This window comes from Melospiza melodia, chromosome 11, assembly GCF_035770615.1.
Source record: "Melospiza melodia melodia isolate bMelMel2 chromosome 11, bMelMel2.pri, whole genome shotgun sequence".
NCBI lineage: Eukaryota > Metazoa > Chordata > Aves > Passeriformes > Passerellidae > Melospiza > Melospiza melodia.
The window spans coordinates 10,171,809-10,278,209 of record NC_086204.1 but is presented as its reverse complement, the minus strand read 5'-3'; the positions used below and the strand labels follow the sequence as shown (position 1 = coordinate 10,278,209).

At 38.3% G+C, this 106,401-nt stretch overlaps 1 long non-coding RNA gene across 4 annotated transcripts; it reads left to right on the top strand.

Moving 5' to 3' along the window:
- The first annotated feature begins 13,841 nt into the window (after positions 1-13,841).
- On the top strand, positions 13,842-75,178 carry LOC134422990 (uncharacterized). Of its 4 annotated transcripts, XR_010028968.1 has the most exons (10): positions 13,844-14,274; positions 43,853-43,965; positions 49,671-49,789; positions 60,220-60,374; positions 61,137-61,257; positions 70,799-71,679; positions 71,768-73,431; positions 74,082-74,155; positions 74,238-74,309; positions 74,394-75,178. It is a non-coding gene; the product is annotated as an uncharacterized LOC134422990 (long non-coding RNA). The 4 variants fall into 4 exon arrangements; XR_010028966.1 differs by having other exon boundaries at positions 70,799-73,431; XR_010028967.1 differs by lacking the exon at positions 70,799-71,679 and having other exon boundaries at positions 13,849-14,274.
- The last annotated feature ends 31,223 nt before the right edge of the window (positions 75,179-106,401 follow it).

Below are 106,401 nucleotides of genomic sequence, written 5' to 3'. Positions count from 1 at the left end.
GACATGAAAAGTGCTTTACCTCCCCTCAGCACTCAGTGTATCCAACATATCTGATCCAGTGCTCAAGGAAAAAGGGGAGCCAGTGGAACCTATGAGTATATTTGTGGCCACCATCTTTATTGTAAGTAATTCTAACTGGTCCTTGCCTCACTGCCCATGGATTTTAGTTATTGCAGCAAACTGCATTTGTGTGTGCTAACAGAAGGGATTGTACACAAACAGTAAGCACTGAAATGCAGGCTTAGTTCCAAGAATGTGGATCTTAAAAATTCATACATCAGTTTAGAGTATTTTTAGAGAGTACTTATGAGTTTTAGTTATTGTCAGCAAATGTCTAGGTTTTGTCATGCTGCTTGTGACCTTTGAAGAGTAAGTCTTGAAAGTATGAGAACTCTGAAGAAATTATTTCATCTAATTTTAAGTGGTAGGAAATCATATTAATAGAATATACCTGGTTATGTTTTTTCCTTCTCTATGCTACTCTAAGGTGAAGTTCATGGTTGATTTACACCACTCTAAAATTATACCAGCAAAAGGAAAGGAAAATTGTCACCTCTCCCATCCGCAGTTACTTATTTCTACTGGAAAGGGCAGTGCTGCCTTTCAGTGAGGCAGGGATTGAATGATTCCAGGTATTTACAGAATCATTGTCTTAGATAAAAAAAGAGGGAATTTTAATGCTGTATAAACCGATACAGATTTTGCTGGAAACAGTTCCAGCTGTTCAGCCTAAAGTCCTAGACAATATAGGTCTGTACTCTTGGCTCCTAAATCTGAGAGTGGAACACCTTTCATGAATAGATATTTGAATTTGCTTGCTTTCCAACTGTATTCAAATAATCAACTCTGCTGGCATGAGCACTTGCAGAAAGCAAATGTCAAAGTTGCTTCTGTGAACTTCTCTGGAAGCACAATTTCAGTCTGGCCCTCCAAGAATCACAGTTGAAACATTTATCTAATTAGAGACATAACTGACAGGCAGTATTTAATGAGAATCCTGAAGTAAGCATAATAAAGAATCAAACACAATCATGCTTTTCATTGAGATATAGGATCCCTTTCTGAATTAACTTCCTACTTACCCGAAATAAGAAGAGTTAAATTAGTGTCAATTTATACATTCATTATCTAGGCTACCAATAGCTTGCATCATATGCAGTTGGATATGATTAGAGACAATTATGCTAATTTCCTCATAAGAAGTTTGGATCTTTTAATTTTATTTTTAACTATTAACATAGAAAGTTTGAAGCTGAATCCGTTTCAAAAATCAGGGAATTAACTGGTCAATATAGTATATTTTGGCAGACCTATGCACTCACAGGAGGCTCCAGTTTATTCACTAGTTGAACAGGTGAGTGACACAACCCAAACATATAAAGAGAACATGTCCTAGTCAGCATCAGAGTATAATCAAGAATGAAAAATCCCCTTGGAGATACAGAATCTACTACAAGTGTTAGGAGATCAAATTCACAATAGAGAGAAGGCCTTTGTGCTTCAATTATGCCTTGTTAAGAAGTGAGTTTAAAAGTTGCAAAGCTTCCTGTTTATGATCGTTCAGAAACTTCCAGGTCCAATTCACTCAATTCTGTCTGAAAGGTGTTTTTCTCAGTTGTCTGCCCTGTGAGACTGACCTTAAGTACAAGTCAAAGCATGGGCTCCTTGTGATGCCTTAAGTTTTAGCTTTTATATTTTTCAAAACAGTACTGCTTTAGGGTATAACTCTAAAACTCCATGGCCTGTCAGCTACTGTTCTTACATTTTGTTCAGAAAACACTTTTTCTCTAGGCCTGAAATTAAAGGACATCTTACTGTCTCAGGCCCCAAAAAATGTGAACTCAAAAAGAAAAAAGTGAATTGGGGGCAGCAAACTGGGGGAATGTGATTGCATTACCTGAAGCTGTAATTGCACAATTAACCTCTGATATGCAAATAGACCAAACTTCTGTCTGAAAAACTTGTGACTGTCATCCATCCTGGGTGTAGTCTCTGTGAGAGTCCTGCACTGCCCAAGGTGCACTCTATGAAGGACTTTCAATAAAAACCTGCCTTTATCCTTTAACACTCCCGCCTCCCTTCTAGGTAGTCTCTCCAAGCATCCTTTGAAATGAGTGCAGCTATGAACACACCACTAAAAATGGCAGGTGGAATCATCATTACTGCTTCTTGTGATACAATTCACTCCATAACCTGTCCATTGTGAAGCCTTAAATATGCCAAATCCATAATGTGGAAAGAACAAAAGGAAAGGGACTTGAATAAGATGAGACTAGATCTGGGTGAAACACAACCAGCAAAAGTTGTCTAACAGGCATTTGTCATCCTCTAAAAGCCAAAACATTCGTTTTGCAAAAAGTTACAAAAGTACTCTCTTTAGGTTATAAAGGAAGAGATACACTTTCACAACAAAACTAATCTGCAGAACTCACTAGCCACAAGTGATTAGATAAACCAAGAGTTTCGTTTGTTTAGTGACCCAGATATTTGTCTGGATATTGAAATTAGAGAGGGTCTTTATGACAAGAGGAAGGCGCTTATCCAGCCCACTGCTTCCTGCTGTAAATGACAAGCTTGCATGGGGGCAGGGCTGTGAATAAATTTCCCCAATGGACAGCTGACTTGCAGAAGTTTCTGAGGCTGGCAATTCTAAGAGGAGTGAGAGCCAAACAATTCTTGGCTAAATTTACAGGGTTTCAGCTTCCTCCCACTCTCCACTTGACTGAGGTGTGCACTTCACTGCTGCACAGGCTGTGGAGCAGAGAACCCAGCAGGGACCCAGCCCTCCCTCTGTGCCCTGCCAGTGACCTGCACACTGGCACAGGGGACGCCCCAACACCCGCACGGCCTCAGGGGCCCCACTCAGAACAGAAGTTAAAAACCTCTTATAGAAGTAAACTACAAAGTACTGGTGCATCTTGAAAGGAAGTCAGTTCTGTTTTGCTGCAGGTGCATTCACAATATTAGCCATATTTTCAGGATTAAGAAGTAACCAACTTTTAGAGAGAAGCTTTCTCTTTTCGAAAAAGTTCTGGCTTTGTTCGCTTGCTCTACAGTACTCATCCTAGGTGTGGCTTTATGTAGACTACTGAATAACCTAATGTCCATAGTAATTTATAATAGGAATTAAACTTTCTAAATCCCTTTTGAAAAATTAATTAAAAAATAAAGTTCCTCTTTGTCTACCTCAACTGGCAATATTTTAAAACATGTCAAGATTTTTCTCTAATAACTCTTGCTTTAAATCTTTAAGGACACAAAATTGAGAAATTAATGCAATAGAAATAAATTTTCTGTATAAAATTTTGTATAAAAATCTGTTTTAAGTCCTCTTCTTCCCAAAATATTTTTTACTTTCTAAGGTGTCAATAATATGTTCAAAATTGCAAATTGGACAGTGTAGCAACCCTTTCAGATTCCACTTTCATAATCCACAGAATTTTTGCATTTAATCTTTTGTTAGAAGGCCCCAAAGTTCTTTGATGCATGCACATTACTTTCTAGTGATTGCCACCACATGAAAAGGGTGTTAATCCTCTGCTAATTAACAACTTGTTGGGGTCAAAGGGGGTCAGTACTTTACATTTTTGGATTTGGTGAATTTTTTGTTCATTGGAACTTCTTGTTCTCATCAGTTCAGGTATTCTGTAATTTTGTTCCATGCCAGTGATAGCATGCTCTGGCCCTCTTAGGCCAATAAAGAACACACTAAAAGGAGGTTTGGCATGAGATTCAGTTTGCATGCATTTTTCTACTCTACAAGGCCTCTTATTACACACACTGTGCTTCATGCAGTTCAGGCCGTTTATCTGGACAGGACATGGGGTTCCACTGCTTTTGATAGTCATACTTCATGTTAATAAACTACAAGATTATAAAAGGTATTAAACTAATCCTTATTGATGGGGAAAACAATCAAGGATGATCTTGCCACTTTTGTTTATTCAGTGTTTATATATATACATATACATACATTTATAGAAGTAGTTCTTCATTCCCTTATTAATTGGAAAAGTAGCTGCATTAACTCCAGAAAATTTTAACTTCCCTCACTGAACTACAACTATGCTGCCTGATCTGTGTATGTTCTTTAAAAGGTTCTGCAATTTGAAGAGCAGCAGTGGCAAGACAGTAGATGTTTTGTTTTGCATTTAGTTCCCACAAACCGGAAAAGGTGCATGAGAAAAGACAGGTGCTTGTAGAAACAGATAAACAAAACTTGATGGGATTGGCAGAGACTATGAAGAAAAAAATGCAAGGGCATCAAACCATTTGATATTCATACAGCAATTAAGACAGGTTTAACCTTAGTAATCCTGACAGTGAGCTCCACAATTGTACGACACATTGTATGAAAAGGCACTTCCTCTCATAACTAATGAATCTGCTCTATCTTTTTCTAATCTCTTCAGATCAAGCTAAATCATCCCCTGTGAGAGGTAAGGAATGCAGACATTCCCAAACTCTCTTCTACAAGCTTCAGTACTTATAATTTCTTTAAAAATCTATCACAATCTCTGCACTTTCCTGCACACAAATAAATGCCCCGCGTTTACTTGACAGTTTTCATCACCATTTGAACAACCAATATTTTTTAAATAGCCTAAAAAGAATGAGTAAATTCTATTTGGTAACACTGTTTCTTAGCCTAGTTTAAAATTAAATGAAACTGCTTTGAAAGAAAAAAGAAAACCAAAACCACAGTGTAATTTTAATTTCATAAAAAATTCTTTTAAAAAGTACAAAACCATCTAAACTGAAGTGCAGATGTAGCTATGCCTGTGCAGACCCTGTCACTTATTCCCCTTTACATAAACAGCATCTCACAGACAGCACTGTGATGAGATGAGAGACCATTAGCACAGTTTACAAAGGGAAGCGAGTGATCTTATCCTTTTGAATCTTGATTAAGGGGAAAAAAATTACTGGATGGCTTGCTTGGTCTAAAATGATTTTGTTATCTGGTGCTCAGCAGAACCTCAGCCCAGCAGAGGTGATTCACAATCCAGGATGGGTCTATTTCTTTTATTTTTTTTTTTGACAAAGGAAGTCCCTGCAGGGTGCTGAGGCTGTGCAGCTCTCCCTGAGCCCTGCGAGGGCTGAGGGTGTCCCTGAGGTGCCCTCACCGAGCGCGTACCTCCAGCTCCTCTTACAACAAGGCACTGCTTATCTCCAGGATCCTTTCTGAATGGTCTTGACTGGTGAAATGAAGCAACTTCTGACACTTCATTTATGCATATATTATGTTAAAGTGAGAATAGCTGAAGCAAGAACACTTGTCCTTCTTTTCATGAGCCTCTTTTCAGAACGTGATTAAAGAATTTTCCCTTTTTATTAAATTATTAAGACCGCTTTATCTTAGTTCTGATATTAATTTGTAGTAATAGATTTCCACCCAGATAAACTAGTAATTCACTTAAAATTCTATTCTTTCCTTAATATATTAACCAAGTAAGGAACATAAGTGTAAATATTGGCATTAAAACAGATCTAGTTTCAGCATTTGAAGCAGTTTCATTACTTGAGGAATTGGAGTATTTAGATGAAGATAAATTAGGCCACAAGAAAATATATTTTTTAAAAAGATGATGACCTAAATGGTGAATTGTGACAGCAGCCAAGTAAATAACTTAACAAGAAAAAGCTTTGCAGAATATTGATTTAATGCATCACTTAAGCAACAGAATATCTCAAACCCGCATTATCCATGCTCTATTTCCCTGTACCTTGGACAGTTTATCTATTCACCTCTCTCAAAGGAACAAGCACATATTTCTACATGGATTGTTTGCCTATGATGTAGAGTTTTTAACACTAAGACAAAATTAATCTTTAGAATAATTCTACTTTTGTGATAGATACTAGTTGGTAGAAATTTTAGAAATTTACTGGAATTAAAGATACAGAAATTTAACCAAGATACATTCATTATCCTCTTTACTCTGGGAAAATTCATCACTGCAAAAAAAAGATTTTCATGGTTTTAAAGGACTACAAACTGCATTTCAGAGTCACTGGAGAGTTTAAGTAAAAGTGCATTAAAAACACAAAAAATCTGATACAAAATTACACTGCTTTTAAATTATGGCTTGAGATGTTACATTTAGGGCAAAGATTATAAAGGTAGCTCTTTCTCTGAGAAGGAGGGAGAAAAGGCAAGCAAAAGTAACGGGGTTTTGGTTTTAGTTTTGTTTTTTTTTCCTGTCCTTTTGAAGAAATGAGTGAAAAAATATTTTCTTTTTTAATAACATTCTATTTTATTACCCGAAGTAAAATCTGGTGTTGCAAAGACTATTTCAGCTAAAATTAGACTTTATCAGTGTTATGCCATTTAATATGCATGAATGACATCTTGATGGATAGAGAGGCATTGGATCTGAATTCTCTGATTTCCTCTCTGAGGCTGCAGAGCTGGAGCTGCTGCCTGACTCCATGTGCCCCAGCTGCCACGGCAGGTTCTGCACGTAGACCGCCCTGTTCCTGCAGCACACGCTCAAACTGTTCTACCAGGGTCCTACAAGAATTATGAATATTATGAATGAGGCCCTTCCCTACATGCCTGTCCTCAGGAAACACTCAAACCACTTTTTCTCCAATACTTTTGATTTTTTCCTCATTAAGAACTCAATTTTATGGGAAACAGGCTGAGTACCTATGCCACTCAGCAGCATAAAAGAAGCCTGAACAAAATTATGATTTTATGGCATTTTTCAAGAATTTTCAAGTCAGAATACCATCCCCAGCATAGGGTTTCAATCACTTTTTATTAATATCTTCAATATTTCTATCACTGCTACTTAGTCTCAGAGACATCTCACCACAGCCCAGCAAAAGATATGGAGGTAAATTCAATACTGGGAAATGAACCAGAGCTAAACCCCTTTTTAGCAACACCTACTTTACCAGACAAAAAGAACTGGTTTTAATTTTCAGGTCTCTTTTCAGTCTTGGAGGGGCTGGCCACAAGCTCTCACTGATTTCCCTGCCTCCCTCCATGCTGTGGAAAAAGGTCCCAAGCTATTTGCAGTCTACACTTTGTAGTATCTGCAAAGCAGATTTAAGGAATTACAGAAGTTACCTCCTGGCCAGTTTTATTTATCTTTTACAGCTAAAGGAGGTTATAAGAGCATTGTTGGAGCTTATTTGACCACCCCCTTTGTAATCTCTCCAGCTGAGCAAGGCAGGGAATAAGACTCATGTGTTCACCTCATGTTGATTTGTCATTTGACATCTGTGTCAGAGCAACACCCTCTAAGAACAGACACTTTGATGCCACTGCAGCTTTATCTCTGTCAGGACTAGAGCTGGGTGCGCTATTTACTGGGAATAATTTATTCAGCAGATTTCACCCTTTCTTCAGTTTAAGAGTTCCCTATACATGTTCCAATTAGAAGAGATAATTGGCTTAATACTCAAGCACTTCATTCTTACTTGTTCCCTTTGTCCAGAGGTGTCCTGAACAAAATCTGAGTGAAATCCTGGTGCCACTTAAGACACTGAAACCCACTCTTCTCCTTGATTTCACTAAGGTCAGGATCTCAGTCAAGGTCCCTCAAGCAAGAAACCTCCAGTTCAGCTGGTGATAATACCATAAATGAGGTCCATAATTAAACAATGGGAAGGAACAAATGATACAGAGCAAGAGACAGAGTAGTAGAATATCTAGATATAATGATGGCTCTATTAAAAAAAAAAAAGGTAAAAAACATAATAGAGATTATTTTAAGTAGGATGACATGCAGGAGGGCTCAGGGTAGGATTTTATTCCCCTACAAGGATCAGACAAATATGCAAACATACTTTTGCAACAGGAAATATTTGAACAAGTGCAGTGTGCGTTGACTCGCTCCCTCTGCCCTGCCACTTTTGTCTCCTCTGTCTACACCTTGTTCATAAGCCAAGATCAAAACCCTCCTGGTAAATGAATTATTTGCTCTGTAGAGTGTAAGAAATTCATTAATCAATACCAAATATAGAATTAAATATAAAATGTCATTCCTGGAGTAGCAGTTCTGTTCAACTATACAATAATCTATTTCTGAAAGCATCTGTACCCTGCATGCACCTAGTAAGGATCAGTGCCTGAAGGCAGTACTGAACTATATTCTCTGAAATGCCTTGTGTTTTGCTAGCAACCTCAAACTCCTCTGTTCTTCAACACTCAGTCACTAAACTATGCTGCTTAAATTATTAAATCCTTTTAATTTAAATTTTCATAAGCTACCAGAGGAAAAATGCACTTCCTTAAAGTAACAGGTCTGGCTTCTTGTAAGGAAAACTATGGTGTCCTTATTGCTTTTATGCAGTATTAACATCCTTTAAACAAACAACAAAATAAATTATTTCATTAAGGAGTAAAATGTGGAAGGCAGATGGTTTAAAGAAACAAATCCTTTTGAAACTGTCCTGGTTTAAGACCACCCAAAACTGGAACAGAAACGGGGAAAATTATCTACTATCTTAATCTGTAGACTGAGATACCAGACAAGAGCTACGAATTAAAAATGGGAAATACCATTACACCAAATTTATTGTCAAAGAAGAAAAATAATCTACAAAATTTATTATATTGGTCCACAAACACTATATTACTTTGAAAAATTTGGAATATATATTTTAGTTTAATATTTTTTTTTTTAAAAAGATGTTGCAACTGCTACAGGCTTGTGTCCTAGTGATGCTTTAATCTCACCTAGAATACTGCAGTACTGTGCAGCCAGTGTTTAGGGGTGGGACAGTGCAAGGAACACATTATTTAATTTAGTGAATTCATATAGTTTGAAATACTTAAACATTCATTTATTTTCTCTGTGAAGAGAAAGGTGATTTATCCCAGGGAATAATAGATTCAATAAAAAATATTCACAATTAGACCATGTAGGATTTTTTCAATGAAAAGACTTCTACATTTGAGACATGAACTGCTAAATACTATTATTCTTCACCAAATACTGGATTGCACATAATTTTGACAAATTCTAGATTTTGAAACCAATCTTACTTTACAAGAAAATTAAAATACAAAGTGCCAGTTGCAGACATGTATAAGGAAATGACAGTTTGATAAATAATTTATAAAATACATATGTAGATATATTACTATGGGTTGATTAGGGATGAAACAATTTGCATCTGAAACCAGAAAAAGCTACATAACCTTGTAAGAGTAGTTTGAGGGAAAAATTCCCATTATGGTCCCCAAGTCTGACTGTCCCTATAAAGCCTTCATTTTTTATGATGAAAATTGAGCCAGTTGAGTATCAGCCAAGTATCTTTTAGGGAAAATAAATTGTTTATTCTGAAAGGACTTAAGAGAACATTTTATTAAAGAAAAGGGAAGAAATGGAGGAATTTTTAAAAATTAAGGAAATTACCCAGGAAAGAAAAAAAGCATTATTCAAGAGAAATGACCAGACTTTCTGGAATACACAGATGTGATACAGAAACTGTTTACCTAACTTGCATTTTAAGATTTATATGATCAAAAGTGTGTTTGGTTCTAGCTTTATTGACCAAGTCTTTCTGGGTAGCTTAATTCTAAGGTGAGCCCATTTAAAAGGTGTAGCCAAGCTTTAAAAGACTCATGTCACTCAATTTGATCTGAGGTATACTGCAGTCACTAACCCACTGTTTAAATAACATTTCGTTTTATCTAGAATTTTACTTTTACAAATACAATTCTAAACACATTATTTCAATTTTCACTTGAATAATTTAGCAAAAAAATTAGGATCAATTAGTTAATTATCCTGTATTTTTTCCTATTGTATTAAGTTCACCTGAATGAGATCTGAATTCCTCACTTACAGTCCTGTAACAAAAATCAGGTTTATAAATACACTACAACTGCAAGCTCAACATATGCATGAATTCCAGTGCATAGATCAATCTATCAAGATCACTTTTTTATAGTGGTTAAATTACAGCTATGTTATCTAAGCTACCCACCAAAAGCTGTCCCTAAGCAGACAGAAGACCTGCAGAGGAAAGAGGAGTAAGTCATTCTGACTTTCACTAGTGGGGGAATACCAACTTCCTCTCTGACTGTTGAAAAATCTTCCCCGAATCTCATGTGGTTTCATTCACTTCTTCAACAGAAACAGAGGAGACCAAGGAATAAGACTCAGTTGGAAAAAAAACAAAAGCAAAACACACACTCCCACCCCCCACTCAAAGCCTCACAAAATCCATTATGATATTAACAGCTAAACTCATTTTTCTTTGTGGCAATGGTAGATATTGCAGCCTGCCCAACTAGGTCAAATACAGCAAAGATTATTTGCTCAGACAACATTTCAGCTGTTTTCACCCCTCCTGGTGCAGGAGATGAGAACAAACCTTTACTCACAACCCTCTTGTACCAGACACATTTGAAAAACTCCTGGTGTTAGCTTTGGGCTGTTCTTAACTAGGGTGCAGAACCATTTCCAGAATATGTGCACACACTGCATGTGCATATTTCTGGGCTCTGGTAGTTTCTCTCCATGAAATGGTTTTTGCTTGTCCTTCATCCACTTGTTCTCTCAAAGATTTTCAATGTCTTTTTCTTCTTCTCTGCCTTTTCCTGGCTTCTCCAATATCTCCTGAGATATTTTTTTTGTCTGATTTCTTCTTTGCTTATGCACTACCAATCTCAAGGGATTTTACTAGCAGTGACTAATATAAGCTTGAAACTTTAGCAAATACCACCTACTGCTGAATTATAAAAAGCAAAGGTGTATAGAACAGCAAAAATTCTCTGGCAAAGTTGTAAGCAAATACACAGTCTATGAAGTTCAATTACTTTCCACTGGAAAAAAAAAACTGGAAAGGCTTAAAAATGCTGGGCAACATGAAATCTGCATAATACACATAATAGGACTGCATTTGATTGTCTAAAGGAACAGTTAAAATACAGATTTTCAGAAATATCCATGCAACACATCAACAGGCAAACTGCATTAGTGTCTTGTCTCTGAAAGAAATTTATCTCAATTTTTGATTTTTGTCTTTCTAAATGTTGTATAACTTACTAAGAAGAAGCCAAGGGGCAAATCTGCTCCTCCTCCCAAGTAGACATTGAGCTTATATTTCCACATGAAAAAAAATCAATAGCTGTTTTTAAAAGTTATTTGTGAATGCACCCTGTACAAGATGTTCAAGGCCATCCTACTTTTCCTCACCCTCACACCAACCATCTGCTCTCTAATGCTTCCAAATATTGAAAATGCTCCTTTGGTAACTATAATTTCTAACTTCAGTCATGTCTTTTCTTTCCTGGTGTTCCTGGCTAGGGAAGTGTAAAAATTCTTAGGAACAGGATGTCTATTAGACAGGAGTTAAGTGTCCCTCAGTCTTTGCTAGACAGGGGGGAAAAGTTGCAAAACCACAAAACCCTAACCCAAACCCAGAAACAGAGACCTGTGGTGTTCAAGGATGGAGTAACAGAGGGTCACAGAGCAGTAGCATCTCCAGACCCTGACAGTCCAGTTCATGCAGCATCTTATCTCATGTGTGAAACTTCATCACAATGACAGAATCAGCAAAGCAACATTGTTTTCCACACAGTGATAATTTAATGATGCTCTTATTCTTTGACTATATCTTTACCAACAATAGTGGCAAAAGAAGCAGTTTGTTATTCAAGGAGAGTGAATATGATGTAGCTCAAATCTTTATTTTGTTTTCTTTTCAATGGACATGACAGTAAGAGCAAAATGTCCATTTAGATGCACAAATACATATAAAGATACACTTCTCTCTCTAGAGGCAACAGTGATGCAAAGTATTATTCTGGTCTCCAAAATACTATGAGTCACAAAAATGTCTGCTTGTACCATCTAGGTCTTTCATTCATGGTTCAAGAAATGCAGGTAAATAATCACTGCTCCAGAGTCCCTAGATTTTCCTGAAATCCACTCTTGAGTTATTTGAGGGAAAAGTTAAACAATAATAAATGAACCCAGATGTTTCTTCCCTCTCTGTAAAGAGCTTTTCAGCATTTTAAAATCAGAAACTGACATTCATGAAAAAGATGTATTTCAGACAAGAACATGCACTGGTCTTAAAACCAAAGAGTTTACTGCTCTCTAGAGTAATTTTTCTTTTATTAGTATTTCTTCCCTCTTTAATTGAATTAAACAACAACAAAAAAAAACCCAACCAAAATTATGAAGACCACCAGCACAGTGAAAAAAAGAAAATGTCTCCCAGGGTTTTCAGTTCTCTTCCCTCAGTGTTCTGGAGTCCAGATGTGGAAAGCCTAGTAGAGCTGAAAACATTTTTGAAGGGTGGAAAGAAAGTTTTGATGCTACTGCTGTAACCTTATTTTATCCAAACCAGACAACTATCTTTCTTCATGAAGATTAAAAAGCCAAACAACAACGCCCACCAAACCACCTTTTATATATTGTTACTAAATGGCATTTATAAGTGAGCCTGCTGAAAAAAAACCCCCTCTGCATCTTCTTAGCACTTGGAAGCAAAGAAGGTCTTCACAAGGCCTTCTTAACCAGAGTAGAATATTTACTGTCTTCATCTTCTTTAAAATCCTGTTTGTCAGGTGTGTCAGCTTATTTTTAAGAGATGCATTTTTCCTGCTCACATATCAGGCAAACACGTATTGATTTGCTGCAGCCATACCAGGTCACAGGACATGGAGGAATGTTCCCATATCTTACACAGCTACACCTGGAATATGGTGTTCAGCTACGTGATGACAAGGGTGGTCAGTGAGGTGGTGATAAAAGTCTATAAATAGCTTAAGAGGGTGAACTCTGAGGAGGGAGAAGCATTGGTTTAAGGTGGACTGAACAAGCCTGACTGGAAGACACAAAAAGATGCCCTGACAGCCAGGGCCGGGCATAGGCTGCTAAATAGGATCTCACACACACTGCAATTGCCAGCAGAGCAGTCTGGGCTTGGCCTTGCGTACACCACAGACATACAATGAATTTACTATTCCAGATTAATTATTCTGGGAAATTTCCAAGCATATTTAAGCACTTCAACTGCTAAATTGGGCCCCAAGTTCAACAGTCCACCAACAGGAGTCACACGCTGGGTGTGTTTAGAACTACACTCGACATAGCACTGGAAACATGAGGGAGGAAATACATCTGCCCAGAGAGGAAGATGGACACAAACCCTGTAAATCTGTCATACCTCTGTTTTCTGTAGTTCTAGGAAAACATGCATATGGGATTTGGGAAAGGTCTTTTTAATAAGGGTTAATTGGAGAACTGTGTCACACATGACTGAGTACCGTTTCAAATTACTGCTCATGCTGGCATAACTAAATTAGACAAATGACAGGATACCAAAATAGGGAATAGTCAATCTTCTTCCCTCCTACTTAATCTTTATATCTTCATCAGTCTCAAATATCAGCAATTAGTTTTTCTGGACTTTGTTGCTTCTTTCAAAATATTACTATTACCATATCACAACATTCCGCAGAGATCCAATAGTTCTGTACAATCTTTCTTCTGTTGTCAAATTATCAGTCTAGGCTTTCAAATTGCTGGATTCATTTATCAGGTTTATGTGATGCAAAAGTTCAGGATAAATAATATTGATATAGCCCTTTCTGAGCTTAAAAAAAAAAAAAATCCGAAAAGGGAAAAATAACCAGTTAGTAAACCAGATTAGTTATTCCCATGAAAATCAGTGTACTGTCTGTAACTCTGTGTTACTCTAAAGCCAGGTCCCTAACCCCGAGCCCAAAAAAGTCACTTCAGTTTCTCTGTGCTGCCCAAGTTAACTGCAAGCATTTCCTGACGCTGAGAATGCAGGCAGAAAAAGGAAAAACGTCGACTTGAGAAAAGCACAGCTTCCAATCCCCACCCACCAGCTTCAGTCAAAGGGATGACTTCAGTCCCTTTCTTAACTAATCCTGTCACTGTAAAATCCTACAGTCATTCTTTCAGCATAAAGGGAAAACGGACTCACTAGGAGGACCTAGACTCTTCCAGCTCGAACTGTTAACCAATGGTGGAAATGCAAGAATGCTGAAGTTGTGCCTTCAGAGCCAATAGAGTGGATTTGTGTGTCCCACATGACTGTGTTTCCCCTGTCTTTCACATGGGCAGTATTTAGTTCAATTCAGAACTGCAGATAGTATAGCGTGCAGAGCAGCAATGGGATGTCTGAGCACAAGTAGCTGACTTCCAGGCGACTTCAGGAAGCTCATTTGTACATTTCTCCTGAATTATCTGGGATTCTGCACCCTTGACATTCTCCAACCCTCCTTGTCGCTGCAGGAGGAGACAGCGACCTGCACAGCACAACAAAACTGTGAGTACAGGCTCTATTTATTTTTATTTTCACCCAGAAAAGCAAATATCTTAAAAATGTAAAAATGCTACGTGCCCTAAATCAGGAATTACTTTTCTTATAAGATGAACAAGTATGTGTAAAGTGTTATTCAAATTCAGAAATATTTCTTGCATGCTTCAATAAAAGAAAGAGGAAAAAAAAAAGGCAAAAGCGAGTTATCCTCCAGGGCAGTGCCTGCATGCACGCTGCATGACACACTGCTTCTTGACATAGCCAGCGTGCTGCTTTGTTCATAAAGAAAAACAAAGACAAAAAGCCCTACACACGTATGTTGTTCACTTTTATTTGTACTCTGTGTCTAATCAGGCCTGATCTGTCCCCAAGGGGAAAACATAAAGGCAAACTTTAACTCTGCCAGCAAGGGCAGCGCAGACTTTGCAGACATCTGACAGTTATTATAATTAGCTATGAAAGACAGCGAAGACACTTTGGGGCAAATAGCTCTTACATTTGGAACAATGAAGTCGAGCAAGGTTCCCATCCCACCCCTTCCACGGGGGGAGGGGGAGAGGCAAGGCAGCGGGGGGAGTGTTAGGAAAGGGTTATGGCTGGACTGAAAACACACAACTAGTGTGCAATATCTGGACTCGCTCAGCGTGAGCAGAGGCTTTTTGATAAGCAACTTTACCTCTAGATTGCAGTTTGCATTCACTCAGATTCCTGATGGGGTGGGAAAGGGTGTGGGTCTCTTTACGGTAGAACGTCAGAAGGTCGGGGTGGAGGGGGAGCGGGGACGAAGGGGGCAGAAAGAAGAGAATATCCATAGCGGGAGACATTGAAATTGTTTCCCAGAGCTTTACTGGCCAGATCTCCTTAAGCCCAAGTTGCTTTCTGGGCAAGATTTATGAGAGTTCTCAAACAGAAGCAGCAGACAAAGCAGCGCTTTTTTTCTCCTTCTTCCTCGGAAAAGAAATTCAGCCCAAATGAATAACCGTGTAATAAACAGCACTGATTTGTATTTGTGCTCTTTTTCTTGCCCCCACATGCTTGTAAGACCTTTAAAAAGGTCTTTCCCCCCTGCCTGCACGATCCTTCCCACCCTCCCTTCCCTACTAAAAGTTCGATTCTGAAAACTACGATCAGAAGGGAAAAAGCAAAGACAATAGAAATCTGACTCGGTCCTGGCTGGGCTGGATCTCTCATAATGCATGAAGTGAAAACAGTTTCTAAGTGAAAGATGAGCAGACTTCTTTTTTTAAAAAAAATAAAAAATTAAGTGCAATAAGGAGAAATTGTTGAAAGACTCCAGACGCTACTAATTATGGCTTAAATAAATCTTCCTGGACAGATGTTTGCTTGCTCCCACTGCAGGGAAAGGAACGTTAAAAGAAGCATTTTTTAAAAAAGGATTTGACGTGAATCTCCCACATATGAATTTTTTTTTTTTTTTTTTTTGGTAAATACACTGTTATATTCTTTGTCTGCCCTCCTGTTATCTCCCCCTCCCCCACCCGCCGCCCACTGTGAGCTGAGACACCTGAAGGCTAGACACAATGATCAACAGAGCACTGCGCTCGCCTGTCTGGATTCCAGCCAGATTTTTTTTTTTTTTCCCTTCCACAATCAAGGAGCCTGCACGCAATGCACGGCAAGCCCCTTGCTCTGCTATGTGCAGATCAGACAGAAGTCTGAACCGTGCTGCAGAAAAGATTAAAGACAAACACAAGCCTTCCCTCCTTATGTCGGCCAGGCTCAGTTTCAACTTTGTCGTGATTTGCAAAAAAATAAAAACCAAAATAAGAAACTTTGTAAACATATATACACATTATTGTACAAAACATATGCACAGGCACACACACTTTCCAACACAGTGTAACTAGGGACATCCAGTGTTTCCCATTTTACTGTGATTTTTCCTCTGGGTTTACAGTCAATGCAGTATTTTATGTTAAGTTCATGCATCACTTACATAATTGCTGTGTAGCTCTCAAATATATGTAATGATTTTGTATGTGCATATGATATATTACATAAAGGCAAGTAGCTACTGTACAGATACCTGCTCCTGAATGCCCATCAAGCAGAAATCTTACAAAATACTTGTGTTTAAAGAGATTAGCAGGAGCTCTGAGACAGTTTTATGATAGTTTTAAATGAGGCAGTAGCAAAATGCTTTGTGAATAGGTTGCCTTCCAAGCGAAGAAGGGGAGCGTGGCAGGGGACTGAGCTGGCCCTGCAAGCCCTGGCCTTGCTGCTGCCACAGCCCAGGGAAATGCCGAGTGGCCCGGTGCCATCGTGCCACAAAGTTGGGCTTGGGAATGCAGCACTCCCCAAAATAGTTACTCTCCATTTGGTGTGGCTATGGGTGGGGTTAGCAGAGACATACAGGGGAAAGGCAGATTCAAAGCCTGTATTCTATTTAATTTTTAAACGTATGCTGTGCAGATCGACCTATTTTCTAAATTCTTTGGAATTTCATTGTCTTGTGATATGAATTATGGTGTGATAAACATGATGAATAATATTTGCTTTTAAACGTGAACTTTGTATGAAAAAGACCTAAAAGAAAGTACATTTTAAAACACACAACCACATGCACACATGTACAGTGTTGTTAATTTACTCCCTGAAAATGCTTAAACTATATTTTAATCACTCTAACAGGTATCTTAACAGAAATATAAGAAATTTTTTAGCTTTTTTTCTCTAATATTGCTTAGAAACACTATGAGAAAAGGAACCCAGCATAAGTATCCCATAAATTTAATCTTAAAAAAACTTCCTTTCCAAATAGCAGCGGAGACATGCAAACAAAAGATTGCATGTAGTGGCAACAATATCCACTGCAAAGTAAAAATTCCTGAATAGAGATGTCAGGAAAATTAAGCTAATTAATCAAGAGCTGTGGTCAAATTTTTATTCCTGCATTTTATTTTTTTGTAAATAAGGGATTAAATGTTTTTCTAAAGGAACAGTTTATACTGCTTATATGAAATATACAAGCTAACTCTACACAATGGTCATACATGAGGAGTATACATTTGTGAATTATATGTAGACATGTTCAGCAATATTAAGGTGATAATTTCCTTTCTACTGTTCCTGGCATGTTATGTTTTAAAACAAAATTTGTCACTTGTTTCAAAAAATGTGTTTTGAAATAATGCCTGCAGCTAAATCATGAAGTGCTCACTTTCATTTTCTTAAGGTTATGACAAGGCAATCATATTTTTATCCTTTCCTAAAGGCTGAAATCCTATGCAAATCAATTTCTCTAAACTTCAGAAGTGATTTACACACTATCTTGTCTTAGAAGGGTGTTTCAACTGGCAATTTATGCAATGTTTGTCAGTGTAGAAGTAATGTCTAATCACATAAGAGATAAGCATTAAGCTGGAGAATATGAATATAGGGTCCTTGCCTCCATGTTTAGTTCAACACTGTCCCCTTCTCCCAGTAAGATCTCTTGGGTTTCGAGAGTGCTGGGTACAAAAGCCCTGCCTAGAGTAGGGAGGAGATACCTGACCAATGTTGCTTTAAAAATGGCATTATCCTCTCCTGCTGTTATCCACATAGCTGCAATTTGGAGCTGTGTGTTTGTTATTCACATACCTGAAATTTGGAGCTGTGCATTTCAGTTTTTTGCAAAAAGAATTTATTTACCTTGTGTGAAAATTGCTGAACTCTGTTTTTTACTGACTTTTTAAAACTTTTTAATAGTTGATGCTGAAATAATGAAATCATGGAAGCCCATGCATATTTATGACTCCATTCCTTAAAAATTTGATATGTATTACAGCTTGTCTATTAGCCTGTGGCCTACATTTGGTTGTGCAAATTCCACGGTGCTACTCACACAAACTTCAAGTTCTTTCCTTTTTTTCAAATTATTTCCTTTTTTAAACTCTCCTCTCCCCTCTTCCCCCCATGCTTCCTGTTGCATTGGCTTGTTTGAGCCTTTCCTAGTTCTAGCAGAGGTGTGACTTTTAGTCCTAGGAATAAAGCACTGAGAATTACATCCAAAACTTTCAAAAGATTGGTGTTTCACTTATACCTCTACAGAGCTGAAGTAACTTGAGAACCTACCAGAAACATAGACAGTTTCAATAAGGTAACAGGGTCAAAGGAGCTCATGCATTACAGATAGGAAGAGAACTGCACATTGCATTTTTGTAGATAAAAAGCACAGACTGTTTTAATGTATACGTATTTCTGTTCGATATTTTAGCAAACTGTTGCGAAGCTCAAACTAGAGCAAAGTCAAAACTACTTTCAGCATGGTACAGTTAGACCAGATGGCCACGTGTTCTTTTCTTATTTAGATGAGACTTTTCCTTTCAATAACATCTTTCTTCCTGACCTGCTTAAAAATTCCAGCGAATGAAATCAGCACAGGATTTTCAATTCTAATTGACCATGTGCAGAGGAAAGGCCAGTAGAGAAATCAGTAGGACCATTGTAAGGCACACTGCATCAATCTCTCCTTTGTCCTGAATCTTTTCTAGTATGAGCTAAAATAATTAAGTATATTTCATTTGTATTATTTGTACAGCAGCAAATCTATTAACATTCAAGCAAAATTCATAGTGTGTTCCTCTTTTAGAAATGCATGTAACAAGGAAGATGTATGTCTGATACCAGACAAGCAAGTACTAGACATCATTTAATGGCCAAATATTAAAACAAAACAAAACCCTATAAAACTGGAAACAGACCTCCCAAAACAAACTCAAGGAAAGAATGACCAAAAAGACTGAAAGGTGTGGGTGAATTAAGCATGAACTGCTTTACCTTTCCTAATGAAGGAAGATTTAAAGGATATGGTACCTTAAGAATTTTTTGAAAAGCACATTTCAGAAGAATCTGAAAAACGTATTTTTCCACTGTCCAAAATATTGACCCTTAAAACATCTGTAATCTTGAAATACTTCAAATTTACCTACATAGACTTTACGCACACACGTCCCACCCACACTGCGTTGGTTGTGATCAGCCTCAGTTGTGTCTGTGTGATCTACATGTGAGGTACAGACTGTAAAAATTGTGTGCATCACACACAAACATTACCTACAGAAATACACACCCAGAGGACATCATTGCCGCCTTACCTACTATTTTATTTGCATTTAGTGAGATGTGTGTGAAGCAATATAACAATATTTGAGATTTAACAAGTAGAGTATGCAAAGGATGCACAAAGTCCTACCTGTGTGTTTACGTGGCCCATGGATAAGGTAAGTGGGTAAAAGGAATCCTTCAGAAGAAAAGGGGGTGGGGAAAAAGACTAATTGAGAGCAATATGAAGCAACTTTGGTTGGTTAAAGTAGCAACAGACTTGTGGCTGTACTATTTTGTACAAATTCACTCTACTCACAGTTTAGTTTAACATTATGCTTGAATGGTTGGTAGTTTCATATTGTCACTATAAGCTTAAATCAATAAACAACACCTGTAGAATATAAGTTCTGAAAAAGAGTTATGAAAATGGCTTCACTGAATGATCTGAAGAAAAGAACAATTTCGTTAAAACCCATATAATTTTTAAACTTAAGGTGAAAAACAATCCAGGAGAAAATTCAGTGGGCAGCACGGCCTTTGCTATTTGTCAAGCATGCAGTCCAAATAACATTTGCATGAAGAAACATGCCTGAGAACATAAAACAAAGCACAGACCTTGGGTCTGGCCAGGCAGACATGGTAAAAGGTCTGATTTCAGCTCTCCAGCAAGATGTTTCATAGCCCTGGGCAAGTCATTTAACTGCCTGGCTTCTCATCTATGTCACATTATCAGAATTTAAGTTTTGAATGTGTGATTATAATTACGAGGTCAGCAATGAGATACCACAGAAAGGGATTCAGGAGAGACCTCAGATGCTTGAAAACAAAAAAAAAAGTACTAGACTGAACAATGCTCTTTTGTTTTTGTAATTAAGTGAGATCGTTTTTGGTGTGGTATTTCTACAACAACAAAGATACAAAAAGACAAGATACAAAGTCTCTTTCTCAAGAGATCAACGTCATTCAGTACATGCTTAATTTCGTAAAAGTTCTTTATGTGCTTGGATTTACATTTCTTATTTTTTAGTAACTTGCAACAAAACATCAGAATATAGGATAAATGGAAGTTACTGCTCCATCTGTAAAGATGCTCCAGATTCAACACTCATGCGAGGCCTACCACTAAAAAGCTCCAGTAATGGCTTATTTAACAGACTGCCCCAAGGTACCCGTGAGACAGAGCAGGTGAAATGCTGCACTGCATGACCAGAGTTCAGTCCTGGGCCCTAGACACGTCCTGCCCCTGGTGTTCTGCATCAAGGAGCTGACCCTGAAATGGCGTCGACCGTTTTCTTACTTACAAAACCTGAAGGCCACCTAGAGAACCGCCTCGAAGCTCAGCATGTGCTCAAAGCATCGTGCTGAATCAGGCCTTAAATTTCTACAGAGCACACTGCCCTGAAAAGCAAACACCTCTGCTGGGTTCTGCCGCTGTTCAACTGTGCTGCCACGTTCACCTTTCTGTTTCTATTGATGGTGCTTTGAGTCCCACCACTGAACAGACCAAGTTAGAAACCCTTCAGCAGCAGCGCTAAAAATCATGCACAGGAACAGGAATCAGGGAGCCTGCACTGGCCAAGAGACTTGACAGGAAACCCTTTGAGGCCACCATTTTGTGACTGAGTAATGACCATGTCACACACATGGAACTACAAACTTTGATTTCTCTCCCTGGGGAAATATGAGGAATCTCTGTGCAAAAGAGAAAAACATGAAACATTTTCTTATTAATGTTGCTACTAATCAATATTCATATACAGTATGAAAGGAACACTCAGACTTTCGGCTATCTTGCATCAGTGCTGCTCACGAGATGCAAAACTTAATGAAAAAGACAATGTGACAGAGCTGCTGAACATCTCAGCAGGTTTACAGAAAGGGTAGGGAAGTGAAAAGAGGGGGAGAGGAAAATATCCTGCATGGAAATACAGCCTCGTGCAGTGCTCAGAACAAGGAGAGGAAGTGAGCAAAACGTGCACGGTTACATGCAACACTGATGGGCTGTATTTCACCAGCCTATTTTACTGTTGAGGCTCCAGACTATATTAGGAGTCTATCCAGCCTGTTAAGCCATGGGATGTGGATAATGGGATCAGATAAAATGAATAAAATCAGTTTGGTCTCATGCTTTCATCTGCTAAGTGTAATAGATGCAAAACTGAAAGACTTAATTGTACAATAAAAGTACAAACACCTCTTTGTTTTACCTCTGCATTTTTCCAGTTTAGAGAAATGGATGAGGTTTTCTCTGTTTGTTTGATTGAAAAAAACAACAATGGCAAACAAGATGATTCTTCTCTTGCAGCATCCCAGCTGAAACTAGTTTCATCTATCCAAACAAATAAGCTCAGAAGTAGTTGCAGAAAAAAAATTTACACCACGTCCCATGAGATATTTTACATAGAGTGTCTGGTTAATAAGCTTCAGAAACAAAGACTGCTTTTAAGGAATTTGCAGAGTTTAATAACTGCCTTTTTTTAGAAGTAAAAATCTGATAATTTCCCAGAATATCTTATCCATACACCGAATTTGTACTACTATTTTCAAGAATTTTTTTTCAGCTTATTTGAAACCATTTTTCTAACAGAAAAATTTGCAAAGAAAAGGATTTAAAAAGATAAGTCTAGCAAATGACAACAGTGAAGAAAAGCAGTTCCCAAGGTTGATTAAAGGACTTGGAAAGGGTTAAAAATTCAGATCTTTATGTAAGAATTATAAATGAAAGGAGAGTTAAAAAGGGGGAGAAGCGGGGGAAGAGCTAAGCTGCTGGTGACTTGAGTGTATTTATGGATTACTATGTCCTGAAAAGAAGAAAACCAGAGTTGTAAGATGACACTGCAGGGGTTGTCTGGACTTTTCACCGAGTGTAAAGTCTGTTTAGTCAGTGTCTTAATGCCTAATGCTGACCTTTGCCCTCTTCACTCCTCCCTGCTCCAGGTGCAACATTTTTGCAAGTGCTTTAACATTATTGGAAGTTTTTGCAGGTTTCACACACTGCAAAGTGCACGGAGCACTTTACACATCCATTATGCCCACCCAATATCAAGAGTTAGTACATTTTTTTATCCTAAGTACACACAATGATTTGTTTTACACATTTCCCCTTATTACTGCATTAAATTAATAAAAACAAAAGCTTCTTTGTAAGGGTATTTTATTTACATAATTCCATACAAAAAGATAAAAAATTAAATATAAACTCATCTCATGCTCACCAGCACTGTGAATTATACCACGAGTGTGCAACATGTGCTGGCAATGCTATTGATCTCTCTTAAATTAATTCTCTTTGCTATGAAAATGAAAGACAAAAACAAAACCCATTGCTTCAAAATAGTCAAGGCAATATAGCTGATTTTCCTCAGGAAAAAAAATTGATTTCTTGTAGAGTTATTAATTAGATTCAGAGTGATATAAATTTTAAAGAAAAACAACAGTTTTAGAAAGTAATGATAAAAAGAGCTAAACTACATAAGGTCTGTACAATTTCAATTTTGATTTAAAAAATAAAGAGTGGTATAAATCTATAAATTCTACAGTTTTCAGTAATGAGGGTAATATAAAAACACACACATAATTATTTCTCTATGCTTTATGTTTAGTAGATAGCTGCTAAGATTTTTGAGGTCTACAATTTAACTTGTCTGAGGAGAAAGTATAATCTGGGTACCATCATCTTCTAGAGATGTTGTGTTGTTTGCCAGGTACTAAATGTGTGACACCAGGTACTAAAATTCACCCTTCTCCAGTGGCATAAAGTTTACTGCAAATCCAAGACTGTCCAGTCATGGTTCCTGCACTTTGTGATCCACACTAGCTAACTGTGCCCCCCAAAATTAAAAGTCAGTTTAGAAATTTAAAACTTTTAAATAGCTGACTGACTTCCACACATTCCTTCCTCATTGAGCCATGCTGACAAATGTTCATTACACTGAGGGAAAAGAAAGGAGGAAAAGGACTGGTTAAAAAGAGGTGAATAGCAGCAGGTAGGCTTTATGGAAAACCCTACTTGTCTAGCCAGAATAACCCAGGATAAGACATCTTCTATGCACAGCATTACTTCAAGGTGAGACTCACCTAAAAAAGAGCTCAGGTAAGGGTTTATATTTAGGGAATTGCTATGACAGAGATGTGTTTGCATCTGGACTAAAACATTTATTTTACTGGATTGCCTTTCAGATCCACTGAGCAGCTGTACTGGTTACAGGACACTGTGCCTCTCTAAAAAAATATTTTGGTGTTTTCCTATGACATCGCTAAATAAAAATTAACTTAGGTCATCTTTATTACCTAGATCATTTTACAGGGTCTGATTTTAGGGGAAATTTTTCTTTAAAACAAAATTTGGATCTTAATAAGTAGTTTATTCCAGGAGTAGGCACAGGTGAAGGGGTCAAAATATTCTGGAAGTGTATCCTGAAACTGTGTTCTTATGTTTTTCAATTTAATTTGTAACACTGCAACTACAAGAGAATAATGGTGGGGAAAAAAAGGTTGTTTATTGAATGACAGACTATTTCTAGAGCTGGGCAGCTTTATCTCAGCACAGAGTGCTCCTGTTCACAGTGCAGCTGCTGACAACTCATCAGCACTCCTTGTTTAAGAGTAGGGTACAATTAGAAGTCAAAACTTTAAAAACCTGAAAAGTTACTGCATCAAGCCATGCAACTGGATTTGATTTCTAGCCAGACTGTATCCCTTTGCTCCCAACACTGTTTACAAGACATATTTAGTGCAGGTGGTACTCTCCTTAATTTCACTGAAGGTCAAGTGTACTTGTCATAATTGTATTTTTTGCACAGCTGAGAATTCAACTACTTCTGCAGACTGAAAACAGACATTGTTTCTGTAAAGAAAACACAGAGCACTGAAGAGTTGGAATTGAAATAAACAGAATGAAGTAAATTCTCACAGTTTTCACCTACTATCTTGTTAAGATCATCACTTTTGAATCTGCTGTGTATCAGTGCAAGCAGCCATTTGGGTCCTTCACTCCCAGAACACCAGGATCTTCTGTCTAGAAAAGTGGTTTCATTTATCTTGCTTTGGGGACTATTTTCAATTTTTTTTTCAGGACTACAACCTATGATGAAGGTTTTGCAATATTTGCAAATAACTGACATTACAATGGTTTACAAGTATAAAAGTGAATAAAACTGAAATTAATCAAGATTCTAATTTAAGTAAATAAAAACTACATTACCAAAAATATACATTCATTTTCTCCTATTTTGGAACATCATAGTCACGGCTTTCAGAAGAGACTCAGTCTTATTGTCTGTAAGTTCTAAACTGATTTGTTACAATTGTCAGATAGAAAACTAAATCTGCTGAAAAAATAGCATGGCAGAAATAGGATACTATTCTTATGCTTCAGTTCATTTGCTCTTATGAATTATCAGTCTCTCCTACATGCAATACATGCACGTAAAACATAAAACATTGTCCACTGAATCTTCTTTTTCCTGTGAATACGGTTCCCTCATTCTCTAACTTACAATCATTCCTAGTGCCTTCACTACACATTCTACCTGAAGAAAGGAAATTAAAGCAAAACATCTCTGAATTGTGCTTCATTATAATTTTTTTCATGTCAGTTGAAAAAAGCCATAACAAAAAACCGTCAAACAGCCAGGTGTCTCCTTCTGTAATTCTTATGTAATAGTTCAGTCTTGCATAATACTTTAAAAATCCTCCCGTTTTCTTCAAGTAACTGATTTTCTAATATATCAGAGACAAGGAAGAGAATCATCCTTCTTTCCAGGTTCTCTTCATGTCAGGACCAGGGTTCAGGTTTGCTTCAAAGCACCAGTTCACAAAATTCTAAAACTAGAGACAGATTCCTCTTGTGAAATCCATTTGCTGATTAGCAGCTTCTTACCCATCTCTTCTACCCCCATCCAATCTGCTTCTCTAAACAACTCTGCCCTGAATTGCTGTACTCCTCTGCAAACAGCAAAATGCAAAGATGTAAAAATTGAAACTAGTTACAGAAATACACAATTTTAAAAATTTTACTTGAAAGCATAGATGCAAGTAAAATAGTGTCTTTTAATGGAGCAGTTTGAAGATGCAGAAATACTTTCATTAAACTGACACAGCAAAGATCAGGATTTCAAATCTAGGTTTTCATTAATGTGGAAACCTCAAAAAACTGGGTTGCAATCTGATTAGTTTTTGTTATTTTCTCAAAACACAAAATAGTACAGTAAAGCAAGCAGCAGAATCTCATGAAATTTTGCTAAATCAACTTATAGGACATTGGTATTTCAATCTGTGGCATTCATCTGACATTTTGTTTGTAAGTCCAAGCTTCCTCTTTCCTCACCTCACTGGCAAACTTATACTTCAGTTGTACTGTAATTATCAAGTTTTACTGCTTTATTTTATAGTCAAATCTACAAAACACATGGATTATTTTAGTTGTTTTTTGGGTTTTTTTCTAAAGAGGAGAAAATATCCCTCTAACCACTATCCCATGCCAGTTTTGTCCTTATATTCCGGGAATAAATTTTACACAACTTCATTTAATGAATTGTTAATCAGGACTATTCTTTCCATATCCATATTCTAGCTGAATTTTTCAGGCTCAGTATTAAATTTGGGGTAACTTAAGGTCTTTTCCATGAAAAAAAAAAATTAAAATCTATCGTCCTGCTAATGTAGGAAGTGAAACCTAAGTTACTTAAAAAGCTGATGAAGTTCCTGTCCTTTCCGAGGAGGAATCAAGATAGTTTTTGCTGAGATACTGGTTTAAATTTATACCACAGGAAAAAATCCTGAACTTTAAGAAATAGTTCGAAGGGAACAGGGACCAGCACTGAACATGTATCAAGTTCATGAATCTACTTTTTAGGTGCACAACTGCATTTTTTCTCTGAGGAGATGGCAACACACTTGTACCTTTGTAGCAGACAGCAGAGGAATCTCCTCTAGCCTCATCCCAGCAGGCTGCAGTGGGGTAGGGCTCCATTGTGTTCCCAACACACTCCTGGGGAAAGCAGATTGATGCCTTGCCTGCTCAGGTTGTGAGAACATCCAGGCCATTGAAAGGACCAGTGGGACTTGGCTGAATTCCCATCTTTTTATTGTATTAAGAAATGGTCTCTCCTCTCTCCTCCTGCAATGCTTCTCTGATGAGTAACTCACCACGTAGTGCCTATATCCTGTCCTTTTCTTTCCTTCTTTGGGATTTACACAGAACAGACAGCAATGATTTCCTGCTGGATGCCCTCAGGATTCACTGTGTGTTTTGGATGTTGCAAAGGAAGAGGAGACAGTCAAGAAAATTTGAGACTTTTATGGGAGAGGGGTTTGTGGCCTTTGGCTACAAGATCTTAATGAGCTTCCTGCTCCTTTTTTTCCTTAGCTCTCTACAACAGGAGGCGGCAAGCATAACGAAGACTAGAATTGTGCACCCCTCCTTGCCAAAGATTTGTCATCCAGTAGCTTTAAATTTAGAAACTTAAATTGGCTGTCATTTCTTTTACTGCACAAATGTAAAATAAGTGATGTTAAGATAGCATTAAAGAGAAACGTGGGGGAGACTGCTTCTCAATTGTTCTGTTTGAAAACTTGTACTTTATTTCATGACAAGCAGCGAGATTCACTGGAAAAGGCATTCTGCACTGAAAGACACTGGGCATGCTTCATTATACGAGAATATTTCCAAATGAAGACCTTCTGTATTGTTTTCCATTTCCTTAAAGAAGGCCTCAGACTGTACCACCTGTCTAAACATATTTACAGTCTCTCCACACACCTGCAAGCTCACTGTAGTGGAATTTTTCTAAGGGTCAAAGGTAGCACAACTGAAGAGGTTTTGTTTTGGTTTGTTTTTTAAGACACAAGGAGATATCCATGAATTTTCTGCAAATCTAGCTGCAGATATAGCTGGCTCATAAATAGAAACATTTGTTAATCTCATCTAGAGACACAAACTGCCTTGAAAGGCTGCTAACCATTTGATGAACTTTTTTAAAATTTAGTACTACATTCTGCAGTTTGCTTTTGACTTAGCAACTTTTTTCTCTGCGGCTCACTTTTTTTTCTAATTTTTTTCTTTGTAAGACGTTAGCTGAGCCACAAAAGCAAACCCTGTATCTCCCAGCTTACTTGGCAAGTTCTTTTACTATTATTTCCTCATTTAAGGGGGAAATCGGGCTAGAGGTGAATAAACATTATGGATCAGGTGATGCATCCTTATCTGGAAACAGAAGCAAAGATGAGAGATCAAACTTGCCTAAGAAAAGATAAGCAATTATTGAATCACAAACATAACATATTTATAACTTGAATAAATTGCTCAAAATTTGACAGTTGCGATCTTTTCTGAAATTTCTATTTGGAGGATCCCTCCCCCATTCTCCTGGAAAGACATCTGGCTACCACTGAATGGAGTTTAATGTTTGAACATCCCATCTGGTTTCATCATGTTAACACATGATTCCAAGTCATTCAAGAAGTATGAACAATGGATATTGTATTCCATATAGTGCCATGTGGATTTAATCTTTAAAAGATGGTGGCACTGTAGAACTCAATCTTTTAGTTAAAAGTCAAAACATTTCATGTATGCAAAAGTCATTTCCCACAGCCTCAGAAGCCTCACATTTTATCCTGCTCAAAGAAAGACAAGGAGACAATGTCTTCCTCATATAGTGTCATTCCTATTGTTACCTACCAGAATACCTAGCTTTTCCTAAACATGACAGTTAAAAGCAGCATTAAAACAGACTTTTCATGAGAATACTCATTATTTTCGTACGCAAATTACTTCCAGATTGATTAAAAACAAAAGCAGAAGTTTGCTGAGGCAAATGGGAGCTGGGCACTTTTGCCTTCCAGAGCTGGTAACTCTACCTTTCACTGACAATAGCAAAATTCAAAAAAGTCTCCAAAACAAAGTGCTTTAAGTGTAAGTGCTTTCCTCAACAGACCAGCACTACTTTATCTCAGTGATGCTGAAAGAACATCTCATTTCTCTATAGACTCTCAAATTAAATCCTATTTTCAGTTAATAATGTTTCTTATTCAAATAGTTCTCTCCCGTTATTTTTTCATAAGGATAATTGACTCAGTGTCCTGTAACGCTGATCTTGAAACATTTTTTGTATTTCTTAAAGGATGCCTAGTAGGAACAAATGTTCAATAAGTGGCCTATTATGAAAACTTAATAAAAACTTATTTCAGACTAAAAGAGAATTATATAAACAAGTGTAAGCAGGTATTTAAATATTTTCTAGCTGTTCTTTAAGCCACTTAATGAAATGATATTGCTTCAATAGAGCACTTGGGAAAGTAACTGGTTTTACCTGCAAAGGTGGGAAGACAAGGAAAATATAGATATTTTGGAGGAAAACATCTTTTTAGTGGAATGAAGAATGGCAGACATGCTTTATATCTCTGGAGCTGGATCATGAAAAGTTTATCCTCAAAACTGTGAGGCCAGAATCAGAGTTGTGTAACAAGTCATTGTAGACATGCTGATTAGGGAAGGCAATTCTGCAAAGATTGATAAAGGCAATTACACCATCCAACTTTTTCCGAACTCTGTTGATATGTATGTATGTCTTGTTTAACATCACCATTTAACTAGCCAGCTCAAAAGTTAGATTAGATGTGTGGATCTAATCTAAAAGTTGAAGTTAGATGTGTGGATCACAAGACATCAGGATTTTCACAGAAACTCCTAAATCAAAAGTACTTAAGAGGGTACTGTTGGTGCTTTAATGATCACTTTGTCTGGAAAATTTCTTTACCTGTTTTACCTGCTGTGTTTCAGCTAACAAAACCTGCCTAGAGGATAGGGGCTACTATATTTAATAAACAGAAAGGGCAAAGAAAGAAAAGATGTGTGCAGATTTATGGAATTGAATGAATTCCTGTGTGACAAACTGGATAAGCTCCCAGCAAAGCTGGGTTAAAGGCTAGCTCCATCAGTTGGAAATTCTTTTAAAATCTGTGAAGATATACAGACTGTTAAGACAGTGGATTATATGCATTGAACAGAGTCACTTCTGGCTGATTACATCAGGGAAGCTACTGAATTCCCTAAATTCAGGATGAGAATATAAAACGCAAGATTGGAATAGAGATGGCAAACTTTGGTGATTTTAACTGTGTTCCACTGTTCTATCACCTTTAATAACTAAATCCTTAATACAGCAGTGACTATGTTCACTGACGACCACCTCAGTTTTACAGAACTAAGAGAATTGTTTGCTTCATTTGGCAGTACTTCTATCAACCCTTTTCAAGTACTTCTGGTTGAGTATTCATTCAGCACAGATTTATGCAAGCTATAGCAGACAGCCTGTGTCAGAAAGTCTTCAGAATGTGTTAGTCTAATTCAAGTACTCAGTCTAGAAAGGCATTGCTTTTGAGTACGCAAAACTTATTCATTTAATTCCTTAGGTTGGCAGGCACAAAACACACAAAACTTTTCAGTTTATAATCCATCTGCAACACCTGAATTACTACAAGCACTTGTCATACACCAAAGAGAAAAACGGATTCTGACAAAAGGAATTTAAGGAAACCGAAGTCCTAAACTGAGTCTTTCTGAAAGCATTTGAAAAATTTATTTTAGTTCTGTGCCCTTAAGCCATGAATGTCTGAAAACATGCAAGATCCATGCTTATAAAGAACTAAAATTCTGTCTTCTAGAATTTAGGAAGTTAGTTAAAACTTGTTGGTTCTATGTAAGTATTTTGTACTAGTGGAAAGTTTGACTTCTCAGACAAGATCCAGAATTACAGTTGGTTCTACTCAAGATCAATTTCACTTAAGATGTAGCAAGAGAAATTTGAAGACATAGCAAGACTTTCCCAGGGAGATAAAATTGATTTTAATGCTTTACTTCAAGATAGACTGTGGTGGCCCAGCTAGACCACATGAAATTGGTGCCAAGTGATCCTCAATTAGATTAGCAGTACATCCATTTAAAAGGGCAGTGATACAATACCTGATAGAGCTCTTGTTGTTACACCAATTCTCTAATTTACAAAAATGTGTGGGACATTAATGCTAATTTTTAGTTCTTATATGGCATAAGGAGCATTTATTTCCTAGATCATTGTATTCCATCATTTTGTCCCTACCTATGATGTTTAACTTCAAAAGTTAAGCAGATGCCTTCACAGTCCCATCCTTCTTTAGGGGAGAACAGTGTCTTAGCAGTTTGACCTAAGTTTCAGTATTAAGAGAAAACTCAAGTGAGTTTATTTAATTTATCCATTCTTTTTGGATATCACTTAGATTCCACATTAAAAGAAAGTAATGGGTGCTCCTAAAGTGAAATCTCACAGTGACAGTCTGAGTTCTATGATCTGGGTTTGAACTCATGTTTAGCCTTACAGCCTAAGTGCACTGTGATTCAAATAACTAAATTCCAATTTAAATCTCCTCTCCTTTCAGTAATCTAACTCAGAAATTTGTGCACTGCAGATATTTGATATCTCACTCTCTCTCCATCTTGCTAACTCAATCTTGTTTTCCACATATAAATGGCAAGCTGCCAATTAGGGAAGTACACATGCTGCAATGCAAAGGAAAATAAGTAGATATGTCTGTATGTATTAACTACAAGTCAGAGTATTGTCTAGTGCAGCTGGAGTGAAAAACACTCCAAAAAAGCTAATTACAACTCCAGTCTTTATTATTATAAGCGAAAGCTTTTGTGAGACAGGGTTACAGTCCTCACTGCAGTTTATTCCTTGTTTTTAAGTCTTTGTTATTCTTTTTCCACTGATTCAAACTCTTGAAAATAAAATTGCCTCAAAGCTATTAAAACAATAACAAAAATCTTAAAACAAGGCAGTTTATAAAACTATGGTGCAAAGAATAAAATTCTCTTCATTCATTTCATCACCTTTATGGTCTTATAGTTGCTGTTATCCACATGTAGAACACAATTCCAACATAAATGCCAGAATGACAGTTAAACAAAACCTATTAATGTAGATTAAAACATTTTTATAAGCTTCCTTAAGGGAAAACCAAGCTACTGGTAAAGCCAGCAGGACAGCAGGTTCATCTGGGCTCCTGTTCCAGATTCAGAATGATGTAATATGAGAAACTCCTCTTTGTTTATTCCCTGATTCCCAAGCTGTGAGAAGCTGTGTTAGGATTATTCCCTTTATTCATTCTACTATAAACCAAAGCAGACCATCTTTTGGACACTGCTATAGAGTAACAGAGAAATCCAGGTAGCTCTGTATGGTATATGATACACAGAGTTATATATCACCCTCAAACAGCAGTAATTTAGATCAGGATACTGAAGTTAGCAAACCTAAAACCCCCCATATTATCTCTTTCCTCTCTGTACTTACTGCACATGTTCTGCAAGTATATTGAACATCTATAAGCCTGCTAAAAAATATAACTAATTATATTTTATTCATTCTCCTCTCTATTTAAGAAAAAGAGACTTAGCATAACTAAATTTTGTGGGCTCTGTAATCTCCACATGACTGTGCTGCATTTTCTCCTCATGAAATGCCTGGCATCTTCTTGTGCCACACTACTCAGCATAAGCTGCTTTTCTGTAATTCATAGGCCACTCCAGTACAGGGCTGTTGCCATTTTTCATTTCCAAAAGCAACTATATGAAGTGATAGAACTCTCAGAAATGGAAAAAACGTGTCCTACTTTTAACTTAACAGAAAATGGCATTTCATCTTATAGCCCTGCCAGTGCACTTGCTCGCAATGTGATGTGTCATGTAGGTTGAAGTGAATTTCTTTGCCTCAAGGATCAAGTGCCACTTCTCACCAAAAACGTAAGAAGATTTCACTTCATGTTTGACTCCTTATTCACAAGTACTGCAGTCTTTGAATATCGGCTTTTCTGTCAAGCAGGAGGATGGTGATTCATAAAGTTAAACTTCATGTGGAGTGGTACCCTTTTAAAAGAAAACTCCTTCAGAAAACATTTCCAGGGATTAGAAGGGAATTTATAGTCAAAAAACAGACACACTGACTCCAAAATACCTGTTTCACATTTAGCAGTAAATTCACTATTTGAGACAGATCTCCTCATTCTTCCTAAATCTCACTGAAATTCAAAGTAGAACAGGACTAGTTTTGAACTCAAAGTTTTGTGGGCTGGAAAAAGTGAGTTTTCTGCTTACCTGTGGTCATGAAATATTTATCATTTTCCCAGTTAAAATAGCAATGAATGGTATACAGTGATTCATTTCTTTATGTGAAGGACTTGGTATAAATTAGCAACCTAGCATTCAGTGGTCACATGTATTCAGCATACTGAGTAATGCTACTTTATCTCACCCTCATACAAGCACAACAACGTGGCCTCCCACTAAGTTACTTAGTGCTTAATGTAGTGGGTCAGAATTACCTCAAAATTGTTTGCCATAATTAACAGCTCAAGATAGAATTAAATACAAAACTTGTGAGGAAATTTGCAAGCAATCTTATGTGCAACAGTACCAACCTAAATAATTTCTAATAAAAAGTTTTTAGTCCATTTTGGACAAGTGTATCTACTTATCCCAACTTTTCCAATTAAATATCGAGTAAAACCATCTAATAAAACATAACAATGCCCTAAGATCAGTCCCCCAGATAAAGTATATTCATCACAATCCCAGATCCAAAGCTACTTTTCAGGTGTTTTAATAGAGAATTGCAATTGCTATGAGTTATGCAAATTTATTCAGGGGAGGGCAAGGACAGCTTTTGGACTTTGATTAGTGCAGTTTGAGGGGGAAGAGGAAAATAAATGAGATTCAGCTCTGTTTTTAAAAATAATTCTGCTGCCAGAAGATTCCACCATCACAAAATAGGTGATACCTGTAACAAGCCAGAGAAGATAAAGACCTTGCCTTTCTTTTATGACCACAGCTAAGCAAATGTGCAGCTGACAAAGGTCTCTGAGACGCTTCTGCTGGGCTTCAAAACCTTCATCATGGTATTGTAGATAAGAATGTTAAAGAGATGCTTCTCTTTCTGAGAAACATCTTCAGCCTTTATCAAAGTTACTGCAGACTTCCATTTTCCAAGCCATACTAGTGTGGTATTTGATACTGATTGCAGAGGACTTCTCATGGAGAAAATTCCATGTTCCACAGGAATTCAGCAGAAGAGCCTTTTAGCACAGCTTTCATCTTCCATTTTAAAGCTATTAAGAGGGCAAGGCATACACATTAAAATAAATTTTAAAAAGGAGGGGGGAATGTTTCAAAGGGTCTTCAAAGATTTGTCTGTTTGAGTTGCAGAATTAATAAAAAATAAAATTCAAAACCTTTAAGTATTTTGAGCTACCATCAAATTTAGGGCAAATCCCTTAAGAGAAATTTCTCATTGTGAATCATGCGCTGGACTTGCTTTTGTTGGTTTCTAACACCAGGAAGTTGCCTCCCAAGTTAAAATACTGCTTTGTTTATTGCAGTATCATAAAAAAATATTATCCAACAAAAGATGTAGTTACTTCTTTACAAAGACACAATACCATTCAATTAGAAAGGTTTATATGATTAAAAGAGAGACACACAAATATTTAACAAATATGTATCTTCCTTTGTCAAGTGGAAGCCAAGTACATGGAGCATGCTTGGGATTAGAAGATGGAGGATAACTAAAATTTCTTCTTTCAATGGAGTCTAATAAGGTTAGAGATCTCCAGATTAAAAACAACAACCCCTACAAAAGCCTCTCCAAAAAACAAAGCCAAACACCACTAAAATCTTAATGCACACTGCTTTATATACGTCAAATCATCTTGGTACTTTAGGCTGTTGATTTTTTCCTTACATGAATTCTTACAAAAGGTTCTCAACACATTTTAAGGCAGAAGGATCCACGTAACACTTCCGTTTTCAAGAAATGAATATGCAAGTCTGCATTTAGTGATTAAAAGGAAAAATTGTTTTAACAGTCAATCAAAAAGAGTAACAAAAGGAACACAAAGGATGTCTCAGTTCACCAAGTGAGCTGCTTGTCTTTGCAGAGAGAAATTTTGTCTAGAAGCATTCAAAATGCAGAGTCAAAGCACTCCTCTGCAATGTCAGAACTCAGCGTCATGAGGCAAAATGTTTTTGCTGGATAGAGAGCAATTTAAAAGTTTTCCCCCGAGTTGAAAAGAATTAACATGTACTGTTGAAACCTCTTCAATGAGCCAACACCACCGGCCAGGCTGTAATGTCCGCACAGCAGCAGCGCTGCCCAGGCCGTGCACTGCTGGGCTGCCTTTGCCAGTGCACCTTGTGGTGGAGGAACAAACAAAAGCCAAATGGTTTCAGCCAGCCAGAACCACCCCCAGAGTGCCCCAGCCACGGCCTCACTGCAGGTGAGAAGCAGATCGAAACTCTGAAAGTGAAACAAGATGGAGAAGAAGCTTTGACAAGTACAACCTGCCCTAACTTGCAGACAAGAAGCATTTCAATGTAAATGTCCATAGATGCTCATTTAATTAGTAAAATGAAGGATTGCATGACGTCCTACTTCAAAAAACCAACTCACTGCATACACCAAAATACTATTTGGCGTATTATATACTTATGAAACAAGTTTGCCATCTCTGTCCCTCTTCCTATAATGACTTCAGGGAGGAGCTACTTTACAGAGCCTGGCAAAAAAAGGGTGAAAGTTGTTTAACAGAGCTCCCTTCCTGTACCATAAATGAAGGCTTCTACTACACCTATGTTAATAATACAGTCTAGTAAAAAATGAGAACTTTAAAAAAGTAAAAGCACTGGATACTTAAGAGAATAGTGCTTGTTCTTTATGAGAATAGAAAATTACCTGCTTTCAGGGGAAAAGCAGTGGAACAGCAAAGTATCACTCTTTTATTCTACATCCTTATATGCTTTACCATAAAAACCCCAAAAATACATTTATTTAACTGGTTACATTATATTTAGGTCACCTGGGAGAAATAATGCTTCTGGAAAGGTGCAGTTCATGGTAGCTAAAAAATCCTTCACAAGAACATTTAGGTAAACAAATAAAAATCCTGTTTCATACTCTCATATTCCTATCTCCTGGTTTTTCAAAAAGATACAGGTAGCTGTGTTTAAAGGAGAGAGAACATGAGGCACATTGATTTAGTGAGTCTGAACTTAAACTAGGGCATCAAGAAATAATAGCTGCAGGTATTCCCTTACTTCTCTGCTGCCAAAAAAAGATGCAATTCTACTATTTCTTCCTCTGATTACAGTGGTGCATTTGAGTTTCTAATGGCTAAAGAGGGCATTACAGGAATTTTTTTTTCAGTTACTGTTCTGTGTTAAGCAAAAGTTTTAACTTCCAGAATGTGCAGGTGAACTATTGAAGAATTTCTCTCCATTTTTGACTCCCAATACTGATGTCACAATAGTGAGAGCACAGTGAAGACTCTCAGGGCATTTCCCCTCCTTCTGAACCCCTTGTAGGATGCATGACAGAAAGACTTGGGAGAGCCAGGAGGCCTCTCAGTATACAGCATCACTGAATTAATGCCGCAGTAGGTGTCTGCCCCTTTCAAAGATGTTTTCTAATGTTAGCAGGTATCTTCTGTTCCCTGTTGTACAAAGAAGAAACTGAAAGTCTAAACTTCTTTTTTAATTGAATCTCTGAAGTGAACCCCTCTGAAAATTGAATGCCTGAACTCACATATCCTGTTGGCTATCCATGGGTTTTATTACCTGATGGCATTCAGAACAGTTTTTCTATTTCACTTCTGTTCTGCTCCCTGACAGCCTGGGGAGCTTTCGCACACAGTAGGCCAAACGTTCCGAGAGGCAGCCAATAGCAGCCATGCTGAAAGGAACTTTGGGGCAAATTCTTTAAGTCTTAATCCATCTGCTCACTTCTACTTTAACACCTTCACAGTAATTTACAGTATTTTTACCCATACAATCTTTATTTAATTTCAGAGGAGGATGAATAGGCATATCCTCTTTAAATTGTATGCCAAAGTAAGTCTATTGCTAAAAAGAAATAAGCAGAGCTTTCCAACTTCTATGAATTAAAGGGATTTTCAAACACTTCCTACAGTAAATGTGCAGCACCATAAAAATATATTCTTAACATATATAAATAATGGTATGGAATGTAATTAAAAACTTTTACATTTGAAGTTGAATGAAAATTCATTTTCCTGTACTATTTTCTAGTTAGGTTTCTTATAAGGAGCCTTCTGTTCAATCAGAAATAAATCTTTATCTTTAAAGTAGAAAATATGGAGAAGGGACGAATCAGGTCCAATCACAAGCACACACACAAAGGAAAGTATGCTAAAAGTAATTAAAAATCCTAGAGGACAAAAAAAAAATTTGTATTAAAAGGTGAGGTATAATCAGGGTACCTGCAGTTACTTTGAGCCTTGCAACTTTAACAGAGCAGGGTTTAGATAATGCCCTATTAAAGTCTTCATTCCTTTGGAAAAGGGCACAAGATGATCCTTACAATGCCACGTAAAGTAAACAGGAAATCTAGATAATAACATGGAAACTGCTAGTGATCAAGAGTTCCACTTGGGAAGTATGTACTATAAGACTAAAGATAGCAAAATGTTGCCACCAATACCTAATCCTGTTAGAACTGTAGCTTTTCATATCAGCACCTTTTACCTTAAACTGAGATTATATCTACATTGGTCTAGTATTTCCTATAGTCATTAATCTCTCTGAAATATGCATTTAAACAACCTACATGTACCAGTGCACACAGCACTGGTAATACATAATCTGACAATTCAAAGAATTTAAACTGTTCACTGATGGATCACCTTTCTTTCTAAAAGAAGCACCCTAAACATGGAAATTTCCACCTTTTTTATGCAAAACCACACCAAAAACTGAATACAAAGATCAGGCTCAATATAAGAATATTTTCTGGGATATGACATTGAAGATACTCAAGTTTGGTATTAAAGAAACTTGTGTATTGTTTCCTTTTTAATTAGAAAAATTTCTAACCCTATATGCTGCACATAACCAATCTAGACATATGATTTTCAAAGGTCCAAAATAAATGAAAAAGTAATGCAATTTTATTCACAGCTTTGCTGTGTAGGGTAACTTTTTTCACGGCAAAGAAAATGCCATTTCCAAAATAAACTTTATTGGGAGCTCACGAGTGGTTACAGCTCTGAGCTAGGGAAAAAACCTGACAAAATACCTTATAGTGCCCTGAAAGTGCACATTCAACAGTTGTCTCTGGCTTTTCCCTGTTACAATAGGCATTTAAAGTGACATCTGAGCTATTTATTTTCAGTAAGAAGCCAAGCACTTGTGTCAAGTAGCACCACATTCCACAGGTTGTCTCATTTAAAAACTGTAAGTCTAGCTAGATATTGGCATGCATGATTCAAAGGGACAGAACTCAGAACTTAGCAGGAGAGGGAAAGGCATTTAGAAGATAACAGAAGTCCAGTTATGAACTGTGAAAATATAGAGGAAAATGGGAGAAGCCTATGCTTAAGGTTATATGCATGTGCTCAAATATCTCACTTAATCAGTCAATAAAAAAAGAATAACTGCCAGGAAACATTTTAACCTGACAAGGTATTGTAAACAGCATGGTCCTCTTTTGGGATATAGTCTGTTGCTGTCATAGTACAAGCTACAGTCAGTGGAAAAAGTTAGAGAAAACAATGTTGGGGTGTCTTTGAATTTACTGAATTCCTTCCAAAATGCCTTATGGTGCACTATTTAGTATTCATCACCATGCTTCTGTGGAGCAACGGCTGTTAATCTTCTAAAATACACAGAAAAGAAAAAAACATCAGCTCTAGAAACAAGCTGATTTTGTCCTATCTTGTCATTTTTAGCTGAAAGCCCAACAGCTCAACTACAGGGGGAGATAAAATAGCTAAAGCAGGAATTTACTGTCCAGTGTATCTAAGAATCAGTGAAACAAATTCACTTTTCTTCTCTTTTCAAGGTCAGACAAGATGACAAACAGTCTGTATTACACAGTTGTATCATGTAGTCAGCATGCCAGACGATGAACCCATAATTCAACAAGCCCAGACTTAAGGTCCAGCACAAACACAGAGTTAAATGTGCTTCCCAGTACTTCTGAATATTGCATTCAGTCACTGCTGCTCCCTAGGAAAACAACCAATCCCCCAGCCACACAGACAGAAACCTCCTCCTTTTCCTGCACCTCCAACCTCCCCCTCCAGGGTAACCCAAAAAACCAAAGAAATCAGAAGTATAGCAGGCAAGGGCAAGGCTGAATTTTTGTCTGTGCAATGTGGAGTTACTGAAATGTACTTAACAGCTCAGAGAGATAAACTGCACTGCTCTGGTTTTACACTGGTAGAGAAGAGATGAGGGTCTAACTCCCCTTTTTGTTGTTTAACTGATTTTAACGAGAGGAATTGGGAGGGGGAGAGAAGGGTTTCCAACTACTTTCTGGAAAGGTATCTTTGTAGGGAAAATGCAGTCTTCAAAAAGGAAGAAAATGGAAAGCTTTTCCTCAGTTTCCTTTCATTTCTTATCTTCCTAAAATACATATATACAGTTTGTTCCAGGAAACGTCTGAAATGCCTTCTGGTAGCTTTTACATAAACATGAAAATCTCCTTTTGAGTTCAAAGAATTTCAAATAATGACAGGGGAAGAGTTCTTGGACTGTAACACGGATGTAAACAAAGGTCACGAATCACTCTCAATAATTACAATGCATTATCATTACTTTTTGACTTCAGTCTGCTATCACATAACTGAATTAGACATGAGCAAAGCTCTACTGTGCCTCCAGAGCAATCTTTTCCTGTACACTAAAACCAACAGACCCCAGCTACATTTCTCAGCCAGGAGCTAATGTTTCTGGGTACATGTTACTGTTGCTGTTTCATTTGTCAGTAAAGCCTTATTTACTTGCTTCCTGTTATTAATTATGGGAAACAGGATCTCTTCAAACTGTAGGAGAGGCTCTTTCAACTCCTGTCTAGACTTTTCAAGACAAAATATTGATGAGCCCTTTAATGTTTGTGCAGTGACACAATCTGAGCAAAAAAACCCCCATCGTTACCTCAAACAGCTTAAGGCTCCTTATCACATGTTCACAAAAAAAAAATCCTTTAAATCACTCGGGCTCACATCCTTATTGTTAGTCACTGAAGTAAGGTTTCCTTTCATAGTTGGATACTTTCTTCATCTGTCACACTGATTAATTAACTGCTCACAGTATGAGCCCTGAGCTTAAATAGCCTACTGAAACGAGGAGGAGAGATCAACTTTAATATTCCATAAAAAGCTGAAGAGGAAAAATGCTTTCCTTACTATGAAGGGATCTGTCTTCTAATAATAAAAAAATTAACTAATTTCTGTTCAGTTACATTACATGAGGAGATGAAAGCACCCTGCTTCCGAAGGGAGATTGCAGGAAAGGATTAGGACAGAAGTTGGAGAAGACTTAAGCATTTTAAATTAAACTGTTGGTCGGAAAGTCTTGAACACCAGTGAAAATATTTTCATCATCAAGAAAAGCCAGTTTATCAACTCATAATGAGCAAATCTATAAAAACACAGTACCATTGCCTGTAAAGATCTATGGGGAAAAGGCATGCAATTACATGAAATGGAGAGCTGCTAAAACCTTAAAGCTAAAGCTGGTTTTAGCCAAAGCATTTGTTGTTCTCTCACACACACCTCTTCCCCAAACTGTTACAGTCTGGCAATTATTTCAGGAGTTTGACTTTCAACAACTGCAAGTTCTCCCCCTTTTTAAGCCCCTCCAGTACTGCTGAGTGGGCAAAAATTACAGATGCAAGAAAAGCTGACAAATGAGTGCAAGGCCCCTCCTCTCCAGTGCCTCGATAGTCAGAGCCCCTGCCAAAACATGCCTGAAAGCTAGTGAGGAGACAAAGACACAAAGATTCCATTTTTTCAGGGAAATTAGATTTCATGTAGAAACTACTAGGGAGAAGAATAGCACACGGGCACATGTGTAATCTCAAAAGCAGAGCAGGAATGAATGTTTCAAGAAAAAGTGAAATTACATATGCTTATTGAGTAAGCTCAACAAATGCTATTTGATACACAGCTGTTTTTAAACTGCTAAGTGCTACAGGGGGTAGGAGAGGGAAAGCTCCCATAAAGACAGAAAAACATTTTCAGTCATGGAGAACCCTCAGTTTAACACGATTCAAACTAAGAGCTCACGGCTGTTCCTCTAAATCATCTCCTGCTAATGCTGTAGTACACAACCAAAACAAAGTCAATCCAGCTTTTTAGCTCAAATCTGTTCAACTATGTTTACTACTAAAAGATGCTTCACCCAGAGTGTTGTTAATAAAGTTGCAATGAGTTTAAAAGCCTGGCACATAGGCACATCCATGTTTTCAAGTTTTTCATAACAAGTTTACTTCTTTCATGGTGCTCCTCACTGAGCTGGAACAGGTCGGCCTCTGAGCAGGGAGAGCAGCAATGAGGTGAATGCAGGCAAGCAGAGCAGGAGAAAAAGCAACAATAGGATTTCTTCTTGAAACTAGTCAAAGCTGGGGGAAAGTCCAATTTATGGTGGGGAAGATTTGGGACAATTCATGATTCTCACTAATTTAAAAATAAAAAAAGGATATTCACAACTGCATATAAGATTAGAAACTATTGTTTTTAATGTGATTCCAGTCCTTTAGGACTCAGTGGCAAAAGAAACTACTTATGTTAAAAATAACATAACCTCCCACCAGATGGGCAGATTAGGAAGTAGAGGTGTAAACTGGAGTTTTTAGGCATCAGAAAGATTTTCAGAATGCTTCCAGCTCTGATAATTAGTGCTCATCAACATCTAGCATTCTTACAAACTCTCCACTTGTAATATACTTTGTCTTATGGGAGGCTGCTTCTACAGAGGCACTCAAATTCAGCCAAAGTCTTCCAGTCTTGCAGTAGAACACTAATGCAGTATAAACAGAACTATAAACAGTACAGAAAATGTTATATAATAAACATTCTGAAAATGTGAATAACACCCTGAATCGACAGGTTTGTGACTGAGGATAAACAACTGCTGAGAGCACTCTAAAGATTCTCAAGGGCCTTCTGCCTTGCAGGAAGAGCCATGGGCAGAGAGCTCAGCTCTCTGCTGAGTTCACCCTCATGCTCCCCTTCCTTCAGCCCATGAGGATGTGGCACATTTCTGACTCTGAACCCCAGTGCTGCCTCTCTTCCCTTCTGTCTGCTCATGAAGACTGCTCTGCCAAAAGACTTAAGGAAGGGCTGGTCATCCTTTGACTAACTAATGAATCCCCTTCAGGATATCAACACTGTTACACAAGGGCTGGGGATAGTCCAGAACTATTTATTAAAAAACACCCCAAACCAAAACCCAACCCTATTCTCCACATTACATCTGAGGTGAAGTACCAGGAACACCAGAAAACTTGAACACTGCCCATTTAGTTACAAATCCACATTTATTTTTAATGAAATTTCTTTATATTCCTTTAGTTGATCCCACTATCCTCTCACTTGGTAAGTCTAGGCATATTCTAACAGTTCATAGCCAGTCAGTATCTAAATTATTTTGAGGGTTTTTATGCATTTTACCATCCAACCATCACTCAGCCCCTCCTAAATGCATAGTTGTGTCCATTTGGTCTCCATTCTCAACCAGACCAAACCACCATTTTCATTTTGTTACTACAGAGAGATCGTAGATGTTATCTTACTGCAGAGATGTAAAAAAGCCTGCATCTCCCAGTCAGATACACCTACTACCACTTTTCCCTCGCTTCAAATTCTCACCAACTAAATCCCAAACTCTTCCCCTACCCCACCACCCTGAGTGTAGAACTGCTGTACTTGTACACATGAAGCAAGAATAATATGACTGCCTGATTTCCAGGAATATTCCAAGATAAAAAGAGATTTACTTCTGAGGTCAGATTCTAGAAATGCTAAGAGAAGAGCTATATAGAAAAAAAAAGGGCTGCAGTTAATGACCTAGGTAAGAGAAAGAGCAGAGAACGAAATAAGATTTATGAACAGTTACAAACATGCTTTATCTTATACAGCAGGTAAACTCATTCTTCAGAGTATCATTACAAAGTAATCTTCACAGAGAAAACTCAGGTTATAATCAGATTATAGAAAGAGTGCAGCAGTGAAAAATATTATCACTTGATTTCACACATGTTCTGTCACTCACCTAACACTATTCCTATCTAAATACTTTTAAAGATTACTTGAAAAACAAATGTTAACATTATTTCAATCCATAGAAGCTGTTGAAAGTCAACATGAAATCTTGCATCTATGTCTAATGTCTGTCATTGCCACAGAGCTCATTTTAATGGCCTCACATCCAGGCAGTGTGTGGCACTGGGCTTGAAAAGGAAGGAGACTTATGTTTTCCTTGGCACTGGTACAGCATAGGTCCTTAGCATGAAATTTATTAGCATTAATGGGCATTGTGTAATTAAAGCACTGTGCTTTAATGCCCTGAGGGGTGATGGAGCTTTTTTCATGTCCTATAAAATAGACAAATATAAAATGTGAGACTTTTTAAAGCTATTCAAAGAATTCAAACGTGCATGTTCCCCCATTAACCATAATAGAGGAGGCGTAGCTGAACAAGATGGATCCGAAATTCTCAAAATGTCTTCCATGAAACCACAAGATGGTTAATACTAGACACCAGGTTTTTTGAGAACATGCTATGTAATTACAGTATTTTGCAAGGCCACAAGTTCTTCAAAAAGTAACCATTAGACCACTAAAAAGTATAGATTTGAAAAAATATATTTCCAGATCTAATATACTGTACTTAGTACTAAACCTATTTAAAGGAGTCTAGTTTAATAAAGTGGCTTTGAGAAGCAACTCAAATATTTGTTACTTGAGCCCTGGCATTTTCTTTCCTGAATGCCAAGAATTTAGAAGGCTTTGAGAATCCCATCACCTAACCTGCTGCACTTCAGTGACAGGGGGAAGCATTTATGTAGTTCCTCATATGCTTTTGAATATCACAGGCTGAGATTGGAATAATAGTCAGAGCTACTAAAAAACTGCAGGAGTGGTGCAGGTTTCATTAGGATTGATGCATGCCAGTAGTAAAGGTCAGACTGTTACCCAGACCTGCATTTCAGTAGTTAAGCAGGATTAATTTTCTGTAAGCAATAAAAAACAACATACACAGGTCTAGTATTTGATTTTTCAGAAATTCATCTTGCCAGCACTTATCTGTAGTACTGCAAAATAATCTTGGAGCTCATTTTCTGACAATTTTTTATTGTATCATATGTCTGAATGATCCTACATGAACAACAAACCCTAACAGCACGGAAAAAACACCACTGATGTAACTTTTTATGATGTTTAAACTATTGAAAATATAAGGATTACTGACAGTATTGTGTCACATCTCAATATTCTGAATAATCTAATTGCACTTAGAGCTGGCTTGAAGTAAAACTTATTTTATCTGAAGAAAAAGTTAGTATAGATTCTACAAAACCACTAAGACCTTTACAATGACACTAGCGATTTTTCCTAGGGGAATGTCAAGATCAATTATTGGCTCATCTATTGGACATATCCTGAGGTACCAAACAAAATTCTTTATTTCTTTACCTTCTAGACAAATCACCACAGAGCTACAGACGAGCAATGAAGAGAGCTGAGGGCAATATGACCAACATCATCTGTGTCAGTTCCCCAGAAGTCGATGAAACATGTGATCAGGTCTCCAAGGTACATCCCAGACCCAAGTTGCTGTGCCATTCTATTAGTAAATTTTTAAAACAAGATGTTTTCTTCAATTACATTAAGATACTGGCAGCAGGGAGGACTATTACCTGCCATGGAGGAGCCTGCCTTCCCAAATTCTGTTGTTTATTAACACATCATTAACAATGTGCCACCTCTGCCAAATGTGGTCCCAGGTAAAAGTAAAGATCATTACAGAACTCCACCGCCTGCCTCATTTGAGCAAATCAAGTAAGTACATCTGAATCACTGACTGCACAAAAATATTCAAATGCTACTTTTCATCCTCAGCTTTGTGCCTTTTTTGCCCAGCCCATAAACCTTCTTCTGAGGAATCAACAGAACCTTGTAGAGACAGAGTTAAACAGAGAAGTTCTTTAAACTAAATCATTTTTCTTTTCAAAAGAACAGGACCCCAGGTAAATGATGCCTTTTAATACAGCACATGAAAATTTCAATTATGGAAATCATTATTCTAGGCATTATGTGCCATTTTATATTCCCAGCAGGATGTTTTTCATCTCATCAAGAGTTTCCAAGGCTGTTTAGTGCTCCTGTATATGCAAAACACATTTAAGGGCCCCAAGAAGATCTGTTAATTAAAAAGCCTAGTCAAGTGGTCAGACAGATTGGAACTTGAGGATTATAGGTAAGAGGGATGAAATGAAGGCTTGGAAATTATAATTTCTCTTTCTGTGGTAGCAGCCAAAGCAGCTGTTATAAACTGGGCAAATTAAAGACGTGGCTGACTAAGCCAGCAGTCTGGAAACAAGACATTGCAAAAACATAACAGCAAGTCATCTGCACCCCACTTTTAAAAAGCCAAAAGTGCTGACCATTTCTTTTTTACTCTCTTCCTGTTATTCTGTCACAAATATCCTCCAGCTGGTACCCTTCCAGCCCTTGTTCACCAGTTCTAGTTTCCCACCCCCATCTTAGGGAGTTAGTAGTAATTCCCAGGACTGTGGCAAGTGCTTCATAGCGGGAGTAGTCAGCAAACAGAAAAGGACATGTTTAAAAGAAGAGCAGGTGAAATAACAGAGTTGAAGTTCTAGTATTTTTTTTATATGAGAGTTGTTCATGTAAAAACAGTCTTCTCATACTGAACAATATTGATCATTCCTTGAGAGCTGTTTCATCTGCCCAGTACAGTCAGCATCTAGCTACAGAAAGGTCGCAATTTGCCAGATTGCCACCATATTTTCCAGATACATTTATTAAGTGTCTTGTAATTTACTATTTTCAGGGGGAAAAAACCCCTAACAATCCAACCCTTTTTCTTTCTACATTTTCTGGTCTGTTTTCACAAATAGTCTTAAAAGGGCTAAAAATAGTTTTTGCCATGAGCTAATGAGGCTATGCATATTTTTTCCATATCAGAAAGTGATGAAGGATCTATAAATAAGTTACTTAAAGACCCCAAAAACCATCCCAGAACAACCCTTTTTCTTTTCTCAACAGCAGATACAGACTTCCTTTTAGAAGCAGAATAAACATTAGTTGCTTTGTTTAGACAGCTTTTAGGTCAGTGTTGCCAAGCTAGAATTTGTCTCAATTTATATTAACATAAACCTGTGGCCTATTTTTGATCTCATTTTATACATCATGAATGACTACCTCCCAATCTATTTCCTCTATGCTTATTTGTATTCAAGACAAACTCATCATTTCAGATGTGTGGTAGATGAATTTTTAAGTGTTGCCATTTCAATACTACACTAACGATGCTGTTAATAATATTGTTGCATTGAAACATTGCATCTGATTTGAGGCACACTCAAGCCCTTTGCAAACAATTATTCATTAAATACATTTGAAAACTGTTTATGAGATTCATACCATAAATCTTTAACAGACACAAAATTGATACAGGCAAGCTAAGTACTCCATTTTTATCAGAAATTAGTTTTAGGTGGCATGGGGCCTTTGTCTGATGTTTTTACCTGAAAAAAATCAATTGTCATTTTGCATTTTCATACAAGTCTAAGAGCATGAGAGAACAGAAGAAGAATTCTAAAGGTTAAACCCCATATTCAGCACAGTCTCTCCCCCGCCCCTCTGTTATAGTGGGGATTTGAGGAGGTTCTTTACATCTCCTCCCACACAGTTTCTCTGCTTCATAAGCAGAAAGCAGCTGCTGGTTCTTTCAAGTCTAGCGGTTAGTTGACATTTACCAATAGTTTATGGTTTTCATTCTACCTTAGCAAAAAAAGAGCTAGAATATCAGCTTTAAAGAGTGAACACTAAATCTTTATATTTCTAATCCCGTCCCCACCACAAACAGGAGGTGCCTGCAGCCAAGATTTTTGGTGGGCCTAAAGGAAGGGGCAAAAACAATCTGTGAACCAGCACAGAGTAGGACCAATGGGTCCTGGCTTTACTGTTAAAATTCTTTCCCCTGGAAAACACCTCCATGCAACTCTTGACCAGTAGTGCTGATTTAATTTCCCTTTCTATCCCACTTTCTAAAAAACTGCTATGTACAGGTTTGGTTACTTGACAAACAATATATGACTTGACAAACTTGTCAGCATTATTTAGAAACTGCCATAAAAAAAAAGAAAAAGCTTGTATTTATACCTAGGATATGATGGTAGAAATGGGAGTAATGAAAAAGGTCTATGATAAATCACAGAAAACGCTATTTTCCAGAGCAGGGAGAAAAAACCCAGCTCAAACATATAAAGAAAGATGTTATGTCCTGCAAACACTGCCTAGCACACTCTTGTGAAAGGTTACCCCCCACAGTTTAACTCCCCCTTCCAGGCACAAGCACACAGGCTGTGACACAGTCCTGATGTCTAACCTCACTCCCAGAAAAATGCACTGATATGGCTTTGTTTAAGGTTTTTCTTTCTGACATTTGTCTTGAAAATAATGAAAATTATCATTTGTTAAATATATGAAATTAATATAGCAAAATACAGATGAAAAATAGTCCTGGCCACTGTTTCAACAGTGGAAGGCTCTTGCTAAAATAATTTTCAGATTTCCAGGTTTTTGAACTCATAATAAACAAAATGTGGCCAGAGATGGCTCTCCTTTAGGGCAAGTTTATAGGCAGAGGAATCAGGAAAACAGAGGTGATCTGATAAGCAAAATTCCCCTCAAATCAGAAGGTTAAAAATGCCATACTTGTAGTTGTTAACAACCTGCTAAAAGCCCCAGAAAACCTAAACTCAGAAGTCAGCTGGTAAGACTGTGTTGATTTCATGGACTTTTTCAGAGCAGAAATACAGAGTACAAAAACCTTTTATCTGATAATATTTACTAACAAAGAATTTTAAAGAGGTAACATTAACAGGATTGCTGTAGATGCAAAAAGGAACTTGGAACATGCACTTACTGGATGGCTCCAAACTTTACCTAATGTGTTTAAAGCCACAAAAGTAAACTATCCCAGACAGCTCAGCACGCAGACAGTGCAAGAAAATGCCATACTGTTTTTTCCAGGTGTAGGTCAGGACATTTGAAGATATCTATGATTGAACAGGGTTTCTTCTTCCTAAATCAAGGCTTCCATGACTGAACATTATAGAGGCAGTTATAAAAGCCATACTGGCTCCCAACATCTGCAGGAACTCTGTAGTGCAGCAGTTTGCTGCACACGTGTTAAACAGGCAGCACTAAAAACTATAAAAACAGGTCAAAGCAAAATGAAAAAGTACTTGAAATGAAGAATTTCACATTGATAACAGGAAGAAAACATGGAGACAACCTTTTCTGCAGGTCAGCAAGCTAAAAGCAGCAAGGGAAAAAGCAGTTTGCAGCAATCCACACACAATAGGTCTTGGGCATTACTTCTTTTTATCATGTATTGCACCTACAGGGCACTAGATTTTTCTAAACAGCAACCAAAGCATACTTTCAAGTCCATCCAACAAACATCTGAATGAATGACATAGCAGAATGAAATATTTCAAAGAGATCAAACATACACCAATGGCTACCTCTTGTTCCCTTGAATTAAAAGTGAAGAGCAGCTTATCTGGAAAGCAGAACCTGATTTTAAAATATCTTTTCTAAAGAATAAAGGAGAAAAGCACCAATCTTTAGGCAAGGTGGGAAATCAGATGGAGATGGACTGCAGTGTCTGTTTCTTTTTGCAAAACAGTGATTCAGAAGCACATTCAAAACCATATTTAAGTGGTAAACATTAAAACATGAAGTAATAAAAGTGAGGATCAAGGGAGCATCATCCAAGGATCACTTTTCTTCCCCCACTGATAGAAGCTTTAGGGAAAATCAGATATATCTGTATTAAGTACATTAAAAAATGATCTGGCAGTATCTTAGCATGCATACTTTTAGACAGATATTTGACTGATTTCAATTAGCATTTGCACTTCAAAAGAGATGATGTAAATCAGAGCAGCTAAGATTTTTTTCATGTTTCTGTATGAATGGAAAAGAGATCTAGACACATCAGACTGTGACACAGACACATCAGACACATCTTCCATAGAGAGTCACTGTGGCTTTATGAAGAGGTTTTTTTCCCCCTCAAACTTGTTTACTTCTGTTTGGTTTTGAATTTTTTAAAGAAGCTCTCACATTTTCAACATTAGCTCTAGTTTTCCACTAGGCATAAATAAAGTAAAATAAGTACACCTACAAGTGCACAGACAGCAAGGTGCTTCTTTGCAATACTCAGTGGAATAAACACAAGAATTTTCCATGCCTCCAGAGCTCTCCAGCCACAGCATCCTCCTTACATACAGTTGCTTCAATTTCATTACTAAGAGCAATCTATATCCTTATCATCCTTTTCTCATTACTGGACAACACGAACAATGGATCTATGCATTACTGTTAAGACAGATCAGAAAATGATATTCCTTTCTCAAAGCAATAAAAAGATTCTTGAAATTTTATTATTAGACTAAAGGGAAGTATGTCTAAGTTATTTTAACTTTCTTTTGGGAAAAGGAGCTTATAAAAGAAAGAGGAGGAGAAAACATAGGCAGCACGATCACTTGCCAGATAGATAATCTGATCATCAAGACTTCTACAGAAAATATCAGAAACCCAGGTTTCCAAGCCCTTCTCCAAAGACAACAGAGCTCTGACATTTTGGATGCACACCAAAACACCAGGCCATCAACCCTTCTAGGGCAGCAAGGGGGCTTTTTTTCCTTTCCTCACACAAAAGGCCTTCCCAGAAAAACTTCCATTAAAATATGAATTTCTTCAAAACCTCCTGCATTTTCCCCAGAGAGGAAAAAAAATATTAAGTTTTCAACCAGTTGTAGTTACAGTTTTGCATAGAACTGCAACCAACAGAATGAGAAAAACAAAAAAACTTCTATAAAGTTCTGGTAATACCTTTAATCGTATTACAAGCTTAATGCATTACATTAATTTTTTAAATTAACACAGTTGGACTTTTAGATCAAACAGAGAAGGGAAAAAAGATTTCTATCCAACAGAAGCATGTTATAAAAACACTGCTGCTCAAAACAGGTCAAATATTTTCTTGTGCCTGAAGACTAACAAATGGGATTTTCCATAAGGTAGTCATTAGGTGTTTTGTCTTTATTTTTGTTACTTTTTAAAATGGTAATATATAATTTCTACCCCTCTATTTAATGCACTCTAATCTGTATTCCTGGGAATAGCAATTTTCTTAAGACACTTCTTTTGCCATTAGTTGTGATAGGATTGCTTTCTCTCATGTTTGCATTTTGCAGACCACAAGACTCGGAAGATCCCTGTGGAACAAAGACACTGGGCCAGCCCATTCTGTTGATATGACACAAAGTCCAGCCCAGTTTGGCATTCCTTCCCCCCTGAAGGAGTCTCACATCAGGTAGTAGAAGCTAACTTGTTTCTTTGCTGTTGAATGACTACCCATTTTTTCCCCAGCCTTCCTCCTTAGGCAAAATTAACATTTTAACATTCTGGAGAACCTTTAAATTGCTGCTGTCCAAGGGCCACAATAAGATGTGGGAATTGCACCCGGTCTGGGGGAAGAAGGGGGCTGGTTGTGCAGACCCCCACACCTTCCCTTTCTCACAGAGGCAAGCCAAGCCCATTAGAACTGACAGGGCATGCAGAGCACAGGAGAGAGGGCTAATTGAGTTTAAAAGCTGTGTAGCTGCAGTCTCATTTAGGAAATGCCTCCAGGCCTGCTCAAGAGTTTAGTAATAAACCTAGACCACAAAGCAAACTGAATGTTCAACTCTACATGCCCAGAAGGGAGAGAAGATCCTTTTCTCCACACTCCTAAGTTCATGTTTTTAGCCCCTCCAATCTTTCTCCCACAAAGTAGGATTCTAGGAATCATCACCATTTTTCTTATCCTGAAGGCAGAACTGCATACTGTTAACAGTTTCTATAACCTTGATTACAAATTCCTATTACAATAAAACATCAGTATCATCACATGAAATCAAGAATCTGTCTTGCTAAATTTTGCTAAAAAAGTAATTTTCAGCCTAAGCCAATTTGGAAAATAGAAATGGTCACAGAGAGTTTCAGAATACAAATAATTCCCATTTGATCTTTTCTACAACAAGTGGCAACTATAATTGGTACATGAGAAGATTTCTGCCCTAACCAATTGATCACCAAGGCATTTAAACATTCTGTAGAGATGATTTAAAATGGGATAACTCACAACCTGAATACTCACAGTATTTAATGGAGCTATTAAGTGTGAAAGGAACCCAGGACCAGCCTCCAACCCAGTCATGAATACATTCAAGAAATTTGAACAGATGCACATTTGACCATAGTAGGACATATTCTGAAATAATACCAAAAATATGGGAACAACCACAACTAAAGGTGATCTCACATGCTTTGTTTTTACTGACTCCAAGCTTTATTAAGCTTTTAGTCTCCTATAAAAACAGCTCCATGAAACAGCAGGAGAAACACCGAAGCTGAATATCCAGAAACTCTTACATAGATAAAAACTGTAATCGTGACTGGAGCAAGCAGTTGCATGATAAAATTGGAGGGTCTAGAGCCCAAGTCCATCCAGGAGAAACTGAGGGAACTGGGATTATGAAGTCTGGAGGCCCAGGGGAGAATTTATCACTCTCTATAAGTACCTTACAGGAGGCTGAAGCAGAGCATATCTGAGTATCAAGTGTCCTTTTTTCCCAAGTAACGAGTGATAGGATAAGAGAAAATGGCCTCAAGTTGCACCAGGGGTCATTTAGATTTGATATTAGGAAAAAATTCTCCACCAAAAAGCCTGTCAAGCATTGGAGAAGGGTTCCCAGAGAAGTGATGAAGTCACCATCCCTAGAGGTACTGAAAAGACATGCACACATGGTGCTCTGGGACAAGATTTAAGTAGTAGACCTGGCAGTGTTAGGTTTGCTGTTGGACACAATGATCTCACATGCCTTTTCCAATGTGAATTATTAAATGAATGACAGGTTCAAATCACTGGCTGTGTTACCATGTACACTGCTTTAGATAATGGCTAATTCCTTCCTTACATGACACTTAAAATGTCATAATGATATTCTTACATCCAAGTGGTTCTTGCAATCACCTGGGCCATATGAATGCATTTAAAGACTGAAATCCATAACAGAATTTCCTTCCTAATGTATACACACATTCCTACAGCCACAGTGAAATTATTTCTACAGATACAGCATTATCAGAGAGCCAAATTGTATCCTTGCTGTCCAACAATTACAGCACTGCTCCATAGAGCAAAACAGGAACATCTGGAATTCTGTTCTTGTGAGGGCAGCTGGGACTGCATTGCTACATCAGGAAATGAACTGTGCTCAGGTTATAAAATATACTTGGGGCTGATCACAGAAAACTAACAACATCCTGGTACTGAAGAAATTACTTGTGTGCAAGGTATAAGGGAAAATTTGTCAAAGTGCATAGTGTATTTTTCTGACACGGAGAAATTGTGCAGATTTACTCTATATTTAAATCGCAATCCAGAAATTATTTCCTAGGTAGGAAAACAGTGTGATAATTAAGACTGATTTTACCAAACCTATCACTAAGGAGAGTTATTTCACTAACTCATACTCTTATCTAACTAAAAACAAGTTTGGGTAAATGCTATCTATTACTTCTCTAAAATTCTGCTTTGGTTTCATGTTGCTCTTCAGAGTTTGTGGCAACAAGTGCAAGACAAATTATTAGCTTCACTTCAGACAAAACTGAAAAGTACTGATTGCAGTAGCCAGGAATAGTGGCCTACATAAAATGTTTCTTTATTAATATTATTGAATGCAGTGGTTTGAAGTGGCTTGGGTTTTGGTTAAGGGAAAAACCAAGTAGGCTGAACCAGCACTAACCCACTACACTGAGAAAGAAATAAACAAAGACAATTGCTTTCTGTTAGCCAATTGTACCATTTTGCATTTTATTGACTGTTCTGATCAAGATTCCTTCCAAGATCAAAACATTCATAAGATTCCATCTTTGTACATATTAACATCGCTATTTTGGAAGAACCTGAGTTGTTCTATGAATGCACAGGTTTAGTAGAAAGCCATTTTGATGATCACAGACTTGAAAGACGCTGTTTCTATACACTTGAGACACACTAGATAAAGAAAATGCCCAATAAATTACTTCTGCTAAGATGCAAAGTTGCTAAATTAATACAAAATTAATAAGAATAAATTATTCTTCTTCAATTCTATTTACTTTCAGTATTAAGCAGATCCATGTTTACTCCATATGCTTTGAATATTATGTATTATTTGTTTTTAAGTGCGAAAAGAAAGGCATACCTAACTACCGACATTCAAATTTGAGAATTTGAGACTTGTACTATAAAGAGAAACCACTTTGCTGAAACTCCATACCTATGCCTTTAACAACTTTTAATATTTTGTTATAGTTCATGGAGTATAAATTGGCATTAAGTTTTGTTAACACTGCATGAATATTTTGAAGGAGTTCATCCACTTAGCCAAAATTAGGAACAGCTAAGTATTTACATGGTATAGTACCAGACCTACACAGTGAACCAGTTTAAAGGGGGGGGGAAAGCCTAAGTGAGATTTACAAAGGCATTTGATCAGGATAAAGAAATAATGCAACTATTGTAACAGTCTCCTGTTAGAAGTGGTGGAGGGAGCACTTTAAACGAGTTTTACTTACATAGCATTTCTTCTCCTCCTTTGAAATATGCTCTGAAAAAAGCTTCACAATTAACATATTGTATACATTTTTTAAGGTTTTCAGAGATCAGGAACTGTTTCTGGAAAGACTCTCTCCAATTTGGCAAATAATTAGAGCAAACATTACACCAAGGTGCATTAAATCTGTGAGGGCACAAACATGTGCTTACACACAGTTAAATTGAATAAGAAAAACTAAGTCAGATACAATTTTAAATGGGGTCGTGAAAGAAAAAGGAAAAAAGGGAGCAAGGGAAAGGACAAGAAGTTTAAGCGGTAGAAAACATTACAACAGCCAAGTGGAAACAAATGAGATATTATAGCTGGGGTTCAGTCACAGGACTATGTGTAACTCTGTTACAGCTGAGCACCAAGAGATTCTGGTGAAACTAGTGCTGTGTGTGACTCTAGGAAAAGGATAAAGAAGCATATTCAAAAGACAACGAGCACAAAGAAAACACAGTCATGACTATTGACAATAGTGAATTCTGTACCGAATGTGTGAACTGGACATGAGTGAGGCAAAATAGAACCAGCCCCCCTTGGCCTGGGATTTTTGCAGTGACACAAGCCAAGCAATCTAAACAGAAAATGTCTGTGCTAGGAGAAGAAGACATAAAGCACCACAAAAACAAACTGCTTTCCTCATGGAAGAATGGTAACTTTGGACACACTTGGCATTACAAGTTCAAAGGGTTATTTCATCTGCATTTTAAGTACAGACCCAGAGATTTTACAGTATTCCTGTCTCCACACTATTGTTTTGTGTGCCATTAATGGCATTTAAATTATAGACCTGCTGCAGCCATGTAGTCAAAACACCACATCGCCCGATGAGACACTGTATTATAATGTCAGTGTGTCTGTGTTTTAGCTGTGCTTTCATATACTCTACTTCTCTTCAATCACCCTTTTTCTCTGCCAAAGGATAGATACAAGAGACAAGTCTATCTTTAGCTCCACAAAAATTTCTTACTCAGGCAGCTGCAACACTTCATTCATCACATATCCACGTCTCCTGTTTACAGCAATGAAATTTTTAGACGTACAAACAGTACAGAGGCAGATAAAGTCATTGAGAACTTAAAATGAAAATACAGAATATGGCTAGGGAGTCAAAAATAATATGCTTCAAATTAATTTCTAAAATATAACAGGTGGGATTTCTCATTTCCTTTGGGTTATTTTGAGTATTAGGTATTTTTTGTATTTACTTCCAGTGAAGTATTTCATATTTACTGAAATACTGTTTCCCAGAACCATGATATTGTATGTATTGACCTTTACATACAGTTATTCACAATGACAAATATTAATTAAATAACAACTTATTCTTTGACAGAACCTTAAAAGAAAATATATTGACATTACTGAATAATTTCATGACTAAATCAGAAACACTTCTTTTTCTAAATTATACTAATAAAAAGCTAAACTGGTCATAGCAAATTACTGAAGAGCTGGGTACTAAATTCAGAATTTTAGCCAGCATTTAAAACTTTTTTCAATCTCAAAAGCTTCAAGCAAGCTATTTCAAGGTCAAGAAACTCCTGAGGGGTGTGTGGGGAGACATCTGCTCCCATAAGCTGGTCTGCTGCTTGTAGCCCTCAAATGGACAATCTTCATTTGAGATTTCATTTGAGATGAAATATTTATATATGGAACAAGATTCCATTATTTCCTACTTTCTGCATGTGTAATTCATCATTTCAAGCACTCAGATTCTCAAAGTATTCACATTAAGAAAAAATTGCACAATCTTAAGTTAGTCAGCTAATTTTATTCTGTATTGGCCCATTTTTAATGCCATATGCAAACCAGCATTGATTTTTACTTATTAAAGGCATAGTCTCAATTCAGAAAAGCTAAATATTAGGAATTCATGAAAACTTTTGCGCGTGTTCTAAACTTGCCAAGAACATCTAGGGCAACTGAATACATTTAACAATTCAACTAAACTTTTACAATTGCTTCTTCTGAGCAAAGGAAGACAAAGCAGCCTACAATTTTCTTACAAAATTTTGAAATTAGCTCACTTTTTTCTAAATCAGAAAACTTTTAATATCTTAGCAATATAGCTTCTTTATTTCTTTGTTTTCCCCCTCAATGTGATGTGATTTATCTCCTCCTACACTCCATTTTCAATATCATCCCAAGTTACAATGATTTGGCATTGGACAGAGGACTATGGAAGCATAACAAAATTCCACCCAGCTTTTCACTCATCCTTTCTCACAGTCAAACCACAGCAAAAGGCCACCCCACTGTAGGCATTGGAGAAATTCACGCATACATAGGAAGATCGCAAATGTTTGGGTTTTTTTTCATGTGTCAATAATCAAAAGGATACATTTGCTATTCCTGACCTTCAGAACAGAGAGCTCAGTATCATTCAGATACCGAGACACTGGACATAAGTGAGGTTGAAAGGGACCTCAGTCCCTCACCTAGCCCAGTGTGCTACTCAAACCCAAGCAAAACCCGGCCTTACCCTGTGCTGGGTGACTTGTCCAAATCTGAAGTATCATCAAGATGGAAGATAGCAGCCTCTCCTCACATGTCAGTAATAATACAAGGCAAAATTTTATATACTTATGTGATAAAAAATGTACATAGGACCTTATATTAGCCAATGACTGAATTGGAAGAACTGCACATTTTAGCTGTAACATTTAACTATTCTCTGTGACATGTGTTCTCCTTTGTGAAAAGAAACAGATGTGGTATGTCAGATACTACCCATGGTAACTACTGCTAAATGCACTCAATTTACACTAGACCATTAGATAATTGTGTGTTAGGTGACTTTGCACGATCACCAAATCTTGATATGGATGATCCTTTGCAGATACTCTCAGTTTTTGAATCTGACCATATTTTCATCAATGCCCCACTAATATTTAATTTCTTTTCAAATAATGTCATTCACAACTACCTCAAAAGCTCTTAAGGAGTTGAGGGAGCCAGCCTAGACTAGATTCATTCCAAGTACTGACGGTTTGTTCTGACAATTCACACAGAAAGTCCTCCTTGCACATCCTTTCCTAAACTCAGCACCGAAATTTCCATTTAACTTCACTAGGAGGACAGTGAAGGAACATCAGGCCCTTTTCAAAACCTGCTTTGAAGACATACTGTTTAGCCCAGAGATAGCCCTGGAACAACTCACTGTTTGTAAGCTCTTGAATATGACAATCCCCCCAAAAGAATCTATTAAGAGATACGCAGTTTGAATTCTCAAAAACAGGAGATCTTCTGCATAGAGTTTGCCTCCTTTAGTTGATTCAGTAAACTTGATCTCTGACCTTTAAATAAGGGTTAAATACTATATATTCTCTTCACACATCTTTTCAAAAGATGTGGTATTGCCTGGCAAGCATTTCATTCTTACTCAAAATCAGCTGGCTGTAACCTGTGTTTCAGGTATAGAATGAAAGAACTTGGGAAAATTAGAATACCTTTTACTCTACCCTGTGCTCCAAACTGGGATATCAGGCCCATTTTTAAACTTAGTGATATGTGCTATTGATGAGGCAACAGGAAATTCACTGACAAGAGGAAGTGGACTCCATTTGAACAAAAACCAAATTGAAAATGATCAGTATCCTCTGCATTTCCTCTTACAAGTCACAAGTCCCACATTAGACTATGGATTTCCAAGCGTTTCAGGGATATTAATGATTGCATGCATTCCATTTTACACCTTGTTGTAATTTTTTTATATCTTTTTCCTTTTAAATGGAAGGAAAACACCATTTTCTTACACAATTCAGGATGTATCCCAAAAAAATGGGTGTATTACATTCCCAAAGCATGTGTTCTTCAATACTTGTATAGAAAAACACAAAATTAAATGTTTAGCAGATATTATTGGTGGAGTGCTGATACAAATAAGCCTTTACAAAAAGCAATACAAAAATATTTTTCTTTTCCTCTCAACTACATAGAAAGTTTTTGCTCTGTGAAGTCCAGCAAACAAAAATATTTGACACAGTAAAAATCCTTTTCCACTCATGACCATCAGAAAAATCTATTATATTGTGTCTCAAAGACCCTCTTTTATTCAGACCAGTTAACACTCAGTCATGTTCTTGGTAACCAAATTTTCAATTTCCTGATAAAATATTTCTGTGTATTCATGAGTTAGAAATTTTTCAGCCATTTCCCTGGTTCCTCCAGATAAACTCTTTCAAGCACATCTTCTAATTCCAACTTGCATACCATGACAGCCTGACTGTCTGGAATGCTTAATTTCTACAGACCAAAATCCAGCTGCACACGTTTAATCATTTCCTTGCAGAGTCAAGAAGCAACCACCTATGTTCAGGGACATGTGATGGGACTGATGGGGACACAGGGAGGTAGAAACTATTCCTCCTGTCCCCACTTTTCACTGCTCACCGTCACTCAGATCCACAGGGTTGTAGAGAAACTTGCAGCAGGCCTACCACATCTATGATTTTAAAATACTGTTATAGATTTAATGATATTAAAAGCAAATAAATTTAAGTAAATTTGAGTAAAATTTAAGATACTACAGTAGAAAGAGTTTGCATATCAGTTCAATAATTAATTACTTTTTTAATCAGATGATTAGATAGCTTCTGGAGGGAACATGAATTAGCAGAATTCTGTTTTGCTGTTCATCCAGACACCTCTTTTTAAGCTGCAGGTTTGGACAAACATTTTCAATCAAATATCTGGCACATGAAACATGATCAGTTTTCATTATTAAGAGTCTATGTTTGAGTTGAAGAAATATGGAGAGAACACTGAAGAGCAAAGAAACCTAAACCAACTCCAAAAGCAAAAACATTTCCGAACTCACAGAAAAATCTATACTTGCATTCTGGTCCTGAGAAAATACCTAATATAGGAAAAGCTTTCTGATCATAATTTTCCCAAATTATGAAAATTTCCTGCTAAGAAAAGCAGGAAAATTTGTAAATGCAATATGATGAAAATGCCAAACCTAAACAGAATCACAAGTGAACATCCATGAAAATTTCAACAAGAAATTATATAAATAGTGCACTGAATTATCTTCAGTTTATAATTACCAGCTAGTCATAAGCCACAGACACAACCCCTTGCAATGCAATTGCCCAGCTGCCACAGTTCACAACAGAGAGTGCTCCCAAGGCTATTATTTCCCTTTTTCCAGTGTATTTCTGCAACATATTTTTGAGTTTTATCTTTAGAGTCCAGCTGGAATCACGCTTCTGTTGGCAGCCAGTTTTCCCCTACAAACTCCCTCCCCCATGAAGGGAAAATGCAGAATGGTGGTGCAGTGGGAGGAGAAGCAGGAAGGTAAAGGGGGAAAACACATTCAGAAGCAGTAGTTCTTCCAGACCTGTGTATTAGGCAGCATCTTTTTAGTCATAATAACTCTTCAAATGCACCTCAGCATAAGCTATTACACACCACACCTCTCACAAGAATAGGCATGTTTGCCATGTTTCTGTGCTCTCATTTTACATAAGCAACCTTTGTTCTCCTTGTCTCAAAGTAACGAATGCAAAATCAAATGAAAGTCAGCAAGATTCATACTATAGCATTTGTTCAAGTAGTCTTTCCAACTATGCCCAAAAGGCATCTAGAGAAGAGTAACTAAATTAATTTCAATTACGTGATCTTCTGAACTATAAACAAAAATCAGCATAAAGTTTCAGTAATAAAGCAGTCAAACATGAGTAAGGAAGCTCAAAACTCAGTTCACTTCTTTCAAAGTCAATTTAAAAGGAAAATACCTTAGGAAATCCCCACCTGAAAAGCAAAGTACTCCTTTAATTAGGCCAACTCAAGTTGACATACACAGAATAGAAGAAAATTGCACTTTTTAAGGTTCAGCTTTGCAGATAGGAAAGGCTAAAACTCTCTTACAATAAAGGTAAATTATAGCATCCAAAATAAAGGTTATCAAAGGAGAAAAACTGCCTTAAATGTCATAGGTTGCTCCCACTAGTAATTCTCCACATTAATAATCTTTAAACAAGAAATTTATCTCGGAGCTGTTTTCCAACATTTTATCTCCAAAAAAAAAAAACTTGTAAGATGCAACAAGCCTTCTGGTTTTGTCTGTCTTGTTGACAGATTAATAAACCCTACAGTTTGCTACATATAAATATTATTTTTGTTTATATTCTCAGGTTTAACTTTCAGTGTAAGATTTAGCAAAAAGTTAATTTGCATTCTAAAAATCCTTTTCAGACCCTCAAATTCACGTGCTAACATTTTCAGCTATCAAAGTCATATGCATAAATACTGGGCTCATGCCTTTATATTTCCAGAATTAGCAGTTGAAGCTAAGCTTTTTGATAATGGAAACAGATTTTGGGGTTCTGGTTTACCTGCTAAACCTCTTCCTGGAAAACTGTGGAGCTGGAGAAAACACATCCTGCATGCAAATTTCTCAGTTGTGCAGTGTCACACCTCACCCAGGAGCTGTCATTTCAGCAGAAGGAGCAATATCAGCTTAGACCTAGGAGGAAAGCACAACACCCAGCAAAGAATACGTTAGCTTCCTAGTTAAGGACAAGAGGAGTCAACCCACAGTCATTGCAGCCATTTCCTAATTAGAAGAGTCCTGGAAATAGAGCAACCAAAGTTCTGAACTCAAAGATCAGCTAAACACTGCAGTTGTCTGCTAAGCATCCATACCCAAAATATCCACAGAGATTTATATCTAGGCAATACGTAGAGCTGCCTAAAAAACTGCACACAGAAAAATACTCTCAGAAGCCAGCAGGTTGAAGGTAATCCTCCTAAACTATTTGGGGGACTAATGAGAGCCAGAGACCTAGAACTGCAGCCTTTAAACTTTTGCTGGCCTTATAACAATATGGCCAGAAATTCTCTCCTGGAATTTGGCCCTGAAAACACTTCTCTGCCAATTGACAAAGGAGCAGGCACTTTTACTGCCTCCCTCTGAAGAAATCACATACCCACCCAGGGCACAGACCTTGGATTCCAAACCTAAACACACCCCCAGCTACAACAAGATATTGTGACTGAGGGGTGCTCCCAAATGTTTCCTCAAGAAGCGAAGAGCAATTCAAACACTGATTTGGCAATAGAGAATACACCTGGTAATGGAGACACCATTTTCCCTCATGTTTAGGATTGCTCTGATGCCTGCTGAGAGGAGCAGAAAGCAGAGGGGAAGGGAGCTGCAGGGCACCTCTGCAGAGGGGGGCTCAGCTCCAGCCTGGCCCACCCAACAGAGAAGTTGTCTGGCAGATATCTTTGTGCCCAGTGGCTTTGGGCTCCTCCAAGGTGAGACAAGCCCTGAATGGGCTGTTTTAAGCATTCAGATTTTTTATTTTGGTACTGCGTGCCAATTAAGCACCTAACCCAGCTGTAGAGCACATTTAACAGAAATACAGCAGCTTGATCAGTCTTACAGTAGGCTAATTTTGTTGTGATTGTTTTAAATGCCTGCTAAAAACTATCTGCATAATTTAAGTGAGATTGAAAAATTAATTCTATTTCTTCTTATACAAAAAAATGGCTCTTAGCATTTTTAGAAAGGTCCCTGGATTCTATAAAAACTGGAAATGCCATGAAGATACATTCGCAATTATGAACAAATTTGTTTGCACATTTGCCATCAGCATTACTTTTTCCGAGATAATTTTAATATTACACCATTTTAATTTTCAGCATGGCAACTGTGCACATGCATCATCTGGGTGGTGAATGCTGGGGTAGATGAACTGCTTTATGGGAACTCTGCTGGGTGGTTTTCTGTGCATGTGCAAGGCAGTGTGATATCTGCCTTACTTAGACTTGACTGCAAGCAAACCAGTTCTTTAAAACAGAGGAATTTCTAAAATCACAGAGCTAAAGGTCTGGCAAGTGAAGAACTAAATGACAAATACCACATCAGCTGAACATAACAGCATTCCATGTAACAGAAGATACCCACACTTTAAGACCGGAGACCAGTTTAACTCCTTAACCATGCAGGATGGCAAAACATTTGTTACATAACAGCAACTTCACATGGCATTTTTACATCCTGCCATCTTTTCACAGGAGAACAGTAGATTAGACTTTACCGACTTTGAGAGACGGGGAGTGGAGCCAGCAGCAATATTTAGCAGTGACTGATTTCTGGCACCATCTAGCTTCTCTGCAACAGGAATCTGGCAGCCTGGTAGGTGCTTTTCAAAGACACTGATTGAATAATTGATACTAGTGCTATACAAATGCTCAAGACAGCACAAGAAAGAATAAGAAGTAAAGTAGTTTTGGGGCTTAAGACCTACTCTTTTTTTTTTTCTTCAAATAAGGATTGTGAGGCAAAAATCCTGGGCAGAATACCAAAGCCAAGAGAATGCAGACTCTGTTCATCATTCAGCTTCTGACTATGCAACTCTGCCAAATATCTATAATATATATAAAAGTATTAGACAAAAAGAAGCCATAATGCAAGCAAGACTATTAATTGTTCATTTTCATGAGATATGGTATAATCTGAAAAGATCAGATTGGTTTTGACCAGTGGAACTATTCCTAATTCCACTCAGGAACTGCAAAATTCCAATGATTATTTCTAACTATAAGACAGTGGATTTATATTCATTCACTGCACTTAAGGGGTTTTGAACACTGAAAACTTCAATCGCCCACTACCAGCTCTGTATGGAGAACTGCTGACCATTTGAGAGAAGCAGACGTGTTTTGTGCTGAACGTCACCATTCATTAACTGATGAGATATACAGCTTTTACAGCTTGTGCTCTGTAAAATTTTGCAGAAAAACATTTACTTGTCAGCATGGGGACATGTTTACAGACTCACACTTTGGTAAACTAGAAAGGAAGACAAATAAGGTTGGTTTATATCCTCGGTAGAGGAGGAAATGCAGAGAAAAAGGAGGAAAAAGAAAAAAAAAAAAAACTTTCTGGACTATATCAGACCAGCAAGCACAGTCTCTCCAATTCCCACAGTGTAACTTTCTTTCCATTTGCCTGAAATCACCTGCAATGTGCTTTAGGAGCTAATCCCTACACATTTGGTTTACTTGGCATAGGCCCAATAAAAGCAAGGATTCTTAAATGCATTACAAGCCCAACCCACTTTCTCACTTCGTCTTTTCAACTGCATGTGACCACAGCTACTGAAAATAGAAAATTAGCTCCATTTACACACAAGTAATACATAGGAGCCTCCTAGATGGAAAAAATGGAACACAGTTACATGCTTTTTCCTATAATCCACTTAAAGTAATATTTCTCTCCCTCAGGGTTGTAATGTATTCAAGGCAGTTTCTCAGTAAAGAGGTCGAGGGCTATTCTGCTGTCGATTCATTCATGATCAGCTCTGATTTTGTGATGTCATTGAATAACTGAAGTGTAAATGCAGGACAGGCATAGCTGTCTATGTGTTTTAATGTATTTCAAAGGTTTTTTTATTTAAAGAAGAGTCTTATGCTCTCTTCTCCCTAGATATGCTGGGTTTTTAGATTCCACATTTTCCAATACTTTTGGTTATACAAGACTAAGAAGGGCCATATATTTTTCATGAGATGGGGACATGGGATGACTGAAGATTAAAAAGTATTTGGCATGAATAAGAGCATCCAAGTGAAAAGGAATTGTAAGATTTAGATCTAAGAACTCAAATGCACCCAATGAGAACCACAGGCAGAAGTCTGAACCAAAATTTAAAACTACGCTCAAAGTCAGCACCCATTATTTGAAGACATTTTATACTCATTGAACAGTAACAGATCAAAATGAAAGAGCAAGCAAAGCAAAATGAGATAATGAGAGCAAAGCAGAGAACATGCTCAGAGAGGGGAAAGGGAAATTGAGACATCTGTCATTAACATCTGACTTGGATGTCTCTTAATGGGCTTATATTGAGTTCTATGCTACTCAACTGTGATTACTACAAAGGAGGAGTTTTTATATCTCAGAATATTCTGGATGGGAAGGGACTGGCCAGGATCAGCAAGTCCCACCTGAGTGAACAAAACCCATAGGGGATTGAACCCACAGCTTTGGTGTTTGCACCACACTCTCACCATGTGTAGAACTGAAGTATCTTAGGCTATTGCACACTGTTCACCTGAGAGACAAGCTGCAAGGCATTGAACAGATTTCTGTGATATTCCTACACTCAGATTTCAATCTTCAGTGATGCACAAAAGAAAAGCACTGGGATTATCAGAAGCAATTCCCCTGAGCGTCAGGGAAGGAGAATTTTTAAATCCCTTGGTCTTCTTGAAATTGTCTGCATGCCATTTCAGAGTAATGTATTGTTTTAAAAAGCCTGGTAAGGAATTCTCTAGAAAGCAAAAAGTTAGATTTCCTGATATGCACATATGCAAACCTCTGACTCCTGCATTCTCATATACCAAAAAGTTGCAAATTTAGTCAAAAAAAAAAAAAAAAACCAAACAAAAAAAACCCCCACCACACAAAAAACCCCAAAGCAAAACAAAAACCATAGCCACCAGAATGTACTACATTTATGTAAATATTTACAGAAGACACATTATGCAGGTAATCCAATACAATCATAAAGAGCTGAACGAGGTTCTAATCCTGACAATAAAATACCCAAAATAGCTGCTTCAAGATGGAAAAGAATGCAAAGAACAGAGAAGACAGTTAAAGTGCTAAAAGCATTATAGGAACCTTTATATTTTATATTCAGGTGGAGTTTGTCATGAGCAGCCCCCTCCCTTTTGGCACTGAATAATTCCCAGCATTTTCATATCACATCTCAGATACACATATCAAAGACAACTTTCTAATCTTGTAAGTGTGTTTAGAGAAAAGGAAGGAGAGCAAAAAATACCAATAAATTCCCCCTTTCACCCTTGCCCTCACCTTACTGGCCAATATTTCTTGTTTTTATCAAATATCTGAAGAATTCTCCTCCTAGACAGAGGAGAAGACCAAAAGAAGGTAACTGATTTGTAAGTGCATCCTATTATGTTTTTATTTGATAAACTAAGATCAATTTTATATATATATTTCTCCAATAACAGGAAAAATTGCAGTTCTAGACAAAAAAGTGTCTAAGACTTGCTACTTATATTGGCTTAAATGAATTTTACATTAGAGAGGAAACTAGATCTCAGAAATCATTTGTCTTCAAATTCCTCCCAGTTTTTACCACAGAAGTAGGGTGAATCACTAAGTATTTGAGCTATTTGTTCTCCTTCATCACCTGATTGTGTTTGACATTAGATTAGTAGTGCTGTGAACACCATGTGACAATAATACTGACAGGAACCTTTACGTGCCAAGAAAAAAATTTTTAAATCTACATTTCTCAATATGAAAATTAAGTTTCAGAAACATGAGACTGGTTGTACCTTTCTTTACCCATATTCTATTCTTCCTTCCATCCTATTCACTAATTTATTTCTTCCTCAGTCTTGTACTCCATCTCCCAAGCCTTCAGTGACAGCTTTTAGAACCTTAAACCAGTGTCAATCAATAGGTTCAGGTCAGCTGCCAGATCCATGGGATCAGAAAGATCAGAACACATTTATCCAAAGTCCAAGTGCAGTTCCTTATTCAGACAGCTATGCTGCCTGCTAGTTATTGGGTGGAATTGAAAACAAAAGTTATATTAAAAGACAGCAGGATCATTATTTCTCCTTTCTGCCCCACCTCCTGAAGTGCCTGAGGTCATTTTCCACAACAAAAATGAAAGCCCTTCTTGAAAGTGTTTTTGTGCTAAACAGCAGTGGTTAATTTCTTGCAACTAATTAGTTATTCAAGTGAAAGTATAATGATCCTCCAACATGATTGAAAGTGCTTCAACTGAGTTTCCTGCTAACAGCATACTTCTAGAAAAGATGCAATAAATCAGCAGGGTTATGGAAATCTTTAAACAAAAGCAAGTCTATGACAGGAACCCATTAAAGATACAGCCATGTAATATTTATGCACCTAGCTGCCTCGTGCTTTTAACCCAGCACTCTCAGCTACAGCTTTTTAGCACCTGGGTCGTATTCAGTAAGAATGAAATTCACCCTATCTGCTAAGAGCCAGCACAATGTCTCTGCTTTAGGTGTTCAGAGTATAGGGCTTAAGGGATGGAACTTCCCTCCAAATGGAATTTCATCCAGATATTTCTAAATAAAAATACAAATAGAACACCTTTGAACAGCACAGAAAATGTAATCTGTGAGCCTCAAGCTCCCTGATTACCTTCAGCAAGAAGAGGCAGGCACTGACACAAGAATGGTTTATAAATCCAGAAACAAAATGCAGAAACAAAACTTCTCAGAATAGCCAGTACCACCTATGATTGTGCAGATAATGATTTGTGATTAGGAGTGGTTACCACAATGGTGATAGGGAATCTCTTGAGACTTTTACAGAAAGTCCTGACTGTGTAAAATGCCATCCACTTACTCCTGAACCTACTAATTCATTTCAGAATTTTTATTTAAATGTGTTGGGTACTGCAGAAAAGCAAGACCCTGCGGCTGAAAAACCCATTTTGATAATGTTTGAGGTTTCTGGGTGCTACAATTGTACTGATCTGTTTAGATCTCCAAAACAAAGAGATATTTCCCTTTCTTTTTTCACATTTAAATGTCTGCAGGTATGCTTGCATGTATTTTTAAGCTACACAAGTGCACATGAAGCAAAGAGAATTGTTTAATTTATTAACTTATTTGGCTGTACATGCTTTTCCTCAACCCATTCACTCATTTACTTCATTGCCAGTCTCCCAGTCAGTCTTCCCACAGTTTTAAAAGACTGAATTTGGATTCACAAACCAATTTGAGTTGAGGACTCAAATACAATTTCCTGGCCTCCCTTTCCTTGCCGTAGCAAAAGTCTGCAAAAAAGGGAAACCTTGCTGCTGTGAGGTTGGGACTCTGGGAGGTGGGAATTGAAGGACAGAGAAAAGGAAACCAGACATCACTCCCCCTTTCCCACTAAAATCAACTTTGTCTTCACGATAGGTTTTTGGGCCAATGACCACTTTCAACTCACACCTTCTGTTGGAAAAACAAATTAGGAGTTCAGCTTTATTTTGTCAATAGAAAGTTTAAAGTGGTCACTGGAGCAAAAAGCTTTTCAAAGGGTAGCTGAGCTCAACAAGGACAAGGAGGAGGATGTTGAGAAAGCCACAAAAACACAGGCAGATTACAAACCATTAAAGGCTAGGCCATTTTCAATAATAAAGATAAGGCCTTAGAACAGTTCTGGTAATTTGTATCTATTTATTTCTTTAGAAGAATATGTATTACTTTAAAAAGCCTCTGTCAGAGCAGTAAAAAGTATTTTGTGTTTGTGTGTGTCAGTCTTGATAAAAAAATCCACCAGAAAACAGTAAACTAACCAGGCATTTGCTCCCTGAATACATGGGATTATGCTTCACATTTGTGCCGTAAATCATTGGATCCTGTACAAGCAATTGTACTGCAATGGGTTTTGCTATGCTAAATATTTAAACTGTGTGCCCAGTCCTTCAAAGTCTGAGCTTATTCTGTGTTCAGAGCTTTTTCGAGTTGAGTCAATAGCATATTTGTTTTGAATGGCTGCTCCTAGATAACAGTAACAAAAATCCAAAACTTGTTTACATCATTTAACATGCCTAAGAGCTTAGCCTGAGACATTAAAAAAGCCACACAACAAGCAAGCAGAAAAATGCAATCCTTTAGAATAGTCTCTACTGGTGAAAAGAAGTTACACCATCAAAAAGCAAAAAGAATGTTTTGCCAACTCTGGACCAAGAATTGCTTTGTTTTTAAACTGGAGCAATGACTGGCATAAAAAGACTTCAAGGAATTTCCTCTTCTCCCTGAAGATAGTCATGAGCCTTTCTACTGCCCCAGAGTTTGTGTTGTAGTGATTGCAAGGAGAGGTGCCTCTTATGGGTCCTAAGCAGGAGCCCTTGTTTATCAGAGTGTGCAAAATGTGGAAAAGAGTCAAAACAAAGCAAATCAGGCAATTCCATCAATCCTGGGAAAACTGTTCCCATCTGAGCAGTACCTTCAGCTCTAACATCAGCTGTGTGGCAAATACCCTGGCCTATTTAAACTTGAATTGCTACCTTAAGAACAAGGCTTCACCAACATGTACACACCAACACTCATGGGGTGTTCTACACATTCTCAAATTGCATTTGTGCTCTAAATTCTGCAAGTAAGGTGATGTTTTTAGGAACAAAGATGAAGCATAATTTCTCATCTGTTTCAAATTACACATGAAGATTACAGAGGCTGTTAGTAAGAAATAGATTAGCATACAGAATTTTCACAAAGGAAAACAAAATGCAGAAATGCCAAAATACAATTACAGCAAAGGAAATAATGCAACCAGGCAATGATTTACCATCCACACATTTTTAGAATAACAGTTCTAATTGTTAGAATCCAGTGCAGAGTAGTAGACACAGTATTTGAAAAAACAAGCCTTTCATATCTCTACACTACCTCGAGAGCTCCTGATACCTAATCTGGAAGCAGACAAAACTCAAAAAGGTGCCTCTTTTCCAATGAAGACGTGACTTCCCCTCCAAGGGCCTGGGGCACTGTGCCTCAAATGCTAATAGCTTGAGTTGTGTGCAATAGCCCTATATTGTTTATATAGCACTTCACATGTTCAAAGCACTATGAGATATCAGCCATCACTACACTTTTATGAGGCTGTAAGTATTACCCACTAAACATCAGGGTTCAAATGACTTGCTCTTGATCAAAAGAAACTTTGTGCAGCAGGACTATAATTATTTGAATTTGGTAATTCTCGCAGACCATTCCTATGGCAACACAGAATGAAGAGGGGGATGGGATATTAAAGCCAATTGCTATTGCACTCTGCGCTGGCAGCGAGATGGACACATGGAGGATCTCTTGGGCAAACCTACACTCACAGCACCTTTTATAGAAAATTATTCAAAAAATCAGGAGCAAAAGTTAAACAAAAGGTTTTGAGAGCCCACAAGCATGTTTTTCTATATGTATCTGTTTAACACATCCACTGTGAAGAACATAAAAGACAACATATAAATGGTACTGAAGAACTCCAGAAATCCTTAAAGGGGGTTCTGAATTAATTCTGAAGCAGTTTGGGAGGTTTTATACCAAGATTAGTAGGTAACTTAAAAGCAAGTCCATTTTCTGCTGAAAAAGAACTACAGTCTCCTGTCCTATGGCTGACTACAGTAGGACTCAACTTTTAAAAATATAGAATGTTTTTGCTCTCCATTTTTACACATATGTTCTTCCTATGAAAATTCAACTATGCTGACATTTATATCGCTAGTCTCAAAGTATCAAGTCTCTGCTCCTGAAAAAGAACACAAACACAAAGGAGATGCTGAAAAACAACCAATGTACCCACAGTATATATGACAACCAAATAAAGGCGTGACATAAATGCTAGACAGGATAGTTGCTGAAGATTCTTCTCTTTACAACTGAAATCACTTGATCCAAAAATCCAAACACTGAGACTGAAGACAGAATAAGAAAACTCTTATCCTCTGCCTTTCCATCCTGTGCCCATCCTATCCTACAATATTGTCTTTCCCACCTCTTACATTTTGCCTCATGCACAGCCCTGGTTTCCACACACACCATATGTTTTCAGAGCACAGCTTCACAGTTATTGGCCTTAGAACCTTGCCTGCAGGGTCACGTGGGAAATAGATCATACTACTAAGACAACAATATAGACCACTACACACAGTCCAGATTCATCAAATGAGAAAAGGGTGCCTGCTTAAAGCTATCACAGGAAGGGGGAGGGAAAGAAATTCTCTTCAAAGGCAGCAATGAGTGCAGAGAGAATTACTAACAGAACCTTTTGTGTTTTAGCCAGGTTGATCATGTTGCTGTGAATATTTACCCACTATCTTACAACTTTCACTTGGCATTTTTCAGGTACAGGCTACACAGAACTCTATGCCAGACTATGCTTGCAATTTCTACTGCTTTGATTAATATTGCCTGAAAAGTTAAATTACTGAAATATTTGCTAAAATATTAAAGTATAACATCACTAGGTGAGCATTACTTCATGGCTATTAATGTAAGAACCAGTTACCATACTCCATCTACTGATCTAAAGAACAGATGTTTGCCTATGATTTATGGACATTGAAATATGTGCATATCTTCCATAAATGGTAATGTGTTCCAGTAACCAAGAGTAGAGAATTGTGATCCATAAGATTGGGAAGTTGCAGGCAGTATTAGAATTTATTTACCAATTTCTTGGCTTTAAATAAAAAGGAAATCTCATAGAGCCAGGGCCTGAATCCTGTATGCTGGAAAAGTGCTTACAATGTCAAACAGGACTAACAACATGCAGTAATAAATTGCAGTTGGGCTCAAACGGGCAGACACAAAAGTCTGTTTAGAACATGAGTGCAACTATGATTTGTTAAGTAAGAGTAACAATTTATATTGATTGAGATGTAATAAATCTAAGTAGTAAGCAAAAAGCCAATATTACTGTGTGTGCTTTCACATTAAATATGGGCTTGGAAGTTTCTTTAGTATCAAGATTTAACAAAATACCAATCAGGTAGAACTCTAATGGGCAAAGTATAGTTTTGAACTCTGCAATTAAATTATTTCTGGAAGCGCAATCAAATATCTGATTGAACTAATATCACTGCTGCTTCTCACATTTGTTCTGTTCCTAAATTAGCTTGGCTAATCAGTATCCCACCTCATAGCATGTGTTTTAAACGTAATATTAGCTGATGGGTTTCATTTCAAGAGCAAAGTCAATTTTTGGACAGCAAACTTACTCAAAAACTTCATCAAAGCCTACAAACACACAAAGCAGCATGTGTGGAGATGTCACAGTTTCTAGGCCATCAGAACACTGATAAGACAGTGAACTTCAGATCACTCTGCGATGGCTGTGCATGTCAAACAAGTTTGATTTTGTTTAAAAACCAGTTTTGTGGACAATATTTCACCTGAAAGTGTTTTCTGTTTTTCCACCCTCTTATTCTATGAGCAAGAACCAGGAATGTACAAAAAGCAGCCTTGTAGAATGCAGAATTTAAACATGGCAATCACAACTCTTTGCTCCTGTCTCAGGCTGGCATGCACTAGCGCTTCAAGATGTTACACAGCTGCTCCTCTTCCCCAGAGATGGCTGTACTCCAGTAAATGGTGAAATACTCCCTCAAACTTTTTTTTCCACCAGACGTTAACAGAGATGTTTCCATAGGTCTAAGGCAACATGAAAACATGGTGATTGTGCGTTTGGATTTCTTGTAAAACATTCGCCTTAGATATAGTGCATTAGGAGCTGATGCTGCACTCCAGCACACTGCAGAAACAACTGCAGTTAGTGTCTGTAGGACACAGTCAGAGTCTTAGGTTACAGTGATTGTTATTTGCTTCTGTTCTTGCAGATTTTTAGATCGCAGAAGAAACAAATACTTTTCATTTTGTCCTGTTGATAGCTGCACAGATTCTTCACCTTTCAGCATACAACTCAAAGTCATCTAAGAACAAATTGAATTTCTAATAACTACAGTCAACTGGATTTAATTCCTTTCAGTGGAAGCACAGCAGTGTCAATACTTACTGGGATTTAGTATTACTGCTGATTTATTGAAAGTAAAATGTCAATACAACATGAAAGTTTGTCATTTTAGAAAGGTTTAATAAAAATGATGAACACAACACAAAAAATTTATATTATAAGAACCAATAACTGATCATTCTAATTCACTTTTTTCCAGATGAGCATCCAGGTGTCAGCTGGTGTAAACCCAGATGCCACTGACGTCAATGGAGCTGTGTCAGTTTACTCTAGCTGAGAATCTGATCCCAAATGTGCCTCTGCCATTTTTACACATTGCCCCTGGAATTCACTTTTGCAAGACAATTAAAAAAAACACGTCCACACACTGCATTTCTTCCTGTCCCCAAGTGTTTAACTGGAAGTCTGTTGACAGACAGTGGGAGAGGGCAAGTGGGAGGCGGAAGTAGCCAACAACTGCATCCATGAGATAACTTTGCAGTATCAGTATGAACACTGTTCCGTTGTCTTCCTTTTATACAAACGAATATTTGGCTGCAGAAAGTTTTAACTCCACCTTCCACTAACAAACAATTCCATGTCAGCGAAAGAAAAATGATGCTGTAAACCACGTGAAGTATCTACCTCATAAATTTGCTAACACAGTATTTTAAGCAGTACACATAGATTGTTTTAATGCACAATTAGAAAAAGCACCAAAAGCTACAAGAGCCTCAAGGCTGAGTTCTGTGTATTCACCTAAGCAATCTCCCTGCTGTACCAGCAGTAAAGGTGGTAACAGTTCTAAGGCAGCTGTTCGAAGTGGCCTGCAAGCCAGACTGTGATCTGGTTGACATCTTCCATATCTCATCTCATCTGTGTGGGTGAGAGAGGAGGAAGAAAGGAAAAGGTGGGGCAATAAGCAGGGCAGAGTAGTACTTGACAGCTTTTCTAAACAGGGAGAGGGAGCTTTTGCCTCTATTTTGCATAAGGCAGTTGTTAACATGAGTATATTGTATAACAGCTTCCCAGCATTAACCACTACAATGAAGTTGGAGTGTTGGTCTTTTGATTCAACATAGCAAGGTCAAAATGGAAAAGGTAATTAATTAGAACTGAAGATGCAGCTCACATAGTATTGAAATAATTGTCTATTTGTGCAAGCACAACAACCATATCTTCAATTTAGGTCAGGCCATCAAGAGGAGGAAAAGGACAGAAGACTGAAGATGAGATGCTCTACTTCACACAGTTGCCCTCTGGAAGGACTTGCAAAGGCAGTCACTTAAATTAAGTGCAGGTCATCAGACAAGATATCTAATCTATTCCTAAGACAGGTGGCCCTAGCAGTCCAAATCCCCATGGCCTTTGCAGCGACACGATGAACTACTTCCTCATGTACCTCTGTCAATTCACGTTAGGTTGCAGTTTTTTTCAAGCGATATTTCATGTACATCATGACCCTATTGCTCAAAGCAAGGAAAGTGCTTTGGTTTATTTATGACCTACTAACCTTAAATAAAAAAAAATACATCCAATCTGAATGTTCACATAAGCCTGCAGATCTGAAATAAAATTTAAAATAAAGCTGGCATTTGTAACAGCTAGCTAAGCCCAATAAGGGATTTAAAAAAAATGAAAGCCAGATGAAGGAAGATGAAAGCATATTTACCCTGCATAACCTGCACACATCAGGAATCAGGGCTGGAATCCAGAAATACCTTTTTTACTTAGAAGTTTCAGCCCATTTCACAGGCTAGGTGACCAAGGAAATACTGAGGATCCATTATGGGGGGTGGGGAGGCATTAATAACAACCTGCGAAAGTAATTCCTTCCAAGATGCAATCCACCCAGCCACAAGCTCTACACAGCTCCTCTCCTTCCCCTGCACCCCATCCCAATTGCCAGATATCAACCAGGCAAGCCCCCAACTGAAATGTGAAGTGACAGATGGAAGCAGGGAATAAGGGCATAGGAATGAGTACTGAAAGAAATGGAGAACAGAAAACAAGCTTATAATAGGGGAGATGTTAAATATGAGCAACCCTTAATCATAAAGTTTATTCATTTGGCTAGAACAAAGTTGAACAGATGCATGTAAGACTGAGTTGGAGAGCCTTATTCTCTCATCACTCATGCCAGTGTGCAGAGGTCTTCTCCTAACATCCATGGAATTAAACCTTGGAAATTTCAGTACAAATAAACGGAGAACTAAAAATAATCACAGCTAAAGTATTGGCAGCAAATATCCTCTGCTGCTGTATTGGGAAAGGAAGGTGGGCTGCCACATTTAATTAAAATGTATTTGATTTAGCTATATTCATAATCAAAGTGGCCTTCATAAACAAAACACATCTAGGCCACCATAACAATTTATTCTGCTCTGGTCTAGTTCTCCAGTAGGCTATATTAATGACTTGTTCTTTTAGCTGTATTCGATGGAAAACACAGTTGAGTCAAATAATGCAATAAATACCTCTACACGCAGAGCAATTCATTGAAAGAAACGGTTAGGACCAAGTCCTTGTCATAGTCTTGGTTTGCAAAATAGGCTGGGGCAGCACACTGATCAACTCCAGTTCTTACGTGTGGGTTCCCTTAACACAAGTACAGACAAAACCCAAACATTTATAAAGCCTTATAAATAACAATGGATGGGAGACACAGAGAGTAGAGAGCATCTTTGTCCAAAGGATAAGGTAAACAAACAAACAGCAATTCATGTAAGTCAATGAATCAGTCACGGAATTTCAGCACAGTTAAGAGTAGACCTAGCCCTAGCAGAAAAGAACTCTGACAAGCTGAGCTTCAAGAACACCTGCATAAGAACTCTGCTCACAAATGAAAATAAGGTAAAATTTCTAGATTACCATGTTTTGTCTTCTTATACAGCTTCTAAAATTCTTCTGCAACACAAAACCCACAACCTTAATTTTTAAGTATTATTTATTTTTAGTAATAATTACGACAATTGAGTTGGAAAGCTCAGAAGATTAGGAAAAAGTGCTGTGTTACTGTGGAAATTTTTAAGAATAAGGACTTCACTGTGTGATGATCAGCTGGATGTGCACAACATGCTGAAACAAAAAAAAATTACAATAAATATAGGTCAAGCCTTGACAGTTGCCTTTTTTCCTCCTGAAAACTATCACAACAGGTTCTGCATGTGTGAAAATTTGTAAGGAAAAAAAGGCCTTCTGTCTCTGAGATATTTTTTGAAAAATTAAGCCTTCTCTAAAGAAAATTTATTTTTATCAATCCTAAACAAGTTTTTATCCAATTGAACCATGGCAATAGAAGAAATTTTTCTCAATTGAGAAATCTCTAATTGGCAACACTAATTTTTAAAACTCTTATCCAGCTCTGTTCATTTATGGGATCTCATGTTTTTTCTGTGAAGTTCAGTCTTGTGAAATAACAGACAACATTAATCCACTCGTGCCTGGATCTCTAACCTTTATTTTTAAAGCCTGAGTAAGAGAAACATATTTTCTTTTCATAGAAAGAAGTCTGGGAAACTGCCAGCTCCTTGCAGAAAGACTGAAACATGATCAGCAGAGAAGGGTGTTGGTGTCGGTAAGAGAAAAATGATTCAAGTTGCATCATCTGTATAATTAAAATCACTGCGTGAATTTTGATTTCCCCCCCCTACTTTCAGAGATTTGAGGATGCAGTCAAGTCAATGGAGTTCTGTTGTAGTGGTTGCTTCAGTGAACATTCAACGCTGTCGGTGAGTTTGGAATTAAAGTGAAAACCATCGACCGTTGATTGTACCCTCCAGCTAACCATCCTCCTCCTTACTTCATGCTTTCAGGCCTTAACACCGAAGATAGCAACCTAACCATCTTATGATGTTTCTCCCTCACCCTGCCAAGCTTTACAAAAAGGTCACAATCAACATTCATTGCTGTCGGTGGGTTTAACTATGTGGACAAGCTCACTGAACAATGAATGCAACTGTGGCCCCACATTGTACAGTTGCTGTTAAGAGGAGCAGCAGCTCTGAAGGCAATAGTGAGAAGCAAACACTTCTTATGAGCTACAGTTCTCTGGTCAGAAAAATAGTTGGGGGTATCGACTTTTTGCTTGCTTGGTTTTGAGTGTTTAGCTTAGCTGACTAGGAAAAAAAACTTGCTGCCTTTTTCTGGAGTATTGTTCTCACAGGGTTCAGTACCATGAAAATGTGAAAATTCTTATTTAGTATGTATGCAGAAAAAATGACAGGATAGGAAACTCTGTATATCCACTCCTAAGGATTCTGACATAAGAGGAAAGAATATTTAATTGCCATTTAACTAGGCAATGTTGAAGAGTTCAAAAGTTTAGTCTATACTTATGACAATACAACTGGGAACAAATGGGATTTAACAGTTATGGATAAAAATTTTACATCAAAAAATATGAATTAATTTTACATTAAACTGATTTAAAAAAATACTATTGCATTTGCTATTTTTAGGGATCTGAAAGACGACAAAGAAATGTAGATCTAGAAATAATAATGGAAAAGTGGTTAAATTTTAAAGTTACTGTAAACAGCGTACCTATGTCATGCTCTGAGTTTTGCAATAAGAAAATAAAGTGTAAATAAGCTCACAACTGTGTCCTTCTTTCTTTGCAACCTTTTTTAACCTGGTCAGACACACAAAAGAACCAGTCTATATTTCTCACTTCACACAATCATCCAAGGTAAGTTCTACCTTTAGACTCAAATACTCTGCAGCAGAAATTGCTTACAAAATCAGGAAAACTCGCAGCATATCATCATATCACTCATATCATTCTTCTCATTATGGGAATGTTTATAAAGAGTACTTTAGTGGGACTATTTACAAAGTTTACTCAGCACATTAGTCACACAAGTACTCTTGTGTACTAAGCTTGCTTGGTCTATCCATGCTTCTCTGTGTAGGAACTGAACAGAAAAGTGTCAAAGCTATCATGGAACAATACATCTATAGCCACTTCTTGAACTGTTATCTGTCTAATTAAATGGTAGGAATGCATTTCAGCAGTTCAATCATGAAAGAGATCAGTCCTCTGTTACATGTGAAACTAACATTTATAGACTCAAAAAACATGACCACAATAGCAATATAAATCCTGAAATTATTTGGACATTATTTAAAGGGGGTGTTTGGGAAGATTATCTTTTTTCATTCCAATATTTACTGGAGAAGAACCCACATGCTCTGTTGCTCACTGAATACTATCCTGGTCAGAGACAGAGGAGTAAAGTATTAAAAGGAAGAGTTGCAATGGATAAATGATTTCTCAGCAATGCTGTTCACAGATAAGCCTGTATCTTTAGGTTTACCCATTTCTACAAAAATGGGAATTTGAATTACTAAAGACTTACATATTGCAGGGAGATAAAGATCATATTAAAAGAATCAGAGGTATACATTCTGTCTAGAAAGAGAAAATTTCAAATTAGGTTGTAGCTAGTATGTTTTTGTTACAAAACAAAGTTCTTTACTGAAACTTAAAAACCAGCTCTTCATTTTGCGAAACACTTATTAATGCTTGTTGTAGATGCGTTATGTGCCCTTAACAGAGAAAATACTTATTGAAACAGAAGAATCTGGAATTTCTCAACTCTGGGAAGAGCTAATATCCTGGAACATGAGTGGTTTCTGTATATATATTTTCTCTGCTAACTGATAATGCCTGAATGATTAGCATTGAGGAGGAACAGACTCCACTGCAAGAAAAAGATAAAGTTACATCCTTTTTTAAGGCAGTACTTTCCCTCAAAACACGCATCTCTCCTGATTTCAGTCATCATTTTGTTCCATATACTTACTAATGGAAGAAGAACTATTCATACCCCACTAAGTCAGGGTGCACAAACCTCAGCCAGCATTGACCTAGGCACAGATAGCACAGATTGCAAATATGAAATATTTCCAACTTGACTGCAAGTTTTTACTGGTTTCTGAAGAGAAGAATGACTTTTTAATGGTGCCTAGCATGGGCATTTATCAGTGATTTTAGTTACACCGTGTTTTCGTATAGAAATGGAAAAATGTCTCCTTAGTGCACAGACATGTAGTACTTCATACAACCTGAAATCAACCTCTACAGACTAGTTACTTAATATTCACTGGAAAACAGTTCCATTATTCCACTCCCCACAAGAAATGCTGGCTTGCACATACGTTTCCTTATGCTCTAAAGCCACAGAACAATCCCAATTTGGCGACGATAACTGTGATATACTGTGGAAAGGTTTCATGGTAATTTTCATGGGTTTTGTTAATAACATACATATGTACTCAGTACAATGCCCGCAGGCCACAGAAACATTGCAGAAAATTGCTCCTCATTGTCATTGTAAATAATTCACTCACAGCAATATTTTTAGGTCAAGCATATCAAAGTTGCAGTAAATGCAATGGACCTTGACATAATAGGAGCACTGCTTTTACCGCAGTGGAGGAAGAGAGAGGGAATGCACTTCCCATCCATGAGAGATCAGTTGCTGCTCGCCAGTGTGCCCATCACCGTGCTCGAGTACAGCAGAGGTGGAACTAAGGGCTTGTTATGAGGTTTGGAGTTGTTGGGATTTTTAATTACCTCTAAGCTCTTTTTTTCTCCCTGGCTTCTGGCATAAGATGATTTAAAACATCCAACCCAACAGCTTCTGCATCAATGCTATAACTTCTGCTAAGCAAGTACAGAAACACACTTGATTGTACCTCTAAAACCACAAGTCAAAGAATTTCTATGATAGAAATAGTCTGTGATATTCAGGACCATGGCAGCATGAATATGATAGACTTGCTTTTTGGCACAGCTGACACCACAGCATTAACATCTCTTGCTTTACAGATGGTGAAGTCACACAGTAAGTTAAAGAGTTAAATATAGAAGTCATTTATAGTTGAAATAGAAGCAGTATAGAGACAATTTTAGACTCCAAACATGTCTTCTGGGAAAATAAAAAAAAAGAATGCTTATGCTCCTGCAATCCTGACTTGTACCTCATGTAAATACCTGTTTTTCTTGCCAACCACCTTTTTTTCCCTATTAACGTATATCTTTGTTCCTTGCCACAGTTGCAATGGTAACCAATTATTTTTACAAGCATTTGAATGGTCACACCCATTACAGAATAATTTTTACATCTTGCCTTCTCTTTTATTTAGGTTTGTGTAATTTTGTTTGAACTTTAGTTGTTTTTTTTTTTCTTCCCATACATCCTCCTTAAGTGCAAGTGCCAGAAACTTAGACCACATTCCAAAGAGCCCAGCCAGGGCTAGCTGAAATAATCTGGTGTCTCTCTATTTTACAAGAAATCACTGATCCTTTTCAGCCAAAAAAAGCACTTGTAATGGCACCACACAGTTAACACATTTAAATTTATCTAACATTATTCCATAGATACAGAGTCCACAAGTTCTTTCCTAGTTTAAAATAGATTATTTCATCCCCTTGAAATGCACTACTTGCAAATTTTTTTAATTTAAGAGGTTCTTTGTCACAATATAGCTCCTCTTCCTCCTCCCTCACCCTCCCCAAATCACTAATATTTTGAAAATTAGTCAGAAATTACATGGCAACACATAGAAGCAGGGATGAACTTAGAATACAAGCAGAAGCCTATCAAGATTTAATTTTAAAAAATTAAACTTTCCATTGCACTCCATTTCTCCCACATTATTTTAAGAGTACAAACTGAAAAAGAGGCAGCAGAAGCATAATGATTAACTTCTCCTGATGTCTGTACCTAAAGGGTATTTACAAGCTCAGTATTTCCATGGCTGTGGTAGAGCCTTCACTTCATAACAACCAGTTATCACACTGAATACAAATATACATAACAGAAAGTTTATGTTTGAGTTTAGCAAGTATTGACCTGAGGAGGAAACATGGTAAATCTTCAAATTGCACAGCTTTCAAATACAATTCTGATGGAAACTGACAGAAATGCCCAGCCTCTACATCTTCTGATGAGCCTGCCTTTGTATTGCCACTAGAAATGAGAACACCTTCCTCCTCCTCGATTTGGATATGAACTAACACCAGAAATTTAGGGAAAGCTTCAGGTACAGAAACTAATCCACACAGCCATGAGGGACAGAACAGAAACTGCCTGTATTTCAACATAAATCAGAAATAAGCCCCCCAGTTCTGCAGACAGAATATAGGGCCACAGTACATATTTTTATCTTTCCTGATTCTACTTCATGAAATAGAGCTGCTTCCAACATAGTCCTAAAATTTTTGATGTTTTAACAAATCTGCTTTAATCTAACAAGTTCACAAAGAGATTATAATGAGACCTGATAATATAAATGTCTGGGTTGTATTTTGTTTGGTGGGGTTTTTTGTGAGTGTTTTTTTAATAATCTTTTTTTTTTCACTAGGAATGTCACACTACTCTTCATAATGAAAAAAATGTCAAAAATGGACCAGGTAGCACAAATCTATGATACCAGTGTTCAGAAGGTTCAAATACCAGGTCAGGTAAAGAGGAGGGAGAGCTGGAAAGCAACAAGTGCCTGGCTTTCAAGATAGTGGAAGTTCCACCTTGCATTCAAGAGAAATGACAATACACATAAACTGCATATCTCAGCTATGGTGTCACCTCTGGGTACCAGCAATTTGTCCAACTAATCATACTGTTCAGCTAATTGATTGCATGGATCTATTATTTAGTGATTAAACAGTTAAAGTATTTTACCACAGGCATTTTGAAACATTGAAACAAAAAGAAATACAAAAATATTTGTTTTAGCTAGTGAGAGTTGAGTCCAGGTGGTGGCCCTCAAAAGTCAACATCAACATCTGATGTGTAAAACATTTCTAATTATCACAGAGCACACCCTGTGCTAATTACTCTGCTTGCCTCAAAATAATGAGCCATAGTAAGCCTCGAGTTCATGACAATAGATTTACATTTAAATGCCATCCAGTTCACTCAGTATCAATATGCTGCTGGTTACCAGACAGAGACATGAGGAAATTAGGCTCTCCCACAGACAGTGAACACGCTTCAGGGAGGCCACAAACTGCTAGAGGGACAGCAAAACTAAAGAACTTTGAGAGATATTCAGGATATAACTGTAGGAGACAGCAGGAGAAAAAAAAAAAAAAAAAAAAAAGACATTACTTTATAGACAACAGCCAGCTGTGGCCTAGCAAATCTTAAAAGAAATCTTTGCAGACTCTCCAGGAATGTCTCTGTACATCCCCAAAACAATAGCAGGAGATTGTTCCAGAAGTTCATGTGGATCATGGTCTGCTACCTAATGAATTCAGATTCCCTGCTGGTTTTGGAGTCAACAGTTTCAGTAAAATTATGCCAGTTTGTGCAAGCTGAGGATTTGGTAAGCCAACATACAAGAGAACTGTAAAAGAAGTATGGTCCCACACATCCTACACTAAGGGAAAAAATGCAGAGGTAGATGTCACTCTTGGGGGAGGAGGAAGAGGAGAAACAAAATAACATGTACTTGAAAAAACACAAGTTTCCACCTACAGAGAGAGCATTTCTGCCCACAGACAAACTGTGGGTGCCCCACACAAACAGCACTTGGACACTTCACTCTGCATAGGTGCAGATTACTGCTTGGCAGGTACAAATAAGGAGCTTCAGAACACAACAGGCAGGAGAGTATTTTTGGGCAGAAACATGTCACCCACATTATGATAATCTGGCCTTTGCCACCACATGACAGTCTCCTCAGCTTCACAAAGCTCGAGCTATGTGGGTGGGAAAGAGCTCACAGCTTATTTTTGGCTGGCGATGGCTCCCACAGCACAAGTGTATATATTTGAAGCAATGGCAGCCTGTTTCCTCTCCCTCCCTTCACATTGTGCACTTCCATCATCTCCCATTATTTTGACACAGAGCTAGCCAAGTAAGGCACTTATTGGTTGCATCTGAGGAAAAAAAAAATCAAAGCAAAACATTATCACATCTTTTAAAATATCTCCTGTCACAATACCCAGGGGCTTCTTTATTTTGGGAGCTTTTTGGCATCCCTCTCTGGCCTAGAGCTACATATGGACTTCAAATGTGTATCAGCCTTCACCAGACATGATTTATGTTCTGCACAATTAGACAATGCAGGTACACGTACAAATGCTGCTAAGTGCTGACTGCAAGTGCCTTCTGGAACTAGCTGACATGTATCAAGAGTGAGATAATCAAACCACAGGTCTGCTCAAATTGAATACCACAAACTGACTGTTAAGGGTGAATTCTAAAAACAAAACCAACCAAACAAAAAAACCTCCCCTTCTTTCATCTCTCCATTGCTACATCACCCATCCCATTACTGCCTTTTGTGGAAGCAGACAAGCACTTAAGACACTTCATCCTCGCAGGAGAAAAATAAACCAAACAAAACATTACATTTCCTTCCTCCTTACAGAGATGCCTATCTATATGGGAACAGGATTTCAGCTTTAAACCTTGTATTGAGATTCTAAGGCATTGCTGTATCTATTGCTAATTAGTCAGGAGCATTGCTGAGGAGTAATCCAAGTCTGAGACATGCATGCCTGTGCAGAAGGGTTTGTTGCTTGAACTTAGGAGTGTGCCTTTCCCATCTTAGCATCTAGCACTAGAGGTCCTCTCTACTTAGGTGAGCACCAGAGTTCTATTTTCCCAAAACAGAAATCTTTCTACCTCATTCATTTTCTGTGAGGAGGTCAGATTAGCTCAGTATACTCATGATAGATTTGCCAGGAGGATATACTATCCTTTGATGAACTGAAACTAAAAACTGATTTAATCAAAGTGCCCACAAATAATAGACTGTGTTTTAACGACTATTTGTAGTTCTCAAAACAGATTATTTTGCCTTCTTTCTACCACAAATAAAGTGTTATATATAACAAGTGTTTATATACATCTGTAAGGTCTACAAATAAATTTGGACTTGGATCCCAAATCAGTAAGATCCCATTAGCAGCTTCCTGCAGTTGAGGTCCCAGGTGCTGGCACCACTATGCTCCTCTCAGAGGAGGACTCACAGCTGAAAGGCAGAGAAAAGAACTCTCACTTGCTGGGAAAGAACTCAGTATCTCTGCAGGGCACCCAGACACGGGTGGGGTCCTGAGCTGCCTACAGCTGATGGACCTTGATCATCATCAGAAGCTGTAAGAGCCGCCGCTAAAGTGAGCCCAGAGCCTGCACACAACGCTGCAATGTGAGCTCAGGCTCTGGGCTCACTTTGAGACTGTTGGCTGCTACATTTTATCAGCTCTTTTGGAAATAAGGCTGCTCAGTAACTGCTTTCCAAGCTCTCACATATGTACAATTCCCATCAGCTACAAGTGTAAATTTGCAAGCAATGGGAACAACACACACTCAGTCTGATGGAATCTGAGAGAAGGTAAAGCTGTCACCAGATGGCATTTTTAAGTTTTGTAGAGCCAGATATTCAGAAAGAACATCTGAATTTTGAATGCTTCATTGTTTTTCAGGTTTTATTTTCTTAAAAGCTCCCAAACACAGCATTTGCTCCTTGAAGTAATCTTGTGATATTCTGTGGCTAAACCTCCAACAGCTCATTTTTCATGACTACATACCTAGACTATAAGAGCCCTAAATTAGTACTTGGGTACAGACTGCTCAAAAATTCAGTCTAAAATGTCAGTAAATAAACTTCTTATGAATATAATTTTGAGTCAGCCCTAACAGTAGAAAAAATAAGTAGGTTGCCTGTTCCTTTCCTACAGGGAAACATTGCCAAAAATATATAACTGTCACTTTTCATCTTTGGAATAATGTTAGCTACTGGAAAAAAAAGATTCACAATGAGCAATTATGTCTTCAGCTTTCATGTCATTTTACATCATTCCACTATCAGCCATGCTCAAAAGCTTAGAGGCAACATTCTAGGTCAGTGACTTTTGCAGGCAGTGTATTCACTGTTAGGTAATTAAATTAGATACACTTTAAAAAACCAGATTCTGAAACAGACAGCCACTTATAAACACGTGACCAAATGTATCACTGCCACTGATGACACTGGATGTGGAAAATTCTGCATGTTAGCAATCATTAACTATCACTGAGGATTATAAATTTGAGGATTATGATATTAAGAATAACTGGATCAGCAAATCACTGCAGAGAAAAATCTTTAAGATGTAGCTAAAAGCCATATTGAAGGACTGACCTACTTTTCATCACCAAGTTTTATTTATACGTGTATAGAATTTCTTCTCATGGTTAACAAAACATCTCCCACCAAGAAAGCTCTCAACTACTAATAAAGCTAAATAGAGAATGAAATATTGCAGTAGATGCTCAGCTTTTAATAAGGTTTTAGCCTGCCTCTCAGGCAATAGCCACAAGTGCTGTTTCAGATAAAACTTTAAACAGCAAAATATGGGCACTAATTTTCACTTTATGTGGAATTTTTCTGGATAAATTATTAACTCGACATAAAATTGGAATGTTAAAAAGCTACTTCATATCAAACATAGCTCAGAGGCATCTATTTGTAAAAAATACATCACTTTGCTGTTTTTTCAAACCTTGCATTTGGAAATTAACATTTAATAAGTCAGAAAAAGATCTGGCAGGGGCTATAAGCCATGTTCTTTGTAAGAGCAGATCCTATAATTCTTCAAGGGACAAACAGACCTTTAAAAAAAATTAAACCCAAAAAACCAACAACACACCAAACTAAAACAACCAAACCCACAAACAGAGTAATTTAGAAAGGTACTGTAAGAAGATAAGCAGTAATGTTATTGGACCAAGGCATGTAAGTGATAAGAACACAAGATGAAGCCAGTCTGGTAATTCATGTGTTTTCACTTATTTCTCAACAATAGCAGAAGCTATTGCTATTCCATTATTTGAGCAGACATTCTGCATCCACAAGGTGCAATTCACTTTTTGTTACCTCAGTTCCCTTGCCCCTAATAGACATTCATACAAAAGTATTCATTTATGACAACCGTGCAAAAAGTTCTAAATTTACAATCAGTTTTTCTTTAATCTGGAGACTGAACCATTGGCTTTTTATTTCAAGATAGACACAAGCTACAAGACACAATCCACAGCCACAGATTATTAAAATACCCTGTCCACTTATGCCTGCAGACCACTACAAACACTGAAAGCAGCCCCACAAGCAAAAGATGTCACTATTCCATTGTAGCATTGCTATAGGTACTTCCAAAGTCCTGAACTGGAAAACTATTCTTTCTGTTTGCAGGCCTTGTGTTGGCTGAAACACATGGAAAAACTGGCTTCAAGGAGGAAAATGCAAGCCAGCACATGTATATTTCTGACTATTACAAAACATGAGGCTGAACAAGGGGTTTCTGTGTCCCTTCCTGTGCCACAGGTAGAGGCTTGCAGGGGTGTCACACTCAGCTGCCAGCAGGTGTTGCACTGGGCAGCCATGTAAAGCCCCTATTCACTGAACTCTGTCACTGCAGTTATGTGCTCTGTATGGCAAGGAAAACAGAGAAAACAAAGAGCCTGTTATGCTTTAACTTCAAAGCCTCATGCCCCAAGCTTCAGCTCTATACCTCAGGCAGTGCAGCCCAGAAGAGAGGCAGCACAGTCTCAGGTAAAGATATTTTTCTGCTCTAATAATCTAATCTCTGTAGTACTTCTAAGAGATTTGGAGAGTTTTTTTTTAAATCTTAAATATAAGCATAGTAATAGCAGAAGGTCATCTGACATTTGTCGTTTGACTGACAAGTAAATTTTACTCTGAAGCTTTCCAGGTTCACAGGAAGGTTTTGTCTGAAAGGTCATAGAGGAACCTTAAGTTTACCCACAAGTGCTGCAAGAATCTTGCTGCACAAGAAGTTAGGAGATAGTGATCTTCCCAGGTTACAGTTATCATTATCCAGTTGCACCAATTTCCTCTCCAGGGGTAGAGCTTTTACGAAATCCCTAAAGCCTGTGTGCACTATTTATTCTGTTAGTCTAGTTAAAGGTATTACTATGTACATAGTTACTGAAGCTGTCCCCAGTGGTGCTTCACATCATAAATAACAGATGTGAAACGTTCTCCTATTGGGACAAGCACTAGTATCAATTCTTATGCTATCTCTTTAACCATTACATCACCTCACTATTTCTTAGGAGTTTTCTTAAAGGGAGAGAAAAAAGTACCATGAAAACAATATTAGTTTGGAACAATTAAATTTACTAGATCCTCATGAACCCATATAAAGATATAAGCATTTTGATAATGTAAAATGACACAAGGGAGCAGTACCAAATTTCTGATGTTTAATTGCATAGGACTGTGCCAAAGATTAGTCCATGAAAGATGGAGGAAGGGACCTATGGTTCCCCAACATACTTGCAAGCTCCCTTTTCCCAATTTTGTCCTTAATTCTAAAGCTGGCCAAGATACTCAAATACAACATCAGGTTCTCAGAGTACTTGTTGAATAGTCCTGACTTGGACCAGAAGCTTTCCCACCCCACTCAATGGCTTTTTATTTGGAGGGCAAATAACTGACAACTGCCTTAAACCTTACTAGTGCAAGGCTGCATTATTGGTTCTCTCTTTTCTCAAGGCCTATAATCCCATTGTACTGGAAATTTTACAGTCTGCTCCTTAGAAATCCTCAACACAAGTCATTCTCCTCACATACCCTGAGATTTTTCAAAGTTGGACTATTTATTCCAATATTAATCCAAGGAATTTAACTTCAGCCAAGAGACAAACAACGATGTGACTCCCCTTATCCTGGTCCCACTTCTTAAAGATGTAAAAGATTGTTCCTCTTTCCAGGCATCATCAGTCCTCCTACTAAGCTTTTCAATCTTTCCTTGGAACCACATCTTTCAGGCATTTTTTCAGGAAAAAGTTTGCAGAGAGATTAGAAAGTTTCACAAATTTGACACTGTCAGCACCAGGACACTTGGCAGTAGAAAAGAAAACCTCCTTGAGGAGAAGTATATGAGAACTGAAGAAAGACTTGTGGACAAGAGCACATGTGCCATGTTCTCAGTGCAGACCAGCAGTGGAATGGAACAAGTGACACGTCCCACGGTGAAGCCTGCAGGCATCGTTGCTGGTCCCTAGGCAGCTGTGCTTTGGGACAGCAGGGAAGGGCTCAAGTGGCTCAGGCACTGGGACACCGATGGCACAGGTGGGTGGTGTGCATGGATTAGGTCAGGCAGAAATGGGAGGAGGATTAAGGAATTGTAGCACTGATAGATGAGAAAAGAGCACTTCATAGACAGATTCCAGTGAGAAAAGGTTTAGAATGGTTGTGTGAAACCAAAACTTAAAAAAAAAAAAGTAAGAGAGACTACAGAAGCATCAGATGGTGTCTCAGCATAGATTAAAATATAATTCAACAAAAGGAGGTGAGATATTTTGCAGGAATGGGGAAAACAGGCCAATACATGTCTCAGAAAAAGGATCATGGAGGGACACCGATGACTGGCATGCAGCTGTTGGAACTCTTCCTGCTCACATCCATGTTTGCTAACAAACCTTGGCAATCATCAGTGCCCTTGGTTTAGACAAAGATGGCAGAATGAGAGCCAGCTGGGCTTACCTGTGCAGCAACAGCCCTACCAACACAGGCACCCATCTTTTCCAGACCCTCATGTTTTAAGGCAGCAATCTGGGCCCATTGCCTTGCTGTGACTCTGGGCTGGAGTCCACTCAAAGATGGGCTTATATGGACCAGAGACTGGCAGTAGCTGGCATGTCACTGGCCTTGTCCCCTTCCAGAGAGCCAAAGGCACCTGTCCTGCCCCCTGGGTAAGATATCAGTGATGTAGCACAAAGAATCTTTGATAGCTTACTCTCAAAATAAGCTTTCCTACTTCTAGCATTGCAATAGGAACTGAGAGTTAGAAGGATCAAAAATGGCAATACATTTTGCTTTTACAGCTACCAGGTTTTCTTCCCCTCCTTGTGAGAGCATTTCAAATTTGAAGGAGTTGGCTGTTTTGGAGGAAAATAATGTCTGAGAAATGCATTGTGGATTCTGGCAAATCAGTATTAGTTCTTTTGTAGCCAGACCAGGATAAAAAGCCTTAAAGTTTTCATTGCTCTATTTATTTATTGAAATGTTTTGTCTCTGGGTGGAGTTTTTGAGTATGAATATCCCATTGCTGCCAACATGCTCAGACAGCCATGTCCATGCAGAGCTGCTGATCCCATGTCACACCAGGCAGTTGTCTGCACAGCCATATCAAAACAAATAGTCAATTTTTGTTCTCCACGTTGGTTAATCAAGATCTCTCATTTCTTCTGTTTTAAGAAACGTTCTCAAGTTATACTTATGCTGCAGGAACTCTTCACTGTGTGATGCTTTTATATGCACAACAGAATGGGCCTCATCCAGGAGGCCTTAGACAACTACTCACAGCAGTACCTGGCTAAATTCTTTCATCCTCTTGAAATACTACTTTGAAGTTGCTTTGTCCTAAGACAAGCCATAGTCAGACTGCTTTTGCTTTCTGCCTCAAAACTTAGCAAAAACACAGAAACAAAAGAACAATAAAGGCATTTTTGATTTTCTTAAAAGCAGCAAAAACTGTTTTCTGGGAGTTAATTTTTTTCATCTCAGTTCTCTTTTCTTTGAGCCAACTTCTTTTTTTCCCAGACTGTTAGAGTTCATAAAAAAATCTTCTGGCTTCTAGCAAACTTATGTTCTACTTTCATCTAGAAAGGCATAAATGTGTTGAGCCAAAACCACAGTATTCACCACTATTAGAAACAATCTGTGTAGGTTTTTTACATCTCTGTTTGCAGTGCCATGTACAAAACTCAGTACATAACCACAGCACTAACCTTTCCAACTGTCCACACACATCGTGCTCTGGGTAAACACTCATATATAGCAGCAGTCTGGGCAGGGGTTTTTTATGACTGGGATCAAAATAGCTCCCTCAACTTGTATGTGTGAATATTGCCTTTATCATATAACCAAGACTCCAAAATTAGAATTACAGTGGGTATTTCTGCTGATCTGAAAGATTTAGCAGCTCTTTTCTCATAAAAAATTCTATTTGAAATAAAAAATTAATGCTTCCAAATCTAGTACTACTGTACACAAAGTAGGAAAGAGACAGTAATTCGGTATCTCAATGAATTTTTTAAAAGAACATTGAGCCAAAAAACTCAATACCCACAAATGAGACATTGGAGAAAAATTTTAAAAGGCCGTGTGACAGGTTCATTTTTTGTATTGTTTTATATGGACAGACCTGACATTCAGTGCAACTCTGGTTTGGAAATCATTCTTCCCTCAGATCCTCTATCTTGAAGAAACTTTAACAGCACTTAAACATGCAATAAAGTCCAAACATTTTGTGTAACTGGACTTCCATGTCCTGTTCCCCCTCAATAAAATGATGGGTTAACCATAAAATAGTAGAACAAGTCTTTTGTGATTTCTTAACTGCATCATCAATGAATCAAAATGGGGGGGAAATTGGGATTTCAGATTAATTTCATTCAGTATTTTCAAGAAATACATTGAACATGTTAATCCAAAAATCTCTCATTTAATATAGATTAAAAAAACATAAAATGATTCTTAAATTAATACATTAACTTCAGACTATGTATTTGAGTTCACCCAAAAAAAAATGATAGGAAAGCTAAGTCTCACCTTCTTCCATCTGGTTTGGTTTGTCCTGAAACCATTTCCCCTCTCCTCCTTTCAAATGCATTAATTCAATCACTGAACTGTAAAGGACTGGCTTTATTTAACATCTGTGCTCTGATGCATGTATATAACTGGAGGATTGTAAAGCTTTTTGCTAAGCAGTGTTTATATTGCAAAGACCATCTTTAAATTTGTTAGGACTTTATTAGCTGTTGTCAGAGGTCACACACCAAACTGATAGGCTGGGGACAGAATCCATGCTCATCTTTTCTGTGCACACCACTGCAGACAAAGTTTGATGGGGACAAAGCATCACATCAGGGACTGCTGCAGAATTGAGACAGACCCGAGGTGCTTTCTTGCTTCCTCTACACACCTTGCACTCCTGTAAGCTCAACTGCTGCTTTCCCCATTTAGAAAAACCAAATATTATATTCTACAAGCTGTTTCACTGGACCCAAGGACTACAACTGAGGAAAGGGAAATAGGTGTCTGTCTGATTTGTAAACATTACATACAAGAACAGGAACACGAGCAAAAAGAGACAGTGTCCACACAGAAAGCATTTCCTGCACTGCTTCAGCTTTCCTTCAGACTGAGGCATTGCCAGAATCTATGGGGTTTTGTTCTACACGCAAAAATAGTATTTAATCATAATAGAGTCCAAGTAAAATGTGCAGGAAAGGTGAAGATATCACTATAAATGATGGCACTCAATCACACTTCTCACTAATTACAACTCTCGTTCCTGAAAATTTCCAGGCATTTTGAGGAGCAAGTCTCTTCCTTCCTGAGGGAATCTACATAAAATCTTAGTAGCTTGATCAAAAAACATAGCATCTTGTAACTATACTGTATATTTCAAGGTTAAGGGGAGGCTGCATGGCACTAAGTGATATAGAGAAACATTTTTATTCACTTGCACCTTGCTCAAAATTAGTTTCCTATGTTTTCTAATTTTAAAAATTTGGTCCTTATGAGAGTGAGCTAAGCTTTTATCTTGCGCAAGAAGCAATATAGAAACATGCCTCACAATGATATCTGCAGGCAACCTGGGTTGCTGTGTTAGATACAGAATGAAACAAAATGTTGTGGCAAATTAAAAAATATTTTGGAGTGCAATTTCAACTGTCTGTGTGAAACACAGGAAACTTGCTATTGGTTTGTTCAGTTACTGTCTGAGCTTTGATTTCCAGTGTTTTAGGAGGGAAAACTGAATACATGACTTAGTCACCTTTGAACATTCCAAGTAGCAATAAAACAATCAAGGAAAACTAGTTAAATTAAATCCATTGTTTTAGCTCCAAGGATCCAGTATTTGTTTTCTTCCAGGTACCTGCTCAGGCACTAGAAACCTGGCGACATGAGATGCTTGCTCTCCACTACAAAGGAAAAACCACCTTATTCAGTCACATTCCAAAGCTGTTACCTTTTACCCCAAATTTGGAAACTGAAATGAGATCAGTAATACTTTTCATCATTGTTTCTGGAAAAGGGTTTTTCCTTATGTGTAATATCAAATTCAATATTCTATCTGAATACATTTGATATGAAATTGCCAAATGATAGCACATACAAGCACAGAACAACTAAACCTGCACAGCAGAAGACAGAAGAGAGCATGGACTGGCATCAGAAGCCCAGACTGGAATGAACATCTTGGTTAATGTAGCTTGCAGTTCACTTTTCAGGGGTGTGAAGTTGTCAGGGAAAGAGGGTAAGAAGTTGGTGTGTTTTTAGGGGTTTGAGGGTTTTAAGATTAAGGAATGAATGAACATGAGACTGTAGGTAGAGATTCTCTGGCAAATATAAATACACAATAGTTCAGAAGGGAATAAGAACTCTTCGTTTCTTAACACATCCTTACATATAAGATGTGCACAACCTGGCAGAAGTCAGACATGAACCTGGGTGGCAATGAAGATTTTATCATGCACAATATGCCATTAAATTAGCTGTGAGGTTCTCCAAACTGATACAGGACAACATCTTTAAAACATTGATTTTATGGATGGCTGAGACTAAGAGCAGCCCCAGGAATGAGTGAGAGTGCCTGCACTGGCTTTACCTGAGGCAGCTGCATCATTTCACACCCTGCCTAAGCAAGTCAGCACCCAAATATCCTGGGCATCCAGGGAAATTAAGGGTGTAAGTTTGCAGTTTAGGCCACTTTAATGAATTGGCAAAGGAAAATAAAAATGCATCACTCTGGGATCACAGCAAGCAGTGACCTTATTATGAAAGAGGGCCTGAAAGACCCTGATGCAGGATGTCACAAACAGGCAGGTTTAGCTCTATCACTGCTCCCACATGAAACAGGAAAGGCTTGTGCAGAGCCTCACTCAGTCCATCAGGAGTGCCTCAGCACCTTGGGGTTGCTGAGCTTCCAGCCAGCTCCCAAACCACACGAGGTGAGGGTGAGAAAGCTGCCAGCTTGCACTCCAGACTGGACACTCTCCAAAGATCTTTAAGCAGAAGTCACACAATTGTGTAACACAGATGATGTTATTGTGAACCTCAAATAAGTCATAGACCTATTGAAATCAGAGCAAATAGCAAATTCTGAATGCTAATTCTGGAAACAGAATGCCTGTGGCATACACTATTCTTAAGCCTATATTTTGACATGTTATTGGAAGAGAAATATAGTCCCAAATAGTCTTTCTCTACAGAAGGGGCTGAAAAATACACATGGAAAGCAAAGTTGAAAAGAAAAAATTAAATTGGGGCTTTTTTAAAGTATCAGGTACAGCAATTTTAATGCTATGCAAGGTTTAAGGGAAAAAAGTTCAATTTCCAAGTTAAATTAGTCAGGTTCAATAGGGTATGGAAATTAAAGTCTGAAGTCTCAAATCATACTTAATGATACATAAGGCTTCCTCTTAAAAAATAAATTACTGCTCTTTGATAAGTCTAAGAACTTTCCAAGCAAGAAAATGACCCTGTTAAAACACAGATATAATACTGATCACCCAGCTTTTAAGTATTAGCTAAATACACGGTGGGTTGCACTGGTCAAGTGGGAAGGCAGCTCTTTATCAAACTGCCCACCAGGATTCAAATGAGCATTACTTAAAGTAAATCATAAAATAATTAGGTTAAGTCAAAGGGCTGCTGATTATTAGCAACCCCAGATATTAGGTTATGCAACATACTGAGAAATCTTTATTTAAGGGCTCACTGGTTCCTCATCAGGCATTCTAAGTTAGGTGCTAATGAAGTAAGTCCTCACTAACAAAACAAGAAGTGTTACAACTTTAAAAAAAGGTCTTTAGGAAGAGAGAATTCTCACTTGGTATCTTTAGGCAGCTGTTAAAAACAGGGTCCCATTTCTAAATCTGTGTTCTCAGCTCTCAGAAACAGCCACTGGTACTTTGTATCCTATACTAGAAAACTTTAGCCCTTAAAGCAATCTTTCACACATTGCTTCCTCACTTATCTATAAATATAATGAGCAATCAGCCCCCACAGTGGTGCCTTGCTGTCTGTCTACAACTACTCCTCTATTGTAAAATTTTCAGACAGTGCTTTTGTCCCTTAATAAACAGAGCAGCAAAGTTTGCCTCTGAGAGTTTATTCTCACAATATCTAAACTCCACACATACCCATATATCTTTATGAGCAGATATTTGGAACAGAAACAAGCTTTAGCAGAGATCTGCATTTCAAGCTACAAATCAGAAATGCACTTTTTGATGACCTCTCTTTATATACATAGAACAAAGTACACTATTAATAAACAAACATATGCCCTAAATTCCCAGAGTCAGCTTTACAGCAAAGCTGTCCTTATGAACACAATGTTAGGTCTCCCTCAAAACCCACATTTGCTTAACAAAGAAAGCTGTGTGCAGAGCACATCTGCACCCATACCAGAATATACATCTATAAATTGGAGACTGTAAATGCACGTTCACAAGCCCTGTGAGACAGTGCTTCATTTCAGTTTAGCCATCTACCCCACAGGGACATGGCTGTGGATCTCTTGTTTCTCTGGAGTTTTTCCATCCATGTTCTAAATCCAACACCTGCTTTAAATCATGCTGCATTGAATCTACTAGAGGTTAGGAAAGCTCTTAGGAAGAGCCTTTCAAGCTTTACCTGCTGCAGCTCTCATGGGTGGCATTTAAAGAGTCACAATATGGACACAGTCCTGAGTCAGAAGCTGGGACAAGCTACAGTAAGATGCTAATGGGCAGCCAAAATACCTGGATTCAGCAGGACAGACATGCATTGCAGCTTGCCACTCCTTGCAGATGCATGTAGGACTGGCACCACCTGTTTGCCCAGATGCTTACAAGCTCCTTTCACAGAAAAATCATCAACCAGCCAATCAGCCCTGATTGTGTTATGAGAATTTTACAATTAGTGGATACTCCACATAGAAAACAACACCCAAACTTATTGTATTTCATCTAGCCACAGTAATCCCATCAAGTTATAAAAATTACAGTTGCATCCACGCTTAAAGGAAATAATCCTGAAGAAGCACGGAAGAATCTAAAATGAAGTTGTTGAACTTTTTCAGGGAAGTTATGTTCCCTGTAAGTTATTTTAAAGCTTGACCCCCTTTTGTCCAAAGGGGTTTCTCAACCCCAAGACAAGCACTGCTCTGTTGGCTTTACAGGGACTACAATGACACTATTGCAGTCACACAGCCCAAACTCTGTGACATTGTTCAGGTTACATAGCTGCCCATTTTCTTAGTTCCTGGTATTAAAAGCAACATAAGTGTGATCTAATGGAGTAATAACCTTGCCTTACATTACTAATGTAAGCAGAAATACCTAAAGAAAATACACCATACATCAGCTAAACAAATATTAGGCTTACTACACATAGTTCAATTAAAGTACCACTTAGGCAAAAGTTTGAGAATATTTTGCAGTTTAGGAATCTGTACAAATATTTCCAACTCACATAATGAAATAGGCAACTTAAAAACAGTTACAACAAGAGCTAATTAATGTATGGATACTTGTAGATCATAGACATTTTCTAGTTCAAAACAGAATCTAAAATGAACTAAATATATTGCTTTCCTTTATAGCAAACAACAATATGTGATGTTTAATTGGTATTTGGCTTGGGTTATTTTTGTATGTGTTGATAGATTGGTTCAACTTCCTGGCTAAAGCTTTTTGACCTTCATTTACTAGAAGGGGCTTGCATGCTGACACAAACTGAACGCATATCATGTCCTCTGCACTTATTTTGTATGTTTGTAATCAGTTTCTTCTTAGAGGGAAACTAACAACAATTTTGGAGGAAACAGAGCCTTTTCTTTCCCAAAAACATGGTTTCACAAATACAGAAATATTCCATTTGCCTATTTGGATGTTTTTATTCATGTCCCCTATATTTTCAGAACCCTTTTCTATCATTTTTCAGAAGCTGGATTCTGCTAAGTGGGAAAAGAATTTATTTGGTTCTGCGTTTGGGTCTTTGGCAGTGATGGCTTTAAAAAGACTTTTAAAGTGAGCTGAACACTAAAGAAGAGTTGATTACCAAGAACATATATTTTCTTTCGGTTTTACATTAAAGACCCACAGATTTAACACACAAAAGTTGTTTGTCTTGCATGTTACACAGAGCAAGGCCTTCTTTGAATGTTAATTTCATATGCTGGTTTTTATTTGTTCCCATGGTATACACACACTGATGGCCAAGAGCAGAAATTATTGTAGTTTTCTGAGACTCAGAATTCCCTCCCTAGGCCAGTAATTGCCATATTACTTTTGCTTCACTAATTCACTCTGTAACCAAATTCCTCTATCAAGAGAAAATTATCTTCCTGGGAAAAGTGTAATATGTGGATAGACACCACCTATTCAAGCTTTTGATTATTTCAAGACTATGTTCTTAAACTTAACTTTATTTTCACCTTAGTCTCAGTGTATAAAAATTCCATAGACAGACTTTAACGTCACAAATTGGAATAAACTTGCTTCCCCCTCCCCCCCTCAATCCAAGCAACTGCCACTAACTAGTTTCAGGTGCAGCACTGATGTAAAGTAATTGCACATTTACATTCTCTTTCTTTGTCCATGACACAGAGGGAAGTGATAAAAAAATTTGATTTCAGGTAGAACTGGTAAGGAAAAAAAACCAAAAACAAAACCAGAAAGTCTTACTAGTACCAAGAAAAACTGCATGTATAATTGGATTGTCAAAAGTACACACCTTCCAGAAAGAAAGGCATTCCACTAAAGATTTCTCCTCCTTAAAAAGCTTTAAATACTTTCACCTACTTTTATGAGCCCAGTTTGGCATAAAAATATCTTACCTGAGCTCAGGATCTGTGAAAGCACCAGAAAAAGAAATCCTTGTGAGACAACCAGGGATACCAAGAGCACATACAGGAGGTGAGGGCACATTCAAACTTCCCTCATGAACACTTGTTAGGAATCACTTCAGCATGCAATTTCCTTTGAAAAACCTTTCCCTAGTGTCCCTGTCCACATCCTTTAAAAGCCCAAGCCTCCTCTCCGTGTCGATTCCCCAAAATGTGAAGAGCCTAGGGCAAGACAGCAGAGCCTGGGCTTACCCAGGGAGGTTCTCCCAAACACACACAGCAGCAGCCTTATCCAAGTGTGAAGCCAGAACCTTTAAAACCTCAAACTCCAACTCTCTCCAAGAAGAAAAGGAACCTTCCCCTTCCCTTCTCCCACCACCCACGCAGATAATCCTGCAGCAAGGCAGAGCTTTGAGGGAAACTAACAGCAACAGCCTACCTGAGTGCTCCAGCTCTTCACGGGACAGTCCTGGATACCCTTCACAAAGAGTTTGCTGCTGGCTGGAAACTGGTCTGGAACAGCTCCTGCCGGAGCCTAAGGGGGGGCTGAGGGCCGGTGCAGTCCCTCAGGTCCCGGTGCCGCCCCTCAGTCCCCAGGTGCATCCCATCAGTCCCCAGGTGCATCCCATCAGTCCCCAGGTGCATCCCATCAGGTCCCGGTGCCGCTCCTCAGTCCCCAGGTGCATCCCATCAGGTCCCGGTGCATCTCAGCAGGCCCCAGGCACATCCCCTCACGTCCCGGTGCCGCCCTTCAGGTCCCAGACATTCCCTCAATTCCCAGGTGCAGTCCCTCAGATCCCTGTGCCACCCCTCAGGTCCCAGACATTCCCTCAATTCCTAGTGCCACCCCTCAGGTCCCAGGTGCATTCCCTCAGATTCCTGTACCACCCCTCAGTTCCCAGGTGCATTCTCTGAGGCCCCAGGTGCGATCCCTCAGTTCCCCGTGCCGCCGCCGCCGCCCCTCAGTGCCCAGGTGCATCCCCTCAGGTCCCCGTGCCCCCCCTCAGCCCAGGCAGCCTCACCGCAGGCCGTGACACATCGCACACCCCTGCTGCGGCCCCTCCAGGCTCTTTGCACAGGCACAGGGCCTCAGGGCCCTGAGTTACAGAGGTGTTCCCAGTGGGTGCTGGTGAGGCTCTCTCAGGCATCACCCTCAGTGCCAGGCTCATGGCAGGGCTGTGGATGAGGATCTGTGCCCTGAGATGCCTCGCCAGGCTGGAGCTATCATGCAGCCTTTGACTGACCACAAAGATTTTTTTATATATATATATATATCTTAAAGACAATTACAAAACCTAATGTCTCCTATACTGCAAACTGTTTAGCTGCCACATCCCTACTTGTGCTCCACCTAATCTTGCCAGGAGCAACTCTCCTCATAGTGACCAGCTAATGGGAGCTAACCAGTAAGCTTTTTCACAATGGGAGTTCACAAGAGCAAAAAGAAATTACATTGTGTAGTAATCTATGGGCATAGTGCAATCTTTGAAGTTTTCAAAGTACTTTCTGATTAGTGAAAATAATTTTATAATTTTGCCTCCTGAAAAACCACCTATGGGGGTGGGTTTTTTGAGTGGTGTGATCAATCTTTTGAGTTACAGCAATTCTTAATTATGTCTGTAAGGAATCTGCATTGTCTAGCAGCTCTGTCCTACTGTGACTTTAAAAAATATCAATTCCAAATTTCTTGAGCACTGTAAAAATGTTTCTGCATCTAATACTCAGCATCTGTCTAGGAAACATATCAATCAATCATAAGATCACAAACAGCTGTTGCATTAAACTTTTAATCAGCCATGATTTTCAAAGGAGACAAAGAATGTTGGATGCAGTGGTGGAAAGTTATTGCTGAGAATGCCCTACTTGGGAACTAAAAATCCAGTCTCGGGGACTCAGAGCTTTACTAAGCATTGTAAAAGCTCTTCCTGTGTACAGACAGTAGAGTTATCTGATAGAAATTGGAATAAAATACTATGACACAACGCCTGTACAAGCTGAAGTGTAAAAGGTACTCCAGGCCGAGTTTTGTTATTAAATGTAAAAGGTATGTATCACCAGCTTGCAAAAATTGCAAACAATAAAGTTGTTGCTCAGCAGTCTGTTTTCAAGTTTCATAAATCTCATTAATGAGGGGTTCTGAAGCCATGTTGGAGATATGTTGTATCTCATTGCTTAGAAATCACTGATGTCCAAAAATGGCCAAATTCTCCTCTCAGTAATGTTAGTGTAAGTCTGCATTAGCTCTGCTGGATTCAAGAAGTATTACAGGGTAGCTCCTGACTCATTTTCAATAGAATATGCCAGTTTGAAAGAGTGAAATTGTTAACTCTGTGTTGTCCATCTGACACAGAGCCACAAGACTGAAGAAAATAAAGGCTACATCTAGAATTGCTTAGGGGCTTTTGTTTGGGTGTTTTGGTGTTTTAATCCCAAACTCCTGGCATTCAACTACTGTAAATAGCTTCATAAAGTACTCGAAAGGATATATAATGCAATCCCTTTAAAATACTTTGAAGTTCAGAGCCGTAAGGCATTCTAAACACATCCACACTGGGAACATCAGGCATGGTGTTTGCTCCACAGGCATCCTGCATAGGCTTTCCTAGTCTGACCTGATCCTGCCTCACCTCCTGACCCCTGCCTGACTTAGATGTTGCCTGCTGGTCCCTTTTTTGTCCAAAACAGGCGCTGGGTGTCCTGGCATCCCTCTCCCGGACTGCCTGTGCCTGCACAGAGGTGAATGTTGCAAAGGCTGGTGCAGCTGCGTGGGAGCTGTTGTCTCTGAGTGAGGGAGAAATCCTGGAGCTAAGGTCCATGGGCAAACACTCAGCAGACATCATGTCAATCAGCAAATGATGCAAAATTCCTGGCAATAGTCAAGACCTTCAACTTCTGTCAAAGACCTGTATTTTCGCCTTCCTTCCTCAAAGGCAGGTGAGGGCTTTCCTTCATTTTGGGCAGCCCAGGCTGCTTGAGGGAGCTCACAGCAGACATTTCTTTGCCTGCCTTTTGCCTCCTACTCCAGCTGCTCATTCTTGCTGTGCCCAAAACAGTTCAGGGTCAAAACACCCTGAACAGCATTTTTTTTTTTTTTGACAAAAGCTTCTGTGAGATGGGCAGTGCAGACCCAGCATAAAATTGTATCGTGCAGCAAAAAAAAAAAAGCTTATTCTGTCACACCATGATTTGTGGATCCATCTAAAAGAATAGCCATGGGATCATGAGGTTCTGCAAGCCTGACATTGAAACCAGAAACAGTCACCCATGACAAAAGTTATCTAGAAAGTATATGAGAGGAAAGAGTGGGACCCAGAAGTCCTCTCCTGTCTATCTTCCTGAGTCAACATTAGCGAATTCTTTTTAAGTGGTCAGAGACATATGTGCAGTGGGTTGACTCTGTCTGAGCACCAAGTGTCCACCAGTGTCACTCAATCACTCTTCTCTCAGCTGGGCAGGGCAGAGAAAATGTAATGAAAGTCTCCTGGGCCGAGATAGGACAGAGAACCACACAGCAGTGAGCACTGTGACAGGCAGAACAGACTTGACCTGGAGAAATTAAATTCTTAGTAATCAAACTGGAGTAGGATAAGGAGAAATCTTAGAATGGCTTTCCCCCAGCTCTTCCTTATTCCCTTCACTCCTGATTTCTCTACCTCCTCCATGCCAGCAGTGCAGGGTGATGGGGAACCGAGTCTGCTTTCAGTTCATCACCAATTGTCTTGGCTACTACATGCTCCTCAGGGGAGGACTCCTCACACTCTTCCCCTGTGCCAGTGTGGGTCCCTTCCATGGGGTGCAGTCCCTCGGGAACAGGCTGCTCCAGAGTGGGCAAAATTCCTGTCAGCAAACCTGCTTCAGTGCAGCCTCCTCTCCCCATGGGGCCACAGGTCCTGCCAGGAGCCTGCTCCAGTGTGGGCTTTCTATGAGAGCACAGCCGCTTTTGGGCATCCACCCGCTCTGTGTGGGCTCCTCCCTGGGCTGCAGGTGGATCTCTGCTCCCCATGGATCTCCCTGGGCTGCAGAGCACAGCTGCCTCACCAGGGGCTGCAGGGGAATCTCTGCTCCTGTGCCTGGGACACGTCCTGCCCCTCCTTCCTCACTGACCTCGGTGTCTGCAGAGCTGCTTCTCTCCCATATTCTCACTCCTTTTTCCTCTCTCCATATGCAGTGTTTCCCTCCCATTTCCAAATATATTATCCCAGAGGCACTGCCGCTGTTGCTGATGGGCTTGGCCTCAGCCAGCAGCAGATCCATCTTGGAGGTGGCTGGCATTGGCTCCAGAGAAGCTTCCAGTACCTTCTCAGGTAATATACCCCCAAAACACTGCCCAATGCTCCCCTACCAACCAATGCAACACAGTGGATTGTAATTTAATTTCTGATACTGTCTTTTCCCCAGAAAAAAAACACCGATATAGGTGCTATAGATTCCTTCATATTGCAAACAATGATGTGAAAGAGAGATGGAAAACTCATGGGAATTAACGTTCCTGTGTCCTTCAGACATTTTTCCTAAATAAGGTGCATTTCCAAACAGTTCCCAGACACAATGTTAATTAACACTATAAATCATATAAAATCAATGAAATTGTAAATTAATAAAACCTGTATAATTACATAAGTGTGGAGTTCAGAATGATTGTTTTAAAAAAGCAATAACAAAAAAACCCACCAGCATTTGTTCAAGCCTGATTACCATGGAGCTGACATTACCTGATCTCCTTGGCTGGCAGAGTTCTGCTACCAGCACCAGTGACTGACAGAGTGCTTTCTGGAAAACACACTTCATGCGTTTCAGATGTGGTCTGGAGACTTTCATGTTCAAAGTCTGTGTTGCACCATTTTCACCTGCCCTGATCCCCCACTTTGTGAACAGGTCAGCTCTTTATAATTACCATGAAAACACTTCTTTCAGGTACCAGAAAATGTTTTTCACTATTCAGTATTATGAAGCAGTCTCAGATCTTTGTATGCCATAAGTACAGCTAGGAGTGGGGTTGTTTGTTGAAAAGAAAGTAGCCAAAGTGTCGGTTCAAGCTTTTCATGATAAATATTGCCAATTATAAGCCAATTGGTAAAATAAACATCCTTGAACCCTGTCTCCATGTTTAGCATCAAACATTTTACCTTTTCTCTTCCACCCTTACTAAAAGTTCAGCAAGGTGAAAGGACTGAATGTCCTTTACTAGCAAGATACCTACAAGTTATTAAAAATACACAAATAGCTGTTTTCCTTCATGTCATGTTCTTAAATATTCTACCACTGCAGATCATTGGCTACTAACTATAAGAAGAGATTAGTGAAGTTGAAGACCTTTAAATTCTTTAAAGTCATGCTTAATTCCCATTTCTGCTCCTCAAAGCAGCCCTACTGAAATAGAAACATAGTTTTCTCAGGCATCAGTCATATTCAGGAAATAAAATCCTGTCAAGTCTTTGGTTCCTTTGCAGTACAAAAACGGGTCCATAAATTAAAAGAAATGTAGCACTCAGAAAATAAAAATAGTAAGAGAGCATGTGTATTTTTTTTCCCAGGGAAATTATAATTATTCTAAAACGTATCAAAAGCAAAGCAAAGAAAGGACAATAAGAATTGCCATAACAAACCAAGATCTGGTGTCAAAGACAAATGCTTGACACAGAAAGATAAAAGTTCTGCAGTAGGATAGTGTGAGGTGGTCTTTCCACTCTCATAATTCCTGGTTCTTTTCCTTAAATCAAATCACTTGATTTGGACCCCATCATGCCATTTATATGTTCCCTGCCAATGGCCCTTACTCTGCATGTGTCCTAAATGTTCTTCACTTCTAGCTGCAGCTACCACTTCCAGCTAAGCCTCCATATTCAGCAAGAAATTAGAAGTGCTTTTATAGCTGTTAGTACTCACTAATAGTCATCTTGGAAATTTGTTACACCTGGGTTGCCAACACTGTGAAACACATGTCTCTGACAGCCTCTTAATTTAGGCGTGTTCTCAAGAGAAGCGTGTTCCAACAGATCTTTCCCTCTCCACGGTTACTGCCTGCCCACATTAATGATATGAATCAGCACTCCTGTTAACATGTCCCCCCCCCCATTAGTGCTGCTTCTCAAAAAATGTTTGGGTTGTTCTTTTTCTGGGTTGTTCGTTTTTTTTTTTTTTTTTTTCCCTTTAGGTAACACTGAATTTTTACAGCACATTTTTGCACAGAAAACTGCAGACAGTATCTGCTCCTTTCTGACCTACCTAAATCTTACCTTGTATTTCTCCAGGGATTCATAGTTGAGATCTTCAGTCTTGGATTTTTATTCCATTAACTGAATTGAAACAGACATGTAAATTTAATGGATAGCTCTGAAAGCCCTAATTCCTATTCTGTACCCACTCTGCCAAACTACAGCAGCATCTGGCCCTGAGCACTTTGTAATGCATCAGCAGCAGCTGTGTGTGGTATATAGCTATACAGAAATCTCACCTGTGAACACAGACTTTGTTGTAGGATCAAGCAGTAACTGTACAGAGTGAAGGATGCAATCAGGGATTAGCCTGCCAGAGCAGTGCCTCTCTCCCGATCCCATCAGTTATAGGTATTCATGTGTATATAAAATACTTTTCTGTATTCACATTTTTGTCCTGCTTCCTCTTTGCTTGTCACAAAACCAAGCCACATAATAGTGTGGAGTTTTTTTCTAAAATGCTTGCTTGTTCCCCAGTTACTGACGATAACTTCACAGTCTTTCAATGTTTTTTATCTTAACACTTACCCCTAGTTCAAAGTATTATATTCCTCACTTTCCAAATAGCCTTTGTGTCTTTTTTCCCAGTGACTTGTCCAGAATCACAGCAAAGACAAGGGCAGAGGAAGGAGCTGAGTCCTCCGCCAGTGTTCCCTGAGGAGCAGATAACTCTCCAGGTCAGCCCTTGCTCATAGCTGGGGTTACTGTGCCTGGCAATAACAGCTCATATACACAAGAACCCCATTAGATGAAAGGCTCACGTTACCTGGAAAGATCTTAACATCAGATTAGGTTCCCAAATTCCTTTCTCCTGGAAGCTAATGAATGTGACTCTATATCCTTAACTATTACTTAGCTGTGTAGATTTCAGGAATAAAATATAGGCATCCTGTTTGCCAAACATTCATTTAAAGGGTTCTACTAAGTAAAATAGAATTATTATAGATTAGTGAGTGTATGGATTAATCTTGGAGATCTCTGATACTTTAATGCATATCTATATGTTCCTACTTCTCTTCCATTCTTAATAAATGTGCTTGCATATGAGGAGCTGCTTTACTACAACTTAACCTTTTTTGTTGAATTCACAGGGAAGGATTTTTCAAGCAGGATACTCAGACTCTTCCCTCTCTTGAATCTTCACCAAAAAGGAAAAGCATAGGAGCAAACCTGTTTTAGATACAGCCTTCTGCATATGTCATTGAGACAACTGATCTAATAAACAGTGTGATCTGGCACCATTTAAGTCAGTACAATTTTCTCAGCACTGACAGCACTTCCGTATTGCTCCAAATAAACTGGCTCAGGTACCAGGCTCTATAGCTGCTCTGTCTGTGCAGTCTGCTCAGGCAAAATCTGTCCTGCCTCTCAGCCAGGCTAATTAATTCTGATGAGACTGCTGGAATAGCATTGCCACGCTGCATCTGATTGCTGAGCTCCAAGTGCACTGGCTCTGCATTGGCTGGGGAGCCCCTGTGCTGTGCTCTGCTGCAGGACTGTCAGAGCCTGCATCTCACATTTCACATACAATGTATTGACTCTTAACAGCATTCAAGATTTTGGCATTTTTGCTTGAGCTAGATGGGAAATAAAAAGAAACTGCAAATCAGTGGGTGACTCATCGCTTCCCCTTTCCTCTGAAAGAGTTAATACCAGGTACATCCAGGAGGCCATGAAGGGTTTGGCTCCAACACTGCGTTCTCTTCATCCATGCCAACAAAGATTAAATAAATATTTATTTATGTAAAGTATTTGCTTTAGTAGTACATTCTTGATATTTTTTTTAAATTTAGGGGTAAATGTTAGTGAAGTTTTGTGCTCATAAAAATGGGAGATTAATCCTGGCCAGAACAAGGCTTGGTACAAGTGGACCCTGTGTAAACTCCCACACATCTCTGTCAACGTGCCTCAGCCAGGCGCAGCAGTGAAACGTGGCTACTGTCCCAGTGCTCAACCTCTCCCGAGGGGAGAAAGCCAAATCTGCTGAAAAGCTCACTGGTTCGCTTGATTGCAAATAGGTTTCAAGCCCACCAGAACAGCACATTTAATTACGCTCGCCTGGTTTTGACACTGTAACAGGTACTTGTGTGTCCTCCAACTACACTCATGTAATTGTCTCTCTCCAAAAATAAACCATGAGGCACCAGAAGTTGTAGCTGTGATGATGGGGTTTGGAATTTTTTAAATTGTGTGTGAATTTTTAGTCTACTGGTCTCAATCCTGATGTAACAGAAGCCACTTCTAAAAGCAAATTCAGCTTGCTTCTTGCTTTGATCTTTTACAGGCACAAAAAATAATCCCTAGGAACAACTAATGCAGAAGAAGAGAGCACTGAAAAAGAGACAAGTGTATGACTCCAAAAAGCAGCATAAGCAGGTCAATAGGAATTTCCCACTGGCAGTTTGAATGGCATGCCTGTTTGCCAGGTAACCAGGGCTAACCACATTGAGTTTCCCCCACTGTGTACTGCTGGCAAGCAATCTTATCACTGAACCAAATTAGCAGGAAAGCATATTCTTAGATTGCCATTGGCCAAGGACCAATTTAACAGTGGGCTCCAGGTAAAACTTGAAACAGATTATTATTTTTACCTTTTTTTTTAAGCACAACATGAATGTTAAGAGTCCACTACAAGTGTAGCCAGATCTGCTCTCCACTTGCAGGGCAGCAGAATCCAAGAACTGAATTGTTTCAAGACAAGTAGTGTGCCAAATGCACATTTTTATGTGGATGACCTGTTTTCCCCTTAGTTTTGGGGAGAAGAAAGAGCTTATTAAAGAAGGAAAACTTTCAGCATAGAGGAAGTATTTGTTAGTATCAGTTTCTCTGGTACTGAGGAGAAAAATATGTTGAATATAATCTATTCATACTTGCTTCTCTTATTCAAATCCCAACTTACTGCACAGCAAAATCGTTGGAAATGATCCCACTAATTTCAGTTGATGTAGGACAGAGTCCTGGCTCAGAAGAATGCTGTGATCATATTGACATCACCGGACACTTCTAAGCAATATTGCAAAAGCAGTTTGCCCATGGAACTGCTTTCCCCATGCTCACCATGTGCTTTATGGAGCAAAAACCCACACTGGGAAAACGCAGAGAAGGCTATAACTCAGGGAATTGCTTACGCATTATCCTGTTGGGTCAAAAATTTTGTTTTTCAAGAGAATGTGAAATGCATTGGGTTTAAAAAGCTCTCACTTATATAACAGTTGCCAAAGGGCAGCCTATTCATTAGCCAAGATATAAAAGTAAAAAGGCTGCTCCAAGGCCTTGAGGCAGCACAGTTCCTTGAGCTGTGCTTCATAACAGCTGCCCTCCGAAGTCTGGTTAACGTCATCGAAAATGCTCTTTAACAGAGGACTAGGATGACACACTTACTGTCACAGCATCCCCTCTTTGGACAGAAAGAAACATCTTCTCTTTCCAGAGCTCTCCTTTCCAGCGCTGAACTCTGACATACTGGGTTTGTCCTTTACCTCAAAGTATTCACAGCAGGAAAATTTGCTCTTTTCTTCTTTAATATAACCTTCTGCTCTCCTTAGTCCTTGATAAACAATGGATGCTCAGATATTTATTGTAGCATGTACTGCTGGCCCTGCACAGTTCAGCCCTCTATGAAGAGGATGCTTTGATCTTTTGAGGATCAGGGGCAGCCTTACAAAGTATTTATGCTGGAGTTTTACAGGACAGCAAGTAGGGAGCCAGTTTGAGGGAGCAAAGGGAGAGAATGTGTTCCTTCCTATCAGATGATTTTATTAATTTGCCATAAAAATAATTAGTGCACACTGCATTTTTCCCTTAAATGCTGCTATAAAATTATGTAATTGGCTAAAAGGAGAGAACTCTTCCTATCTAAATATGGTGTGTCTTTTTTCCAATCTAGAAGTCCAGCAGAATAGCAGGACACCTGCATTTATTTGTTGCATGCAGCCTGCTACCCTGCCACAGAGACATATCCTGTTCTCATTCCAGAGCTGGGTTATCCAGGCTACCTTCTAACTGGCCTTTACATGCGATCTCAGCTTGTGAACCACTTCAGAGGAGCCATCAGCACACAGTTGTAGCTGTTCAGAGCAGTTACCATCACATGGTCACTCGGTTGTGTTTGTGATGTCTCCCAGCCAAAAGTGTCAGGTTGCAGGGGAAAGTACTGGCTGGGATGTCTACTGTAGATCAAGGTCTTGCCAAGGAAACCTGAATAAACCTTATAAAAATATTCTCTCCTTCCTATTTATCTTAGATTTCTGAAGTTTTAACTACTTAATTTATCAAACTTGATTTATTTAAGTATTTACCTTGGATGCTGTTATACTTGATGGTTTTGAGCAAAGAAATAACTGATTCATAATGACACTTGGATGCAAAAACTTGCAGCAGGAATTAAACTAAACAAACTCCTGATTTATTTATATTTTTAGCTACTAGCAAAAGCTTAAATAGAGTGCTAGATGCAATTTTTTAAAAATGCAATGCAGAAAAGAACTAAAGCAAAACAAAAAATCCACAAATAGACAGAAGACCATACCGACCTGCTCCATCAAACACTCTGGAGGAGAAAAGGGAGAAGAGATTGAACTGGCTGCTAATGGCACTCATCTGATGCCTCCAGAGCATTTCTTTGTGAGCGTGGGGCCACCTCAGTTGAAGCTGCCTTTCTCCTTCTCCCACAGTGCCTCCTGCCAGGAGCATCCTGCCATGCAGCTGGCACCACTGCTGGCCTCAGGACAGCTCTGCTTCACTTTGAGGAAGCTGCTCACTAGGAGGAGGTGCCTACAGGAAGGCTGTGGAATGTATGCACCAAAAATGACATTTACAAGTACAAACAACCTTGTAAATGAGTCCTGATGTCCTCAAAACCAATCTACATTCATGGTGCTCAGCTGCTGACAAGCAGTTTGATTTTCAGAGCTATTGCCATGACAGCAGAACAGACTTTTCCTGTATGAACAGGGCAGAGACCACGATTTCACACATGTTGTCAGTTCATAGCTATGCCTCTCAACTCTGTATTAGACTAGAACAGCAGCCTAGGCTTCAAGGCCTTTAAAACTCAAATCAGATTAAGACCAAAATTTACTGTAGCCCAGACTTAACCACCTACTTGTAGTGTAGCCTGTCATGAGTTGTGATGTTGTCTGGGTGCATACATCTGTTGGGACAAGGAACCTTTTCCTCCCTGTCTGGGTCTAATGAGGAAAAAAGGACACGTAACTCATATCCCCACTCTCCCATTTGTTAAAACCAAAAAGGGGGAAACAGCTGTCTTGGAAAACAGCAGCATTTATAAAGCACATTGTATAGCTTTGTGCTTCAACAAAAGACCAGAAAATGAGATAAGGTCCTTTCTAATGCATTTCTGTGCAGCAGTTCACCATTCATGACTTTAGAATTTTGAATTAGGAATTCAAAATTAGCAAGTCTGAAGCCAAAACCCCATCAGAAAGCTGTTCCTGCATGATATCTACTTTGCGGCTATTTCTTTCCTATCTTGTATGAAACAAACTTTCAGAATAAAATCTCAGCTGACCATATGATAGAGAGGCAGCAGATGCAGATGTAGCTCTGTGTGGAAATGGGCCTTGAATGAAAATATGACGAGCATCATATCTGTAAGGCAATAAATTTAGCTGACTTGCTTCTTTCTCACCTCTACCTGCACAGGTAATCCCAAACTAATATTTTTTCTCAATAAAATTTGGAGTTTAAGTCCAAATATTAAGCTGGTATCTGTGG